The 144,179-nt window shown below is 36.0% G+C and overlaps 3 protein-coding genes across 3 annotated transcripts; 1 reads left to right on the forward strand and 2 right to left on the reverse strand.

Annotated features, from left to right (window-relative positions):
* Positions 1-34,235: 34,235 nt before the first annotated feature.
* LOC121420960 (fatty acyl-CoA reductase 1-like) lies at positions 34,236-56,506 on the reverse strand. Its single transcript, XM_041615520.1, has 13 exons — positions 56,290-56,506; positions 54,921-55,096; positions 53,490-53,562; positions 51,458-51,564; positions 45,030-45,207; positions 43,648-43,692; positions 42,084-42,202; positions 40,570-40,640; positions 38,716-38,794; positions 36,680-36,769; positions 35,890-36,019; positions 35,315-35,442; positions 34,236-34,572 (listed from the first exon to the last, which is right to left on the reverse strand). Exons 1-13 carry the CDS (start codon positions 56,482-56,484, stop codon positions 34,401-34,403), a joined length of 1,563 nt encoding a protein of 520 aa, XP_041471454.1. The 5' UTR covers positions 56,485-56,506; the 3' UTR covers positions 34,236-34,400.
* Positions 56,507-61,979: 5,473 nt separating this feature from the next.
* Positions 61,980-88,846, forward strand: LOC121422009. Its single transcript, XM_041616811.1, has 6 exons — positions 61,980-62,007; positions 64,627-64,680; positions 72,531-72,776; positions 74,867-74,968; positions 75,810-75,890; positions 88,716-88,846. The coding sequence occupies exons 1-6, from the start codon at positions 61,980-61,982 to the stop codon at positions 88,844-88,846; spliced, it is 642 nt and encodes a 213-aa protein (XP_041472745.1).
* Positions 88,847-128,117: 39,271 nt separating this feature from the next.
* Positions 128,118-131,645, reverse strand: LOC121422010 (lectin-like). Its single transcript, XM_041616812.1, has 4 exons — positions 131,514-131,645; positions 131,057-131,137; positions 129,350-129,540; positions 128,118-128,396 (listed from the first exon to the last, which is right to left on the reverse strand). The coding sequence occupies exons 1-4, from the start codon at positions 131,569-131,571 to the stop codon at positions 128,118-128,120; spliced, it is 609 nt and encodes a 202-aa protein (XP_041472746.1). The 5' UTR covers positions 131,572-131,645.
* Between the last annotated feature and the right edge of the window lie 12,534 nt (positions 131,646-144,179).

The following is a 144,179-nucleotide window of genomic DNA, read 5'->3' on the forward strand; positions in this document are numbered from 1 at the left end:
GATGGATTCAGCTTTATACAAGGTTGGATGTAACATTTGGAAGAAGGTTGTCACCCCTCCAACCTTTCAAATGTTGATTTAACATTCGAATTTTTAGAGTGATGATTCAACCAACAGTATTGCGATTCAATTTTTCACCAAGTTAAGCTAGGTTCTAAAATTCACTATATCAACTTTTTAATGGAAATTGAGCCAGTGACGCCATCCTATACGCTCATATATATATATGGGCATTATCTGTTATATGATATTATGCCCCTTTTGAGAGCCACCAAAATCTTGATTTTCTATTCACGCTCAGGCTCGTGACGCGGACAGTCTGCGTTCACGGAGCGGGAGTGGAATGGGGAGGCCGTACTCTCAGAGAACCAGATGGGGTTGGGGTGCTTTTCTCGAAAGAAGGAATCGATTAACACACCCTTTCGAGACAATGGGGGGGGGGGGTACAAGTCTAGGTTGAGTGCTGAACCCCCCCCCCCCCCCCGCGATGAAAGAGTGCGGCCACTCCAACTCAATTCTGCGAACATAGTTTGCAGATCTGCCAACTATCTAGATTTTATCTTGATACGGTCCAGATTTCAAATTTTTATAAGGGCCGAAAGTCTAGACTTGCAGATTTCAAAAATTTCCAACTTAAGAAGACAAAATATGGAGAAAATTTGGCCTATATCAATGTAATTCAATTACACTATATAGTATAATTGAAAAGATTTCACGCACAACCTTCAATATAGCTATCTCAAATGGGAAATTTGTGTTTCATTAGCTTTTAAAGTTGCTAAAATCCAGGAGCTTCAGGGACGCTACCCCCTGGACCTTCGCAAGGGGCTCTGCATGTGGACCCCGCCGGAAGCCTAAATGACCCCTTGGACCCCGACCGCTGGTTGTTCAGGTTTTCATTTTTAAGATGTTGGCAGTTATGAGATCGTCCTCACATTCCTTTACCATCGAACCTAAAAAAAAATAAAAAAAATTATTATGAAAAAATCACGTCAAAGACGGTGTGAATGGAGGTCCTATTTGAATTATAGGTAAAACCGCGTCTATTTAATCACGATGGTTACATTGCATGCATTTCGGGAATCCCCCTTCTCGCTCCCCTTTCTACCCCTTGTGCTCACTGATTAATCTCCTCCCCGAGGTATATAGATCAGGAAACAACTACTGTCTTTGAGCACATAGCCGTGGGCTCATAAATGGAATAAATTACTCTGAAACCGCAAGAAAATAATCTTTTCCGGTATTTGATGCAACTAATTCAAATTAACCTCAGAGGATTTCTTTTTTTTCACACATTCACCTCCCATTCACACACCAACGCACACATGCACACACTCAAGCACACCCCGCACTGACTTAAGTGAAGAGTGGTTATTGAGGCCGGAGAGCAGGGGGAGGGGAGGGGGGAAGTTTGAGAGAAAAGCTTAGTAAGGCATCCACAAGACCTAATGGTAATGATTCAAGAATATTCAAGATTTTATTAGAACAAATGATCGCAGCTTGTTGAATTGGCAAACTTTTTACAAAAACATAAAAATACACATAAAATCAACAAAAAGCAATGTTGCAAAAGAATCAAGAAATTACAAAAATAATTACGGTAAAATCACGATAATAATGAAGTGATCTTAGGTTTGGAAAGCTTTGAAAAAGTACATATGTTGAAAAAATGATTTACTCCTAAAATATAAAATTATTGTGATGTAATATGGGTTTAAAGAAGGATTAGAAGGAAATTTGTTGTAACGGGGGGGGGGGGGCTGCGTCCTACTATCCTCTTCTATCTCCCATCCATTTAGAAAACAAGCCATCTCTCCCCCTCTCTCTCCTTGTCATATCTATCTCTCTATAGGAAGATTTAAATGTTTTTAAATATGCAAAAGTATGCATGTAATTCTCTTCTTTTTTATATTATCTCATCGTCATGTAAATCTGGTTATTATATTTGGGGCAGTTCTAGCATCCAGATATGCACACTATACTTATCAACACATTTATATTTCTAGGACTTTGGGCCCTACATTGCATCCATTTTTGGACGAGATCCATTGGCAGGTAGAATATGTGTGAACCCATGTTTAGGGCACATAGCATACAGGAGTAGCATTAAAATTTGTGATTGCATTGCACATACTCCTTTGTGATAAAGTAAATGATAAAGTAAAAGAAGCTATTTGAAAAAAAGAAACATTCATGTGTCGTATAAGACATATCGCATGGGCCTATTAACATCGGTAAGGAAAAATTTATTCGAGTCAACCCATTATCACGACGAACCCATTATCACTGACGAACTTCGAGGCGGTCTGAAACCACCTAATGAGGATGACGAGGACACGTTAAATTCTATCAGCTTGCAGTCGGAGCTAGGAGCCCGGAGATACCCGGAGATGTCGAGAGCAAGCAAGGGGGAAACTCTAGAGGACAAGCTGGTCGGTCAGTCCATGGACCATGGTCAGTCGGTTGGGCAGAAAATAACGAATTTTCGCAATTTCGAGCACATTCGGTCCCGTAACACAATGGTTAACGATTCATACACTGGATTTTTAAGATTGATTTTACATTGTAGTCTAGAATCAAACGTAGAAAACTGTTCTACATTCATTGCTAAGTTTTGTGTTACATTCCCTATAGATCTGCTTTTCGTGTGCAAAATTATTTCATGCTACACCATGCATGCATTTCCAAGTTGCGAGAATCCCGTTTTTATGCATGTACGACTCGTCAACATAGCATATGCCCACCTGAGCCGGCGGAGCTCTTGCAGCTGGTTGGAGATGAAACGCTATAAAGCGCTGAACGCTTTTTTTCTATTACACACTAATAGATTTAATATTTGTTACTTTTTATCATCTTTAGGATTTGCGATCAATATCAAGGAATGAAGTCTTATTTATCTCATGAACAGAGATCCACATATAGGGTTTGCATTAATTCAACTGAAATGTCGATAAGTTTTGTAGGAAAGTTGAGATCGGTAGGAAAATCTATGGTATCTTCACCAAAAGTAACTATACGCGACATTGCAAAGTCCATTGATTTAATCATGGACCCTACTATGGTTTCATTATTTCATAGCTCAGTTGGTAGAGCGGGGATTCGTATTTCGGTGACCCGGGTTCGATTCCCACTAGGTGCGCTAGTGCCCTTTGGTAAGGCATTAATCCTCAGTACCAGGTCCTTCGGAGAGGACCTTAAGCCGTCGGTCCTCTGGTTGCTTGCTTACAAGCATTCATGCTTTCTTAGCAATCAGGTAAAAAATCACAACCAATCTCTCCTTTCTCCTTTCAATCTCTCCAATCTTTTGAGGTGTTTGCAAAGGATAGGATTCATTACTGAAAATCGGAATCTATCAAATGCCAATCACTTGAATCGTCAGGTGGAAATTTTGATACTGCATGGTGTCTGTAAATTCAATAGGACGCGGGCCGCGGCGCGTGCACTCGTAAAGGGTATCAAAAACACTGATTCCACCCCCTTATTTCCCCCTATTAGTAAAACAATTCGCACAGACGCAAGTAACAAAGGACGGTTTTGCGAGAATGACATTTCTTTTTCGCGAGGTGTTTGGTCGTCAAGGTCTGCCGATTTACATAATTGCTTGCAATTCAACACACTTTGTTTCAGTCACTTCAGTCAGACAATAGTACCGCCGTCTCATAAATAGGGAAGTTTGGTTGGGTGTGCCCACTTTAGATAACATTGTCCGAATCACAATATTATGGTCATGGTGTTTTGAACGCCTTGTTTGGATTTCTGCTTCACACTTGGCTGGAATTGCAAATATTGAGTGAGAGACTGTTTTTTGGTAGAGATCTTTAATACAAAGAACTTCATTTTTGCTAATTTATCACGTTATATTTTTGTAATTATTTCAACATTTATCCAGATATTGACTTTTTGCTTCCTCATTTCAACAACCAATCACCATGATTAGGTTCGTGGAAGGGTGACTGTGGCGTGTGATACGTCGAACAAAACAATACCCAGGCATCACACCGTATCTTGTTCAGACAGTGCGATTGGCTCAATGTCATTGGGCTCGTAGCATGTCGTATCACGAATTTAAAGAAATAAAACAGCAACAATGTGCAAACGACACACTTCCATGACGAGACGTAATATGCCCTCAATCGGTAAATTTAAATCTATTTCATCAATTTACATGATAGAAGAAAAGCCATAATAACTTAAGCAATTTAAAAAACTGTCCTGTACATGACATCCCGGCCTCCTTAAATGTGAAGCCTTTCTGAACATTTAATAATTCATTCGTTTACGAAATAAAATATTACATAAAACTTGCTATATTTATCATGAATTTCTATTTGCAATTAACAACTGATCCTTTTACTTTTCAAATATTTTTTCATCATAACACTAAAATATATACAACACTTCGATTGATTAAGTAGGCCTTAACCTATCTTGAACATTTTGCTTTATCACAATTATTTTTGGGGTGGACTTGTCCTTTAAATGAAAATAAGCATGGACGCAAGCCATTTTAAAATCAACTACATTCACTAGCCAATAATTTTCAGCATTCATAAGAACAGATGAAAAGTACCAAAATCCAAAATAGCATGAAGTACACTGCAATGACTGTATATCAAAACGTTTTCAGTTTTTAACGTCACCATGACAACAACACTAAGTTCAGATCATTAAACTTTCCCTGCCTGAAGTAGCATCATTTTTGTAAATATTTTAAACAAAAGAAAACCGATTCCGAACTACAGTGCGTATAAAAAACGGGACAGTTTTGAAAAGTCTATAGAAAATTGTTTCAAATTATGTTATCTATATTTTTATGTTAATAGATGCTCTGAAATCTTATCATTGAAATGCCATTTAAAAAATTAAATTTCGTTCATGCTTGATCAAACATGGGACGTTTTTAAAGGGGGTTCAAAAAGAGGCTTTCGCCAGAATGGCAGAAATGAGAAATTGGATGATCAGACTTCTTTCTAATCAGCAGACTTTCTCTTAAACCTTATCATTATCTTTGCCATGATTTTTTAATTATGCTGTCAAATTTTATTTGCAAATTTACTTATTTACTTGAATTATTTTGTTTTTGTTTAATTAAAACTTAATTAAGACTTTTTGTCAACCCAAGCAAGAAGATTTGCATTACCAACTGAGAGGACTTGTAGTTATTCGAATCGTATTTCATTATGTTAAACAAATTATGTTATGGTACCTTTAAACAATAGAACTATTCAAGCAAATAAACATATTTAAAATGATTTTTTTTTTCTAAAATTATGGCAAAGACAATCTGTTAAGAGGAAGTCTGAAGCAGGAAATCCTATTATCATATCAGTTCATGCTATTTTGGCGCAAGCCTCCCTTTTTAACCCCAGACAAAAACATTCCGTGTTCACTCAAGAATGAACAAAATGATTTTTTAAATGGCATTTGAAAGATCAGACTTCAAAGCACCTATAACACCAAAGTATAGACATCATAATTAGAAACAAAAATTTTATAGAATTTTCAAATCTGTCCCGTTTTTTATACACACTGTATAATTCCATACACCAGTAATGACACTGCAAAATGTTCAATCAAAACGACATATTCCTTCTGGCTCAGAAAACAGGACATCTGTGACACTATGAGAAAATTACTATATGCTGTTTCTCAATACATTCATTTTTTGGCAGAATAGAATATACATATATAAAACTCCGAGTTGAACTTCTCATGAAGAGTTCAACTCTTTACATTTTTTTTTTGTTTGACACCATACAAAAGACAAACTTGTATGAATGCCTTGACATGATAAACATAGCTAGAATACATTTCTTGATTTCACTTCCTTTGTATATCTTTTATTCATCAAAATCAAATTGACAGCATTGATGTTTCTAAACCGTCATTTTACCGTATATAACGATATCCTCATAAAATGTATGATAACTTAGTATTGTCTTCATTTTATATACAAACTAATCTGCGTAAACTTTTCCTACCATGACATCTTGATTTTCGTTCACAAACTAATATATTCCTGAATTTCTATAACAGTCCTTTTTTATATTAATGTCTTCCTTCGCCGCATTCACATTCATTTCATCTTATAACCACAATGGTCTACTGGCACTAGACCCCTACGGTGACTCTATGTATCATTGCCGACCTATTGGAGTACTACTCCTGATTTGTGGTTCAGATCAGCTCGCGAGCGCAAAAAACCCCTTCTACCATCCGCCGACATGGCATAGGCGGATCCAGGGAAAGGAAAAGCTCCCACCTCCCCAGTGCATATTAAAATGAAGGGGAAAGAAAAAAAAGGTAATAAGAAAGGGAAAGGGGGGAGGAAAAAATAAGAGGAGAAAGAAGAGTGAATAAAATAGGGTGAGGTGAAGACTTGGAAAATAAAACAAATTCTTTTATGTCTCAGAAGAGGCGCGAAAGCTCAGTCGGTAAAGCGGGGGTTTCTGATTCCGGTGACCCGGATTTGATTCCTAATTGCCCCTTGGTATGGCATAATGCTCATTACGCATACCAGGTCCCTTGGAGAGGCCTTAAGTCTTGGTTGCTTGCTAACAAGCATTCATGCTTCCTTAGCAATCAGGTAAAAAAAAATCGCCATGTACTATATAGACTAAAATTTTCGCTCGCGCTTCGCGCTCGCATCCACATCCACTTAAGAATTCTCATACACGGTGCTTGTAAGATTGCTTAAATTTACCCCTTTCTGACTGGAATATGATTTTTTTAAGCTCGCGCTTCGCTCTTACTTCATATTTTTATGCTTTTTCAGTTCTGATTGTTTTACAATGTGTACATCGATAATGATTACTATTATTGTTTTTACTATTACGAAGTTATATTTATGCATGTGTGTGTAATTAGGTAATAAAACTAAGGGGCTGGCCTCACATACAAGCTTTGCTTATTTCTCTCCGTTTTACTCTAAAAAATCATTTAAGGCAGCTTAATGTTATTAACTGTGTTTATCAAATCTATAGGCCTTATGTTTAATAAGATGTTATGTTTTGTTATATTCTTTATTTTTATGATATGTTTATTATAATTCTAAACAACATTCTGAAACGGAAAACAGTAAATAAAATGAAATGATTAAAATATGTATTCAAAATGCCTAAATTCTAGGTCTAAATCTAAAAAAGAAATGCGCACTCAAGTTAATTGAGATACGCAGCTTGTTCTATATTTATAACGTGCTTGAATTATCCAATTTTAGATCAGAATATCAAAACACTTCTGCTCGCATTATTAACATTAATATAGGAAGATATCCAGTTACCCATCCATTTAACGATCTTAGATCCGAAATTTATTTTTTCGGCTCGCGCTGCCGTCAATCTTTTAGTTATTATATAACTCGAGTCCTGAAGAAAATACCGGTGATTGAACCTGTTGATGATTGGACCCATGGCAACGATACCAAATGATTGTTATCCGAAATGGGTTTAGACAAAGTGATAGTGAACCAACTGAAGTTAGACCAATTGGAACATGGACGAAATAAAAGTAGACCAAGTGGTTATTAGACCAATTGGCTCTTAGGCCAAAAGGTAATAGACGTAATGATATTTGACAAAGTGGATATTGGACCAATTGAATAAAATACAATTAGACTAAATGATAATAAACAAAATGGCTATTACAATGTAGACCAACTGGCTATTAGACGAGATGGTACATGTAATTAGACGAAATGGTTATTGGACTATGTTGATAGTTGACTAACTAATGGTAGACGAAATGATATTAGACCATGCGATAGTGGGGAAAAAGGCAGTTGACGAAATGGCAATAAACCCATAAATGTCTACACTAAGGGTAATCCTGATTTCCAAATCACTTTATTCCCTTTCTCGAGTCTAAAAATATTTAGTGAAAAAAAAACATATATCTTATCAATACCTTTATATTTCTAGGACTTTGGGCCCTACATTGCATCCATTGTTAGACTAGATCTATTGGCAGGTAGAATATGTGTGAACCCATGTTTAGGGCACATAACATATATAGGAGTACCACTAAAATGTGTAATTACATTGCACGTAAGTATATTTAATGCATTTCTTTGTGATAAAGTAAATGTACAGATGTGAATGAAGAGAAAAGAAGCTATTTCAAAAAGAAACTTTCATATGTCGTATAATACAGGTCACACGGGTCTATTAACACCGGAAAAGCAACACAAATTCATTCGAGCCAACCCATTCTCATTAAAAAAATTGTTATGGCTAATTGTCAAAGTGTATGAATATGATGGTCCGTCTAACACTGATTCCATTTTTGGTAATTACTGAACTTTTCCCAAATTGGGAAGAAATATCACCAACTTTGAATCTATATTTTGACAGGCGGAAGGATGAGGGATTTCTTGCTGTTTCTGGTGATGAATTTGATGCCTCAGGAGGTTCCTTTATGAATGCCGATTTTTTTTTAAATGAGCCGCCGAGGGACCCTTTTCTGGTCAGATATTGATTGTCAGATATATATCCTATCCAGTGGTAGTAAACATTCGACCCAATTTTATCCTTATTTTTAATGATTTTTGTAAAGGGCCATTTTAACACACTAGTCTATGGGAAATGTCTAAGGCCTGTGATACGACAACTGCACAGATAATACCACAATGTGAACATCTCTAAAGCGAGGGTGTTCACGCTCAAATTTAACATCTGAAGAGGATTTCACATTATTATTATTTATTATTATTACTTATTATTTGTACTGCGCTTTTCCCATTAGGCCCAAAGCGCTTACAATGAATTGGTAAGATGTATTATACAAAAATTACAAAGTGTGAAAGAGATGAGTTTTTAACGACTTTTTGAAGATTGCTAATGATGGAGACTGTCTAATTATTAGTGGCAGATCATTCCAGGATTTTGAAGCCGACACCGTAAAAGTTCTGTCACCAGCTAATGTACGAGTTAATGGATATGTGAGGCGAAGGTGATCACTGGCCGATCTAAGAGCTCTAGTTGGTGTATAAAGATTCAATCAGTTACCTAAATACTGTGGAGCCTGTTTATTCAATGTTTTGTAGACAATCAAGAGTAATTTGAACGTAATTCTCTGTTTAAAAGGAAGCCAGTGAAGAGAATTAAAGAGTGGTTGGGAAGGATGATCACGGGAAACCTGTAAAATTAATCGTGCTGCCCAATTGATTAGAGGGAATTGTAGAAAGGAGCCCATTGCAATAATCGATACGAGACAGAACCAATGAACGAACAGCATTGTGTAATTCACTCTGTTACAATGCTCAAATATCTCATTGTGTATTCACACTTTAAGAATGCTCTAAGTTAATATTTGAAGGGTATTTCACACTGCCACACTGATTGAACACACTGGGGGATTTCAAGTCCAGTGTTGACCTATTGGTGTTTGTGTTAGGCATATGTTTACACGAGTATAACACCAAACATAAAATGAAGATGCATGGTCCTGAAAAGTCACTCACTAGTTGAGGTGTCAATAATGTGATATGTATAAGGCTTACAAACTCAGAATAGATTTCGAAGCTAGAGGAAGCAATCCAAATTCCAACATCAACACCAAGGCCAAAACCGAACTTGAAATCACACACTGTGAGGAGCAATGTGGGGCACAATGTAGAACAGTGTTTCTCCCCCAAAAATTACATCAAAGGTTACTTTCACCCCCCCCCCCCCGCCGCTGTACGCTAGGGCCTTTATTCTATGTAGAGAATATGCATTCTTACACTAGTCTGCCGTGTAAACCCTTCATTCAAATTAAGCTTCCGAATCTGTAGCCTAATAATGCTTTGTGTACTGAACTTGAGGCCCTCTCACTGAATTGAAGAACAAGTTATGTATGTATGTGCTAGTCTTTGCGTGGAGACCCACATGTTGATCAAAGTTTCAATCAGGGTCTGTGCCTGCAGACTATTCCTACACCTCAACGATATTAATTCAATTCAAACATCTTCCTAATTCGTCGTCGGTCATCCGAACTGTCGTATCAGTCAATTTTGGTAAAAGAGAGAGAGAGAGAGAGAGAGAGAGAAAAAAATCGATTTTGAGATTTTTGCAGAAAATTTAAGTACAAGTCCTACTCTAATCATAACTAAATTTCTAGGCAGCATTTTATTTTGTTTTGGGGGATAAAAGAGGATTTTCACGGCGATGCCATACATTTCTTTGATAAAATGCGCAAATCCCACTGGAAACGTGTACTGTAACAGAGCGACACGACGTTTTGACTGACCGCGATTTGAATGCGCGCGGTCAGCCAAACTCGTATCGGCCATCTGCACTGCATTGACTTTGCACGTGAAAAGCGATACGACGTTTTGACTGACCGCGCGCAGTGAAATCGCGGTCAGGGTTGTTGTATTCCCAATGGCGTTTTTGTACGGGGGAAACCTAAACCGCTCAAACCGAAATTACAAGCATGTAGCTCTTTTGCGATATTTTCTCTGATCCTTGATGTTGTGTAAAAAATAAGGACACCATTTTCAAGCAATTGTCTTGGTCTTTCCAAACATGTATTTTTCTAGCAATGAATATGTTGTAAGGTTGGGGAACTAAGTGTGAATATTATAGTAAACTTTGAAGTCGATTTTCTCTGAAATGTGTTTGCACCGTACGTGTAATACGACGGTTCGGAAGACCACCGACGAATTAACTTATACTTTTAACTTTTGTATAGGTAATTTCAACCTCTTGTAGAGCGAAATCTGCCTCTGACTTCTCTCACACGCAAAAATGGATACTAACGATGAAAAAAAATTCTACCAACAGCAAATATGTACTTCCGCTGTATATTGGCAAATAATCTCTGAATTCGAAAGGAGGCCGATCAAGTTGAGAAAAAATATGCGATTGATGATTCCATGGAGGGGGGGGGGGGAATTATTCAAAAGCAATGCATGATCATTTGAGTGGACTAGCGTTTATTAGAGCACGTCTGCATTCGGATAAAGGAGACATTCTTGTGCTTTTTTGTGACGGCTCGTGACTAAAGTCGTAAAAGTAGGCTAAAGTCTGTATTCACAATACACCCGAAGAATAATTTCATCTATTGAATAGGTTTAATATTGAAAGATGATTCATTTATGTAAAGTGGCTATTCACATTTATTTGCCCATGAGGCTTTATTCATACTTGGTCGTTTTGACCCTTTGCAAGTTCTTGGTGGCTCGAGAATTCGGTGGGATAGTGAGTCGAAAACGTGAGGGTGGCCAGGCATGGTGAATAAGGCTAAAAATACTTTTAAAAAGCTGCGACCGAGGAAAAATTGACAATTTCTTTAAAGAAAGTTTGATCTAGGAAATAGATTTTTACTTATTCTGATATCATATTAAACCCCCGCAAAACGAATTTTGAAGGGGTATATAGGAATCAGCGTACGGTACGTCGGTCCGTTGCAAATAAACTATGTATACTTTTAAGTGGTTACACTTCGTAATTCCGAAGGTTTGTAGTTCCGAAACACGTTAATTGCATATACCTCAATGTTCGTTAATCCGAAAACGTAAAAGGGTTCGTTAATCCAAACATTTGTGGCGTTATTCCGAAGGTTCGATGTTCCGAAGGTTTGTTAATCCGAAAGCGAAATAAAGTTCGTTGTTCCGAAGGTTCGTTAATCGGAAAACAAAATGTGGTTCGTTGTTCCGAAGGTTCGTTAGTCCGAAAACGAAATAAGGTTCGTTAATCATTTCCTTTTCGGACTAACAAACCTTTGGAATTACGAACCTCATTTTGTTTTCGGATTAACGAACCTCCGGAATTACGAACCTCACTTCTTTTACGGACTAACGAACCTTCGGAATTACGAACCTCATTTCGTTTTCGGACTAACGACCCTTCGGAATTACGAACCTTCGGAATATACGAATCTTCGGAATAACGAAGCTTCGGAATTACGAATGTATGCGCTTTTAAGTAACAACAGTCAAATTACACCCCATGATTTTAAAAAGTCATCTTGGAGTTTTTTAAACATACAGACAACTGACTGGTCTTGTAACCTAGCCTAGTATATCACTTGAGACTTTTAACCATTGTTTAGACACCAATTTATATTCCCCAGACAGATAATGAACAAACTATATGTTCTTTTGTAAGTAACATCATACATTTATTTACTCCATATCTGGAAGCCATCTTGGAATTTTGGACATACTAGACGACTGACTGTCATTGTAACTTGTAATATATAATTTGACCCTTGAAACCATAGTTTTGACACCGAAATCAAATATCACAGGTGGATATAAAATGAGCTATGTCACTTCAAAGTATCAGCAACCATTTTAGAATCAATTTTTGGAAGCCATATTACATTTTTGGTCATACCAGAGCACTGACTTTTTGTAAAACTTGTCCCAATGTATTATTTTGACCCTTAAAACCAGTGGTTTGGACACCAAAATCGCATCTCCCAGAACGATCTGAAATAAGCTGTAACCGCTTCAAATAACAGCAGTCAATTTAGAATCAATTTTTGGAAGCCAGCTTAGATTTTTTGACACAATTAATTGATTATCTTTAAAACGATTTTGCAACCTTCACTACAGTAATCTTAAGTGTGAAAATTGTTTTTTATTAGCCTTTAAAGTTGCTAATGTCAGGTAGCGTCAGGGACGCTACCGCTTAACCTCCGCCTGCGGCTCTGCACCTGCACCCCGCCGGAGGCCTAAGGGACCCCTTGAACCCGACTGCTGGTTGTCCAGATCTTGTATTTTTTTAAATGTTGGCAGGTATGAAATTGTCCTCATATCCCAATACGCTCAACCCCCCCCCCAAAAAAAATGGGTGACTTCCAAGTCCGGTGTTCGTTTTGGAATTTGGATTGCTTTCTCTAGCTCCAAAACTAATTCTGAGTTTGTTAAACTGATCCAGATTAGATTATTGACATCTCAACATCCAGTGAGTGACTTCTGTGTTTGGTGTTATATTCATTTAAAAATTGACACCTACACCAAAAAGGTCAACACTGAACTTGAAATCACCCAATGATGGAGTGAATGTGGGTCTTGTATGACTTATAGGCATCTATATTTGACTATGATGTATACATTGCACACATTGCCACAATAAGTGGAGTTCGGGATTCCCCCTCCCGGCTCCCTTTTCTACCCCTTGTGCCCACTGATTGATCTCCTCCCCGAGGTATGTTTGAAAACAACTATGTTCTTTGAGTACATATACGTGGCCTCAAAAACGGAGTAGGTTCAGAGTAACTTAACCATGTTAACGAGACAATACATTTTCCCCGGTATTCAATGAAGGGCGATTCCATGCTAGAAAAATCAGTTATTTTCGCAACATTTTTCAACCTATTGTCCAAACAAACGAAGAACTTCCATTTGTTTTGTGGTAATAATAGAGTACTACTGGGGATACATATGAAAAAATGACAACCAGCAAAAATATGCTGTCCATGGGTGAATTAGAGGTGAAAATGTTGCGTGTCGTACGGGACATTTCCGAGTCCCGTACGACACACAACATTTTCGCCCTTAATTCAGCCATAATCAAATATTTTTTTTGTTGGTAATCAGTTTTTCACATGACTATACCCACTATAACTTTATTATTGACCAAGAATAATTTTTCATTGCTCAAGCAATCATATAAGAGACTAACTCAAGCATTGAGAGGGCCTTGGCCTTGAGGATTTTGAGCCTTGAAATTTCAAGGCATTTTCAAGGCATTTTATTTTTTTGTACTTTCATTTGTTTTTATATAAGTAATTATAAATGTTGCTATGTTATTAGTAATTGTTCTGTATATTCAATGGCACTACTTCCAGTCAGCAGTAGTAAGTGTACTAGCAGTGCCATAAATTGTGATTATCACCATCATCAAGAATTATCATCATATTCATGTATGTGACAAAGAAAACAGTAATGATGAAAAATAGCATTATCTATTTGTAACGTGTTGTAATCATGACTAATGATTATAATAATAATCATTATGATAAAGATTACATTGATTTGATGACAGGAATAATTCTGACAGATCTGACAGCTAATTTTGACAACAATTTTCATAAAGAATAATAACAAGGACTTTCCTTGTATTATTTCCTTTGGCCAAGAAGAATGTTTTAAGTCTTAATGATATTCTGAAAAGATTGGTAAACTTGAACACAATCTTGAATTTTGTCATATCCAAATAGGTTATGACAATGGCATGATGAACCAAAAGTTTTGAGGGGCGAAGCATGGCATATATACAGTGCGTATCCAAAAAAAAAACAGGACAGATTTGAAAAGTCTATAATTTTTTTTGTTTCAAATTATGTCTATATTTTGGTGTGAATAAGTGCTCTAAGGTCTTATCTTTGAAATGCAATTAAAAAAACAAATCGTTCATGCTTGAGCGAACACGGGACGTTTTTGTTGGGGGTTCAAAGAGAGGCTTGCGCCAGAATTGCAGAATATGATTAATATGATGATCAGACTTCTTGCTAATCAGGAGACTTCTTATTAACTTTTTCATTGTCTGTCCCACAATTTTCGAATTATGCTGTCAAATTTTATTTAAAAATCTATTTATTTACTTGAATTATTTTTTTTTCATTTAAACTTCTCTTGCATTTTATTTTTCCTTCATAAGTAACTGAGAAAAGAAGATTTTTTTTGTCAACCCAAGCAAGAAGATTTGCATTAGTAATTGGGAAAACTTGTGATTATTCAAATCCTTTTATTACGTGAAAAAATTATGTTATGTACCTTTAAAAGACATGAATCTATTTATCAAGGGGTCATCGATTCCTTGACCAAGTTTAATTGCTTGACAGGAAACACAGGAAGGAATTCATGTCTTTCAATGACAATGGTGTATTGGGTCAGTTTTTAAGGAGCTAGATATGCCAGATCGGGTAAAATGTATTAAAAAAGTTGTGAGCGAGCGAAGTGAGCATGCAAATATTCCCACTTTTTATTACAATATCAAATTTTGTGATAGATTTTGACATAATATTCAGAAAATATCATATTTTACTTTCTATCTTTCCTTTTATTTCCTGTCCACTTTTTTTTCTTAGTCATGATTTTTTTCTTAATTGAGGGGGGGGGGGGGAGAGCATCCCAAGCCCCCTTCCCATCTGTGTGGCACTGTTCAAAAGGCACCATAACCTTTGTAGCACACAATGAAAGGATTTAAAAAAAAATCACGCTCTCCCATACTTCGGTTGAACAGAAAGCATATTAAAAAGAAACAACAATAGAACAATTCAAGCAAATAGATCTGAAAATGAATTTTGACCGCATGATTTGAAAATTATGGCAAAGATATTGAAAAGGTTAAGAGGAAGTCTGCTAATTAGCAAGAAGTCAGATCATCATATTTCTTATTTTTTGCCATTTTGTCGCAAGCCTACTTTTTAAACCAGACAAAAACATTCAAGCATGAACAAAACTTATGTTTTTTAATAGCATTTGAAAGATAAGACCTTAGAGCACCTATTAACACAAAAATATAGACATTAAAATTCGAAACAAAATTTTAAAGACTTCAAATCTGTCCCGTTTTTTGATACGCACTGTAGAGCAAAATTTCTGCCAAAAGAAGTTGAAAGCGATTGAAGCGAGCAAAATTTTTTACCCTCTTACTATAAGAAAAGCTAATTTTTGTGATAGATTGTAACAATGTGTGAAGAAAATGATATCACATTTACTCCTTTATACCTTTCCTTTTCTAAGTTTATTCTTGGTGGTGGAACTTCTCTCTCTTTTTTGAGGGGGGGGGGGGGTTCTGATATTTGTAAAGAGGTGAGAAAGAGGGAATATAACTTCATTTTGTTAGATATTCTTTATTCCGGTTTTTGAGGTAAAATAAGTGTAAAAGATACAAGAAATGAAAATTGAAATTTAAAAGGGGTTGTGAGCAGGAAAAGAAAAATGAATACGGACACGAGTCCCAAAAGTGACTCATTTTCAGGTCAGCATTTGAAAATTTCAACTTGTGCTCTCTTGCCCCCCCCGAAAAAATCATTATAGAAAAATATGCCCCTTTTCCAAAATCGAAAATGCTTATTTTCCAAACGAAATATGCCCTTTTAAAATGAAATACCTTTTTTAGAGTAAATTATAGTACATTTTAGGTTCGGAAATTGCAAAATTTTGGATCGCGCTTGCATCATTTATTGTTTAGTTCAGTATTAATCCTATTCGTGGTTATAAAATGTTTAGAATTTTCAGGTTAGACTATCACAAATTTTTGGTTCGCGTTCTGCACTTGCATCAATTATAGTTAGGTACATGTAAGGTAATCAATATGTTCCTGTTTACAAAATAAAGTGTTTAGAATGTCAAATTTTCAGATTGGAATATCACAATTTTTTGAGCTCGCGCTCTGCGCTCGCAATATTTGATCGGTGAGTTATGTATCATATTAATGAATCATTAAAAATTCAAAATTTAGTACTTAACAACTTACTTTGCAGACCTGTCAGTATATTAAAAATTTCAGCTCGCACTTTAGTTAGATACACATCTTTTTCATGATTACAAAAACAGCCCGGAATATTTGATTTTTATGTCTCAATGTCAAAAAGTTTTTGCTTATGATTCTCGCTGGCAACATCTCGCAAGGACGCCCTTTTAAAGTGATAAGCACTGTAATTGACCGAACATCGAGTTTTTCAACTTCAAAATTGATATTTTTTAAACCACTAAATCAAAATATCTATCTTATCAATGATAAATCACTGAAAAGGCTTTGGTCAACTTAATTTCCACAAAATACACAACTACTTCACGTAGTTGATAATCTCATTTTGAAAATATCTGTTTGCACCAAATGCCAATTTTGACATATAAGTGCCCTTTTTGGCTTTGACCCCCCCCCCCCGAAACAAAAATACATTCTGCCGCCCCTGTGCCAGGGAGTGGAGAAAGGCATACGTTGAGAATGGGCATGCCTGGGTCAGATGACAGTGGTAATAATAATTATTGCAATGTAAATCACATAAAAAACTAATAAATTATAATAACAATTTAATAATAATAATAGTAATAATAATTATATGTACAAAGGTAACTATATAATTATTTTATATAATGTCTAAATCTACCATGAAAATATTTTTGTTTTTCATGTACAAAAGTCAAAATTTTTGTTCGCTCAGTTCGCTCACTCTCACCTATTAAAGTTTGAAATGCCTTGGCCTTGAGGTTTTCAGGCTTTGGCCTTGGCCTTGGGTTTCCATGCCTTGGCCTCAGCCTTGGGTATTGAAGCCTTGGCCTTGGATATTAAAGCCTTGGTCTTGGAAGTTTATGACTTGACTACAACACCACCTGACTGTCCTTTCAACTTAACCCAATGTATTAATTGACCGTTTAAACTCTATAATGCAGACAGCAAAATCATAGCTCCAAGGTGCATTTCTAATAAACTATGTATACTTTTAAGTGGTTACACTTCGTAATTCCGAAGGTTCTTTATTCCAAAGGTTCGTAATTCCGAAACACGTAAATTGCCTATACCTCGATGTTCGTTAATCCAAAAACGTAAAAGGGTTCGTTAATCCAAACATTTGTGGCGTTATACCGAAGGTTCGATAATGCGAAAATGAAATAAGGTTCGATGTTCCGAAGGTTCGATAATCCGAAAACGAAATAAGGTTCGTTGTTCCGAAGGTTCGTTAATCCGAAAATGAAATAAGGTTCGTTAGTCCGAAAACGAAATAAGGTTCGTTAATCATTTCCTTTTCGGACTAACAAACCTTTGGAATTACGAACCTCATTTTGTTTTCAGATAAACGAACCTCCGGAATTACGAACCTCACTTCTTTTTCGGACTAACGAACCTTCGGAATTACGAACCCCATTTCGTTTTCGGACTAACGAACCTTCGGAATTACGAACCTTCGGAATAACGTAGCTTCGGAATTACGAATGTATGCGCTTTTAAGTAACAACAGTCAAATTACACCCCATGTTTTTAAAAAGTCATCTTGGATTTTTTTAAACATACAGACAACTGACTGGTCTTGTAACTTAGCCTAGTATATCACTTGAGACTTTTAACCATTGTTTAGACACCAAATTTATATTCCCAAGACAGATAATGAACAAACTATGTTCTTTTTTATAAGTAACATCATACATTTATTTACTCAATTTTTGGAAGCCATCTTGGAATTTTGGACATACTAGACGACTGACTGTCATTGTAACTTGTAATATATAATTTGACCCTTGAAACCATAGTTTGGACACCGATATCAAATCTCACAGGCGGATATAAAATGAGCTATGTCACTTTAAAGTATCAGCAGCCATTTTAGAATCAATTTTTGGAAGCCATATTGCATTTTTGGTCATACCAGAGAAATCACCAATGATGGAGTGAATGGAGGTCTTATATGACTTACAGGCAAAAGCCACATCTATATTTGACTATGATGTATACATTGCACACATTGACGCAATAAGTGGAGTTCGGGATTCCCCTCCCTGCTCCCCTTTTCTACCCCTTGTGCCCACTGATTAATGTACTCCCCAAGATATATTATGTTTGAAAACAACTATGTTCTTTGAGTACATATACGTGGCCTCAAAAACGGAGTAGGTTCAGAGTAACTAACGAGACAATACATTTTCCCTGGTATTCAATGAAGGGCGATTCCATGCTAGAAAAATCAGTTATTTTCGCAACATTTTTTAACCTATTGTCCAAACAAACGAAGAACTTCCATTTGTTTTGTGGTAATAATAGAGTACTACTGGGTAGACATATGAAAAAATGACAACCAGCAAAAATATGCTGTCCATGGGTGAATTAGAGGGGAAAATGTTGCGTATCTTACGGGACATTTATGCGTCCCGTACGACACACAACATTTTCGTCCTTAATTCAGCCATAATCAAAATAATTTTGTTGGTAATCAGTATTTCACATGACTACCCAGAAGTACTTTATTATTACCACAAAAAAAATTATTGACTTTATTATTGACCAAAAAGTAACTATTCATTGCTCAAGCAATCATCTAAGAGACTAGAAATTGTCGACAAAATGTCCCGTACGACACGTATTGAATAGCGCTGAATGTTTTTCAACTTCACATCTGAGGGAATCTATTCGTGTTACATATACCCATTTCCCACCTCATTTATTTTCCCCGACACTCGCACCCCACATAAATACACACACACATACAACCGCAAGCTAAATATTACCCGTTTTACAGAGGATTTTCTTAGCCCCGGACTATCGCTAACACCGTATTATCTTTAACAGAGCAAAAAAAAAAATCTTTAACCCCCTACTATTTTATTTTCCTTTTCACACATGCCAAATTGTGATTGCTAACCCCGATAAGGTATGCTTGCTTTTCACACACGAAACTCGCTAACCCCGGATTACTGCTAGCTCATGCTTTGAATACATATGTCGATCATTCGTAGTACAAGTACTTCACTCGTACACTTTTTACACACTCGAACATTTCCTTAACCCCGTACGCCATTTAGCTATAGTACGGGGTTAAGGTTAGCCCACTTTCGTTTTACACTAGCGATCTCACACTATCGCTCTTAGCACCGCAATTGCTGGGATAACCATGATTTTTTGCAGGGCCAAATAATCTCGTACTAAAGGTAGGTTAGCCCACTTTGCAAAAATGCTCTGTGGGCTAACCCTAACCCCGTACTATAGGTGGGGCTAAATGGCAATTTAGCCCCACCTATAGTACGGGGTTAGGGAAATTTTAGCGTGTGTAAAAAGGGTATAGTCTCCGAGAAAGATGGGAGTGGTAGACAGTGTGTTCACGTAGTAGACTATGTAGAAATGTAATTAAGACCTGTAAAATATTACAAATTAAGACAGTACCTCACCGCGAACACCTCGACAGTGTTAAAGTTCACAGCATGTTCACATAGTGGACAATGTAATTTACACTGTCAGAGTAATCAAGATCAAGATAATACCTTGCTATGGACACTCCTACAGTGTGTCAGTGTTTACATCGTGTTCACATATTGGACTAGCTGAGAGTGTACTTCACACTTTTAAATGTTCAAATTTCACAATGTGAACACCTCAACAGCGTGGACGTTCATAATGTATTCACGCTCAAATTTAATATCTGAAGGGGATTTCACATTGTGTAATTTACGCTGTTGTAATGCTAAAAAATAACGTTACAAGTGGATTTCTCAATGTGTAATTCACGCTTTAAAATGCTCAAATTTCATATTTGAAGGGTATAAATGTCGAAAAAAAATTTACCGAAAGCAAATATGTACTTCCGCTGTACATACCTAATACATAGAGTATTAGCAAATAATGGCCAAACAACTTGAGAAAGAACATGCTATTGATGATGCCACGGAGGGGGAGGGGGGCATTATTCAAAAGGAATGCACGAGCATTTGATTGGACTAGCATTTATTAGAGCACGTCTGCATTCGGATAAAGGAGACTTATTTTGTGACATCTCGTGACTAAAGTCGTAAAGGTAGGTTGTATTCTATGTTCACAATAAACCCGAACAATGGTTTGACTTCATGAATAGGTTTGCTATTGAAAGATGATTCATTCAAATTGTAAATTGGCTATTCACATTTATTTGTCCCTCAGGCTACATTCACGCTTGGTCATTGCATGGACCTACCACTCTGTAGGTCCATGGTCATTGTGACCATTTGTGATTTCTTGGTGGCTCGAGAATTTGATGGGATAGTGATCCGAAAATGTGAGGTACATGTATGGCGAAAAAAGGAAAAAAAATGCTTTAAAAAAGCTGTGACCGAGGAAAAAAATGGCAGTTTCATTAAAGAATGTTGATTTAGTTAATAGATTTTACATGTTCTGGTACATTTATACGCCCGCAAAACGAAGTTTGAAGGGCTTTATACATGTTATAGGAATCAGCGTACGGTGCGTCGGTTCGTTGCAAATTTGTGCATCGAGCTACTTCCTTAATTTCTAACCAATTTTGATGAAATTCGGAACGTTCGTTGGCCTTGGGATAAAGATGTGCAAGACATAATTTTCTCATGTTTGAAATTTTGTTTTAAGCATGGTGTCATATATTATGTCAAATATTTCGTAAAAATCTTGTGGTTCAAAATACTTCCTCAGTTCCTCAATTTTTAATCAATGCTTATGAAATTTTGCACATACTTTGGTCTTTGGTAAAGATGTGCAATTTATGAAGAATTTAGGTGCAAAAGGGGTTAGGTCCACTTTGGACCATTTCGAGAAAACCATGTTTTTTTATTCTAACTTATTTACATTGGGTCTTCAATTCTTTTCTATATATTTTTTTACAGTTGGCATTGTGGACCTAACCCCTTTTGCAAGTAAACTGAAATGAATCCAATCTCTTCTTATTAAAAAAGTGATTTTTCTTTGTCACTTTCATTCACGATTTCATTTGAATTTCAATTGTCTTTGGTATTATCAGAGTGACTAAAGATTTAGAGGTTTAAAGGTATTGTTTAACTTTGTGAGCAGCCGATTTAAAAAATTCTCAAACCAAGATGAAACATGTGTACAAGTGCATGTATTAGAACTAATAAACCCTGAAAACAACCATTATTGAGAATGAAAAGGTTAAACTACAAGGCAAACCCCGATTTTGTAAATAGGCGTCTTATAGACTCCTAAATAGTACACATAAGGGTATGGAATGAAATTAAGATGATGTTTCCGGTCACTTTATATTTCAATTTATGAAGCACTAAATAATCATTTTCGAACGTAATTTTTTTCTGGGCTTCATTTTCGGAACATATCACAGACACAGGTGACAAGTGTGACCTTCTAGCTCAGATTTTTAAAAAGTCAAACCAATGTTAACCAATCACTTTAAAGACAGAAAATAATAAAATTTATGAACAAGTGGAACGCCTCTGGCAGTCTCGCCTGCATTACGCGATTTAATATAGCAGCAGTGCTAACTTTGAAAATTACTATTAAATAATCATTCACAAAAACACCATTCATATAATGGCAAAATACCACGTTCATTGACCATAAATGACATGTGAACAGTGACCTAAGACTTGTCGATGTGTACACACATGTACACATTTCATTTGCATTATCCATAATTGTCAAAGTTATGATGGCAATTCAACAATTACCCCAACATGGCCGAAGTTCATTGACCTTAAATGACCACTGACCATGGTCATGTGACCTGAAACTCGTACAGGATGTTCAGTGATACTTGATTACTCTTATGTCCAAGTTTTGTGAACTACATCCATAAACTTCCAGAGTTTGGATGGTAATTTAACAAATACCCCCAAAACGGCCAAAGTTTATTGACCTTAAATGACCACTAACCATGGTCATGTGACTTGAAACTCGCACAGGATATGTAGTGGTACTTGATTAACCTAATGTTTAAGTTTCATGAACTAGATCCATAAATTTTCAAAATTATAATAGTATTTCAACAAATACCCCCAACTTGACCAAAGTTCATTGACCATAAATGACCTTTGACCTTGGTCACGTGATCTGAAACTCAAACAGGATGTTTACGAATACTTGATTAAACTTATGTCAAAGTTTCACGAAATAGGTCCATATACTTTCTAGGTTATGTAATTTCAAAAACTTGCCTTCTGTTAAGATTTTGAAAATAATTGTTCCAACATGGTCTAAGTTCATTGACCCTGAATGACCTTTGACCTTAGTCATGTGACCTGAAAGTCAGGCAGGATGTTTAGTAATACTTGATTAAGCTTATGTTCAAGTAACATGAAATAGGTCCATATACTTTCTAAGTTATGATGTCATTTCAAAAACTTAACCTTAGGTTAAAATTTGATGTTGACGCCGCCGCCGTCGGAAAAGCGGCGCCAATAGTGTCGTTCTGCTATGCAGGTGAGACGAAAATGGACCGAACCCCTTTTGACAAATGAGTTCTTCAGAAGAGTCTGATTGCAAAAGGTTATAGGTCTACTCCAAGAAAGTCATTTGTTTAATTTCCCCATATTGCAATATTCTTATGCGAAACTAAATTTTCATGATACCCTACCATAATAACATAAAACTGGGTATAAGAGAAATCTACCTGTCTTCATATTTTTTTAAGATACTCTCCCCCCCCCAGAAAAAAAATCTGTGTGGACCTTACCCCTTATGCAACTAAACTGAAATAAACATAACTCCTTTGGAAAAAAAGGTGATTTTTCTTTGCCATTTTAGTTCACTTTTAATAGGAATTTCAGCTTTTATTTTATATCATCGTATACTGCTACTACAAATCTATACATTGATACATAAAAATCAAATTTGATGAAAAATTGACCTAACCCCTTTTGCATATGAGCTCTTCATATTTTTGTGTGTTTCGGAAATCACGTTTCCATGATAACATGATTATATGGCGAATATTAGGTGTAAGCCTTGCGATTCGAACTACTTCATCATTTATTAGCCAGTGCTCATGAGAGTTGGCACAAATATTCATCTTAAGGGAAGACGAGCAAGATTCATTCATAAATGTGTTCAAAATTAAATTACCATGGTAACGCCACAGGGCGCCGGTATTAATCACTTTTCCTTTCTTCTTCTTTCCTTTTCTTTTCATTTTTTCTTAGTCGTATAGATCTTAGGATATCCATGGCCCCAGACCAGCTAACCAATCTGTACACCAGTGCACGTACATGGATTTGTAGTTCGCCCTAGCCACTTTTTCGTTTAAATAAAAATCAAAACAAAACAAAACAAAAATATCCACAAAACGTCATTTATTTCAATAGTTTTTAGTGAAAGACAGCGATACATAACAACATTAAACCATATAGTCTAGGAGCCAGGGGGCTTTATTCAGAATTTTTGGTGGGGAAAGTTTGACAAGCTTATCCGGGGTAAAATTGTTCGCTGATTCCAAAAATGTCACTCTTATTGACCGTACTCACGCCATTTTGGTCATTTTGGCCAAATTTTGACCAAAAATGACCATTTTGACCACTCTTTGGAAATGGTCCTTAACAGACTGCTTTTGTAGCCACATGCAATTAAAAGGGTCTATCTTAAGTAAAAATGCACACAGATTTCAGATAAAGTGCTTTCATTTGCCAAATCACAATAGCAGTGGTCATTTTGGCCATAATTTGGCCAAAAATGACAATTTTCATGATTTTTTGGCCGAAATGTGTTAAAAATATTGATCAGAGCTACGACTGGATGTTTTTAGAAATCCACATTTATTTTCAAAATGTGCGCTGGATCATAACCATCAACCTCATGTAATTTATTCCGTCAGTTTTGACCTATGAGGGTCATTTTGGGTACTTTAGACATAACTGACCATTCGCGCAGTTTGCATTATTAACTGATCAAATAGGCAGGAAATTGAGGTCTTCAGCATGTTTTATCTTCTTCCCTTATAAAATGAGAATGCATTTAAATGTCCTTCATGTGTAAAATTTTATGCTGATTCCAAATATATCAGTCATAATAACCCTATTTAATAGCTTGTGGTAATTTTGACCAGTTATGGCCCTCAAAATGGCCAATGACATCAGTTCATTTTACCCCCAAATACTTCGAACGTTACCAGAACCATAACAAGGTGTGCTGCGACACCTAACATTGGTGTGTTAATCCTTTAAATTGAACATCTCACAAAGTATTTTGACCTTATGTAATTTATTACATCAGTTTTGACCTATGAGGGTCATTTGGGGTACTTTATACATAACTGACCCTTCACGAAGTTTTGCATAATAAAGTGCACATATACATGTCGGCAGGAATTTGAGGTCTCGTAGCGTGTTTTATCTTCTTCCCAATATAAAATGCAAATGCATTCAAAAATCCATCTTGTGTAGAATTTTATGCAGATTCCAAATATATCAGTCTTAATGACCCTATTCAATAGCTTATGGTTATTTTGGCCACTTATGGCCCTTAAAATGACCAATGACATCAGATCATTTTACCCCCAAATACTTCGAACGTTACCAGAACCATTACAAGGTGTGCTGCGACACCTAACATTGGTGTGTTAATCCTTTAAATTGAACATCTCAAAATTATTTTGACCTCATTCCATCAGTTTTGACCTATGAGGGTCATTTTTGGTACTTTAGACATAACTGACCATTCGCACATAGGCAGGAATTTGAGGTCTTCAGTGTGTTTTATCTTCTTCCCTTATAAAATGGGAATACATTTAAATGTCCATCTTGTATAGAATATTATGCTGATTCTAAATATATCACCCTATTGAACACCTAATGGTGATTTTGGCCACTTATGGCCATAAATATGACCAATAACATCTGTTCAATTTATCCAAAATACCTCAATGTTACCAGAATCGTTTGACATCTAACATTGGTGTATTAATCCTTTAAAATGAACATTTCAAAAGTATTTTGACCTCATGTAATTTATATCATTAGTTTTGACTTTTGACTATTTTGGGTAACTGACCATTCGTGCAATTTTGCATAATATCTGCAAATCGGCAGGAATTTGAGGTCTTCAGTGTGCTTTATCTTCCTCCTTTATAAAATGGGAATGATGCATATGTCGTTCTTGTGTAGAATTTCATGCTGATTCCCAATATGTCAGTCTTAATGACCCCATTTAACAGATTATGGTCATTTTGGCCACTTTTTGGCCCCCAAATGACCAATACCATCTGTTCAATACTTCAATTTATCCAAAAATACTTTGAATGTTACTATAATCGTTACAAGGGTGTGCTGTGACACCTAACACTGGTGTATTAATCATTTAAATTGAGTGTCCCAAAAATATTTTTGACAACCTTGGTCATTTTGGCCAGATTGTCCCCTGCCCAATGTGTATACTAAATTAGCCTATAGTGAACATAGTGAGGAGACAATTCAGGATTGTGTTAATATTAGCATCAATTATTGTTAAATTGGAAAAGTTTGAAAGCTTTTGGGTGAAAATCAATGCAATGATTCCATATAAATCAGTGTTATTGGCCGATCGAACTATTGGACTTTGTGGTAATTTTGATCACCTTTCCTCAATAATTTCTCGTGACCACACATTATTTGATTTAAAAAGGGCTCAAATGTTGCTTAATATTATTTCAGCTTGAGCTACTACACAATAATCAAGAGTTTAATGAATGTGATAAAATCCTTTACATCAAGTACACATAAGGTTGTTTGACCATGCACTTTGGTCATTTTCATGATTTTAGGCACATTAACCATTTTGTAATTCATGGAAACAAATTCAAGAATGATGTTAGATAGGACATATTACAAAAACTTTCTGAACCAGATTAATACAATGATTTAGAATATATCAGTCTTAATGACTACTTAGTGGTCATTTTGGTCCCTACAATTAGCAATGACAATTACATGTATCAAAAGTATTCCAATGTTCTTGCTCTATATTTTTGTAAGATTTGTTGTATCAAGTGACAAATTATTTAATTCAATATGATATTACTAATAGTACATAATCAAAATGTGACCATTTTGGCTACTTTGACCGTTTATCCAATGTGTGAATTTTGAAATAAACATGACTTAGCAGCAATTGTAGGTCTATGAACATGATGAAATGCGTTCAATCCCTTTTCATGGGAAATATTAAAGGCTCACCTTGAGTAAAAATTGTGCCAAATATCATGTGACTGTCTACTGTGGCCCCTTTGATCACTGTATGTTCCTAAATAGCCAGAATTATTTTCCTTCTTTAAAGTCAAATTGTACTGAGAATCATTACAAAGCAAATAGGTCACAGTGAAGTTCACAAAGAGTTTTGACTATCATTCATTTTTACAATCTTTGTTTTTTCTTGTACAGTGATTCACAAAGCTCACATTGGCATGATTGGTGAGCAGCAAATTTACCCTTAATTCTTTTGAAGACGTACTGGGTAATAAAATACATTCTCTATATGAAATTATTCTCTGTGCCGAATTTTGGTCACTCTTTAACAATTTAGGGCAAGTTTTCCACTTTCAACTTTACCAATCATGCCAATGTGAGGTTTGTGAAACATTATACAAAATGGCAAAGGTAATAAAAATGCATCATGGTTAAATCTATTCGTGAAATCCACTTTGACCAATAGCTTTGTAATGACGCACCTTTGAGTTCAGGATTAGTGCCTTCCTCTAGAATATAGTTATCTGTATAATTTAAATAAAAAAGGAGGGAATGATGTTATGGCTACTCAATGACCATACAATGACCAAATGGTGAGGTATTTGGCACAATTTTTTTACTCAAGGTGAGCTTTTAATATTTCCAATCGAAAGGGATTGAACGCATTTCCACCATTGCTCCTGTCATGTTTATTTACAAAAGTCATACATGCGATAGATAGTCAAAATGGCCAAATTGGTTTCAAAATTTTGATAATTTGCTATTAGTCATATCATATTAAAGTCAATAATTGATATAATACATCTTATTAACAATACGGAGCGACAACAACATTTGAATCCTCCAAAAGCGACCAAAATGACCACTAGCTCATTAATGGTCATTAAGACTAATATATTTGGAATCATTAATCTACATTAATCTAGAAAAGTGTCTTAAAATAACATGTAAATGATGCTAAAATGTCTCATTCCTGAATTTGCTGCCCCATATATGTGAGGTTTCCATAAACATTTACTGTGTGGTCAAAGTGGCTAGATTCATGTAAATGACCACAGTGCCATGGTCAAACAACCTTATGTATGCACGATGTCAGCACTCTTCACCGATTATTGGTAGCTCATGCTGATAATGATACTGACCAGCATTTGAGCCCTTTTTGACTCATCAAAGCATGCGAGGTCTCTCTCTTAGCTGATCTCTCCACTAATTGGAGATTCCTAGGGTCCATGGTCACTGGTCAATATTGAGGGAAACGTGGTCAAAATGACCACAGGGTCCAATAGTTATGGTCTGTGTGGAATAATTTCATCAATTTCCACCAAGAAGCTTTCAAACTTCCCCATTTAACAATAATTGATGCTAATATTAACGCAATCCAAAATTTCTCCTCACCATGTTCGATATCACCTGAATTAGCATACACATTGAGCAGGGCTGGCCGGGGGGTCAAGGTGGCCAAAAATGACCAAGGTAGTCAACTTTGGGGATGCTCAATTTTAAGGATTCATTCACCAGTGTTTGGTATTACAGCACACCCTTGTCAAGATTCTGGTAACATTCGAAGTATTTCTGGATAAATTGAACTGATGTTATTGGCCATTTTAAGGGCCATAAGTGGCGAAAATAACCTAAAGCTGTTAAATAGGGTCATTAAGACTGATATATTTGGAATCAGCATCACATTTTACATAAGATGAACTTTTGAATGCATTTCCATGTTATATGGGAAGAAGATAAAATACGCTGAAGACCTCAAAATCCTGTCTATGTACAGTTTATTATATGCAAAACTGCGTGAATGGTCAGTTGTGGCTTAAGTACGCCAAGTGACCCTCATAGGTCAAAACTGATGGAATAAATTGCATGAGGTCAAAATACTTTTGAGATGTTCAATTTCAAGGATTAATACACCAATGTTATGTGTCACAGTATGCCTTTGTAGCGATTCTGGTAACATTCAAAGTATTTTTGGATAAATTGAACTGATGCCATTGGTCATTTTAAGGGTCATAAGTGGCCAAAATGACCTTAAACTGTTAAATAGGGTCATTTAGACCGATACATTTGGAATCAGCATCACATTTTACATAAGATGAACTTTTGAATGCGTTTCCATGTTATATGGGAAGAAGATAAAACAACGCTGAAGACCTCAAATTCCTGTCTATGTGCAGTTTAATATATGCAAAACTTCGTGAATGGTCAGTTGTGGCTTAAGTACGCCAAGTGACCCTCATAGGTCAAAACTGATGGAATAAATTGCATGAGGTCAAAATACTTTTGAGATGTTCAATTTCAAGGATGAATACACCAATGTTATGTGTCACAGTATGCCTTTGTAACGATTCTGGTAACATTCAAATTTTTTTTTTGATAAATTGAACTGATGCCATTGGTCATTTTAAGGGTCATAAGTGGCCAAAATGACCTTAAACTGTTAAATAGGGTCATTTAGACCGATACATTTGGAATCAGCATAAAATTCTACACAAGGACATTTAAATGCATTTCCATGTTATATGGGAAGAAGATAAAACACGCTGAGGACCTCAAATTCCTGTCTATGTGCAGTTTATTATATGCAAAACTGCGTGAATGGTCAGTTGTGGCTAAAGTACGCCAAGTGACCCTCATAGGTCAAAACTGATGGAATAAATTGCATGAGGTCAAAATACTTTTGAGATGTTCAATTTCAAGGATTAATACACCAATGTTATGTGTCACAGTATGCCTTTGTAACGATTCTGGTAACATTCAAAGTATTTTTGGATAAATTGAACTGATGTCATTGGTCACTTTAAGGGTCATAAGTGGCCAAAATGACCTTAAACTGTTAAATAGGGTCATTTAGACCGATACATTTGGAATCAGCATAAAATTCTACACAAGGACATTTAAATGCATTCCCATTTTATAAGGGAAGACCTCAATTTTCTGCCTATTTGAACAGTTAATAATGCAAACTGCGCGAATGGTCAGTTATGTCTAAAGTACCCAAAATGACCCTCATAGGTCAAAACTGACGGAATAAATTACATGAGGTTGATGGTTATGATCCAGCGCACATTTTGAAAATAAATGTGGATTTCTAAAAACATCCAGTCGTAGCTCTGATCAATATTTGTAACAAATTTCGGCCAAAAAATCATGAAAATTGTCATTTTTGGCCAAATTATGGCCAAAATGACCACTGCAATTGTGATTTGGCAAATGAAAGCACTTTATCTGAAATCTGTGTGCATTTTTACTTAAGATAGACCCTTTTAATTGCATGTGGCTACAAAAGCAGTCTGTTAAGGGACCATTTTCCAAAGAGTGGTCAAAATGGTCATTTTTGGTCAAAATTTGGCCAAAATGACCAAAATGGCGTGAGTACGGTCAATAAGAGTGACATTTTTGGAATCAGCGCACAATTTTACCCCGGATAAGCTTGTCAAACCTTCCCCACCAAAAATTCTGAATAAAGCCCCCTGGCTCCTAGACTAATACTTGAATACTTAATGTATTTGCAAAAATAGAAATCATATAAATTTTTTGCACGAGAAGTACATAAACAATACATCGATCTCACCATTCATTAAAAAATGTTACTTAAAAAACACACAGACACACACCTACAGAATATACCTGGTGGGTGTTTCATAAAGATGTTTTGAAATGTTACGCACGACTGGAACATGTTCTTGGGCCATGAAACAATTGCATAGGGATATCACATAGCACAAGAAAGGATCGCCAGTAGTGCGTAGTCATTCGTATCTTACGAACATCTTTATGAAACACCCACCTGAAATATCACCGGATTGCCTGAGATGGTGTAAAAACAACAGTGAAAGTTACAGAGATCAGAGTTTCAGCGTTTCATGAAAGGACTTGTCAGACGTTTCTTCCGACAGTTACCATAGTAACAGTGCTTCTCAGCCAATCAAAATAAACAAAAGTTGTCAGATCTGACAACTTGTTGGACAAAATGTGATGGAACGCTCCCGTAGGTGACAAATGTTAATACAAGATGGTGTCAATATGGGCTGCATCTAATTTTACCCGGACCAAAGTCGTTTCTCATATGCGTTTCATAGGCCCGTATTCTGAGCTTGGGTTTAAATTAGAGCATGGTTTAAACATGGAGCTAACAGAGATAATACCTCTAGGGTTTAAAGTTGTGGTTTAACAATGAATAACCAATTTGGGCACAAATGCCTAAAAACACACATATAATTTATTAAATGATATAACACTCGGATTGTTCATAATTTTCTGGGAATGATAACTGTAGTATTTTGAGGCATTATTCTTCGTTTTGAAAGCAAAAGGAAACATAAAAGTAATCATATGAAATATACAATACAGACAGAAATTTTGAATTTTTGGCTCCCATGATTTTAGCACAGAGTTAGACTGTGGTCTAACTTAAACATGACTTCAGAATATGGGCCAGAGAATCGATGGCGCGTATTCTGAAATCAGATTAAACCTTACACCAGCATAACCATGCTTTGTCTAAGGTTGTGGTTTACTATGGGTCTTACAGCCAATTGGTCTAATGACCACTTGGTCTAATAGCCAATTGGTCTAATGCCCAGCTGGGCTAATCGTCACTTGGTCTAATTTTTATTTGGTCTAATTGCCATTTCGTCAAATAGTCTGTTAGTCTAATACTAGTTGGTCTAATACCAGTTGGTCTAATCGTCAATTGGTCCATTATTCATGTAGTCTATATTGCAGTTTTTCTAATGTGAAGTTGGTCTAATGTCCGGTTGGTCTAATTTGCATTTCGGCTAATTTCCACTTGGTCTAATTTCTCTTCGGCTAATCTCCAGATAGTCGAACATTATTTCGTCAACATGCCACTTTGTCTAATTTTTCAAAAAATTGGTGACTTGTTTCCAATTTTCTGGTGAAATTTGTTTAAGTTACTTTCCGCGCACTGGCTTCGAATCTTCTTGATTGGAGTAGAGTTTCAGATTAGATTTGTGCCGTAAAACTAAATTGTCGACCTATAGCGAGGCTCAATTATCTCATAACAATTGTCGAACTTGGCTTGCATCTCAGACGACATGGGAGTTTTAAAACTTCCAAAGGCAAGTCTTGCATATCCCTTCAAGGCTTCTCCTACTCGGAGAGGAGAAGGGAAAATGGGTATATTTATTGGCGGTGCAGGAACCGAAGTGAAGGGAGAGCAAAAGAAGGGGAAAAGAGAAGGAAAAAGGGTAAAGGGAGGAGAAAAAGGAAAAATAGAGGGAAAGGAAACGAAAAGGATGAAAAGAAACATACGGCATCGAAAAAAAATCTTGCCACCATAAGTAACCACATACAAAACTGCGATTTCTTCAAATAGTTTGTTAGGGACAAATCTAATCTTAGGGACCTGGCGCCCGTTGCCCCCCCCCCCATCAGGGTTCCCAGCTTTTCAAGAAAAAAATCCCTGAATTTTCCCTGATGAAGTTTAAAATTTCCTGATAATTATTTAAATCCATTTCCAGTTTCGCATGTTTTCTAAGTTGTTTCAGTTAATTTCAAGGTAATATTTTTAATTACAATTTACGTACCAATACTTGTACTGCAGTCAAAGAGGCTACAATGAAATCAACAATAAAACTAGTCATTTAGTGGATGTTGTTTTGATATGCAACAAAATATTAATAGAGACTGACTGGCTATCGTGCTTTCGACTTTTGGGCCGATAAAAATTTCCTGATTCTGTCCTCCTTTGAGGCATTTCTCCCTGATTTGAGGTATTTAGAAAAATCAAATTCCCTGATTTTTCCCTGACTGTAAAAATGTAAAGAAGAGAAAAGAAAAAAATCCTGATTTCCCTGGTGGGCTTGGAACCCTGCCAATCCATTTTAAGGAGGAGGCGAAAAATAGAATGAGAAGATTAATGACAACTAACAAAACATTCAAAACAAAATTGCATGTTCTAATGGCTTTGTAACTTTTTGGAATTCCGCATAACTGCATAGCTATTAGCTCATTTTCTGTCAAGTTCTAGTATTGTCCGTAATTGTGTATGATAATGATTATAAAAGAGGCATGTTTACATCAGATAAGTATCCACACAACCAATTACATTGTATTTTCGTTCCTTTCTTCATAATAATGTTATTCAGATGAAACCCGCCATTCAACCATTATCATGATTATAAGCTACCAGGTCTCCAGCTTATTGTTCACCCAAAACTTAGTACACTGTAAAATCTGTGATGTTAAAACTGACACCAGTTGGTGTTAACAGAGGACCACACCCTGAGGTGTTAAAACTACACCCTAGAGATTGAACAAACCACCAAAGAGTGTAAATATAACAACAAAAATTATCGAATAACACCTATGTGTGTAAAACTAACACCACCAATTTAACACCGGTGTAAAACAACTGGTGTGGTCCTCTATGTACACCGGTCAACACCACAGTTTTTGTTGTGTATCTGTAAATGTGCATGCGGCGAGGTAATGATAATGAGTATGGTGTAACTTTCATCATCTATAATCGATAATTATAAGATTTATTTTTGTATTAGAATTCATTCAATGGGCGAATATCTCGTCGTCGGTAGTCATTCACGGTGAGGTTTTGCGCCCACCAGCCCTACCCTGGCTCTACCCCTCCGGATCCTGGCGACATGTATTAACTGATGCATGGCGTATTTATTTATTCATTACCATACTTGTTAATTATAGGTCAAATAAATCATAATGAATGGTGCTATATTAGACTAAATGGACATTACACCAGGTGTGAATTTAAACAAATGAAAATTAGACCAAGCGACGATTAGCCCATCTAGACATGAGACCAATTGGCTATTAGACCAAGTAGTCATTAGACCTTTTGGTTATTAGACTAAGAGGTCACAAGACCAATTGTATATTAGGTCAAGTGGTCATTAGACCAATTGGATATTAGACCAAGATAAAATTAGACCAAACGGTCATTAGACCACCTGATAATTACATGAAATGAAAATTAGACCAAGTGGTGTTAGACCAACTGGAAATTCGACTAAATGGATTTAGCCCAAATGCTCATTAGACGAATTGGATATTAGACCAAATGGGGATTAGACGAATTGGATATTAGACCAAGTGAGAATTAGCCAACTGGTTATCAGCCAAAATGGAAATTAGACGAATTGATATTTGACCAACTTAGCAATTAGACGAATCGGATATTACACGAACTGGTTAGACGAAATGGGTTTAGACTATGTGAAATTGGACGCACTGATAAGTACACCAAGTGGTATTAGACCATCCGATAGTTCCTCCACATTTGATGAATGATAAATCAACCCGACTTCAATATTTAACTTAATTTATTGATTGATTTTTCCTGCACTATTAGTAAACTGCATTTCATACAAAGAAATGTTTATCCAAAGATCCGTAATCAACGAACGTAGAGGGCGTAAGTCGCCTGATCTACACCCAGGGGCCCGTGTTCTTAAGTCGGGTTTAACTTATACTCTGGTTTAAAGTTGTGGTTTAACTATGGACAGCCAATTGTTACATAAATCACTAACAGTAGAGCTGTAATATTTCAGCTCATTTTGCTCTCAAATCATTCATAATTGTATAGGAGGTATACTGTACATAAATTATCGTCTTGACTATCGATGAATCAGGAAAGAGCACAGTAAACATAAGAATCATACAACTTAATAAAAAAATGACACTTCTGGCTTCCCATATGTTTTTAGCACAGAGTTAGACCGTGGTCTAAGTTGAACCTGACTTCAGGATACGGGCCAATGGCTCTGTATCTATATCAAAGACCTGCATATTACCTACCACATCTCACCTGCCACACCAAGTAGCAAGAATTGGTGACAAAGCATAATCAATTAGATCGACCCATGGAGTTAATAAGCATGCGACAACGTCGAATGAATATGAAGAAAACGTTGATTACAAAGGCCCGGAAGTTCCGGGCGACCTTTGACCGGGTCATGAGGATACGCCAAATAACGACAGCGAGGACGGTATTGAAGGTCCATCGGAGGTTACGCAACCTGAAGAAATGGAATTTAGTGCTATCGAGGTCATACATTATATATATTAAATCTTTTGTTTACAAAATAGTTTGTATCAAATATAGAAACAATAATGATAGAAAAAGCATTAACAAAAATAGCGATGATAAAATAATGATAAATTCATGAATGATAAAAAAAATTTACTCAATTATGGAATGGGCTGAAAATATCAGGATATAAACTTTTTGTGTAGCTTTTAAATATTAAATTAATACATTTTTAAAGTAAGGTTGTTTTCAAATAAAAAAAACACCTCGAGAGAGGGTGCTCGATGCGTAAATATGAATTCAATTGGCTGAAACAAACGTCAATTTTTATTCTCCGGCTAAAAAAAAAAAAATCCATTGACCATAACGCGTTGTAATGTTTGGAATGTTACATGATACAAGAGTCTAATTCACAAACCAGTTGAATTCTTATTAAATAGAGGACCAAAAGAAAGGATCAACACAAGTTTGAGGAAGATTGAATGAATACTAAGAAAGTTAAAAACATTTGAAAACTGAGATTATTTAAGATTACTCTCATGAAATATCTTACTTAAATTCTCTCTTTTTATGTTTGTATCGCCAGATTAAGTGTTCTTTTCTACGAGAGCAAATGTATTAGAGGTTTCATTACATATCGTAGATGAAACGTTGGTCATACCATTAGAATGGGCAAAAAGAGATATTTAATAGGCACATTGCCAATGAAAAAAACAAGCAGTATAGCTTACATTCTTTGATGACCGTGTGCTGCAGGGAGATTGTCTAGATCTTCATTTAGAATGAATCTCTTGGCACCAAGGACGTAGGCTTTCATGTATGACGGCCAATAGAGCGTTTTCATATCAGTGAAAAATACCTGAAAATATAAAAAGATGGCGCTATACATGTATGATAGAGATTATTCATTTTATTAATTCAGTTAGTTAATAGTTAAAATAAAAGAGAGATAAAAAAACGATTTCTACATATAACTTTTCGCTGAGCCGTTTTACTTGCATCAGTTTATTCTGCCCGATAAAAAAATCCTCAAGTTAGCAACAGTGAAAGCTTGAAGAGCATTGTTTTCCTAGGCAAATTGGCATTATCAATCTCCTTTATTTTCGATATGAAAACGTAGATTTGAAAAATGTAGTGATAAAAAAGAGGAAATACTCAAGTTGCCAATTTGAACAAGGTTTCAGGTAATCTATTATCATGAAAAAATGTAGCAAGTAAGATAAAATTGTAATGTTTCCAATTTGAGGAATAAAAGTTGATCAAACAAGGATACAGGTAATTTATCGTCTTGAATGGGTTCGCCTACCTCCCTGTCTTTCTCGTTCATTGCAGTGGAAAGAGCTTCTATATTCTGGTGGCTAAAGTCCCAAGAGTTTAACATGAAGTACCTCAGTGCGTAAACCAGCCTTACGACCCTTTGATTTATCTTCATCATCCTGTTAAAAAATTATGACAACAAATCAGAAATTTGAGGGAACTAGCATGGCGTATTGGGCATTTTTTTTTCCAGAAAGCTACGAGAAAGCAAATCGAGCGAGCAAAATTTTGACCTTTCTAATACAAAAATCCACTTTCGTAATTGATTTTTAACCCACTACCCCCCCCCCCCAAAAAAAGACAATGTCATGAAGACGAATGAGGTCGTCGGATTTTCATTCTTTGTCATTATTATCATCTGGAATGGAATAATGCAATAATTTCCATTATCATATAAATATGAATTGGACAGTTGAGAATTTAAGTGGTTTCCGATAGTATCACTCATTTAGGCATCCCTATTTCGAATTAGTCCCTTTTTAACGATATATTAGTGCGTCTAAACTTTGCGTGACGGTCATTATCTAAAAAAAAAAAAATATCTTTCAAAACTAACATCATCAAGAAAAGCAACCTAAAATGATTCTTTAGCGTAAACTTATTAAAGACGAGATCTGGGGAATTTTCTATGAAAGGACTTGTCGGATGTTTTATCCGACAACTCTGGTTTTATCTGACAGATTCTTTTAGAAAAACAATGTAAATATTGCGTAAATTTGTTTTTAGCTAAATGAATATTTTTTAAAGGTCGGAAAGTTTGGACACCCATTCATACTTACATAGGTTTCTGTCCCCTCAGCTTCGAGACACAATCCATGAAAAAAGCTGGTATCTTCCCATTGAACAGGTTCATCCATTCAAATACTAGTCTATTAATAAAACATAAGAAGGAAAATATTGGTTAATACTGTACACGTGATAGATATTTTAAGTAGAGTGTACAGAGTGTTACAGAAAAATGTGACTTTTAAGCCCCTTTAAAGGACAAGTCCACCCAAAACAAAAACTTGATTTGAATAAAAAGAGAAAAATTCAACAAGCATAACACTGAAAATTTCATCAAAATCGGATATAAAATAAGAAAGTTATGAAATTTAAAGTTTCGCTTCATTTCACAAAACAGTTATATGTACATCTCGGTCGGTATGCAAATGAGGGAACTGATGACATCACCCACCCACTATTTCTTTTGTATTTTATTATATGAAATATGAAATATTTCTATTTTCTCGTCATTGTCATGTGAAATGAATTTTCATTCCTCCCTGAACACGTGGTATTCCAATATTTGAACATTTTGTGCTTCAGGCAAGGAGGTCCTAATAATCAAATTCGTAAAAATTGAAATATTGTTTAATAAAAAAAACAAAAGAAATAGCGAGTGAGTGACATCGTCGACTCTCTCATTTGGATGTAACTGGCTCGTTCATGTAACTATTTTGTTAAAAATAAGCGAAACTTTGAAATGTCTTAACTTTCTCATTTTACATCCGATTTTGATGAAATTTTCAACATTGTGCTTGTCTGATTTTTCTGTATTGATTCAAATCAACACTTTTTCTGAGGTGGACTTGACCTTTAACTTAAAGTCAAAATCAGTGCGCTGGTTCCCAATAGTAGATGCTCAAAAATAAAGAAATGGTAAAGGGGTAGAGTTCCATTTACTTGAAAGCTAGAGTGAATAAAATTTCTTTTTAGGGAGTTTTGAAGATGCCAAGACAATGACAGCGGATGTCTTGTGGAGATTTTTCCATATACTAGCACATCGATGATTGTATACATATCTCTGATACGACCGGTGGATCATCTCCCAAAGAATCTTCAAGCACTCTCGGAGTCTGGAGAAATCTGAGACACCTTCATAGTGGAAGAAGAGTTGAAGATAAAACTAGCACATCAATGATATGGAGCTCATTCGGCATCTCGCAACAAAATTTGACACAATTTTTATTTTAGCCCAGTCGACACTGTAGTGAATTATATTGGTGACAATGAGGATATAGAATTGAAATTGATGAATTACATAAAAACATTTTTTGTGATCTATGAATAAATTTCATATAAATCAAGCATAAATGATTTTCTAGTAAAAATTTCTTAACTCTGTGTAGAACCTCGGTGAACGTCATGTAGCTCTCAGATTGAACAAAAATAATCAAAATCAATCAACAAATAGATAGGTATTTTTTGTGAGTTTAGAAAAAGTTTCAAAATTCTGTGTTGAAATTTTGTATCACCACCTCGATCTATCATATAAAGCAAGCAAAATTGATATTGATCAACAAATGAAGAAAAAACATTTTTTTATTTTTGTTTTTATAGCAATTTTTTTGTGATCTATAATTTTTTTGCATAAATAATTTTCTAGAAAAAAAAATCAAAATTTTGTGGACAAGTTTGGTGAACCTCATGCAACTCTACCAGACAGAAGAAAAAAAAGCAAAATCGGTCAACAAATAAAGAAGAGGCATTTTCTGTGATTTATGAATAAATTTTGCATAAATTAGCATAAGTAATTTTCTACTGAAAATTTCTAAATTCTGCGTAAAAGTTTGGTGAACCTTATGATTTTCTACCAGATGGAAGAAAAAAAAACCTCTTAATCGGTCGACAATTGAAGAAGAATGTTGTGTGAATTTTCAAAAATTCGCATAAATTAGCACATTTATCGAGTTTTAAACTTCTGTGTAGAAGTTTTGAATCCCCCACCTAATGCCATCATATAAAGCAAACAAAATTGCAATCAGACTTGAAGTGACGATGAAGAAGCATTTTGAAATACAGTCAACAAATAATAGAACATAATTATTCTTACGAGTATTTGGTGAGTTGAACCATTGGTCGTCCAAGTGCCTTCTCCATTGGAAATATCTCAAGACAGTCTACGAGATCAGCTGTGTGGAAGTGGAATAGATATAACCAATATCTAAACTCAGCAAGTCGACTATTGTAATCATCAAACTCAACAATTAGTAGTCAATTGAAATAAAGTACTTTGTAAATGGTAAAACAACAAATTAGCAATTAATAATAATTATAATAGCTGGATTTATAAAGTGCTTTTTGCCAGAGGATACAAAGCGCTGCTATTATTACCCCGGCTTAAGCTCGAGCTACCATCACTGGCACTCGGTGCGTGCAAAGAAATTTTCCTGCCGAGTACCCATTCACCTCACCTGGGTCGAGTGCAACACAGTGTGGATAAATTTCTTGCTGAAGGAAAACCCGCCATGGCTACGATTCGAACCCACGACCCTCTGTTTAAAGGCGAGAGTCAGAACCACTAGACCACGACGCACCCACTTCAGGAATCATGTAAATGGGACCTAGGGAGCATTCAATGAAAGATTTGTCGGACGTTTTAGTTCAACATGTCCTGTTTTATCAGACAGTGGCCATGGTAACAGCGCCTCTCGATCAATCAGAATCAATAAAAGTTGCCAGATCGGACAACTATTGTGAAACAAAAATGTTGATGAAACGCTCCCTAGCCACCCTACACCAACAATAAATCCTTAGGATCTTGCTTATTAGTTTCTTCTACATATACATTCAATTAAGTACTTGTTTTGGCTATTGTTGACCAAAATTTTGACAAATCATCGGACCGTGGCCAACGGCCATCTGACCGTGGCCTTGAAGCCGGCCTCGACTACATCTTACAATGGATGTGGTTAACGTGGTTAAAAGGGGAATCCAACCCAGATAAAAACTTATTTTAAAAGACAAAGAAAAATCAGACAAAATGAAATTGATAGGTGAAAGTTTGAACAATATTAGTCAAACAATTAGAAAGTGATGAATTTTCAAAGATTGTAAATATTAGTACTTACGCTGGCGCTGTTAAATGTAACTGTGGCATATTGTCTTTAATAATCGAAATGAACTACATAGAAGTGCATGTAATATAAATTTTTCTTGACTGCCACAATAGTGATTACTTGTACCCTTTTTACACACGCTAAAATTTCCTAAAATAGGTGGGGCTAAATTGCCATTTAGGCCCACCTATAGTACGGGGTTAATTTTAGCCCACTTTCTTTTTACACAACATTTTTGCAAAGTGGGCTAACCCCACCTTTAGTACGGGATTATTTGGCCCTGCAAAAAAGCAGGGTTATCCCAGCAATTGCGGTGCTAAGAGCGATAGTACGGGGTTAAGATCGCTAGTGTAAAACGAAAGTGGGCTAACCTTAACCCCTTACTATAGGTGGGGCTAAATGGCAATTTAGCCCTATAGTACAGGGTTAAGTGTACGAGTGAAGTACTTGTACTACGAATGATCGACAAAAAATATATTTGAAGCATGAGCTACCACTAGTCCGGGGTTAGCGAGTTTCGTGTGTTAAAAGCAAGCATTCCTTATCCGGGGTTAGCAATAACAATTTAGCATGTGTGAAAAGGAAAACAAAATAGTACGGGGTTAAGGATAGGACGGGGTTAGCGATAGTCCGGGGCTAAGAAAATCCTCTCTAAAAAGGGTAAAATTGACATATACAATACAATGATATTAATGTTCCATATGAAATGTGAAATTACATTATAAAACAAAGCTACAAATGAATAAATATAAAATCATAGTAAAAATATATTTGCAATGACAAATAGATATCGTAAGTAGGAAGTATTTTTGGAGATGAATGTTATGAATGGCTCCTGCTCAACCTACCCCAATGTGTTCCTAATTTGTATGGAATATCGTGACTGTTGACCAAGTTGTAGACTGGGATGGAGGCAGGTCTGTGTATGATATTAACAAATGAACTGGGTTATTAATCATTTTTTGCTGTATTAATAATTATTTGGAATAACAAGACTGGGGACCAAATTATGAACTGAGATCGTAGAAGGTGTGTGTATAATAAATCAAACGTATAAACTTGAATTGGGTTACCAATCTTTATTTTATTTTTTTTCTTGAGAACAGTGTTTGGATTATAACAGGGCTGGCTACCATGTCTAGACCGAGTTCATTGCAGATCTGTGTACAATAGCAAACATATCAATTCGGTTACCAATCTTTCTTGTCTTTTTTGTCTCGCCCACCAGAGGTGAAGGCGAGACTTAGGGATCCAAATGTCGTCCGTCCGTCCGTCACAAATATAATGACACATAACTCCACAACTGTAAGTCGCTTTTCAACCAAACTTGGATGGTAGATGGACTTGGGGGACTTGCATGTTATGCTGCAGTTGGAGGTCACATGGTAAAGTCAAAGGTCATTTTCAGGTCAACGTTAAAGTTTACATTCCAGACTCTCGTATGACACCTAACTCCGCAACCGAAGGTCGCTTTTCAACCAAACTTGGATGGTAGATGGACTTTGGGGACCTGCATGTTAGGCTGCAGTCGGAGGTCACATGGTAAGGTCAAAGGTCATTTTCAGGTCAACGTTAAAGTTTACATGCAAGACTCTCTTATGACACCTAACTCTGCAACCGTACGGTGCTTTTCAACCAAACTTGGATGGTAGATGGACTTGGGGGACCTGCATGTTATGCTGTAGTCAGAGGTTACACGATAAGGTCAAAGGTCATTTTCAGGTCAACCTTACCTAACTCTGCAACCGTAAGGTGCTTTTCAACCAAACTTGGATGGTAGATGGACTTGGGGGACCTGCATGTTATGCTGCAGTCGGAGGTCACATGATATGGTCAAAGGTCATTTTCAGGTCAACATTAAAATTTAAGGCAAGTGTTATTCCATCCCAGTCATATTACAATCAAGTTTCGATACAATTCTGTTGCATGCCCTCGCGAAACACGATATTTCAGGTTATTTTCATACGTGGGCGAGACACAAAATCGCTTTTACTTTGTCTTAAGAACAATGTTATTGACTAAGATGGTGGCAGGAGCAATCAGCCATGTCGGGGACAAACAATAAAAAGAGGTGCGTTAACCTTCATCAACAGTTGTTTTCATGCTATAATGCATAGGTATCTCATCGTTATGTCATCTTCAGTGACGTGATATTTGGAATTCTCTACCGCTAGTGACCAATGACTCAAACAAATAATCTTAACTATATAAATTTACTTGGATAAGTGACCCTGAGTTAGTACTACAAGTCAGGCGACGTGTTCGGATTCGATTCAGGCTAGTTCGGAAGGGTCATGTTCGGCAAACTCCGATTCGGTTCGGCTGCAAAGAGCACTAGTATCAGTCCTTTCGGTCAACTCACTTGTGGATGCCTGTATACCACGTCACGCCAATCATTGCATTCACTATAACATCGACAGGAGTGACGTCAAGAATAGCCTTTGGATCACAGAGCACTGTAGTTAACAACCCTTTCCCAACCTACAAGAAAAGAGAGAATACCACACAGTAAAAAGTTACTAAATTAACTTTACAGTACATGAAGTTGTACGATACATTAAACAACCACATTTCATTTACAGAAGATTGAATAAACATTAAACCTGGCTTTGTGGCTTAAGCTGTTAAACAGCATCTTTTCATGTAGTAAACAGCGTTTTATATATAAATCTAGTATTCTCTGTCCTATTTTGTTTTATTATTTTATCATAATAGGTACACTCTAAAAAACGAAGAGCTACGGTTGGTTGGTGTTGGAGTTAAGTTGGCGCTCTTCAATCTGGTAGATTATATGCGCCATCTACGAATAGCTAATTTAGCTCTTAAAGAGCGTGTATATAGCACTTAGGAGTGATGATTTTTCTCGTTAAAATTCGAACTAGACAAATCAGCACTCCGAAGTGCAGTCACTGTACACGCTCTTTAAGATCTAGATTAGCTCTTCGTTTTTAGAGTGTATAAAGTATTCATATATACTATATTATCTTAATATGATCAGTGATATGTTACCACAATTGGCCAAAGCAATAAAAGTAGAGGTCAGTATTACACTTCGCTGCAAAGTGTCACGCGCTTTGGTCAAAACGATATCTCTGAACAATCACGGATGAAGGAAATTTTTAGAATACATGCGGAAAAAAATAACCCCCAATATGATGGGTAAAATATACACTAAACATTATTTAATTGCCCCTGGAATAAAAACAATAACACTGAATGTTGCCATTATCCCTTCGAATCCATTTTTTTGTCCTCATTAGGTCTGTTTAGTCTTAAAAGATTAAATCCTATCTACTTCATGCGCATATGGCATCTTATCCTGCAAAAAAGCTATCCTATTCAGAATTTTCTGGTCGCCCGTTTGAAGCGTGATATAATGGTTGACTATAACACTCATGACCCTTATATGGTTGACAGTTATCCTGTTGGTGCCATGAAATTTGCTCCGGCGACAATTGCTCCGACGATGGAATATATGCACGTTAGGCGAAACTTAAACTAAAGCTCTAAAACTAAATAAACTATAATCCTAATCTTTACATTATTCTGAACCAAAAATTCTATTACAATCCTAATTCTAACCCTATGTCCTCTGAGATAATAAGAATGGAGCATATGTCGCGTCTCGATCCTGCTGCATCAGTCAAGAAGAAAAAATGAAATGTCCAGTAACTTGAATAAAACTCAAACCAATTAAGGAATGTTACCGTTTCTCACAAAATTCCTTTCTAAAGTTGAAAGCTAAGGCAATCTCATAAGGGTTGTTGAGCCTATACCCTAAAGTTTCCACTTTCGAACTTCCAAACACAGGCGGGTTTTTATGAGCAATAAGACATTTAGTATTTATTGCTGGAGCAGCATGGTTATTTTTCATTTAAGGCTCGGGATGACTTATTCTTAGTCTAAAAGTAATGTTTTTTACTTACTGCAACAACGAGTCCACTTCCACCTAGTATGTTATCCACCCAGCCCTGAAAAGGGAAGCAAAGTTATAAGATAAAACAGACATGGTAGCTATCATGGAAAAAATTATCGCACGTTGTTTTTATTTATCTATTTATTCATTTATGTTATTTCATTTCAGTTATTTCTTTATTTATTTCAGGAAGATGTAATGACGTCACTGTATTGCTTTGTCCAAGGCTAAAGCCACCGCATAGCATGCCTTGGTGAACTGCATTTGGCACATCTCTGACAACTCTGTTTAAACGTATTCCTATATCTTCTGAGAGGGGGCGCTATCGAATTCTGACGTCATATGCATAACGTTTATAATCTGATTGCCAGTAAGATGTGTAAATGTGTGTGTGGGGGGGGGGGGGGGTAAATTATGACTCTTTATACTCCATGATATGCTTAGTTGGAAACAGTAAACAACTGACACATGCGTTTGTTTCGAATATATTTGGCAATGCTCTAAAACTAAATGTGACCCTAATTATTTTCTCTTTTTTCTAAACGTGTCCTCACGAAGAACAAATCATAAATTTATGAACAAGAAAACAATCACATTCACGAGTAATAAGTAACAAAATAATTATCAAGTCAAACTGACATTGAAAGGAACAGCTAATTACAAATCAGATGAAATAATATGCTACAAGTAGGAAAATGTATATTGAGTGTGATTAAAAACGCTCTATTGTGCCACGTACAGCTAATACGAACCAGAATTTAAAAAATACCTCAAATCAAATAAAAATACCTCAACAAATGAAAATAAAGCAAAATTTGTGTAGGTGTTAAAATAATTTTTGCATTAAAGCAGAGTAGATCGTTTTCATTACAAAATTTGTAATGTATGTAAAAGGTTGGATGGTCCCAGTGTGCTAAACCATATGAAACCAACAAACACAAACCAAAGTGGTCGTAATGAAGGAGAATATGGTTTTTATTTTGTAATTGTCGAGTAATTATCTTACATAAATCATGGCTAACACCTTTACGAAATCACTCAAGGCACAAAAATACACTTATACTAAAACTAAAATGCCGAAGACTAATACTATTCAGTAGCTTAATGAACCGAAAACTTTGAGGGGGGCAGACATGGCGTATGGGCGAAATTATTAAAAGCTGCGAGGGATTGATTAAACGATCGAGCAAAAATAATACATATTTTGACATCATATTCAGAAAACAAATATATTTTTTACTTTTCATTTCCTTTTCTTTCCTTTTTTCATGGTCATAATTTATTTCTTATTTTGTATTTATTTATTCATTAATTTTTTCGTTTCATTTTATTTAATTTATTTATCTTTTCTTTCATATATTATTTTTATTGGGGGGCATGACCATTACTTACAGGAAAAGGCTCTTTCCACGCTGCTAAAACAGTAGACGGTCTTGAGATGCAAATTGGCAACCCCTTACCCTCTTCCATAACAACATACTCCGCCAGAGCCTTGGTGAAGGTGTATGTGTTTGGTCTCTTGCCCAGCAGCATGGGTGTTAAGCTCTCTATCATGTCGTCCGACATCCATCTAAAATAAAATAATACAGTTCTTTGATAATCTCAAAGATTGACTTTTGTATCATTTTATTTTTGTTCACAAATTTTTGGAAGAAAACTTTCGAATAAAAATTCCTGGTGAATATATAATGATCATACTAATTTTGGAGAAATAAATTATATTAGCGAAATGGCTTGTGCTCTAAACCTAGATGGTTAATCTATTAAAGGAAACCAAATCCCAAGAAGAGAAGCAATCTCATTGGAAAGAGAAAAATGAGAGGAACAATTTAAAACAAGATTCATCAAAAATTGGTTATAAAATAAGCAAGTTATGGACATTTAAAAAGTCTTCTTGTACTTTCTATGGGGATCCTCAAATTGGTAAACATGCTTCAAAATTGCTGATTTTGTGGACAACTCTCCATTTGTTTTGTACACAAATTTTCAGATTTTCCCTTTTATTTTACATATTTCACATTATCTCCTCCTGACAGGGTTGGCTGATTTAAATCACGTTGATTTAAATCGTGATTTAAATCGCGATTTAAATCACCATGATTTTTTTAAAAAAATCATTGATTTAAATCACTTCCATTGAAACATGTACAAATCATGGACAAATTATTTGTTCAATGCAGTTTTAATTCTTCAAGTCAACTGAAAAACTTTGAATTAACTTTATATCAATAAAAGATCAACAAAGTCTTCATATCTACTTAAAACAAATTAAAATCAAATTAATAAAATCAGGTAATTCCTTAAAAACTACAGATGTATGTTGTCAATAGGTACTCATTTTTTGTAAATTATGTCGAGTTTTTCTTCTGAAATTTTACATTCTTTGTCAGTTATTATTAGTCAATTTCTTTCTTAACGTAAAGTTTTCACATAATCCAAAGACTTTTCAGAGAGCAGTTTGTAAAAAAAAAATATAATATATAAAAGTCGATGAGAAAAGGTTTGTTGGCAGTTTTCCAGTTTTGATCCTTCGCCTACACATAACTACTTCTGTCATGTAAAATAAAAAATGATACTTGCATGTAATCAACATATTTAACATGCCTCTTATTTCGTATTGTTACATTTATCATACATTTGATGTTTTGAATAACATAATTGGCCATGCGTTTTAAGTTGGGCCCGCAAATAGGTGGTATCGTTACATTTGCACGACAAGCACAGAAATAATTAATGGTATAAAACTTGAAATACATGTGCTACATTGGTATATTTGGTATCATATTAAAGGGAATCTTTATACCAATTACTTAAAAGAAAAAGAAATACTTGAGATTACTTCGTTTACCAGTAATTAGCAATTATGTAACATCGATTGGCCATTTTTGCATGGTGGTAGACGAGGGGAGCATAAATTTTCATTTCATTAAGAAACTAAATGTGTAACATCACATTACCTAAATATGTAATAGTTTTGGGGCTCACTAGCTTATTCTTCAATCATAAGTGGGTCAATTTTGAACTTTTAAGTTTAAAGGGTACCTAATTAAGCTAATTAGTATAATTAATTGATGTAAAACATGAAATTAACATGATTGAAATTGTGACTGTCTGATGTATAGGAAATGAGGAGAGATAAAATACAGTTGTGGGTTACACCTTGAATAAAATTTAGAAGCTGCATAAATTTCAAAAAGAAAAGCACAAACTAATTAAAGGCTTCAGAGATAAATCAATCTATTGTTTTAATAATTATGACCTCATGGTTTCAATATTGACAGCGTAGACCGATAATGATAACTTTGTGTCAGAATCTTCAGATTACTCTGGTATCATAATAGATATAAATACACCTTTTATGCAAATTTAATCAATGAAAACTTGTTTGTTGCAATAAAGTCCTCATCTGATTCTATTTACTCTTTTCTTAATGTTACATCACACTGCTTCTATAAATCAGTAAATGACACATATTTGGCTGGCACAAAAGTGTTCAGAGAATATTTTTCCAAATTATAAAAAAACTAAACAAAAAACTACTTGAGAATGAAACTGGTACAAAGATTAAACTAAACAGAGGCAAATGTACTCATAGAAATATGTTCTGTGCATAGACATTCAATTGACACAGTACCAAGAGACCATGTCCTGCAGAATGTTGAACATGAGGGTATATTTAAAATATAACACTCTAAAATAACATAATCAAAGTATTTTTGCCAGGTGTCTGGATTTATTTATAACTTGTCAGTTGTTTTTGTTCACTCTAATCTAATAAGCTAAGCAGTAATGAGAACTTTTCATTGTGCATTCACATCTTCCTATATTTATATGTTAAACCTGACTCTCAGTTGTCAACCTGTGGTCCACCGGTCTTTGAGCCAAGAGGTGACAAATCCCACAATTTGAGTCAAATGAAATCATTTTTTATTCATAATAACCACAGTAAATATATTATAATATACTGGTTAGTGTTTGCAAGTGTATTTATGCAACTAAAGGCAAGGCTAATTAATATTTTAGGGGTAAATCAAGCATTGATACATATTTACCCGCAAAAATTGTGATGTGAAATTTGGTCTTAAAAGATGATTGCGCCCAGTTATTTTGGTAGAGTTATCCCCAACAAGTTATATATCACTGGAAAGGTCTCACTCTAAAGAATTGAAATATGCATGTTATTTCCCTATAGGGTGTAAAGTTTATCTGATTCTCAGATTTATTGGGAAGTATGTTTTTTTTCACAGTTTTCCACATATTTTGACCTTTAACTTTTTATGACATTACCCTATGCCTTTTCTGATTCCATTTTTGAATTCCTCAGACAATTTCCTTTTAGAATATATATACTTTTATGGGTAAAGGATGTCAAACATAAGAAAAAAATACAATTGTATAAAATGGTGCGATTTTCGAGGAAAATTTGAGTTGTAACGGAAATGGGCCCAACTCAAAACGCAAGTACTACTGGCCAATTATAAAAATCACATTAACATAATGTAGTACAGTCATAATTTGACTGTTGAGAAAAGCTTTCTCTTATAAACCTTTTAAGTCACTGCAGCCCATTTTATGTTCAGTGCTACAAATAATGGAAGTTTTGTATCTGCATGTAATAATGGAAAGAGCTCTATAACAACAATTTGCAAAACTCAGAATAAACATTTAACACTGTATTTTAACGTTAAGATGCAGGTACTTCAGTTACAGTCATTGGCAGTTGTAAGCTGTGTCTCATTTAAAATAAAATACTTCTTTTTGTAATACATATGTTGTAATTCAAGCAGTTTTGCAGTTTTTATCCTTTAAGTTAAAAGTAAGTAGATTTTTTTTCATACTTCATGGATCAAACAGATTTTTTTGTAGAGAATATGGGAATAAAAATTGTAGATTAATGTAAAAAAAATCACAGTAACAGAATGTAGTATAGTCACCCTTTGACTAAGCTATCTCATATATTGTTCTCCAAAACTGAGAGTTTTGCATCTATATCTGTAGCAAGAGAAGAGCTTTTTATCAAAAAGATCCTTAAAATATACAGTTGTAGTCTCTCTTTGACTATTGTAAAGCTGTGACTAATTGAAAAAAATCATTGATGAGAAATATTTCTCTTACAATATACATGAATACTAGTAATTGGCAAAGGGTTTGTTGGCAGTTTTGATAAGGGATTTTTTTCTCTTGGATTTTTTTAAATATTTGAATGAAAAATCCCAGAGGGGAATTTTCTCTACTCACTGGGAATTCCCTATGGAATATTCCTTCATAGGCCTATGTATGATAGAATTAAGTCCAGATACAGTCATGATTCCTCAAATTTATTTTTAATTGTCCTTTTTTACTGGATTTTAATTACAAAATATGTGGTTAAGAACAATATTAGGGGAAATGTATAACATCAATATTGATGTCATTGTAAGAGTAAGGGGGGGGGGGATAATTACCCTTTTTTTCGAAGGAACTTTAAAAAAATCAAAAAAAATAAAAAAAATCTGATTTAAATAAAAAAAATCTGATTTAAATCAAATAAATCCGATTTTTTTGATTTTTTTAAAAAAATCAAAAAAATCGCCAACCCTGCCTCCTGACCTTGATATATGTGGTGTGAATTATATTTTCCAATGACGTATGTTGTGCTCAGGAGGAGGCAAGATGCAATTTGAAAGGTAATGAGGAAAATCTGAAAATTTGTGTACAAAACAAATGGAGAGTTGTCCACAAAATCAGCCATTATGAAGCACGTTTGCTAATTTGAGGATCCCCATAGAAAGTACAAGAAGACTTTTTAACGTCCATAACTAGCTTATCTCATTACTGATTTTGATGAAACTTTTTAAAAATTGTTCCTCTCATTTTACTCTTTCCAATAAGATTGCTTTTTTTGGGGGGGTTTTGGTTTCCTTTAACCTCAGGTCTGCAGGTGCAGTTTAGGCATGACTAGCAAATGGTGACATTAAGTCAAGGTTCAGTATCTGCAATGCTTTTGTACGTGAGGGGTAAACAATTTACTTTGAAGTATAGTGTTAGTATTCAAGATCTGGTATGGGTCAACCCACACTGCAGCATCAGCGTTATGGGGGGGGGGGTAACCCACTTAGTCTGAAGCGGCCAAGATCAGGGCCCGTCTTACAAAGAGTTACGATGGATCCGATCAATCTCAAGTGCATGTATATGGAAATCCATCAATGTCATAATTTTTCTTTAGCAAATTTGCTCAGTGTCCTTTGAAATGAAAGAGAAGCATACTAGATTGTCGAGAAAACAGTGAATGTACCGGTATATATGAATATACGTCATTTAAAAAAAATATTTTGAACATGTAATTTAGATATTGACGTTGCTGTCTTGTCCTTCCACACACTTAAGTTTCCCAATCGTGTCTATTGTATTCCACCATCTCATTTAAGTCATTACCCCTCTGTTATTTTTTTTGTTTTCTTACTGTAATCCTTCGGTTCTGTACCCATTAATTTGTTGTTATTACGATTTTATTTGTATGGTTTTGTTCCATTTTGTTTGTAATTTAATTGACGTTGCTGGCTTTCCGTAGATGCGGTTGATTGGATCAATCGCAACTCTTTGTATGACGGGCCCTGGTATGGGTCAACTGGGGGGTGGGGTGACAACTGACTGCAGTATCCAATATCTTGTATGGGTCAATGGAGAGGGAAGACAACTTTCTCTGCAGCATCCAAGATCTTGTGTGGGTCAATAGAGGGGGAGGACAACTTACTCTGCAGCATCCAAGGTCTTGAATGGGTCAATGGAGGGGGAAGACAACTTACTCTGCAACATCCAAGATCTTATATGGGTCAATGGAGGGGGAAGACAACTTACTCTGCAGCATCCAAGATCTTGTATGGGTCAATGGAGGGGGAGACAACTTACTCTGCAGCATCCAAGGTCTTATATGGGTCAATGGAGGGGGAAGACAACTTACTCTGCAGCATCCAAGATCTTGTATGGGTCAATGGAGAGGGAAGACAACTTACTCTGCAGCATCCAAGATCTTGTGTGGGTCAATGGAGGGGGAGGACAACTTACTCTGCAGCATCCAAGGTCTTGTATGGGTCAATGGAGGGGGAAGACAACTTACTCTGCAGCATCCAAGATCTTATATGGGTCAATGGAGGGGGAAGACAACTTACTCTGCAGCATCCAAGATCTTGTATGGGTCAATGGAGGGGGAAGACAACTTACTCTGCAGCATCCAAGGTCTTGTATGGGTCAATGGAGGGGGAAGACAACTTACTCTGCAGCATCCAAGGTCTTATATGGGTCAATGGAGGGGGAAGACAACTTACTCTGCAGCATCCAAGATCTTGTATGGGTCAATGGAGGGGGAAGACAACTTACTCTGCAGCATCCAAGATCTTGTATGGGTCAATGGAGGGGGAAGACAACTTACTCTGCAGCATCCAAGATCTTGTGTGGGTCAATGGAGGGGGAAGACAACTTACTCTGCAGCATCCAAGGTCTTATATGAGTCAATGGAGGGGGAAGACAACTTAATCTGCAGCATCCAAGATCTTGTATGGGTCAATTAAGGGGGAAGACAACTTTGCAGCATCGAAGGTCTTATATGAGTCAATGGAGGGGGAAGACAACTAACTCTGCAGCATCCAATATCTTGTATGGGTTAATGGAGGGGGTAGACAACTTACTCTGCAGCATCCAAGATCTTGTATGGGTCAATGGAGGGGGAAGACAACTTACTCTGCAGCATCCAAGATCTTGTATGGGTCAATGGAGGGGGAAGACAACTTACTCTGCAGCATCCAAGGTCTTGTATGAGTCAATGGAGGGGGAAGAAAACTTACTCTGCAGCATCCAAGATCTTGTATGGGTCAACAGGAGGAGGGTAAACAACCTCTTCTATCCTGGATTGGTCACAGTTGCTATATGCTGTTGAAACATGATGAAATACCTGCCAATAGCGAACAAAAAGGTAGAATTAAGTGAAAAAAACTAGGCTTAACCAAAAAACACAAAATTCGTGTTTTTTTTTTAGATGCGAGCACTTCATTAGCAATAAATGTGATAAGACTGTATAATGTGCAGTGAATTAATATGTCAGAAAAAAATATAAAATTCCATTTTTATTGACCATATACAATTGAATTAATAATAATAATGTATGATTTGTACAGCGCACGCATCCTTGCTAGGTGCTCGAGGCGCTCCTATATTACCCCGACTAAGCTAGTCTACCGATTCCGGTGCGCACAGCTTTTTGAGGAATTACTTCCTTCTGGTACTCATTTACCTCATCTTGGTTGATCGAGTGCAGCACAATGTAGGGTAAATTTCTTGCTGAAGGAAAACACACCGTGGTGTGGAATCGAACCTACGTCCTTCAGATTGATAGTAGAGAGTCCTAACCATGTGACCACGTCGCGACACCCCCACGATTGGGTTGGTTTACGAATGTAAAAACACAATCAAAATTTAACTTAATAACAAGTAAAGTGTTGCAAGGATTGAAAAAAATATATACGCAAATATCTGAACATAATGACTGATTTTACATATTCCGGTATGTAAATGATCATAAAGAATTGTACAGTTATCTCATAATGAAGACAATGATAATGGCAAATAAGTATTTTTTTTTACTTTTATAGTAATAAAGTTCACATTACTTCCAGACTCTGCATATCAGAATAAAATTGTGTAAATCGCTGTTTTCCAGTCAAATAAAATAAACCAGGCATTTATTTTTTTAACCTTCTGATACAAAATACCAGCATATCAATGTGAAAAGGGAAACAAAGTTCAAAGATTTGTTAACTAATTTTCATTTCATTTCAAAAGTTTTCAAGTATTGAAACGTTATCCTCTATTTTTATTCACAGTATTAACTACACAAGACTTACTACTCCTCCAGATGCACAGAAACCCAAGTTAATTTCAATGCTGGTAAATACCTTGTCTTTCCACACACTTAAGTTTCCCAATCGTGTCTATTGTATTCCACCATCTCGTGTAAGTCATTACCCCCTCTGATGTTATTTTTTGTTTTCTTACTGTAATCCTTCGGTCCTGTACCCATGTATGTGTTGTTATTACGACTTTATTTGTATGGTTTTGTTCCATTTTGTTTGTTTCAATGCATTATAGGCCTGATGATGGCCCTATTGGCCAAAAGCTAGCAATAAAAGAGATACTTGGGAGCTACGTCTAGCGTCAATGCTTGAATTATTTACGCCTATACATAGAACATGACACACTGCATTACACGTTGTGCAAAGGGCCCTCAATGGTAGGCATAGCTTAAATCAAGGTTCCCCAGAGCTATCTTCCCTTTTGGAAAAATTGGTGATGCAGAAAAAATGTCTCTGCCGGGAATCGACCCCGGTACCCCAGCTTTGAACGCCGGTGTCTTAACCACTAGACCACTTGAACAATGACAAGTTCAAAACCCACCTTCACCCGACAAAGGAAATTATAATTGGTATGCTGTCGAAAATCTGTCTGACGGTCAATTGGATCGGGGTCGCCCTAGCCACTAACCCGTCTCTGTGGTCTAGTGGTTAAGGCACCGGCGTTCAAAGCTGGGGGCCCGGGTTCGATTCCCGGCAGAGACATTTTATCGGCATCACCAATATTTTCCAAAAGGGTAGATAGCTCTGGGGAACTTTGATTTAAGCTACGCCTACCATTGTTCTCTTCATCCATTTTTTTCACACAATATGTAATTATAAAAAGAGTTGTCAAAGCTGTTGTACATGTATAACTTCACACACACACACACACACACACACACATATGGATATAGATATTGTTAAGTCTATTCATACATTAGAATAGTCCTGTACCTGACTTTTTACTTCTGGATAAATATGTATTTACCAATAATTTGTCCATCCCTTTGCTGAGTTGCAATATCTTTCTGGTGGCAGACACGTTCATCCGGAGGGAGATTCTGAAAATAAAGAAAATATCAAATATAAAAATCGTAATATCATATTTGTTTCAAGAATATTTCGTCTAATTTGTTTTTTCTCATGTAAGCAAGCAAATATGCCACCACAAAGAAATGAAGTGCCAGTTGTATGGAAAGGTCTCACTCGCCTAATTCTAACTAGATGGGAAAAGTATTCATTCGACCCAAAGTCATAGCTGATTGACAATTTAAGCCTATACGGTTCGACATCTAACATTGATTCGGAGCCTTATGGCCATGTTAATCAGTCATCAGACTTTGAAACAGTGGGCCGTGGGTTCGAATCCCAGTCATGGTATAATTTCCTCCGGTAGAAATCCACGTTGTGCTGCTTTCAACCCAGGTGAGGCAAATGGGAACCATGCAGGAATTTATTCATTGAAATGCCACCGCGCTGCAAAAGGCTGCGCGGCCTAAGCCCTGGTAATAATATTCTGTAGAGCGCATAGGGAAGAATTTGGTAGTGATATGCGCTATTCAAGAATGTTGGTATTATTGTTATTCTTACACTTAGTAAGGGCAGAACTGAAGGTGCTTTATCAGAAATGTTTTTGGAACTAATCGTCTGGCGGAAAGGATGGGGCTGGCTGACTGTTTCAATGATTTAAAACTCATGAGATGGCTCGATATGATCAACATAGCCGCTGTTGGTTAGAAGTGAAATGTAAAATATATTTCTTATCTACTGCAAGCAGCAGCGGACCGTGACCCGGAGGAGACAAAGCATGGGGGGCACTGCATTGTTTGTGAACAATGCCGTGCCCCCCCAATGCTTTGTTTCCTCGGGGTCACGGTCCGCCACTGACTGCAAGTAAACATTAGTCCTTTTATATGATTTTTTTATTCCGATTGCTTTATTGAATATACGTGTCTATGCAACAATCAATTTACACGTGTGAATTTTTTATTTACCGAGGATGCAATTTTGGCTTGAAGACTTACAATATTATACTCACCAGAATAATGAATCATTCTCTGTAAGTCTTACAATATTCATTGCATTATATTTGCCCCCCCCCCCCAAAAAAAAAAAACACCGAAGCGTTACAAGCACAATCATGTATGTTTTTAAAGTTATTTCATTTGTCACGCATTTTGTTAACATTGGAATTTCACACGGTAAAAAACAAATCATAATTTGAATGATGATTCCAGTGATATGGCTAATGGACATTTAGCACGTGTGAAACCAAACTAGAACATGATTAGAATCACGAATGTTTATTACAGTCACGATTACAATAGCAATCATCATTACAATGATGATTCAAGATTCACGTGTGAAAAGGCTCTTGGTCAACAACTTGAATCAGATATGAATGAGTAATTGTACTTACGATAGTTTTTCATCGAATCTGACAGTAGCTGCAACATGAAATACAAGCTCTGTCTCTTCCTGCAGTGTCCTGATGTCTTCTTCATTTAAGGCAAGGTCGGGTTCACTGAGGTCGCTCTCGATGGGGACTAGTTTTGCCCGGAAGTTCGGCTGGGCTTCCCTGACTTTATCAAATATCTGTGGATTAGAAACAAGAAATAGTAATACTGAATTCTTGAATAATCACTGGGCATTTTCACACGTGAATCTTGAATCATCATTGTAATGATGATTACTATTCATCTTTAGAATAATCGGACCTTTCACACGGAAAGTTCGTACCGCAATTTGAGTAAGACCTAACTGGAATTCACCTCTTGAGAATTTGAATTCGAGATTGTTATAGTGTGCGTAATTCTAGATTGGCACATGCTAAGATTCGTCAATAGCCTTATTTTTCACTGGAATCATCATTCAAAGTACGAGTTTTTCCCTTCGGATGAAGGGGGGGAGGTAGTCGTTTTGCAGGGACCATCATGCATGGTAGGTAATGAGTTAATTGAGTAAGGAGCAGGAGGCATTTGAATACGAATGGACAGAAGACAACCCGTCTGATTTTAAGTCAGATAACAAAAGGGGGGGGGGGGAGGAATAAACAGGGTGAAAGAAAAAAGTACCAAGAGTATTTATTAATGATAATGATATAGAGTTAAACAGTATAATACACTATAGCTATTTTTACACTGAGCGAAAAGAAACCCTTTTTGTCGTCTCCTGATGACCCCCTTCCTCCCATCCCAGCGCCTGACATAATTTTCCAAAACATCTTTGCTTATATATGCCAGCCCAATAAATATATAAATAAGCAGGCATCTACCACAAAGATGTTTTGGAAAATTATGTCAGGGCAGCGGAACCGGGAGAGGCATTTTTCAAAAAACATGTAAAAACCCGAAAAATTTACCATCTAATTATGATTCGGGGGCATGACCAGCCCCTCTCCCTCCACTCTCGGCTCAGTATCCAACGTTCTAAAGTCTAAACGAGTTCTGCGGTTACCATAAAATGAAATATCAAAGACCAAATCGCAAGAACTTGTTATCAGTTAAAATTAAGCTTCTTTCTTTTTTGCTTTAAAACATTCATATTTACACAACTTGAAAATCATTGCCTGTATTGCGCTTTCAATATGATAATTAGAATAAAGCAAGGCTTCGACTTGCGAAATGGAGCTTTCTGAAGACAGAATTGCATGCCAATGCAAACAACAAGGATCAAACACAAGTCCCTAATGCAAGCTCCTGATAAGTTGGAAATCAAGTTGCGATCGATATATGAAACTGCGATTGATTGAAGCTCCTTTTTTGCAATTGGCCTTTAAATATACTTACTATGCCAGAAGTGATCTCTTTGATACGGGCGGTCGCTCCCTTGTCCCTCTTCGGTCTGACAAGGAGGAATATCTTCTTGATGTCTGGGCAGCACCGAAGGAGTTTCTCTAACAGCACCTTGCCAATGAAGCCAGTGGCACCGGTGATCATCAACGTCTTGCCGGCATAGAAGTCACTGACAGAGCGGTACGCCATGGTGGAAGGGTTACTTTTCAGGGGATATAAATTCCAGTAATATCAGGTTAAAGCGTTATGCTAAAATAGGTTCTCAGTTAAAGCTATAAGAGTTATGACATATCAATATATTTTATAGTACGTTGCTTGAATAACCAACCAGATTATAGCTGGGCTCTTACAAGAATTACTATTAATTTCCCAAAAAATGACATGGGTCAAACACCTACTTGATGATAATTTTGAGTCTGTTTGGAAATCAATTGAAATCTCAGCTCTAGAAAAATTTCATAGTGATCCTAATATTTTGTGGAAATCATATGCCCCAGAAACCGTTTTACAATCTTTAGGTAATTCCCAAATTGCAGATTCGCTTCGTTCATGGTATTATTTCAGAGAATATGCTTCTATAGAATCATTTCATTGTAAATTTTCTGAGATGGGGCATTGCCAATTCTTATGGTTTAATAGATTAATTCGATCAAAATCCAAAAAATACTTCTATTATGAATCTTGGCATGAGAAGAATGTTGTTGTAATTTCAGACTTATTGAATCCACCTCATCCTGGACATAAACTGTTTGAAGAACTTATTTTAGATTTTGATATTCCTGTGTCTGATAGGAGAAAATACAATTTTTTAATGAAAAATATTCCAATGGAGTGGTTTAATAGAACAATTTTGACTAATGTACACGTTCATGATATTTTGATTACTAAACTGATTACTGCGAAAAAAGTACCATGTTATGCCTATAAAATTTTGAATGTGCAATATCTTCCAGATAGACGGTACAACTACTGGAATGAATGCCTATCAATCCCTGTACCCACTTTGTGGGAAAAGGTACATAAAGCCAATTTCTTTTGTACTATCGATACTAAACTCCGTTCCTTTTACTTTAAGATTTTTCATAATACTATAGCTCTAAATGCATTTCTGTATAAAATCAAAAGGAAAGATTTACCAAACTGTACATTTTGTGATAATGAAGAGGAATCAATAATTCATCTGTTCTGTGACTGTGATAAGGTTACCCCAATTTGGAATCTTCTATTGACTACGATAAAAAAACATATTTCAGATTTCAATCTCACTAATTTTCAAAAATTGTTTGGTGTATCAACGGATAGATTTGTTACTTACCTTTTACTATTGGCCAAATATTATATTTATGTTTGTAAATTCAAGAACACCTTACCAAATGTGGATTTATTTAAAAGTTTTGTGAAGAAACAAAAGGAAATTGAGCATCACCTAGCCAAGAAAAGAAACAAACTCACTGTACACTTTAAGAAGTGGCGATTTGATATATGATTTTTATTTTAGATACAGGTAGTTCCCCCTTTTCCATTCTATTTGTTTTTGTATCTTAAATTGAGACTTGTACAATGCACAGAGTAATATGCTACAATTGATTATACACGTAAATTTATCTCGATGTGTATTCCCTTTAGAGTAACCTGTATCGTCTAATGTTTTATTTTGATTTATGTCACCCTTTTTATTTTTTTTTCCATTTATTTTTTTATTTCATCTTTGTTTTGTGATTTTACTGCTTTTGAACTGTTTTAAATCATTCCAATTACCTGTAAATATTGTGATTATATGTGATTTTGAATACCAATAAAACACATAATTAAAAAAAAAAAAAAAAAGAATTACTATAAATTTAATTATTTTGTTGAAAAAAAACTAAATCTATACCTGTATTGAGGATTGAAAACGTGGATATTGTTTGTACATCTACATGTTTACACGTCACTGTAACGTGCATTGGGTCATATAGACTAGAATTTCCCCCTTTCCCTAAAAATGTAAGAGGGACACACACGCACCACCCTCAAACTGCACCTGGCACACTACATTGTACCAAGAATAGTACCACAACACCTGACACATGAAAGTACATGTATGTAGTTGATTTTACCTTTAAAATTACATGCTGTTTAGTAAGAAAGTCCGTATAGAAACATACACAGATTAAGTTTCCACTTGATTTCACCTGAACTGACCCCCTTAACAAGTACAATGATATCTTAATTGTTATGTCACCGACGACTGTGATCATGGACGTCGGCTTTATCTTCACTTTAATTTGGGTTTAGTACCACTCAACACACCTAGCTCAATTCGGAACCAAAACACGTGGTGGTGGGGCAAAAATAAAAGTGTAATTTAGTTTTGATACCCTCGCAAATTTGACCGTAAACACGTAGTTTTCCTAGCGAAATAGATACCCTCTGTCATTATTTCTATTTTATTGACAGCCTTATTGGTGTACGTAACTTGCCCTATCATGAACAATTTATCTTTTTTTAAGCCCGGGGGGCACTTCTATTGACGAACGTGACCACAAAACACGTACAAAAAGATCTCTTTGTCAAGATAGGGCACGTAACGTAATAAGGTGTCAAAAACACTAAAATAAAGAGAAAAAATATATATATTTCGCTAAAAAACTACGTGATTACGATCCAATTTGCGAGGGTATAAAGATGTAGGCCCTACTTTTTGCGCTGCCCCAATACTACGTGTTTAGGGTATCATTTGAACGAGATGTGTGGGGTAGTAACCAAATGAAAGTAAATATGGTAAAGGTAAAGCCGACGTCCGTTATCACGGTCAGTGACATAGCAATTGTTAAGGGGGGGGGGGTCAATTCAGGGAATACTTGTCAAGGGTACCGTTTTGTTTCCAATACTTGTTAAGGATAGGGTTTCACACGCCAATACTTGTTAAGGGGTGCTTTTCAGAACATGAAAAATACTTGTTTAGGGTGCTTTTTGAAACCCCATGGTCACGCGTGATATCCACTCGTCAATGGAAGTGGCGCCTGGGTTTTAACGTGTATTTTGGTCACGCATGGTATCCACTCGTCAATGGAAGTTGCCCCTGGGTTTTAACGCGTTTTTTGGTCACGCATGGTATTCACTCGTCAATGGAAGTGACCCCCCGGATGCGTAGAGGAGAGCCACCACCTTTGAACGTTTAAGGGATGGTCCAGGCTGGAGATATTTATATCTCAATAAATAAAGTAAAATTCACAAAGCAAGATGCTGAAAATTTGATCAAAATAGGATAACAAATAAGGAAGTTATTGAATTTCAAAGATTTGCATTATTCCGGTGAAACACTTCTAGGCATGTCTTTATGAATATTCATTAGGTGGGCTGCGATGTCATATCCACTCTTCTTTTGTATTTCATTGTATGAAATTAGGTTTATTGAAAGTTTTTCGACCGAGAACTAAAACAATGGGATTGACAACTGATTAAGTGCATTTCATCATAATGGAGACAAATCAGTTATACATGTAAGAAAAAATGAAACATTTATGATTTCATGTACATGTAATAACAGAAGAAAAAGGGAAGTGGGGATGTGACATCATCAGCCCACCTAATGAATATTCATGACGATGCGCATATAACTGTTTTCACAAAATATTGAATTAATTTTAAAATTCAATAACTTCGTTATATATTTGCTATCCGATTTTGATGAAATTTTCAGCATATAGCTCTGTGAATTGTCCTCTATTTATTTAGTTATGTTTTCAGCCTTGACCATCCCTTTATGAACCCACTGCACTATTCGTATACGAATTGTCCGTGTAGTGGTCCGCATGCACTCCCCCCACCACTTTTTATATCGGGAGGAGGCCTAGGACCTGTGTTCGCATTTCGCTTCCAAGGCACAGGTGACGCCAAACAAAATAATAATAGTAACAATACGAAAGTAGTATACGAAAGCAATACATACTGGGCGTTGCCTGTAATCCCAACTTTGTGATGATTTTACAAATTGATTCAGAGGTTCAAGTCCTGGTCACGTCTTTCGGATGGTGACGTCATAGGTTAGTCCCAAACGTAAATGATCACATCTGATTGATATACATCTGAATAAGCTCAATTTTACACACACACAGAGGTAAAATGCGAGCTGTTTTTATATCTATATAGTGCTTCTCAGATCGCCGACCAGATCACAGTGATGATCTTTTGTATTTATGTATGGAGATATTGAATAGGTATTAAAATATCAACGGTATCGCATGCTGCGCATCGATGAAGATTAGTGTGCAAGAACAGACCCTAGTTGTTAATACACATTCTATCAGTTTGAAGGGAAGAGTAAAAGAAATGAACAGATATCACGTACTGAAGGTATATTCTCCAAATAATGCCAACAACAAAGCTAACAAACCTGTATTTTAACTTGCCTTTTCTTTAATCCTATACAAATTTCAAGGAGTCAATGAAGGGTATGATTTTATAGACTACACATTACCATAGAAAACCCAGAGAGGTAATAATAATTATTGGGGGTCAAGGAAATTCTTTCGCAGCGTGACCAAAAGGATGGGAAAATGATGTGAATACATTATACCCTTTTCACGAACCCCTCTATACCCTTATGCAGGTACAGACCCGTTGGTTTTCGCAATTTGCATGAAGTGCATAATGCAGAGTCTAATACCTTGGTCACATTTGCTACGGCCGCCGTAGATTTTGAAATTTCTACGGCGAGTAGCAATTCTACGGTCGCCGCAGAATTTCCACGGCCACTTACTATAGCGGTCATATTTGTTACGGTCATCGCATGGCGTATTTTTGAATTTATGGAGAAAAAAAATCTGCGGCTGACGTATGTCCTGGAAATCATGACGTACGGTCGCCCTAGGGCGACCCTGCGCTGGCCGTAGGTTTTTCATAAATACTACGGCAGACGCGAGGTGGCCGCAAGGCGCCCTTACAGCGGCCGCAGGTTAATATACAGTGAGTATACATTGAATTGCTTGTCACACTCATCATGATATTTTACATTAGACATTTCATTTCAAAAAGTTGTCAAAGTGTCGCAATATGCCCATGCGCGTATTCTGGGCGGGAGGGGGTGGTTTTTCGGGGTCCGGGCCCCCGGGTAGGCAAAAAGGGGGCGCCAAAAAGAGGGAAGAAAGAAGGGAAAGAAAAGGGAGATAGAAAAGGGAGGAGGAAAGAAAAGAAAGAGAAAAGGGAGAAAAGAAAGAGATAAGGAAACAAGGAGAAGGGAAAAGGAGAGAAGAGAAAAGGAGAAAGGGGAGTAATAAAAGTGCGGGGCGCCAAATAATTATTGAACAAAGTGTTCGACCCGTGGGTCAGGGGAGGGGGCGCCAAATTAATCTTCGACAATGCTGATTACACTAATGATTACCTAACAATTACCTAAATTGCATAGAATGTCAAGTTTTGGAACGGAATATAAAAAAATTCAACTCGCGCTTCGCGCTCGCATCTAATGATTTTCAAGTGCCCATCCTGTTCATGATTACCAATAAAGCTTAGAATGTCCAAACTTCGGGTCATTTGGTAATATAAACAATTTTCAGCTCGCCCTGACAGATGGATAGATACCCATCCTGCTCATGCTTACAAAACTTCTCAGAATATTTTATTTTCAGGTCTATACACAAACTATCAAAAATCGCGTTCGCATTATTTATTTGGACTTATTAAATAAATCTCCCTTAACCATGTTAACTTGCTTGTATATGAATGAAGGTAAGATATTAATAAACGCGTTAGTCCTAAGTAAGACTTACACCCCATAGGAAACAACAACAAAAATCAGCATTTAACTCCCCGTGATAATAATAATAACAATAATGATAATATCTTACCCAAGTTAGCCGCTGGTGAAACGGCAATGTCTGTGCTTCCTGGTCACATTTCTTGTTTTAAAAAAATGGTATTACATTATATTCATGGATAGTTTGCTTTTTATCAAATCATCATTAAAAATTGGTCTGCAATTGCCCTTTTTCATGTGATTATGAAATCAGATATTCAACATGCATTTAAGGCACCCGTTTGTCTGACGAGGAGGAGTCGCCATTTTTTTTCTCGTAAAGTACACATGGGCCAAAATTATAAGTCGGGCCCCCGAGGTGCATAATTCTAAATACGCGCCTGGTGGTTCCGAGCAGAAAACACAAAAGAAGGGGAAAGGAGGGAAGAAAAACAAAAAAAAAAAGCACGGCCAACGAACGCTCGACGTACGGCCGCCGTATACCGTTCTACGCCATGCCTACGGCGAGCGTATAAAGAAAAAATGTTATAACTCCGAGTTAAAATTCTACGGCCACCTCTACGGCCTGTAAAAAGTAGGAATCCGCCGTACGTCGACCCTGCGGCCACCGCAGATTTTCTGCGGCCGCCGCAGAAATCTCTCGAATTCTGGTATCTACGGCCGCCGTAGAGCAAATGTGACCAAGGTAAAAGGCAGCGAACTTAGATTCACTATGTAATGTAGCTGGCTCTCTGTAATGTGAGTGGGTCATTCCGTGTTGGAAGCTCCTTGGTAATAGGAACAATGCGACTCTATTTACCCGCGGATTTTCATCTCACCGGAAGCATGTACCAAATGACGTCATTTAAACATGTTTACGATCGTGGTTTTGTTTATGCTTCCCCAGAAATCCTGATTCTGGTCAAACGACGTTTATAAACGCACCTTTTTGTGAGTTTACGATCGGCGTTTAACAGCGTTTAAATGAAAGTAAGCATGGACGCAACTGTGTTTTGGACTAATCACGTTTGGAAACGCTGATTCTGCACTGTAAAAACTGTGGTGTTAAAACTGGCACCAATTGGTGTTAATAGAGGACCACACCCTGAGGTGTTAAAATAACACCCTAGAGATTGAACATAGCACCAAAGAGTGTAAATGTAACAACCATAGGTGTTGTAATAACACCTGTAGGTGTAAAACTAACACCACAAATTTAACACCGGTGTAAAATAACTGGTGTGGTCATCTATGTACATCGGTTAACACCACCGTTTTTTGCTGTGTGGCCTGAAAAGTGGAAGCATAAACACGGCCATAGAGAGTTTGGCGTTTGGTCTTATCTGCAAATATGGTTTGGTTAAAGTGTCAAATATAAGTCTGTGCTTGCGGACTAACACCTATTTTCGCAAATACGAGGCAGACACTTTCTGGAACGTAGAAAACCTATGGTCAAATTCACTTCATGAAAACGCAGCCTTTGTCGAAACTTGGTGCATCAAGACAGCATTTTCGTCCTGGACTCTGAACAAACGATATTTAGGTGCCACGAGTCCAATTACAATAGGAAGGCAAAAAATATTCATTCGACCCAACCCATTCCACTTTTTTATACGCCCGTCCTAGACGGGACGTAGTGGACGTATTACAGTATCACACCCGATGTCCGTCCGTCCGTCTGTCTGTCCTAACTTTTCCTTCAGTTTAACTTAACCTTGGCTCATATGATTTGGTGTGCATATAATACTAGCATGAATCCTAGCATGGACCTACCACTCTTAGGTCCATGATCCTAGGAAGCCTATTGATTTTGGGTCATAAGGTCAAAGGTCAAGTCGCCACCTTCACCTTCACTTTTCTTGCTCGACCAAGCTCTCCATTTTCCGCGTTACAGGCGGGCGTTTTATTTGCCCGCCCCAGCGACACTCTTGTTACAAATGCTCATTATTTGATATTGCTGATTGGAAAAAGTGTGTGAATATGATTGTCAATCCAACACTGATTATGGAGGGCAACTAAAAGGAACTTCATTTGCCCAAATCGGGAAGAAATATTGATGATTTTGGAGCTATTTTTGGCTGGCGGAAGAATTAGAGCTACTTTGCTGTTTTAGGTGATGAATTTGATCCTGTCTTCCTAAATGCCGATTCGTTTTTAAAACGAGCTGGCTAAGATACCCTTTTCTGGTCAGATATGGAATGTCAGATATACATCCTATCCACTGGTAGTAAACATTCGACCCTCTAATTTCAACCTAACTTTCTTAACAGTGCCATTTTTACACACAAGTTTATGGGAAACGTTTTACGCACGTGATCCCTTTACGACATCAAAAGCTATTTGCGAACTGCTTTGGAAATGTTAAAAATTGTGTTCGCAAATGCAAACGTACGTCGCATATTTTTTTCTCAGTTGATAAGTGATTTCTTAAGGGAGTCATGTGACCACGTGATCGCAAGCCTTGGCGAATCAAAAAGAACTTCTGATTCGGCGACACCGTCATATCAAAAAGACCATTGCGAAGGTCATCAGACACTTTTGCAAACATGATTACACGAGCAACTGTTGACGGAAAAATTCTCTGATACTTTGTTCATATTTTTATGTCATAGGACTCATCATGTTCATGCGAGGCCTGTTTGTATTCTGGAGCACAGCATCATTCGGTAAGGATATTTTATGCCAGAGGCTGTTATAACATTGCTCGTTATTGTTTTAATAATTGGAATGGAAAGAAGAACATGAAGAAAGTGTTGAAGAAGTACACTGTAAAAACTCTGGTGTTGATTTAACACCAGCCTGGAATCTATATATGTCCAACACCAGTTTGGAATCAAACCGATGCTGTTTTAATACTAATTGGTGTGGTATGAACACCTTTCTGGTGTTAGACCAAAACGAAACTGGTGTTGTTTAACACTTCTCTGGTGTGGACATATATAGATTCCTGACATGTAAATCAACACCGGAGTTTTTGCAGTGTAGAAGAAAGAGAAAAGAAGAAGAACAAGGAGGAGAAGAAAGGGAGGGGAGGAGGAAGAGTGAGAGGAATAAGAGAATCACAAGAATCACCATTAGTATTATCAGGTACTATCAAATTTGTCTTCAAATTAGTGTTGATGTCAATTGCAGGGGAAGTTCACCCTGACAAAAAGTTTATTGTAAAAATAGCAGAAAAAATAATAAAAATATTGACGAAGGTTTGAGAAAAATTCATGAAATAATTAAAAAGTTATTAGAATTTCAATTATTTGATTTGTGACGTCATATGCGAGCAGCATTCCTACATAGCGAATGGTAAAAAATCAATGAAATGTCATTTTCTCAGAAAATTCAAAATGGTTTTCACTGTACCTTTTGTATATCAATAGACAAATCATTTCACACCCGATCATGAATAGAAAACATAATTAAGTCATCAGGAACCATACAAATTTTAAAATTCAAGCATTTTATATTACATAACACATGGGGCAGCTGCTCGTTTATGACGTCACAAATCCAAAACTTTGAACTCTAATAACTTTCTTATTCTTTAACGGATTTTCCTCAAACCTTCAACAATAATTTTTACTATTTTTCTGCTATTTTTACAACAAAGTTTTTATCAGGGTGAACTTCCCCTTTAATTAAGCATCTTCTAATGATAAAAAATATCATAATGAACAGCAAACGTAAATAACTAGAAGAACAAAACTTTGGATATTTATAATATTGACTGGCCTTGAGGGGAACATCAAATATATTGCCAGCAAAATAATATATTGGCCCGAGTCTTTAGTCGAGGGCAATATGGGTCTTTTCAGGGCAATATCTCCGAAAGAAGAGCCTGTCAATATATATATTTTTTTTAATTTTCATCCAAATAAGGTATCTAGGGCAAATGTCACGATAATGGTGATATTTCTTTTAAGAATAAAGTAGGGTCTAGGCTCTGCACTTTGCCATTATGACGTTTTATAGAATGGATGAGAAAATCACTGCAATAGGATTGTTTGAGAGCTATGAAAGAATTTTACTGGACTGCATGAACGATACCGATAATCAAAACGATATTCATTGTAAACAATATATCGCCCCAACAGGTTATAAGTTGATTATAAGTTGTTAAAGAAATGTGAGTAGATTGATTCTAATTTTACATTTGAAATTCATATATGTTCCTTTTCTTACCTTTTTAAAAGTTTTATGCGTAAACTTGAAACAATTATGTTAATGATGTTTATGTTATATCTATTTTTACATGTGATATGAGGAAAAAATAAAATATGCAAAAGGTCATTTTTTTAGCAGGGGTCATTTTGAAATTACATACATTGAATGATAAGTAGGGGCTTAAGCTCTCGCAGTACCAAGGGTATGTACACTATAAAAACTGCGGTGTTAAAACTGATACCAATTGGTGTTTAATAGAGGACCACACCCTGAGGTGTTAAAATTACACCCTAGAGATTAAACATAACACCAAAGAGTGTAACTGTAACAACAAAAGGTGTTGTAATAACACCTATAGGTGTAAAACTAACACCATCAATTTAACACCGGTGTAAAATAACTGGAGTGGTTTTCTATGTAAACCAGTTAACACCACAGTTTTTGCTGTGTATGCAGAAGAGCGTGCCAAACAACACGGGATGTATGTGTGTTTGGGGGTGGAGGATTTAAGGGAGGGCTTGGTTAGTGGTGGAGTGCATTATGTATATGACTGGGTGTGTGGGTAGATACCTGTTTGAGTAAAAAAAATCAGCAACAAAACTGAATTGTTCTCGTTAGCCCTGTCGCTAGCATTAATATGTCATTGAGAAAGGCGAGAAAGATGAGATTTATTACTCCCTCATAATTCTGTATGAATTGTGACGTACCAATAAATTGTAATTTCATTTCATTAAATGTAAAAAGAATAAGGGAAGAAGCAAAAAGGTGAAAAAAATGAAAAAAATTGAATGCGGATATTATTTCGTTACAAGAGACATTTAGTACAGGAGATATTAAGGAAAAAAATGGAAACATTTTTGGAATCGAAACGTAGAGTTTAATCACGGCACAAGTCATAGTAAATGGGGTTATGATATTATTAGATTCAAAATTAAATGTCAATGTTACAAAAACAGTCAAGGATGAAGGTGGTAGATTTATTGTTTTAAATTGCATTATGCAAGGGTTTATTAAATTCAATCATCGCGAAATATATTTTCCGATTCGAGGGAAATACTTGAACGAAAAGTTATATGAGATAAACAAAAAACAACCATCCAGTTATAATAGGAGGTGAATTTAATATTATTAGGAATATAAACTTATTTTGTTTACTACTTCCCATATAATATGGGAAGTAGTTAGCAAAATATAAACACCCACTGTAATGCCCTGTTTGATCCATTCTTAGACCAACATGAATTGATAGATATATGGAGGGAAAGAAATGTTAATAAAATACAATACTTACAGGCAAAAAAGCGTTTATGCAAAGCAGGTTGGATTATTTGTTTGTGTCTGAAAATATAGACGAAGTTGTGTGTAAATGTCAATAATACCTTTTGTGGCACCAGACCATTCGGCAATCCAAATGCATTGTTATAATTATGCCATGTAAAATTCAAAGGTTCTTACTGGAAATTTATTAGCAGCCTATGCAATGATGAAGAATATAAAAAAGAATGGCAGAATAGATTTTAGGATTAAAAGAAGAGTTAGAAAGAGAAGTTGAAGATAAAACTGTGAATTTTTGAAAATGGAAATTAGCAAAATTACTCAGAAGTGTTCTAAATATTAGGCAAAGCTATGGAAACAAAAATTGATATTTTGGATAAAAAAAATTATCTTTGGAAAAGGAGTTATTAGAAAAGGTCGATGACGGTGAGTTAGAATTGCTAGAGATCAAAAGGAACCAGTTAAATGGAATTTATGATTATGTTAATGAGGGTGTTAAAGTGAGATCCAGGGTATCATTTTATGATGTGGGAAGAGGGATCCCAGATATTTTACACAGCTGATGCAATCAAGCAAACGGAAAACAGTAATAAGCAAATTACAGATAGAAGGAAAAGTCAGTATTGATAAAAAAGAAATAACTAAAGATATACAAAGATTCTATAGTGGATTATATTCTAAATCAATAGAAATGATTTCTGATGGCTTTGATGATACTTTTTTTAAAAGACCCAAATTAGAGCCAGCTTCAAAGGAAATTTGTGAAGGGACAATTACTCAACGTGAGTGTCTAGAAGTATTGAAACAAATGCAACTCAATAAAACATCTGGAAAGATGGTCTCAATGTTGAATTCTATTTAGTATTTTGGCAATTAGTAGGAGATGTTATGGTTGATGCTTTGAATGAGGCTAAGTCTAAAGGAAAACTTTCATCTCAGAATGAAACTGTTATTATTGTTTGCCAAAGAAGGGAAAGATCCAGTGTTAATGAAAAATATAGGCCAATTTCATTATTAAATGTCGATTACAAAATCTTAACTAAAGTACTATCAAATAGAATTAAAAAGGTATTACATGAAATTTCATCGTCCTAGTTGGTTATATAAAGGATATAAACATAGGAGATGCAATTAGATTGATAGACGATATGATTTACTATACAGGGCAAAGCAATGGACCTGGTTGCTTAAAGGGGAAGTTCACCCTGAAGAAAACTTTGTTGTAAAAATAGCAGAAAAAATAGTAAAAAATATTGGTGAAGGTTTGAGGAAAATCCGTTAAAGAGTAAGAAAGTTATGAGAGTTCAAAGTTTTGGATTTGTGACGTCATAAACGAGCAGCTGCCCCGTGTGTTATGTAATATAAAATGCATGAATTTCAAATTTTGAGTGGTTCCTGATGACTTAATTTTGTTTTCTATTCATGATCGGGTGTGAAGTGATTTGTATATTGATATACAAAAGGTAAAGTAAAAACCAATTTCAATTTTCTGAGAAAATGACTTTTCATTGACTTTTTACCATTCGCTATGTAGGAATGCTGCTCGCATATGACGTCACAAATCAAATAATTGAAATTCTAATAACTTTTTAATTATTTGATGAATTTTTCTCAAACCTTCGGCAATATTTTTTATTATTTTTTCTGCTATTTTTACAATAAACTTTTTATCAGGGTGAACTTCCCCTTTAATGGCAATAGATTTTGAAAAAAGCGTTTGATTCTGTCTCGCACATTTTTTTTTTGGCAAAACGTTTTACGTTCCTATGGCTTCTGATCCTCATGTCGCGGCTCGATTAAAACATTTTATAAAAATGCCTTGAGCTGCGTTTTCAATGGGGGTATATCGACAGGATATTTTAGTGTTGAAAGAGGTGTGAGACAGGGGATCCACTCTATCCTTATTTATTTATACTTTGTATCGAGGTCCTTGCTAGTACCATTCGTAAAGATAAATCCATCCACGGAATCAGTTTTGATAAAGTAGAAGTCAAACAAGCGCTCTACGCGGATGATGACACCTCTTGTGGGAGACTCCAAATCTATATAGAATCGGAAAAACAATATTTGGAGATTTTGCTAATATTTCAGGCTTAAAATTGAATAAAGATAAAACAATTACATTAGCGTTGGGTCCTCTTTCCCAAAAATATATTGAAGTTCCATTTGGTAAATTAGTTGAAACTATCAAAAGTATTTTCGATAGATGTGAAAATTCAGGAAAATATTAATTACAAAGGGCTGTATTCAGATAGCAGGTTTAACTTAAACTCAGGTTTGAAGTTGTGGTTTAAGTATGGAAAGCCAAAAGTATCAAAAGTTTTATTAAGTTGTATGTTTTTTTATGTTCACTGTGCTCTTTCCTGATTCATCGATGGTGAAGACAATCATCTATTCATACTTATGAATTATGAATGATTTGAGAGCCAAATGAGCTGAAGTATCATATCTCTACTGTTAGTGATTTATGTAACAATTTGCTATCCACAAGTTTGAACCTGAAGTTTAAGTTAAACCTGCTACATGTATCAGAATACGGGCCAAAGAGTTTTAAAGTAAAAAAAAAATAATATGGTGGAAGCAAATAAATCTCACCCTGATGGGCAAAATACAACTTCTGAAAACATTTGCACTTTCTAAAATAAATCACGTGTCTTCAATTTTAACAGGACCAATATGGGTGTTTGATCGTTAATGTTTGATTTCGTATGGAATGGTAAAGGATAAGGTAAAGAGAAACGTAATAAAGGTCACCCACAGTGTTTACATGTGATCGGCTTTTGGTTCTCCTTGCACAGCGTTTACAAAGCTCGCGGTGCAGAATCACGTGTCAAAAACCTGAAATGATACGCACACCATAGAGTTATATAAACCTAAACTTTGGTGGTGCAAAATTGCCAATTCTGAACCGAGAGCCGATGCAAGTTAATCGCGTTTACACGCTATGAAAAAGCCGATCCAAAGCCGATCACATGTAAACACGGTAAATAAAGTCAACGCTGGTCCGGGCGCATAATGGTTAAGTTAAATAAGCGTCCCCAATGCGCGATCTTATAATTGCAAGTACGTCATAATGGTTAAGTTAAATAAATATCTAAATTTTCATGATTTTTGCTCTATATGTCTGAAAAAGATGATAAAAAAAATACAAACTGGCTCTTTTTTCGGAGAACTTCTTATATATTGCCCTTAAAAGAACCTTGTTGCCCTCGTCTAAAAAGACTCGGGGCAATAATTTTTATAATTCTTTTGTAGGCAATACTTTTTCCCCTCGAGTTCAGTCAATATTATATCAGTATATCATTATTCTATGCGATGACTATCTAGAATAGCGAACAGAGAATATTTTCAAGGTTCCATACTCGGGAACATATAGAAAGGGCGAGAAAGCCATATCTTTTAGAGAAAGAAAAAAAAAACAGAGAAAGAGATCATGGGGATAGGTAAATGAATAAAAATGAATAAAAATGAATACGAGCCCAACTCATTGATTTGAACAAATAGAGAAACACCGGATAAACAAAGAAAAAAAACAGAGAAAGAGATCATGGGGATAGATAAATGAATAAAAATGAATACGAGCCCAACTCATTGATTTGAACAAATAGAGAAACATCGTAAACAAAGAAAAAAAAACAGAGAAAGAGATCATGGGGATAGATAAAATGAATAAAAATGAATACGAGCCCAACTCATTGATTTGAACAAATAGAGAAACATCGGATAAGCAAAACACTGCCATTTTAATCGAGTAAGGTTATGACTTATGTTTAGGTTAGATAACCATCTTCATGATCTTCGGTTCATGATTACACAAAGGGCTAAGATTGTTTCGTCTTCAAATTTTAATCAACGACAACATCAACAAATCACTCAAGCACCTCGCGCTGCTATTCGTATTTAGGGCTTGTTTTCTAAAAAAGAAAATGCTTTAACATTGGTCTTGAGAACTACACACTCCTTCCAAAAGACACAGGAAAATGCAAATGAATATTTTCTGCCCCTGTGTCTAAATTGGTGATGAAGTCAAAACCCGCCCTCTCACACGGTAAAAAAAAAAAATCGTAATTTGAATGATGATTCCAGTGAAAAAATAAGGCTAATGAATAATTTATAGCATGTGTGAAACAAAACAAAAATCACGATCGCTATCACAATCACGAATTCAAATTCTACTCCGGAGGTGAATTCCAGTTAAGTTTCACTCAAATTACGGTACGAATTTTACGTGTGAAAGGCTTGACCTCCAAAGCATTTTTTGGGCCGGGGCGGAGATTATATTCGTGTCCTTTAAAGCACTTCCATAGATAATACAATCATGACAATAGACCAGTTCGTAGTTACTTCATGGACAATTTTGGTCAAATGACCTTTCATTTCTTTCATTTCAAAGCAAGATATTACGTAAGCTTGCCTTACATAGCAGGATGAATAAATTTAATAGACCAGGTGACTAGAATAACACACTAATGAACACTTTTTGAAGGTATTTGGTGCATTCCTATTTTGAAAGGATATCATAGCATGTTGCACAATGTACTTGGCAAACTGTGAAATACCAGTCGTTCGTGGACTCATTGTTGTTTTTTGTGGATGTAAATGAAAACTACTATTCAAAAGAACATATGAATAATCAAGACATCAAACTTGGTGCTTATCTGATTAGATTTTAAACCACCATGTCACTTTAGTACAAATGACCTTCCTCTGATCATGCGTAGAATCCTCTGATCATGCGCAGAGAGTAACTACGAACTGGCTTATTGTCATGCACTCATTTGTATCGATGCAGTGATTTGATTGATTAGACACCAAGGACACACACTGCTTTTGCTCGGGAATTCGAATTCAAATCACAGTTTTCGAGTGAGCGTGTGAAAGGCCCGCTGATTCTAAAGACGAATTGCAATCATTAATACAATGATGATTCAAGATTCACGTGTGAAAAGACCCTTAGACAAGCTTAAACTGAAGTGCGGTTTAGTCTCGACACTAATTTTGATTACATGTAAGGTTAACCCCGAAGAAAATTCATTCTTCTGCAAGGATTGAGTAAAATAGTTTCGGGTTTCAATTGCATTCAAAGCCTCAATCGTTTCGTCGACTAAAACCGAAAAGCCGGTTACAAGCTGTTCGGATGGCTTCAGTCTGGATTACACCTTATCAACTTTCCACGAATGTAAGAACAAACTCCATCCCAATGGAAGCATGGTGCAAACGATTCCAAAGCTCATCCCCTACACAACGTTTAATAAAGGGGTTGCTTGCCAGAGAAGGGATAGGTCTAGAGCAACGGGGAAAACACCTGGACACAGAGTTTGTAGTCTCCCCGGTAAGTATATCGTCCCTTTCATTTTGACAGTACTTCGGGAATGGGGGGGGGGGGGACCAATGACGTTTAAAAATAACCAGGGAAAAATCACTCATTCAATGAACAAGGTTATGATATAACCTTGTTCTCACTTATATCTCCATGTGTGGCAAAATAAGGGTGGCAATGTTTGGCTTAATTTCTCTTTTTCTTTGGGGCAAATGCTTGATTTTTTACACTGACAGTTTCCATTACACCTATTATTCATACAACTTGACTATTACTTAAATTTGATTCTTTAAATTATTTTTTTCTTAATTAAAAATAGAGATAACAAAATGACAATTTTCTTGCCATATTACTTTCCACCACTAGAGGGCGTACAAAAAAATGCCCAAAATTCAAGTTTTTGAGCGCTCTGGTGAATACAAAAATTATTCCCAAGTTATTAATGAAAAATAAATTGCAACTGTATGGAAATCAGTAATTTTGGTCACAAAAGTGATATTTTAATGATTTTTTAAATTGTGTGCTCTGTACAACATTGGCATACCATAGTCCTACCTGTAGATTCCCCACAGGCAGGGTGGTAGCAGTGAACAAGTGGAAAAATAAACATGTAATTGAGCACTGTCAGTAACTGTCATTTTTATACAGTCATGATCTACATACAGGGTGCTCAAAAGTTCGTGTCCTTTGTGTTTTTGTTTTATATACTTTACATCGCTTGATATCTTGTAATTATTTTGAGTTCGTGAAACCTTTATGTCGATTTTTTGTGTCCATTTTTATTAACTTCGTTGGAGCCAAATGCATTACCTCGCCAAGATAGTTTGCTATAAAAAAAGTTATTTCTTATCATCATTATTGTTAAAGATAATGCATCTACATTTAATTTGTCCATTTTTTCTACGGCACTTGGAGTTATCAAGGATAGATTGGTCGGCCTATCATCATTTGAAAGTTATTGATGATTATTTTTTTTTATAGATGCATTAAGATGCACTCTCATTTTTTTTATAGACGCGTTAGCGCGTTTGTTATTGCATCAGCATTGTACTTGATGCTTGGCGACGCTTTTTTTTTATAACAAAATACTTTTTCTGTTATAACAAAATACTTATCTCGTTTTTTGTTGCATCATCATTGTTCTTAATACGTTATTTTGGCGACGCTTTTTTTTTATAACAAAATACTTTTTCTGTTATAACAAAATACTTATCGCGTTTTTTGTTGCATCATCATTGTTCTTTTGGCGACGCTTTTTAGTCTAACAAAATACTTTTTCTGTTATAACAAAATACTTATCTCGTTTTTTGTTGCATCATCATTGTTCTTAATGCGGTATTTTGGCGACGCTTTTTTTACAACAAAATACTTTTTCTGTTATAACAAAATACTTATCTCGTTTTTTGTTGCATCATCATTGTTCTTTATGCGTTATTTTGGCGACGCTTTTTTTTCATAACAAAATACTTTTTTTCCTAAACTTAAACCCGAGTTCAGAATACGCTGGCTTTTAAATTCAGCGTTTCATTGCATGAAAATGACTTTTGCGTGAACTTTGCAATGTGAAGGTGACGTACATTAAATCCTTGATTTTGATTGGCTGTAGTGTTGAGCATCGTTTTCCAAAGCCTTCATCAGATGTGAGATCCTAATCATCTTATGATATTATGCCCGTCTGGACTAGTCTGCAGGCACAGACCCTGATTGGAACTTTGATCAGCAAGTGTGTCTCCACGCAAAGACTAGCACATACAAAACTTGCTATTTCAATTCCTTCAGTACACAAGGCATGAGTAGGCTGCACATTTAGACCCTTAACTCTAGTAAAGGGTTTGCATAGCAGAGACTAGTCTGGACAGAGATACTTCGACCTTCCTCCGTTCAAGTTAGATCCAACTGTCGGCTCTGGAGGTAGTAGAATATCATAGCTTCATGCACACAGCAACAATGGTTACCATAATAGTATCTTTATAAGGGTACCAATATATGTTTGGTCAGATATCATCCGAATCACCGAATGTAATATCATGAACTAAAAAAAATGTCTACATGATGGGAACTTGCAATAAAATGTCTAATTTCTTTCTCTTTTAAATATTCAGATTGTCATAATAATATTTGTCAAGGCGGCTGGTGTGAAGAGACTATGACTGCCTTCAAATGTCACTGCTATGACGGATATGAAGGGAAACTCTGCGACCAACGTGAGCCCCCGAATGTTTATATGCCAAAAATCTAAAACCAATTTGAATTTGAATAGAAATCTCATAAGAGAGAGGAATTTGGTAGAATTTGTGTTATCAAAGTTACAAGATTTTTTTTTCATAACAAATTTACTCAAAATTAAAAAAGAATCGTTATTGAATGAAAATACAAACAGATGCCTCTCTGAACGACGAGGAATCTACAATTGTACAGGAACTTTCAATGTGTTATGTTCGTTCAAAGGAAATGAGGATTCAACAATAAAACTAAAAATATTGATAAAAAGTATGGTTATATCAGTAATAGTAATGATTGTGTTAGTGATGACGACGAAGATGATAATGATGATGATGGTAATAATGATGATGGTGGTGATGATGATAATGATGGTGGTGATGATGATGATGATGGTGATGATAATGATCAAGTTGATAATGATCAAGATGATAAAAAATGCCTATGGTGATGATAATGGTGAATATGGTGATGATGATGATGGTGATAACGGTGGTGATGATGATGATGATGGTGGTGGTAATGATGGTGATGATGATATTGATGGAAATGATGATTATGGAGGAGATGATGGTGGAATTAATGATGATAATAATGATCATGATCAAGATAATAATGATAATACTTGTGGTGATGATAATAGTGAATATGGTGGTGATGATGATGATAACGGTGATGATGATGGTGATGATGCTGCTTCTGGCGATGATTGCGGTGGTGATGATGATGGTGGTGGCGGTGATGACAAAATTATGCACACAGTCGCTAATGAGTCGCGTCTCTTTGTAGTTACCATGACAACATGCGTTATGGTGTTTTTTTCAGAATCAACTTCTAAACAAAACATCACAACGATCGATTCAAACAAAACCACCTCATCTCCTACAACTATGCCGCTAGAGAATGGTAAGAAAATTGAATTTCCCGCTCTCTCTGTCCCTCTCACTATTTTTTTTGGTCACGATGTCCGAAAGGTCGAGTACAAGAAAATCAAATGCAAAGTCTACAGTACGTTTAAAAAAGTTTACACTTAGACATAATCCTGTAAAATTATATATTTGTAATATCCTGAACCCTTTTCCACGTTTAAACTTTGATACATATCTCTTTAAACAAATGACGATATAACTGTCGAAAAATCTTTCCGCGTGAGTGAGCACCACTTACTTTTGGAAATAGTTATATGACTAAAAGTAAATGTAAATCATGAAGAATACATGGAATTTAGGTAGGAAGATTGATTTTGAGAGATCTTTTAACTCTTTTCCGTGCCCAAAACACTTCATCGAGCACTATTGTGCCCCCTCCCCTCCCCACACACCAAGGCCATCTTAATGATATGTTCTTTACATGGAGCTATGATTGACACGAAACGTTTTAGGCTTGATATTAGTTTTGTTAATAATTGTCAAATTTGGAAGTGTGGAAAAACAAGTATTAAATTTTAAAAAAGGACTAAATAAAATATGAAATAAAAACTTGGTGAAAGAATGCTGGAGATGTCTCAAATATATATATATTTTTTTTACATTGAGTTATGTCCTCAGATCAAAATGGCTAAAGGTTATACATTCGTACAGTTAAAATATTAATTTTGGCGGCAAAGTTATTACAAAATGTTAATTTTGCTAAAAATGCTAAATAAATGTATGAGAAATGTACCTCACAGTCCGTTTGTTTTCTTCTTATTTCCTTGACACAGTGTGAAAATTAGCATTTCTGCGCAAACCTATTTCTGCGAGCTTTACAAAAATGAACAGTGCTCACTCAAGTGTAATGCTTTGTCGAAAATTTTACTTTCATTTGATAGATGAGACCCTAACCTTATAATAGGTATGAGAAAATTATTCACACGTTGTATATTTTTCAATTCCTCGGACTTTTTTCTAAGTGTAAACTTTTTATTGATACGCGCTGTATATCTACATACAGGGGCGTCGATCCATGTTTTGGATTGGAAGGGGCAAAATGTTAACAATTTATTGGTCATTTTGTTTCTGACCTTGGGGTTGATTTAAATTCTGGTGATTGGTCTAAAGTTCTGGATTAGTTATCGGTAGCCAATCATGACACAACCTCTAACATAAACATTCAACAGCTCATTTCAAATCCATATCATTCCTAGTTGTCTTGGAATAATAAATAAGAGACACCTCCATCATCAACATGGTCAAAGAATAAGCAGAGAGCACAGTAAACATGAGAAACATACAATGTAAATATAATTTTCACGTCTTTTTGTAGACAGGTGCATAGCCGTTCAGAGTGACAAAGAATGCAAATAGTATTTCCATTTTTAAAGTTCTGAATGTGGGATGAAAGAGCACTGTTAATAAGCCAGTTCGTAGTTCCTTTCTGCGCATGATCAAAAGATTCTACGCATGATCAGAGGAAGGTCATTTGTACTAAAGTGACATGGTGGTTTAAAATCTAATGAGTTAAGCACCAACTTTGATGTCTTGATTATTCATATATTCTTTTGAACTGTGGTTTTCATTTACATCCACAAAAAACAACAATGCGTCCACGAACGACTTGTATTTCACAGTTTGCCAAGTACATTGTGCAACATGCTATGATATGCATTCGAAGAAGGAATGCAACAAATACCTTCATAAAGTGTTTATTGGTGTGCTATTCTAGTCACCTGGTCTATTCAATTTCTTCATCCTGCTATGTAAGGCAAGCTTACGTAATATCCTGCTTTGAAATCTGCCTATCATAATGAAAGATATGAAATGTCATTTGACCAAATTGTCCATGAAGTAACTACAAACTGGTCTATTACTTGCATTTCTCGCGGCCATACATATGTGACATGGCCGTGGATCGAACCACGGGCTTTTATGTGCTTGGGTACAGTAGCGTACCTACGATTTTCCACAGGGGGGAGCAAATTCGTCCGCCCAAAAATCTGTCAAGCGAAAAAAAACAGAGGTACGCTTGTGCATAGGGAGGTCCATAGACCACTCAGCTGCAGCATCTCAAGTTAACTGATTTAACTTTTTTTGGCTTCCAATAATTTTAGTGTGTGGACGTGGGGGCGCCGTTATAAGATACATAAAATAAATTGTTGTTTGTTTCATTTTAGGTCCATGTTCGTATAAGTCGTGGAAACTTCACCAAGGAAGTTGCTACCAATATTTTGGCAATGAACTCAATTTTCTCGAGGCTTTGTTCTTCTGTCGGAGTTTAACTAATAAGCAATCGTGTCCGATAGACTTGGTCTCTATTCATAGTCGGGAAGAGAATGGATTCGCTGCTGAATTTTGTTATAATAATGTGAGTGTTAAGTTAAGGGGTACTCTCGGCTAAAAACAATATGATTTGAACAGATAGAAACCTATGATTTGAACAGATAAAGTAAAATCAGGTATAAAATAAAACATCAAAATCAGACCATGAATAACATTTTAAATTCTTGCATTATTTTCGTGAAACAGTTCTATGACTATGAATGCCTTTTGTATTACTTTTTTGTCAGATTTGTACACCAAAAAGTTGATTTATGCCTACGATATTCACTAAAACTCGTTTCAAGGGAGACTAACCATACACATACTTATATGAACAACACTGCAAAAAACTCCGGTGTTGATTTAAAACCAGCCCGGAATCTATATCTCTCCACACCAGAGAAGCATTGAAATAACACCAGTTTGGAAATAAACCGATGCTGTTTTAATACTAATTGGTGTTGTATAAACACATGTGTGGTGGGAGACCAAAATCAAACTGGTGTTGTTTAACACTTCTCTGGTGTGGACAGATATAGATTCCGGGCTGGTGTTAAATCAACATCGGAGTTTTTGCAGTGTACAGTGTAATTATGATTTCATGTAATAAAAACTTAGAAAAGGGACAGTGGGGACACAATATCATTTTGATTACTCCGATTTCATGAAATTTAATGTCATTTATAAAACGGGTTCAAGGATGTAGCCAATGGTGAGTGCGTATTCAAGTCACGTGTTCATGCTTTAATTATGCGCAACCTTCCAGTCGTGCATTTTTCGTGCAGCACTGTGCATTTTTTGTGCAGCACTATGCAATTTTTGTGCAGCATTAGTTCCAATAGCACGTAAAAACTGATACGCGTTCTAGAGGCTGGCTAGGATTTTGATGCGCTTACTTAGGCGCGCATAGTAGATACGCCTGTGATGTCATAATTGATAGTCTTGTGATCTCTTCGTCTGTGCGATCGTACACAAGTTGGAGGGATTTGAACAAGATTTCCATGAAAAATTCTTTTTGCCGACCCGTTTTATAAAACAATTAATGCACATTTTAAGATTCGTGATGTTAGTGACGATGCGAGCAACTCTCGGGCATTCACAATATTATGCAAAAGCACTCGGCGCAAGCGCCTCTTGCTTTCGCATAATTGTAAATACCCTCGAGTGTGCTGCATCGTCATAACACACTCATAAATGTGCATTAATTGTATAATATGGCACCAGCCAATACCTGATGTTGTCTCTGTTTTATTACATGAATCTAACAGACTGAGTGTGATAGTTTTTGGATCGGTCTGTACCAGCCAGGACCAGGACCAGACAGTGACTTTGTTTGGTCAGATGGCACCCGAGTTAATTACACCTCATGGAAAATGAACGAACCAAGTAATCATGATGGGGTTGAAGATTGCTCGCTCTCTTTTCAAATAGCATGGACTGAACCCGAGGATTATAAATGGAATGATGTTCGCTGCGATGAAAACTTCACCTTCGTCTGCAAACACCCTGTTTTCTGCTAGGGAGTTTCAACGGTTTATTTCCAGTTCGCCTAATGCCAATTCGTTCAATTGCCAACTCGTCTATTATCATTTGGTCTACCATCAGTTCATCCATTCACCACGTGGTCTACTTTTATTTAGTCTAAAGCCTTCCGTCTAATAACCAGTTGGTCAGCTAGCTATTTAAACCAATTGGTCTAATCAAACTAAAGTGTTAATTGTGCAAAATGAATGAAATACAAATACTTATGGTCAAAGAGCCCTTTCTTTATCTGCCGCTGTACTCTGGAATTCTCTGCCATTAAATGTAAGAACCACACAATCCTTCCCCATCTTTAAATCAATGCTTAAAACACACTTATTTTCAAACTAGTCTTTTCTAATGTTAAATGTATTATGTTGTTAAATATTGTAAGTTTTCCTTTCAGTAGTGATGTAACTTTATGCATTGATTTAATTTGTATTAAGTATTTTAGGATTAAGGTTTAGGTTTATTGTGTAATTTAGATAAGATTTAATGTATTAGTTATTATATATATGTTGTAAAGCGCATAGAGTCTTTTGACTATTATTATTATTATTATTATTATTTATTCGGCATAATCAAACATAATACAACATATACAAACAATAGGATAAGGAGAGTCACATGGATGCCGGGAAAGGAAAAAGATTAACTTAATAACTATAACCCGAAGGTCTTCCTTTCCAATCCATGTGACTTTACAAAGATAAACATGCATGTAACACAAAAATTGTAAAATACAACTGTAGGGGAGACCGGGGCCAGCTGGAACAATTATGCCCTATAAATTTCAAATATTATTATTATTAAAAGAAAATGGGTATTAGACCATCTGGCTAATAGACGAAATGGTGATAAAGACGAAGTGAAGATTGGACCAAATTGTTGTTAGACGAAATGTTGATGGACGGAATGGCATTAGACTAAATGAAGGTAGACCATGAGGTGAGTGGACGAGTTGGCAGTGGACGAATTGGCAATTTACCGTTTCAATTCCGTTTCATTAAGGTCAAGTCCACCCCATAAAAATATTGACTTCAATCAATAAAGAAAATGAGAAGCATGTTGAAAATTTCATCAAACTCGGATGTAAAATAAGAAAGTTATGACATTTTAAGGTTTTGTTTATTTTTCACAAAATGGTTATATTTAGAACTCGGTGACATGAGACAGTTGATGATGTCCCTTCATTTTTTTTTAATTGTGTGAATTTTAGGGCCTATAATATTTCAATTTTTACAAATTTGACAAAAAAAAGACAAGCTTTACTAAAAAACTACAAACTATTAAAACAGTGGTGATTCCACATATTAAGGGAAAACTAAAACTTCTTTCACATTACCATGATGGAAAAATTAGAATATTTCATATTTAACACAATAAAATACAAAATAGATAATGAGAAGGTGGAGTCATCAGTCCCCTCATTTGCATACAAAACATGTGCATATAACTGTTTTGTGAAATTAAGCCAAACTTAAAAATGTCATAAACTTCTTATGTTACATCCGATTTTGATGAAAATTTTCAGTGATATGCTTATCGGATTTTCTCTTATTAAATCAACTTTGTTGGGGTCGACTTTCCCTTTAACGTCCTCCCCACATAATGTTGATTTGAATCTGTAGTGATTAAACTAATTTCTTATATTTTACAGTTTGATTTGTTACTTTTTTATCACCATATGACCATTTCGGGCGTGGTGAAATTACGTCACAGACCGCGAAACCACATTACTTTTTGGTCACGTGGTGCTGGTATCATTCCACCGAGGAAAAATAGTCCACCCTTTTTCTATCGTAATCTTATATTGTTATATTGTTATATTGTTGCCGAAAACATATCAAAGAATATACACTTATGCATATGTATTCATAATTATGTCAATTAAGTTTATATTCACAAGTATAATATATTATCAATGTAATACAATATATGAAGTCATGAATTTAAATGCGGAGCAATATCAGGCAAGTCTTTGTAGCTTGGTAGCAAATCTATTATCCTGCGCACAACATTAAACGAAGTCTTCATGACTCGTAGATTTGAAAGCTGGCAAGCTACACCCTTTCATATTTGGATGTGTGTTTCCAGTTAACTATTTACCAGATATGTTAAATAAATTGATCAGATAGTTCACTTTGCTTACAATTACAAGAAATATCTTGTTATATAGAAATTATTCTTGTCTTTTTTGGAAATGTTTTATAGTTGGCTAGATAATGTTACAAAATACACTACTTTACCTTTTTGAGTTGTTTTCTTTTCGCATGCAATCTAAAACTTTAAAATCCTGGATTGCTAATTATATATATATATATATATATATAGTGTAAAGAAATGGATGAAGAGAACAGTGGTAGGCGTAGCTTAAATCAAAGTTCCCCAGAGCTATCTACCCTTTGGAAAAATTGGTGATGCCGAAAAAATGTCCCTGCCGGGAATCGAACCCGGGCCCCCAGCTTTGAACGCCGGTGCCTCAACGTCTAGACCACAGAGACGGGTTAGTGGATAAGGCGACCCTGATCCAATTGACCGTCAGATAGACAGTTTTTCGACACCATACCAATTATAATTTCCTTTGTCGGGTGAAGTTGGGTTTTGAACAATGACAAGCTGTTGTCATTGTTGTACATGTATAGCTTCTCTCTCTCTCTCACACACACACACACACACACACACACACACACATATATATATATATATAATGTATATATCTCTCGAAATAAACCGCTTGATATTTCATGCGGCTTTTGCAATTGTCAATGATTGTATTTAATCACATTTAATTTATTGAATGGTATGTCATATTTATCAAACGATGGAAAGAACATGTATAAACATATTGCATATAAATGTATAGCTAGACTGCAGTTTATTTTCGATAATTGATTTCTCTCTTTTTGAAGTAATAAATTATATTACTGTGAAATACATAGTAGATAATTAATATATTCCTTTTTTTTCCATAGCTGCTGAGGCCGTTATCAGGCTGCTGGCCATGGACGTAGCTGACCGGAGACGCACATGTAACTTAAACCTTGGCAAACAATAACCTAGGGTGATTCATTGTAGCAATTAATAATATGAAAATATGTATATTCTTGGAGTCATAAATAATAGGTATGATATATCTTTGGGATTTTCCACAGGGGGGGGGGCAAAACCGCCCTCCGAAGAAAAATTGACAAGCAAAAAAAAAAAAAAAAAAGTCTTCAATCTCGCTTGGGGGGTTTGGGGAAAGAAGAATTATTCAAGCTCGTCGGGGAGGGGGGGGGGGGCAGGGATCCGTCCTTTGCATGGGTTGCCCCCGTCAAAATGACAGATGAATACAAATATTTAAAAATATTCAAACCCTCTGGTTCCTTCAAGGCAGCTATCAAACAGTTAATGTCGAAAGCAAAGAAAGCCACTTTTTTGTATCAGAAACACCATACCAGACAATAGAGTTGCAGCACTTCTACATTTTAACTTATTTGACTCATGTGTGAAAGCAATCCTATTATATTGTACTGAAATTTGGAGTTTACCATCGCTCTTAGTGAAGATAAAGAAATAGAAAAACTGTATAAATCATTTCTTCCTGAGAAGATACATAACCATTACTTGAAAACGGTCCTTATCATTCATAGATCAGCAACTAATAGTGCTATTTTGGCCGAGTTTGGGCGATGTCCGTTGTATGTATATATATCAGCTTTAAAACATAGCATTGGATACTGGCATGCATCACGTAATTTCAATAAAAGATAACAGTCTTGTAAAAAGATCATATGATGTGTCGCTTCATTTTGATAACGGGTTCCAAAATTAAAACAAATCGGTTTCCTAAATGTGTGGGAAAACCAGGGAACCTTCTAAAAAAGGCACTTCTGAAATCAATTGTGAACAAACTCAATGATCTTTATATAATATCATGGAAAAACAGTCACAACGATAACACCCAACATTCCCATGACCAATGCAATAAACTAAGAACCTATAAAACACTGGAAAAAGATTATGATTGAAAATTACCTACTATTAGATATTGAAAAGACACACATCACCAATTTTGCATAGTTAAGAATAAGCAATAGTAAACTTTTGATAGAACAAGGTAGATATAATAGGATTGCTGTAAACGATAGAATATGCGCTGTTTGCTCCGGGGGGGGGGGGGGGGCACTTACATTGACGAGTGGATACGATGCGCGACAAAAAAAACACGTAATAAGGATGTCTTTTTCAAGATGGGGCACGTTCAAAAACATACAAATATTGAAAAAGGGTACCTATATGCGGGGTGATAAAACAAAATCAAAATGTTTTGTAAAGGATGTCCTTTTTGCCCCAACACTACGTGTTTTTTGCTTGTCATTTTCTAGAGGATGAATACCATTTCACGGTACACTGTAAGGCCCTCGAAGAACCCCGAAATAAATTATTTAACAAGTTAAAGGAAGTACTGCCGGATTTTTTGAAAATAACTAACAAAAACAAATTCCATTAATATTAGGTAACAATGACATGGATATATCATGTGTTATAGGCCCGGTGGGGGGGGGGGCACTTCCATTGAGTGCATGGATACCATGTGCGACCATGGGATCTCGAAAAGCACCCTAAACACGAAATTTCCATATTCTGAAAATGCACACCTTAACAAGTATTGGAAACAAAACGATACTCTTGGCAAGTATTCCCTGCAATGAACCCCTAAACAATTATATGTCATTGTTAATATGTCACGGGTCTTTCGGTCGTCGGTTTTACCTTTGTACACATCATTTGGTTTAGTACGACCCCACCTTCTACACCTCGCGCAAATCGGACTCTGAACACGTATGTTGGGGCAAAAAAGACATCCTTTATAAAACATTTCAATTTTGTTTTATCATCCCCGCAAATTTGACCCTAAACATGTAAATTTCCGAGCGAAATAGATACCCTATTTTCGTTATTTTTGTGATTCTGGCACCCTTATCACGTTACGTACGTAACGTGCCTTATCGTTGAAAAAGACATCCTTTTTACGTGTTTTTGGTCGCGCATGGTATCCACTCGTCAATGTAAGAGCCCCCCCCCCGGGTTATAGGAATAAGTTATATGTACGTGGAGAAACTTAGGATGCTTGAAAGTAAAATATTATATTATACTTATGTATTTGTATATGGGTGTATTAATGTTTAAGTATATATTATGTATGTGTATGTATATTGTATGCATTTATGTATCTCGCATCTAACATTTCATCCAAGATTGGTATTTTTCTTCTTTTTTTTCTTTGTATTTTTTTTGTGTGAATACGTCGTTTATGTTGTATTATTATTTTTCCTTATATCCTTATATGTGAGGATTTTATATCAATAAACTTTTGAATTTGAATTTGTATAAAATGTAAAAGTGGGTTGTGACTCGTCAGGGGTGGGGGCAGAATGCCCCCCTGCCCCCTCTATTCGTAGGTACGCTAGTGACTTAAATGATATGTATAATATCATAATATTAAGATAATGTATTTTGTATCATTTTTTATTTGATTGATATTTCGTATCGATTTTATTTGTAATACGGAACTGCATTTTTTAACAGAATTCTGAGTATGAATACTGATATGGAATTTATAATACCTTTTTTATCATTTTGTACGCATGATGTTTACTTCTATCTTTAGTACATTGTAGGATTTTCGGTTTCTGTTTATTACAAGTAAACGCCATGCACATTAACGTTCTTAAAGTCTGATCTGCGCCCTCTGTCGTTCTTCTCTTCCGCCCCTGGTGTGAATGAATGGGCGTGGTATAACTGGCCCCGCCTACATTTAATAGAGAAAAATCAAACAAGTATATTGCTGAAAATTGGTGGGTGTGTATGCGTGTGCGTGCGTTTTTGCCCCGTTCCAGTCCATAAGACATGTCAAGAAGTACTTGATTATGATTGACAGCATGAAAGTCTACATGTGGGACTACAAATTTACCTACCGGACCATCATAAATCGATCTTTCAGAGGCAAGAAAGCGCTAGATATTCTTAATTTTTTCGGTACTTTCCAACTTAATGAAAACAAGGAAATGTGGAAAATAGATGGCCATTTCATACGCCAATATTTCTTGATAATAATCTACGTGTTATAATAGTCTGTATCCGATTTCCAGGAATGTCTGCCATCAACATAGATCCCTAGAACATACTACATTGAACCTGCAGGGCCTGGTAGAGATTGAGGCAATAGTATTACTAAATGTCATGTAATGTGTTTGTTAATATTTATGGAGAACTTACACTGTAAAAACTGCGGTGTTAAAACCGACACCGATTGGTGTTAATAGATGACCACATCCTGAGGTGTTAAAATTACACCCTAGAGATTAAACATAGCACCAAAGAGTGTAAATGTAACAACCAAAGGTGTTGTAATAACACCTATAGGTGTAAAACTAACACCATCAATTTAACACCGGTGTAAAATAACTGGTGTGGTCCTCTATGTACACCGGTTAACACCACAGTTTTTGCTGTGTATCCAGCATTGTAAATGAACTGCTTCAAATTTCGTTTAATTCATGAGAATTAGAGGATCACGCTGTGCGAAAAAATATTTCAGCCATCAGAAAATAATAGAAATGTTAAGATATCAGATTTTTTCAAATCATTGTATTTATATCTTTATTGGAGAAAATAAACTTGGATTGTTATATTCGGTACTTTGTAGGTAAGAGAAACTAAATTCGAGCTATTTATTGACTTCTTTGAACTTATTCCCCTTTCCGGTCATAAAATGTCAACTATTAACAAAATAATAAAAATATGGTACAAACGAAGTAGTCCAGCACAACTTATTTACTAAATATTATGTGAGTAACTGTTCATTCTACGTAAACGTGTTAGCAATTTGGTGCAGTGTCATATTTGTTGGAACATGATATAATAAATCTTCTAATCGTTATGGTTATAAATTGTTTTGGAACTGATGCATAAAGATGATGCGTGGTAGAACTCCAGACCTCGTATTGTGGTTTGTTGATTAAGTTCAAGTTATTTTTTTTTCATTTCATGATTAACATTATAAAAACGAATACAAATCAAACATACATGATATATATAAACAAATACAAATCAAATACGATAACAGTATGAACACAAATCAACTTCAAGTTACAAAACATTTTTAAAATAGTTAAGACTAAATCCTGGAGATGAGGGGATGATGGGGATCCATTAAAAGCAGTGCTTCTAGAGGGTGGATCTCCTAAGAAAATATATATAAAACTATGGAGAATTGGGGAAGAATTAAAGGGGAAGTTCGCCCTGACAAATAAGTTTATTATAGAAGAAAAATATATATATTGGGTGAACGTTTCAGGTACAGTCAATCAAATTTCTTTTTGAGACTTCCATTAAAACACATGAATAAAATCCATATAAGGATACATTCATAAGCTTGTGTTTTTTTTATTCATAGTGATATACATAACAAAAAAAGTACAGGATCAGTGCGTAATATGGCGTGTGTAAAGGATAAGTTTGGAATAGGCGAGTCTAGAAAAAAAACACCTTATTTGTTTCCAGCAATGACTACAAGTCATTAATGCTATATCACAAATCCATTTGCACACGCCAACAAATTTCGGGGGTGCTGCAGCCTACAGTACCTACCCCGCTGCTGCGGCTTCCCTTGGCATTGGTCAGAAATCGATATTAACCAAAGTCATTGAACTCGGTGACCGGGTAGATTTCTGGCTACCTGAATGCTGGGATCTTTTCACCCTTATAAGACTGGGGGCTGATTCAGCCCCCTCGACTTTTTTTTGCCATAAATCTGCCGAGCGAAATTTTCTGACCGGGCCACTTGCTGCCTTTTTAATGTCAAGTTTGAGACAAAATTTGCGGCCATCAGGTACGCAGTTTCGAAATTTCCGCAACAATTTATAAGTGCATGCAGATCCAAAATTGCTCAAAAACGTGAATTATTATACAAATATAACACTCTGCATTTCATATTTTGATATAATATACTTTTATACATGCTTGGATGTTTGTGTAAACTCACAAACTCCAGATAGTAAATTGGTTGAAAGTTCACTGCTCCTTTGTCCATTGACACAACTCCTTCTGTTTAAAACAAATGACCACACACCCATCACAGATTGATGTGGTAGCCTTATCCCTGCATTGTGATTACTGTTCCTCCTAAGAGGTGATAAGGAGGTATACTTTATCCTCCATCCAAACTCCTTCCCAGATAATTGCTCCCTGACTTCAGTTGCAAATAAACTTTCATTTTGGTTATGCTCCACCCTTCTTTCCTGATTAGTTGATACATTGTTTAACTCCCCCCCCTAATGGGCAAAACTAAGAGTTGTACCCCCAAAATAATTAAGGAGGGACTTCTCTTCTCCGTCCCTTGACGAGAGGACATCGTGTGCTTGGTCTCCCTCGCCATCCCTTTTTAGGGGCTACCATATGGCCTTTGTTGGGGAGTACCTATTATAACAGCTATAATTTATAACCAGCTATATTTTCTACTGTGTATATATCTTATATATTCATCCTTGATTAGTATTTATCATCGTTAGAATAAATGCTAATGAACTATACTCACTGTGTGACAGACTATTGATTTGTCTCGGATCTGGTCTTGTAACACTAACAATCATCACGCTACTACTACTATCATCTTTTTAAGTGTTACACAAATCCAATGGTAATAGTGGGTTTTTTAATCCCAAAGTAATATATGCATCAAATTAAATCAATTTTAGGTTGTTTATGGTCAGAACATAGTTCCTGGCAATTGATATTGAAAAAACCCCAAAAAGTCGAAAAACAGGGAAATACATAAGTACATTTTATCAGAATCGTGTAAAACACTGTAAAAAAAGACATTTTAGGAGCCTTATTCAGTTAAAGCAAAATTGCGAATTTACGCATAAATGGGCATAATTACTCAGCAATGATGTTTTATAAAGATTTGTATTTTACAATTTTGTAGACTATGCCATCGGTAATGCACGTGCCCATTTTTGTCGTGATCGACGGCCGAGATCCCAAGACACAAGGGCGGGTGCTGCTGAATCAGACCCCAGTCTTCTATCAGGCGTCAAAATAGCCCAGTCTTTATAGGGTTACGTGCAGTGGTCCACGTCAAAGCCTCGTGTGAACTTATAAACAGAATACTAAATCACACAAATAATGAGGTAAAAAAAATAAATTACAGTAATTATCCCACAAGGATTACAGAATTCTCTAAACAAAAGTATAAACATGTTAAATGAAGATGTTAACAGATTTGTAAAATTCAATAATCAATAACGATGCTTAGCTATATCTTATTCTTCATCTTTGTTTCTTGCTTGAGTGTCCCAGTGATGGCTATCAAACTGACGGCATCCCCTTTTTCTGGATAGACTTGTATTTAATTTATATTTTTATAGCATTGCCGTCACACTTAAATACAAACATAATAAACACCCTAAATGCCATTTTAGTTCTTTCTTCAAAGTCCCTTTAGTATTGTTAGTATTAGTATTGTTTGAATATTTTTTCACCCTACCACTGAATTAGAGGTTTTAAACACTGTTGAATGTCTCAATTCTTCAAAAAGCCAAGATTTCAAAGGACTAACGCAATATATTATTTAAACTTGTTATACATTTTATTGTCTATCCCATTGTACATATTGATTTTAACAGGTAAGGTTCCCATGGACTTCAAAGTAGAAAAGATTGTACCCATATTTAAGAAAGGGGATCCCCTTATATTTCCTATTTCCCTAAAACATTAATCTCTTGTATTTCCAAGATTTTAGAAAAAAACAATTTACAATTTACAATAGTTTTGTTTTCAAATTAATGAATATCTCCCTGGTGACTCTCAGTACGGTTTAAGAAAGCAATCCTCTAGCGCACATGCTTTAAGTGACCTTCGTGATCACATCCAAAATAACTTAACAAACAAATTTCATTCATTAGGCTTATTTTTTGTTATCTATCTAAATCATTTGATGTCATCAACCTCGATATTCTCCTCTATAAATATATTTTTTGGTATACGTGCTATAGTTTTATGTTAGTTTAATAATTATTTGAGTGATTGTTTCCATTTCACTTCTTATGATAATTTTGTTTCCAATAGAGAGGATCCAGTATGTAGTCCCACAGGGTTCTATACTGGGTTCTCTCCCATTTTCTGTCTATATTGAAAATCTAAGCTCTTCTTACTCCTTTTTTCTCATTCTGTACTGTTTGCCGACAATACTGAACAAATTGCAGGTCATAAAGATTTCGATATAATATAGGTAAATAGATAATTTGATGTCATACATTGGTTTGATACTAATGAACTAAGTATAAACAATGACAAAACATTAATATTATATTTTAATAGAAAATCTCATGGACCGCAAAATTGTAATGATATTCAAAAAAGATAAACAATGTTGATTTAAAAGTGTGATCTTCAGTTAAAACGTTGGCATATCCTCCGTAAATGGTTTATACTAAATTTTAACCCCGGCAAAAGGTTTGCTGTACAAATATCCAACCAAAAACATTGGCAGGATTGGTGAAAGTTTGAAGGAAATCCATCAGAGAATAAAGAAAGTTATGAGAAATCTACTTTTTTTTATTTATGACATCATATACGAGCAGCTGCCGTGTATATTATGAAAAATGAGTTTCAAATTGTTAATAGTCATGATGACTATTTTTTTTTGTTCGTTTCAGAGCGGATGTGAAATGATTTGTCTGTTTATATACTCACTGAAGGTATAATAAAACCATTTCATTTTTCCCCCTTTAAGGGGAAAAAATGAAATAGTAATATCAATGAAATTTCTTTTAGTAAGTTACTAAAAGAAATTTCATTGATTTTTGTTTTGCATGTACCAAAGGATGGGAAAGCTCCTGGCATATAACGTCGCCAATAACAAAATCTAATATCATTTTTAATCTTTAATGGATTTTCCTCAAACATTCACCAATAGATTTTATCATTTTTCTACTGTTCTTACAATAATTTAAACTTTTTTGTCAGGTTAGATTTTTCCTTAAAAAACGGAGTTGAAACTCTCAAAGGACAGGATGTTTGCAGATGAATGATAAGTTTGCACTGCAGTGATAATCATTCCATGTAAAACCCTTGAGTACACTCCATGATACAAAATACAAGTGCGTGCAATCCTCAGTCCCACCACCATTGCTTGGCTCACCCAGACTCCAAGAAGTGTAGTCGACCGGGGAGCCGTCTGACCATACAAAGTTACTTTCTGGTACTGGCTGGTACAGACCGATCCAAAACCAAGGAGCTGAAGACCCAGAGGGAAGCGTTGACTCGAAACAGTCGGTCTGTAGGATAATAAAACAAAGTCACTATCAGATATTGGCCGGTGCCATTCGATATAGGAATGGAAAAAGTGTTAAATCAGACTTAAGAAAAGAAAAGTCACCATGAGATACATAATGGTACAGTCCACTGTATGACAAAGTACGTCTGTGACAAATGAAGTCAATTTGGCATATTCACAAGTTAAGACAGTAAAAACAAAGTTACTATCAGATATTGGCCGGTTCCATTCGAGGAATGGAAAAATTGTTAAATCAGACTTAAGAAAATTAAGAAAAGTCACCGTGAGATACATAATGGTACAGTCCACTGTATGACAAAGTACGTCTGTGACAAATGAAGTCAATTTGGCATATTCACAAGTTAAGACAGTAAAAACAAAGTTACTATCAGATATTGGCTTTTACAGTCAAATCTAAAACCCAAGCTAATGCAATCATACGTGAAAATAATAAAACTAAGTCACCACTAGATGTTAATGGGTACAGTCTGCATGATCCAGTCTATGTAGACATTATCAGACATGAAAAATAAAAAAAAGGCACCATCAGATTGACTTGTACCATCAAATAAAAAAGTAAATTGTCGCAATCAGACTTGAAAATAATATATATAAAACAAATTTACCACATTGACTAAAACAAAATCAAACTCGAAAATAATAAAACAATGTCACCATTCGATTGACTCGTACAATCTCACAAAAAAGTACGTTGACGTAATCATAACCATAATCATAATCATAACAATAAAGTAAAGTCACCAGATTTACTGGTAGAGTCCGATCTAAGAAGTAAGTTGACGCTATCAAACTTTGAAACAATAAACCAAAGTCACCATCAGACTGAATCGCACAATCAGATTAAAGAAGTAAGTAAACACAGTCGGACCTTAAAGAAATGAAATAAAGTCATCAGATTGACTATTAATAATAATAATAATAATAAACAGTTCTTGTATAGCGTATATCACAATTATGAATAATGTCTCTATGCGCTTGCAAAGGACTTGGATATTATTACCCCAGCTGTAGCTTGGCTGCCGTAATTACTATGATTACAGCGCACACGCATTTCACTATTCATATTCAATGCTAAGTTGATACAGTAAGCCTTGAAAATAATAAAAGAAAATCACTAGATTTACAGATACAGTCCCATCCAGTGCAAAGTTAACACAACTAAAAAAAGAGGTCCATTTAGTAATCAGCGTTATATAAAATTTTAAACAGTATTTTTTTTACTGTTTTTAGGTTATTATTGTTGAAGACGTTAAATATAAGCCCCTGGTGCAATTGTTTTTTCGTCAGTGCTTACGCAGCCGACGCAAGAGAGCAGTGGGAATTACGATATAAAAGGGTTTATTTGGTCAGATTATGAGTCATGAAAATTACACCAACGATGCTATATCGTAATTTCGTACCCCATCGATCAGCTCGAGTGGTGTGATTCATTCAATAAACCACTCTTGCAGTCGAATGAGCCAGTTCGGAGTTTCATTCTGCGCATGATCAGAAGGAGATCATTTGTCCTAAAGTGACATGGTGGTTCAATACGTAATGAGATAAGCACTATTTTTGATGTCTTGATTATTCATATATTCTTTTAAATTGTGTTTTTTTCCATTAGATCCACCAAAAAACATCAATTCCTCCACTAGCGTGTGGTATTTCACAGTTGGCCAAGTACATTGTTATAGAGCATGCAAATACATTCAAAGTAGAAATGCAACAAACACCTTCATAGAGTGTTCATTGGTGCGCTATTCTCGTCACGTGGTCTATGCAATATCTGCATCCTGCTATGTAAGGCATACAGAATATCTTGCTTTGAAATAATGAAAGAATTGAATGAAAGGTTATTTCACCAAAATTGACTATGAAATAACTCTGAACTGGTCTATTCATGGACGAAGGTTCGAGTCTTGAGGCAAACCTTTGAGAAAAGTACAAGTCCAAGATTTGTAATATGATAAAAAGCCTCCAAAACAGCCTAATCGTCAGTCACACTACTCCTTCGGGTCCGGTACACAAGTGCTGACGGAAAACATCGCGCCCCGGATGTGTACACCCTTAAAGATGTTGGGCAACATACTGTCCACACAACAATTGTTTAAAACTTTATCCAATTCTTGGTAGTTGTAAACCGATAATGTCTGCTTTGGTTGAAAACTACACAGAGTTAGATATTTTTTTTACCAATTGTTGAGTTGACAGTATGTTGCCCAACATTTTGAGAGTGTAGCTTTAATACGAATATCTTAACCAGATTGAGAAACAATTAGGGCAATTCATAGGTCTATCCTTGACTTGCAGCAAGTGATTCGTCGATTTCACTTAAAGGGTTCAGGATGGAAAATAATCATATCTAAATAAACGGACCGAAATTCACCGAGCAAATATAAACGCAGAGTTTGAAAATCAACTAACAAATATTTTGTAAAAAAATATAGTTATATACGCGCCATCACGGATACTCACTAGGTGGGCTAATGATATTATGTCCCTACTTTCCTTCTTGCATTTATTACAAGACATTATATTCATTTCATATTTTCATATATGTGTGTATGATTATGTCTCTCTTGCAGTAAATTAAGTTCCAGTAATTGATAATATATTTTCATTTTTGGTGTGCAAATGTGAATGAAATATACCAAAGATATTGAAAGAACAGTTTCACCAAAAATAATGCAAAGTTTTAAAATGTCATAACTTTGTTATTCATTGTCCAATTTTGGAAGTATTGTTTGCCTGAGCTTAGGCCCATCTGTATAAATCATAGTACATGCACATTCAGCCTGGAGTCCCCTTTTATTTTATACTCACATTATTATAACAAAGTTGAGCAGCGAAATCATTCTCTTCCAGGCTATGAATAGAGACCAAATCTACCGGACAAGATTGCTTATTAGTCAAACTCCGACAGAAGGACAAAGCCTCGAAAAAATTGAGTTTATTGCCAAAATATTGGTAGCAACTTCCTTGGTAAAATGTCCAGGACTCGTTTGGACATGACTCTGAAATGGAACAAAACAACCACACATTTCATAAGAGGATCAATGTGGAGGGGGCCCATAGGTGGCGGAAAAGAGGGGGTCGCTTTGCACTCGCATATGCTGTATTTTATCTGCCGATGCGAAAACTGTATGTGAAAATGCCCCCCCCCCCCCATTATCGTGGCACCAAAAATGTTACTAGATCTATCTTTATCCTTTTTGCCAAAGTTGGCAATAGGTAATTGAGAGGTTAGAGGGAAAGAGAGAGAGAAAGAGGGAGTGAGGAGAGGATTCATTTTTCTTACCATTCTCTAGTGGCGTAGTTGTAGGAGATGGGTTTGGGGTTGTTTTGTTTGAAGAGATCTTTGTGGCATTTTGTTTAGGAGTTGATTCTGAAAAGAAACATAAAGCGTGTTGTCATGGCTATTTTTAAGATTTGCTACTCGCTATAGCGCAAATGGCATCATCGTCAACATCATCGTGATCAACGTCATCGTCATCATCATCATCATCATATATTCATCATCAGGATCATCAGCAGCGTCATCATCACCACCCACACTGTCATTATCACCGCCATCATATTCGTCGTCGCATGAACACAATCATCACTATTACTAATATTACCATTATCGTTATTGTTATTGAATCCCCATTTCGTATGAATAAAGCACGTCTTACTTTATATTCAATCTCAGATTCCATGTTGTCTAGATGTGGCATTTTTTAGTACCTTTACTGAATAACAAATGGATTACTTTTGAATTTAAAGTGATTAAAAAAAATAGAGCATTCTCTTTTACAATCAACAAAAAAATCTAATAACTTTGCTGACACAAAGTCTATCATGCTTCACTCTCTTATGGGATTTCTATTCAAACTCAGATTGCTTTTAGATTGTTGGCTCATAAAACTTGTCAAAGATTCTGCGAAGCGGGGGAGGGGGTGGGGAAAAGGGGATGGGGTGTCCTTACTTTGATCGCAGAGTTTCCCTTCATATCCGTCAAAACAATGACATCTGGGGAGCGTTTCATGAAAGGACTTGTCGGACATTTTATCCGACAAGTACCAGTTTATCCGACAGTTACCATAGGAAGAGTGCCTCTCAGCCAATCAGAATCAAGGAAAGATGTCAGATCTGACAACTTGTCGGATGAAAATATTGATGAAACGCTCCCCAGAATGCAGTCATAGTCTCTTCACACCAGCCGCCTTGACAAATATTACTATGGCAATCTGGATGTTTACAGAAGGGTGAAAATGAACCTTTATTTTTAATGCAAATGCTACGGAAGCTTTTAACTGCCCGCCACCGACTTTTAGAGATGGCGAAATGATTTATCTTACCAAGTCGACATAATAACGTTATGATATGGCAAAAGACGTTATTTCACAAAGTCAACAGGTTATCTCGCCATTCGGACATTATAACCTATATAACGAGATACTCGCCATGAAGACATACTACTTTTCATAAGACGACTTGGCAACATATATCATCTTACTAAATAGGTTCATTATTGCGGATTGAAATAATCGCTAGAGGGTATTCATTTGTCTCGCAATCTACTATGGTCAACAAGGAAATTCGTGATCACTCTCGCAAAAAGTGTTCACTGGCTTTCTAGGAAATTCGTGATCACTCTCGCAAAAAGTGTTCACTAGCTTATATCATCTTGTACATGTACATTGTCTCGCCATCACTACAAGTCGATGGCACTTGAAAGCTTCTATCCAAATGAAGAATATTAAAAAAATATCAGACTAAACGTCTGGTAGTATAATTTTGTTAAAAAATCAATGGAAATTAACGATGCTCAACAGCCAATCAAAATCAAGAATTCCAGCAAAGTCACCATCGAATGCTAGTTACCATAATAATAATTTTCATGCAAAGGAGCGCTAAACACATACATGTATAACATCCTATACTTAACTTGGGTTCAAGTAAAGAAAAAAAATATATTGAAAACATGTATATTTCAATCGTCGCCAAAATAATGCATTACGAATAATAATAATGCAACAATAAAAAGAACAATCCATCAATGAACATGCAGATTCATCACACACAAAAATGTAAAAGTATCAATAAAACTGAAAGTGCATCTAAATTCATCAGTAAAAAATAAAGCATTCATAAAGAATATTAAGGTATCATTAAGAATAAGCGTCGTTAAAACGAGTGATCAATAAAACTGTTGATGGATTGTTTTGATAATAACGATGGTATATTGAAATAATTTTGTCATAGCTAAACATGTGACGAGGGAATGCAATTGGCTCCAACAAAGTTTATTAGAATTGAAAACAAATTTAGGACGCGAAACGTCTGTTCCATGGTATTAAATATTGTAATATGCAAGTATATGTGAATAAAGTAAACAAAGTCTGCTTTAGCATATAAGGAATAAAATGATCCCAATCGATTTAGTAAAATGCCGTTAAATAAAATCATAGATTTTAAAGGAGCGTAGCCCTAAAAAATTGAAAGGTAAATTCCTAAAGGTATTCATTCACCTAACCTGGGTTGAGTGCAACACAATATGGATCAATTTCGCGCTGAAGGGACAACACGACATGGCTAAAAATCGAACCCACTATTATAGGTGATTGATAAAAAAAAAGGTTCAGAAAATGGTACAAGCATGACAATTGGCACAACGGTAGAGTAGGTTATTTTACACATTTTAGCAGGGGGTACCAACGTGAGTTTACCAAATATAGCAACGGTTACCGTTGCTATATTAGCTAGGTAACATTTTCATCTTGATAACTGAGCATATTTGGGCTTGAGCAACATTTTCACGAGCGATATTTCACATAAATTTTATTCTAAAGCAGGTTCCTTCGTATCACAACAGTTTTTAATCCTTTCATTTATAGAAATAGTTGCTAAGGGACCATTTTCTATAGCATCTAATTGTTTATCATAGTTCAGATCAATATAATTTATTCAGGATAGATCAGAAATTAGATATAGCCAATAGATTCCTCATGCGATTAATGTTTCCATATAGACCCAACAAGCACCATAGCAACGGTTGCTAGATAACTTTTTTCCACATTAATCAATTCTTATCGGGTATGTTTTTCACGACCATAATGTCTATGAGCCACATCTTTTCTATTAAAGCATTAATACATTAATCATAACAACCCAGGAACAATTATTGCATGTGTACACGGTAGGAAAAAATTCCTTGAATGCTTTGAGCGCCTAGGCAGCCCAGCTAAAGCCGGGGTAATAATAATAGCAGGGCCCACTGGGAGAACAGTTTTCGGAACTGAAGTGGCTTCCTAGGGTAAATAGACCTATATTATTATTATTACACATCCATGCGAAGTACCAGATGCTAAGTAAAATGTTTTCTGTAGCAACCAGTGGCTAAAGGTCTTATGGTAAGATTGTTGATGTGCGTAAATCATAGAGGTACTAATCAATGCTTAAAAACGTAAAACCTTGCAAAAATTAAACTACTTCATGATATGGCTCATATTTCTAAAGACGATGTCTATGGGTTCTCCTATGACTGGCACTGTAACGTTGGATCTACCTCGACTCGACCACGTAAGCTTGCTCCATGCTACCGATGTACGTCGTGTCCGACCGCGGCCGGGTCCCGCCTTGGAGCCATTGCATGCAGGCATGTCCGCATATGAGAATGATACGATGTGGCAGATATGGTGGGTTCCGAATCGGAGTCCTCGTATAAGACACAGTAGAAGTCAGAATCTACATGTATTATAAGTTAGTTGAGCCACATGGCTGATTTGCTTGTTTTGTTATGTTAAAACAGTAGTACAGTTCATTCTACTTAAGGCACTTGCCGGCTTAAAACGAAACTCGAATTTCAATTTCATTTTATTATCCCAGTTTGTCCCATTGAAGATACCGTTAGAATAAGAATGCATCAAAATCCAAAAAATCTCCAAAAATCCAAAACCAAAGTGATTTCGCACGCGACCCGAGAGATTTCGTACGCGCACGCGACCCGAGTGATTAGTATAAGCCGTTCCAACTTACCCCGATCTGCCCTACAATGGCAATTTCTTCTAAATCTTAAGCAGACTTGGGATTAGAATCATTTGTTTTTGAAAAAAGATGCTTAAATATAATGGCAAGAATGATGAAAGAGGTCATATCAAGCAGGTTAGAAGCTATACCAACACTTTTGAATTGCTTTATATTTTCCAACCAAACATTTTGAGGGTCAATATCTTGCAGTTGACCGCTTCATCCTCAATGATTTGTAGGATGCGGCGTTAGTGATTAGTGTCAATTGCAGAGATAACCAATTTTCTCTCAAGAGATTTGTTGTATAATCACCAAATAACTGCTTCGTTACATATTTACAATTAGTGCAAGTACAGTCAACGATGCTTGAGGCTGTTTCAGGTCTACGGTACATGCTACTCAAGTTATCATCAAAACTTTAATGACAAGCAAGTTTGTGGGCATTATGCCCCAATGAAGCTTTGTCATTTAATTGGCAGCGATTCATATCAACAAAATTTCAGCTTTCCTTTGCCCTCAAAGTTCACTGTCTTTCCTAGTGTTTCATGCTACATCCACTACAATACCTTGGGCCTGTTGCAGAAAGAGTTGCGTTTAAACGCAAGTCAAAAAATCAAGCGCAAGTCCCAAATGCGCACCGTTGATTGGTTGAAAATCAAGTTGCGCATGATTTTTTACAGTTGCGATTGATTGCAACCCTTTCTGCAACGGGACCCTTGTCTCAGTTTCACAACAGGAGAAATCCTATATAATTATTAAATAATAAGCACATTCAATGACGCAGTGATGACTTTTGTGTGTGTGTTAGCTGTGCCATGTATGAATGAAGAAAAAATAATGAAATATGTACATCGAAATGAGGTTTGTTACCTAGATGAGATTTTTTATGCAGACATTATAATTTTTTGGAATGCCTCTGAACTTTTCAGGCATATGAGATATTTTGTAATCATTTCGTCCTTCGACCAATTTTCTTACCACTTTCGTTCAAACAATGATGTTGTATTCGCGAATATTATCTTTAGTTGCTATGGAAAATATGTTGCTTAGCAACTGTTGCCATACATGGTTGGAATGTTTCTTGATATCTAATTGTAATATATGCGCTTAGAAGTCAAAATGTAGTTTTTGAAGTGAAGATAACACCCCAAAATGGTGGTTGCTAAGGTAAATATGTTACCTAGCAACTGTTGCTATACGAGGAGAGATCATATTGACCCACCATGCTAAAATGTTCAGCACTATTTACTCTACCTGTCAGCCAAATTTCATGCTTGTACCATAATCTGAACAATTCATGCTATTTTTTGCAGTTTGAAAGACGAGAGTCATAACGAGACAACTACGCGTCGAGACTCCCAAAGCCCCCCCTCCCCGCGTAGAACAACGCCTAGCTGGAAAAAGCCCTTAGCCGTGACAGAGTTACATGCCCTCTTTTCCTCGATTATTACCCCCGCCCCTTCCCCAAAGTACTGTCGAAATGAAAGGGACTACTTACCGTGGAATCTACAAGCTCTATGTCCAGGCATCATTCCCGTTGCTCTAGGCCTATTCTTTCTCGGGCAAGCAATTCCTTTATTAAACGTTGTGTGGGGGATGAGCTTTGGAATTGTTTGCACCATGCTTCCATTGGGATGGAGTTCTTTCTTACATTCGTGGAAAGTTGATAAGGTGTAATCCAGACCGAAGCCATCCGAACAGCTTGTGGCCGGGTTTTCGTTTTCAGTCGACAAGACGAATGAGGCTTTATGAGCGAGATTGAAACCCCAAAGTATCTTATTCCGATCAAAATGTTATATGTACTTAACTTCTTGTTATCATTTCAGTCATTCGTCTTCACTTGTTTATCAACTCCTCGAAGTAATATGTAACCATCCCCTTTATCAATTAATTCCTAAAAACTGACAATAAAAGACCAGCCCTTAGTGACGTCAACTAATACTACAAACCCCAGTCACTTGCATGCCATCACATCCTACTTCAGGGAGAATTATTAGATAAGGACCATATCTCAAACGAAATGATTTAAAATCAAAATCGAAACTTTAGCCTAAAACACATTTAATTATAAGCTTGTCTTATTGTCTTCATAATCAAATTGATTCAATTGTACACACGGGGATTCTGTTTTGGCTAATAATACATTGGGCGCAGACAATTATAATTCGCATTTTCCTTGATCGGCATTTCGGAGACCAAAAACTGTATTTTGGAAAGAGGTAGTCCTTAAGACCAAAGTTAAAGTGTGTGTGTTTTAATGGCCCTTACTAGCTTCAGGCGCTTACTGTTTTTTTTTTTATTGTGGTTAATATATTTTGCATAAGGTTTATGAAATAAAAAAAACAGTCGGCGCCTCACGCTAGTAAGGGCCATAAAAAACACACACACTTTAACTTTGGTCTTTAGAGCCATTTTATATTAAAAGAAGACCTCATAAATAATGTCGTAGAACAAGGCGGGAGATGGATTTGCAGCGATATACATGTAGAATGAAGTTTCATCGTACATCCTTTTCAAATTTATAATGGCTTCCCCTTTGAGCATATATTGTGCCAAAAAATTGCTTGCTGAAAAGCGAAAGAAATAGCATTTTGGGACTCAGGGAGTGACGGTAGTGTTTACTTGGACTAGCTCCGAACCGAAAAGTAGACATTTTGTGTCCGTACTAGGAAAAAAAGGGTGTGGGGAACAAAGGTGAAAGGCAATTTCGGGTTTTTCCCGCGCGGAGCACGGAAGCTAAATTTTACATGAAGAGATCTGAAGAAGAACGTCTCGTTAAGGTTTTTATTTTATGCTAAGATAATAAGAAAAAAAAAACAATAGAGGTATACACTTCTCCTCTTTTGTCCATTTGTTTCCCTCCTTTTTTTTTTTTGGGGGGGGGTGCGTTTCTTTCGGCGACCGCCCCTACCACCCCTGGCTACGCGCCTGGCCAGTGAGTAGTGATAAGTTAGAAATATATATGCTAAAGGAGTTGCATTTGATAAAATAATGGATTTGGTGAGAAAATTGTCGATCTCATCGAGTCCTTAATTTTTCTTTCCTTCGTAATTATTCATTATACCGATAACTAACGGTTTGGACAAAAACCTAATGAAGATGAATTTTAAAATAACTCCAATTTAATTTCAGATGTTTTTCTGATAGCTTTGGTCCAATTTGAGAGAAGTGCGAGTTAAATGTCTCAGATATTGATTGGGGTTCTTCAGTGAGATTGTTGGTTCTCGGATCTAAGTTTGTTTGTGTTTTAATGTTTATGTTTAATGTTCTGTAGATTATTTTTGAGTGTGTTTGTCATATTATTTTAAGTAAGGTCAAATTGCATAATTATTATGTTTTTGTTTCGCTTGCGCGGTACATTGCTCAAAATGTTTTTTTTATATCGAGTGTATTTTTCACGAATTTCATCATTTGGATTAGTTTTGCATTGATCTTAAAATAGACTTAGTTACCCATGGAGACCTATTATGGTTCTTTTTGTATGTACTCACTCGTTCTGTACATGATATACTGTACATATGGAAAGCATAATTTCAATAAAAATGCACCGCAAAAACTCCGGTGTTGATTTAATACCAGCCCGGAATCTATATTATGTCCACACCAGAGAAATATTGAAACACCAGTTTGGAATCAAACCGATGCTGTTTTGATACTAATTGGTCTTGTATAAACACCATTCTGGTGTTAGACCAAAAGGAAACTGGTGTTGTTTAACACTTCTCTGGTGTGGACATACATCGATTCCGGGCTGGTGTTAAATCAACACCGGAGTTTTTGCAGTGTATCGAAAGCCTCGTTCACATCTTCCGAACAATAGATTTGGTGCCAACCCACAGTACTTAAATATTCGTTGAGGCGATCTAAAATTCTGGCATTATTTTAATCATCTAGTTTCAATTTTGGAGGTACGTGTATCTCGTGTGTTCAACAGAGTAGTTCAACAAAGGATAGGGTAATGGCTATATACGACGATCGATATCTGACTCTAAAGGCAAGACTTGCATAATTATTACTGAAAATTATCAACTGAAGTGGCAGAACGTCTGGTACTCTCGCAGGTTCTTTATTGTTTCAAAAAGGGAGCTGAAAGAAATATTTCAAGAAAATCCTTGTGCATCCGATTGTAGCAGGTTGATGTCAAAGTCCCAGCACGAAACAATGTTTATTTTCAGTGGCATGTTGAGTAAAAAAAAATTGAGGGGGCTCGATGTGCCGTATCGCGTATTAAAAAGTAACAAAACGTTGCGAGCGAGCAACAGATTTTTTAATTACAAAAAATTTATACAAATTTGTGATAGATATTGACATTATATTACAAAATAATATCTTCCACCCTTTTCTCTTTTTAGGTTCTTTTGTTTTTTGTTGGTGGTGAAAATAATACATTTTACCCTTATCCATTTTCTGTTTTTTTCTTTTTTTGGTGGTGGTGAGCAATGATGGGGGCGGGGCAAGAGCCCCCCAGGCCTTTCATCTGTACGCCAGCGTTTATTTTTGATAATTGAATTTTTATAAAAATATGTATTGGACGTCTCTTAGAACATCCACTGCAAAAACTCCGGTGTCGATTAAACACCAGCAAGGAATCTATATATACGTATTGAAACAACACCAGTTTTGAATCAAGTCGATGCCGTTTTAACACTAATCAGTGTTATATAAACAACTATCTGGTTTTAGACTAATACCGAAATCGGTGTTTTTTAACACTTATCTGGTGTGGACGTATGTAGATTCCAGGCTGGTGGAAAATCAACACTGGAGTTTTTGTAGTGTCGTCATTAAGACACTGAGGGGCGGTAAATCACACCTACTATACTATTATATTGGTAGGTCATTTGTCAATTGTATTTATGATTGAGTTATGATAAATCTTCGCTAAATCTCGGTTTCGTTTTATCTGGGACGCACTGTATAGATTCCTGGCTGGTGTTAAATCAACACTGGAGTTTTTGCAGTGTAGGGGCTATTCCATTAAATGATCAATCTTTTTGTATTCCTTACCCCATTTTTCTCAAGCCTTACTTCACTTCATAAACTAACCAAGTCATGGTCCTTTGAGAACAATATTACAGACTGTCAAAGAACCAGAAATCAGAGACAGAAAATGTTACGAAGATCCCATTTATAGGGGGTCGGGCGTACACATTTTATCAAATTGCCCCTGTACTGGGTATTCTAGTTGGTTCGGTATAATGCATTATTGCGGCCGACTCCTATTTTATTTTGCCTCTAGTTTTCGTTAATAGTAACCATCAATTATTAAAAAAAGAGTTATTATATGTGTATTCAAATGTTATAGGAGTAGATCAAGCTGATCAAAATTCTTGTTCAGACTATCAGCTACAGGTCATGTACATTGTTCAAACTGTTTGATTTTGTTTATCATTTAGTATTTAGCAGGGGCCGCGGAACCGGGGAGGGGGCTGGGGGTCTTTAGCCCCCCCCCCCCCACTTTTTTCCAAAACCGTGTACAAAAACGTAAAATTGACCATTATGATTGTGATTTTTAGCATGACCAACCCCCTCCCCCCCGTTCCGCGGCCCCTGTTGAGACGATGAAAAATGTTGGGCTTGTTCATTGTCATCAAAGTTCGGGGTCAACCCTTCTGAGTGTGCATCTAAATTATTAGGAACAGTAGCGTACCGTGACCCGGAGTAGACAAAGCATTGGGGGGGGGGGGCACTGCATTGTTCGTGAACAATGCCGTGCCCCCCATGCTTTGTCTCCTCGGGGTCACGGTCCGCCACTGATTAGGAATGTTATTGTTGTATGTCTAGTGATTTGCCTATCTAGTATCCCTAAATTAGACCTCAGAGTAGCCAATCTGGAATAAAATTATTGGAAATGGTTTTTTGACTGATTTGAGTAGGTATGGGTGTCAACATTTACCAAAAAAAAAGTAAGGATGAATACGGGTTGGGGAAAGTGCTTTTTTTCAAGGTCAAAGGTCAATGACCTTTTCATATATACTGTATAATTGTATCTCTGAGATGGAAAGGTGCAGGTTGGTGATAATGGTGTCAAAATGCACAAATTCTTACCAGAATATCAAACAAAATAAAATTAAGTACCTAGAATGCACATTCACCGATAAAATTCAAGGTCAAAGCCTTTCAAAGGTCAATGACATCTCTGAGATGATAAGGTACAGGCTGGCGATCATGGTGTCAAAATGTACAGATTCTTACAAGAAGATAAAATAGAAAGAATTCAAGTACTTAGAATTGACATTCACCAATGAAATTTAAGGTCAAAGGTTTTAAAAGGTCAATGACCTTTTTACATTATATTTACCATACTGTATAATGGTATCTATGAGATGAAAAGGCACAGGTTGGTGATCATGGTGTCAAAATGCACAGATTCTGACCAGAAGACCAAATGAAATAAAATTAAGTGCCTAGAATGCACATTCACCCATAAAATTTAAGGCCAAAGGTCAATGACCTTTTATACATTATATACCATATTATACGGTATAATGGTATCTCTAAGATAAAACGGCGGAGGTTGGTGTTCTTGGTGTCAAAATACACAGATTCTTACAGGAAGATTAAATAAAATAAAATTAAGCATCAAGAATTTACATTCACCTTTAAAATTCAAGGACAAAGGTCAATGTCCTTTTTAACATAAGATAATGATAATGGTATCTCTGAGATAAAACATCACAGGTTCATAATCTTGGTGCCAAAATGCAAAGATTTGTACCAGTAGATTAAACAACACCAAAATCAGTATACAGAATATTGTTTCACCCTTGAATTCCAATTTCAGATGAAGTATGACATAAAAATAAAAAAAAATTATCCTATATGTGTTCATATTTGTGACAATGTAAATAAAGATGGCTAATTTGTAATGAAAACATGGAGGTTTCATAATTTCAGTCTGAAGTAAGGTCATGGAGAATGTATTTAGGGGTCAGAGGTCAATGAACTCTTTCCAAAATATCAGTGGAAATTAAGTTTTAAAAAGGTGATAACCAAATAACACTTCTTCATATACTGCGATGCATTTCCAAAAACAATGAAAAAAAATGAAATGGATTATGCAATTTGACATTTGATGCATCATAATATCTAAATCAAGGTTGTCGTGTCTTTTTCTCTCCAGCGATAGTCCATTCATCTCATTAGCTTAATCTTCTGAAAATGGATAGGATAGGTCTAAATCTCATGTCACAGCTAGCATCATCTGAGAGCATTTCCAAACAGCAGAGGGATGACGATGAACATGAAATGAAGGCCATCATTAGAGCTGCAGTTTTTGTCATAGTAAATGGCATGTATCTCAACTTTAACAAAGATGAATTCCCGTATTATTATTAATTCCCTCTCATTGCGAGCTGCCAGAATCTCTTGAGATGCTAATGCTGCATGACAAAACTTCATATCTGCTCTCTGATGCTATTTCTACTAGGTATCAGTTTGTACAAGGATCATGTATTTGGTCCAGAACAACTGATTGTTATCATGCATAGTAATGAAATTCAAAAGGAGATAATAGCTTACAAGTACACATCCATTGACCTAACAACACTCCTACAGCACCACTTCCAGTTCTTGAGGATCAAGCTGTGCAACATATCAATAATAATATAGATCCTGGTATGTTATCCCTTGACAGAACATAAGGCTTTCATTGAATGGGCCAGATCAAAGTCCTGAAAATGTCAGAAGGTTTCCAAGAGTTTGATTACTCTTTGCTGAAGTTGAGACACTTAACTGCATTTACTATGACAAAAGCTGCAGCTCTAATGATTGCCTAATTTCAATTCTTCATCATTGTCCCTGGCTATATGAAAATGTTCTTGGATGATGCCTATCTTTTCCATTTACAGCTTAAGTTATAGTATTGATTGTAGCATTTGAGGTTAGTGAAATATTGCTACAGAGAAATTAGTACCTTGATTTAGATTTATAAAATGCATATCTAAATGCTGCTACTTTAGACAACTTCACCATTTCAAATTATATCATACATGATTTTTTTTTACACTTTTGGCAATGCATTACTACAGTATATATTAAAGAGTGCTATTTGATTTCAATTTCACCTCGAACTTGTATTTTGACATCATCATTGGTCCAGGAATCAACTATTAAATTTCTGTTCATTTTCCACACAGGTGAGTCTTTTTCCCATCAGAATCACTATATACCTACATGCCACAATCAAGTTATCGACCTATTTACTTAAATTTCCAGCCGTTTTTGACATAGTTCATTGACCTCTAACCCCTAAATATATTTTTCATGGCCATTATTTATCCTTATTTCAAAGTGAAATTATTAAACATCCAAGTTTTCATTACAAATAGCTATCTTTCTTTCTATTATTCACAAAAAAAATGTGAATATAATGGATCAATTTTTTGGGGGGGAATCATGAATGGATATATCAATATTTATTAACTTTTGACCTTTGACATTGGATATCAAAGGTGAAGGATAATTCTTTAATATTATTTTGTGCCTTGTTATCTTCTTGCAAAAATTGCTTTTTGACACCAAAATCACCAACATGCAGCGTTTTATCTCAGAGATACCATTATACGATATATATAACCTATGTAAAAAGGTCATTGACCTTTGACCTTGAACTTTATGGATTAATATGCACTCTGGGTACTTATTTTCATTTTATTTGATCTTCCTGTAAGAAACTCTGCATTTTGACACCAAGATCACTAACCTGCGCCTTTTCATCTCAGAGATACCATTATACCGTATATGGTATATAATGTTAAAAAAGGTCATTGACCTTTGAAAGGTTTTGACCTTGAATTTCATTGGTGAATGAGCACTGAATGTACTTGATTTGATTTTATTTGATCTTCTTGTAAGAATCCGTGCATTTTGACACCAAGATCATCAACCTGCGCCTTTTCATCTCAGAGATACCATTATATCGTATATGGTATAGAATGTAAAAAAGGTCAATGACCTTTGAAAGGCTTTGACCTTGAAAGTTTTCGTTTAATGTGCATTCTGGGTACTTAATTTCATTTTATTTGATATTGTGGTAAGAATTTGTGCATTTTGACACCATTATCACCAACCTGCGCCTTTCCATCTCAGAGATACCATTATACAGTATATATGAAAAGGTCATTGACCTTTGACCTTGAAAAAAAGCACTTTCCCCAACCCGTATTCCTCCTAACTTTTTTTGGTAAATGTTGACACCCATACCTACTCAAATCAGTCAAAAAACCATTTCCAATAATTTTATTCCAGATGGTTACTAATTACGGGATACTAATCTGCGTGTATCTGAAAAAAAACTCATCATCATCAATAGAATTAAAGGGGGTTCCGTACGATTGGGGGGAAATCCCAATACTAGTGCTTTTGGTATTGAATGTATTCGAATTACAATTGAGCAAGTCATAAGTCAACGCCCGAGGTAAGCGGAAAGAGGGAATGTGAAAATGTTGCGTGTCGTACGGGACATTTCTGAGTCCCGTACGACACATATCATTTTCTCCTTTACTTCAATCATAATCAAACATTTTTGTTGGTTATCAGTTATTCCCATGATTACCCACCATTACTTTGTATTGACAAAAAAAATCTTGATCAACATTCAGCTAAGAGACTAGAAATTGTTGTCAAAATGTCCTGTACGACACGTAAGGAATCGCCCTTTCAAAGGCCCGAGATACTCATGTTTCGGATTTCGAGCCGGCCTGAATACGCCAGAATTTATCATCATCATATAAAAATTACAAACAATTACAAGCCTTCGATGGTTGCTGTAAATTATCCTTACCGAATGAAAAGATGCTCAGGAATACAGCCAGTTCTCGTATGAGCATGGTGAGTGCTAGCTAGCTCTGTCCTATAATTAAAAAAGAACAATATATTGATGCTAAATGAGGAACAGATGAGCGGCGAAAGTTCGCGATCGTGACGACTAACGTTCGTAAACAGTTTCTTGTTGCAAAGAAAGGTTGAACGACTGTTAACAATACATTTGCGAATATCCTAGCGAATTCATATTATATATCTTTCCGCCAGTAGCTAGCGTAATCACGTGACGTGGGCCTTTTCAAATTGAAGGTCGTTTGTAAGACGGTGTCGCTGAATTAGAAGTTCTTGCAGTGCTCTTGCGATCACGTGGTAACATGGTTTCCTTAAGCCCCTTTAAAGGTCAAGTCCACCCCCCCAAAAAAAAAAAGTTGATTTGAATAAAATGAGAAAACTCCCACAAGCATAACATTGAAAAAATCATCAAAATCGGATGCAAAATAAGAAAGTTATACCTTCTTGAAATTTCGCCTATTTTTCACAAAATAGTAATATGCACAATTCAGTGACATGCAAATGAGACAGTCGATGATGTCATTCACTCACTATTTCTTTTTTTTTATTGTTTGAATTATACAATATTTCATTTTCTAAAGATTTGAAAATAAGGACCAACTTGATTGAACCATACATTATTAAACAATGATCATTCCACAAGTTCAGGGATGAAGTAATCGCTGTTTCACTTGACAATGGGGGGAAATTAGAATATTTCATATTTCTTATAATAAAATTTAAAAAAAAGTGAGTGGATGACGTAATCAGTCTCCTCATTTGCATACAGACAAGAATGTGGATATAACTCTTTTTGTGAAATCAATTAAAACTTTAAAATGTCATAACTTTTTAATTTTAAATCGATTTTGATGAATTTTCATAATTATGCTTGTTGGATTTCTCTCTTTTTATTCAAATCAACTTTTGGGGTGGACCTGCATTTTAACAATTGTTTTGAAACCACTTGCAACTTTTTGGTCGCACGACAGGGTGCAACAGGCACCTATCACTATCTCGTAAGATCGCAGAAAGGCTTTCACAAATGCAACCGCTATCGTTAGGACCGTCTGCTGGATATCGGTAAATCATCGGTATCTGTGCTCCCGTCTGGAAAATGAAGGGGTGAACCCCGAGAGGGGGAACAATAGGAAAGGAGAAAGAAGAAAGGGGAAAGAAAAGAAACAAATGAGAAGGGGAAGGAAACAGGACAACATAAAGAAAGGAAAAAGAGGGAACTTAAGAGAAAGAGAGTGAGAGATTAGGCGAGGTTTTAACCCTAAATCTCCAGGGGTATTTTTATTCTTGTCATTCCCCCCGGGGGGCATTATGCCCCCCTTAAGATCTCAGCCGCGGATTGCGCGATCACAACGAAAATTTGCATGATGGTAGAGAGTGACATAATCTAAGCAGTTGCATTGGTAAATTTCACTGAATTCATATTTTTTTTATTTCATATGAATTAATTATTGTAATTCATTCATAAAATCATAATTTTGCTCTGATTCACTAAATAAAGCTCCTAGAATGCTCCCTCCCGGGAGAATTAGGGTTAAGTAAACTTCTGAATGTGTCGATACAAATAGCGATGCAGAGCCTGAGATGTTGTCCGTTGGGAAAAATTACAAAATGTCTGATATGCAAGCTCGGAGGCTGTTCGACTGGCGCCTGTCGGGAAAAAAATTATACTGTCGGGCAAACGTACAACAAAAGCGACCTGCAAGACAAATTTTACTTGCACTGCAAAAACTGTGGTGTTTATTTAACACCAGCCCGGAAGCTATATATGTCCACACCAGTGAAGTGTTAAACAACACTAGTATCCTTTTGGTCAACACCAGGTAAGTTTTTATATAACATCATTGGTTTGATTCGGTTTGAAACTGGTGTTGCTTCAATACTTCTCTGGTGTATATAGATTCCGGGCTGGTGTTAAATCAACACCAGACTTTTTTGCAGTATGGATGATATTCGTGCGAGTGTCCTTGTGTTCACATGCGAATGTTTCACTGGTAATTGCGAGGTAGTTTATACCAACCAGACCAATTACATAGTCCTGGGAGGCGACATGAGGCAATCGGTTACACTTCGTAATTCCGAAGGTTCGTAATTCCGAAGGTTCGTAATTCCGAAACACGTAAATTGCCTATACCTCGATGTTCGTTAATCCGAAAACGAAAAAGGGTTCGTTAATCCGAACATTTGTGGCGTTATTCCGACGGTTCGTTATTCCGAAGGTTCGATAATCCGAAAACGAAATAAGGTTCGTTGTTCCGAAGGTTCGATAATCCGAAAACGAAATAGGGTTCGTTGTTCCGAAGGTTCGTTAATCCGAAAACGAAATAAGGTTCGTTTTTCCGAAGGTTCGATAATCCGAAAACGAAATAAGGTTCGTTTTTCCGAAGGTTCGTTAATCCGAAAACGAAATAAGGTTCGTTAATCCGAAAACGAAATAAGGTTCGTTAATCCGAAAACAAAATAAGGTTCGTTAATCCGAAAACGAAATAAGGTTCGTTAATCCGAAAAATGAAAACCGGGAAAGCAGAGGCAAGGGGGGGGGTGGACACTTGCCGTTCAATTGTTATGAGGATGGGAAGGCAAGGGCGGCCAAACGAATTTTCGTTTGGGGGGTAAAGCCAAAATATGAAACTCATACGTCAAAATGGGCACTTTGGTGATATTTCGCCTTAAGATTATCAAAAAAATGAAATGAAATGACTTCTTATTATGGCAAAATGTATATTTAGCCTTTATTTTTCGGGAGAGAGTATAATGAGCGAGCGGCTTGGTAAAAAAAATCAAATGTGAAGTTGTAAAACTCGTTTTGGGGATCAATTATTCTTTAAATGGCATTATTGAGAGGTGTTGCGAGCGTGAATCACAAGCTAAAACTTAAGGGTATTTCAATAAAAATGGAAATAAGTTTTTAAAAATCCGAGCAGATTTCTGCTGTCACTCAAAATATGTACATCTAACTAAAGAATTAACACGAGCGCAATACGCGAGCTTAAACATACTGACCAGAAAAGGAATCTTAAAGAAAGAATTTAGTGACCTCTTTAGGATACATATTTCACCAATCGAATAACTGAGAGTGCGAAGCGCAAGCTGAAAATTTGCAATATTCCAGCCTGAAAACTTTACTTTAAAAAGAGTATTTTATTTCGAAAACATGAAAAACAGCATATTTATTTTTGAAAAAAGATCTTTCCCATTTTTGGAAAAATATGCATTTCCCTGTTTTTTATTTCATTTTTGGGGTGCAAGTGCCCCCTGCCTCCCTCCCGGCGGATCCAACTTTTGTCAAATGGGGGGGGGGGGGAGCATTTTTTTTCGGCCATATTTTCCTCGATCGGCAGCTTAAAGTTGATTTTTGCTTGTTTTTTGAAAGGGTAGTCCTAACAGTCAATAATGAGCTTTATACTTATAAAATAAAGTAAATATGTAATAACATAATAAACCCTTTTTGAATAATGCGAGCGCGAGCTATATTTTTTTATATGATGGGCAATATGTTTGTGATCTTCAAAACGAGATGCCTATGTAACTAGATAATAACTGCGAGCAAGAAGCGCGAACAGAAATTTTAAATATAAGCTCTGACCTGATCTAAAGGGGACATTTTAAGAACTTTTTGCAGTTAGCCATGAAGACGATGCGTGTTTCAACCAGTGGTGGCGGAACGTATTTTCCTTTGGGGGGGGAGCCAAAAAGGGGCCAATAGGGGCATTTTGGTGCAAACGGATATTTTCGCCATAAGATTATCATCTGTGTAAAGAGGTTGTGTGTTTTGTAGTAATTAAGTTGAGCAAAAAAAATTAAGTGATCTCTGATTGGTAAGTTATATATTACGTTTCATTTCTGCGAGCGTAGCGAGCAAGCGGTTTTGGGGAAAATGTAAAATTCTCCTATTTGGTCAATTACTGTTAAAAGGGCATCCTTGTGAGATGTTGCCAGCGAATCACGTGCTCAAACTTTTGGAAATTTCATGTAGGCCTAAAATGATAAAAATTATATTATTTACCCAGGGAAGCCACTTCAGTTCTGAAAACTCTTCTCCCAGCTATTATTATTATTATCCGTGTTTGTTACCAACATGAATAATTTTCATTTTCGGAAATACGAACCTTATTCAATTTTCGGATTAAAGAACCTTATTTCGTTTTCGGATTAACGAACCTTCGGAATTACGAACCTTATTTTGTTTTCGGATTAACGAACCTTCGGAATTACGAACCTTATTTCGTTTTCGGATTAACGAACCTTCGGAATTACGAACCTTATTTCGTTTTCGGATTGACGAACCTTCGGAATTACGAACCTTATTTCGTTTTCGGATTGACGAACCTTCGGAACTACGAACCTTATTTCGTTTTCGGATTGACGAACCTTCGGAATTACGAACCTTATTTCGTTTTCGGATTGACGAACCTTCGGAATTACGAACCTTCGGAAATACGAACCTTCGGAATAACCGAACCTTCGGAATAACCGAACCTTCGGAATTACGAATGTATGCGGAGGCAATCGTACGGTTGAATGAAACTAGTGCAACTGGTCGTATAAGCTGATGAGAGTTGTATAAAAATCCATCAATGTCATCATTTCTACTACAGAAAACTTGCACAATGTCCTTTGAACTTGAGGAGGACACTGCATTTTCGAGACAACAATTAATGTACAAAATGTGCATCATATCTGGAAAATATTTTGAACAAACATGTATGATGGATATTGAGGTTGCTGACTTTCCATAATTGTGATTGATCGGATCAATCGCAACTCTTTGTAAGACCGGGTCCTAAAGTTACCTTCACTCTTCTATAGAAGAAAACGAGGTTAAATGGTACAAGTGTATACATTTCTACATGGTACAGACTTTTGTCAAGTTGATAAGTTTTTCGCAATGCACCAAGCCCGCGAAACCAGGGGTCACTCGCTTAAAATCTTCAGAGGGCACTCTTTCAGCCAACGAGTTGTCATCGACTGGAACAATCTTCCCGAGGCAGTGGTCACTGCACACCTAGTTTGAAAATCTTTAAAAGATCATTTCCTCAATGATTTTTTTTTATTTTGTTTGCTTACCCTTCACCTGTGCGCCTTGTGCGTCTTACCAATCTGCGGATCTAGATAAATACATCGCCAAAGATATTCGGCGTGCTGTTACGACAGGAAATTAGGAGCTTCGCGGTATTCTTGTTAAAAATACCTCAACAAATCAGAACCAGCAATATATTGGTATATCCCTTTTTTTTGTCTTCCGATCACTTCTTCTTGGGTTTTACAGACGATAAAACTATGAGGGCACGGTAGAGAGTATGATCCCTTGCTGATATTTGGACCAATAGATATCTAATGATGACAATGATTAGATAATAAATACAATTTATTAGGCGCCATATCCGTCTCGTAAAGGGGTATTATGTGGAGAAGTCGTGCCCTTTTATGATATTTATGAGATTATAGGGTCTAATATACTTTTAAGAATTATGTCAAGTTGTCAAAAACAGGTTGACGATTAGAAAACAAGCCATGATAAATTTCGAAATGCATAGTGATGTCACGATATTACGTGATATCAACGTTGCCAGAACTGGAATAATTATGCTTTCTGGCATAATTAGACTTTTAATAATAATAGCATATTTACCATAATTTTGAAACTTTTTTTTTTAATTCTCACCTTACGCCCCCTAATATTTAGGTTGATAACCTTTTTTTGGGGGGTGTTAACTTTTTTGGTTAGCCACTCCTAAAATTTAGGGTGACGACCTTTTTTTTCGGTGAGCCACTAATAAACTTTAGGTTGATAACCTTTTTCTTTTTTGTTTGGCATAATTTTTCGCGATTTAGCACAATTTCGCTGCTCCTCTGGAATAGTTCGATTTTTTTTTCACTGGCCTCTCTGCATTATATATTCTACATATTCTGTTTGATAGCTGGCACTAAATAGGGCATTGGCTACACCAGGATTTTATTTGAAAGCAAAAGTGAATGCAAAGGAAAATGTTGGAGGAGTGGCAGAGGCAAGCAAGAATGAATTCGTGTGTTCCACGAAAATGAGCGCGAGATTTAGTGGTTGTGGGCTGTGACGTCGCCACTGACAAAAAGGTTTTGGACATGATGTAATAATCGAGCGGAGAGACAGAGCGAGAGATTATTATTTTCAACAGGAGAATATGGTAAAATCTGAATATGGAACGGAAAGAAGAGGAGTTAAAAAGGCATAATTACTGTGGCTTTAGCAAAGCAGCTGTTACGCGCGCTGCGTTTCAAGGAATAAATTCCTACCAGGTACCCATTTACCTCACCTGGGTTGAGTGCAGCACAATTTTGGTAAATTTCTTGCTGAAGGTTCACACGCCATGGTTTGGAATCGAACCCACGTCCCTCATATTGAAAGACGAGAGCCATAACAACTAGGCCACGACGCCCAGACTACCTTGAGATCAATGTGGCAGCAATAGCTGGGGGGTTACCACTAGGCTATCAGCCAATCAGCAATGAGCTAGGTGCGATTATGTTCTTCTTTTGTTACGCATTTTGGAAGCCCCACCCCCGCCATGGGCGCCATAAAACAATACAACACTCAATCCGAATTCGTCTATACTAGAAGAACAATTAAGAAATGATTTTTGAAAAGCTCTCTCTCATTCTCTTTTAAAGGTCAAGTCCACCTCAGAAAAATGTTGATTTGAATCAATAGAGAAAAATCAGACAAGCCAATGCTGAAAATTTCATCAAAGTCGGATGTAAAATAAGAAAGTTATGACATTTCAAAGTTTTGCTTATTTTTAAGAAAATAGACATGAACGAGCCAGTTGAGAGAGTCGATGATGTCACTCACTCACTATTTCTTTTGTTTTTATTGTTTTAATTATACAATATTTGAATTTTTACGAATTTGACGATTAGGATCTCTTTGCTTGAAGCAGAAAATGTTAAAATAATGGAATTCCACATGTTCAGGGAGGAATGAAACTTCATTTCACATGACAATGATGAGAAAATAAAAATATTTCATATAAAAATACAAAAGAAATAGTGAGCGAGTGATGTCATCAGTTCCTCATTTGCATACCGACCGAGATTTGCATATCAGTGTTTTGTGAAATGTAGCGAAACTTTAAAATGCCATAACTCTCTTATTTTACATCCGATTTTGATGAAATTTTCAGTGTTATGCTTGTTGTATTTTTCTCTTTTTATTCAAATAAACTTTTCGTTTGGGTGGACTTGTCCTTTAAGCGCATAGGCTAAATCTAAAATATTTATTGCGGTCCATTCTAATCGGTGATTGCAGAAATGGGTGGTATGACACATACATGATATAGTACATTACCATATCTTCGGAAACCTAATTTCAGTGGCAGACAGGGCGGATAGAGCAAAGTTTCTGAGCAAAATGTGAAAGCAAGCAAAGCGAGCGAGCAAGCAAGCGAAGCTAACGAACAAACAACTTGACAAGTCCTATACAATTTTTTTTAATGGATCTTGACATGATAATACTTCGAAAATTGTGTAATATTTCACATCCCCCTCTCCTTTTTGTTATTTTCCCTTTTTGCTTCTTATACGTGAAAATTTTAAGGGTCGTGGTCACAAGCCTCTATCTTCTATACGCCAGTGATAGGCTTGTATCATCTACTAGGAATACTAAAACTCCTGGTTTATAATTTGACCTCGTCCACATACATGACATAGGCCCGAATTCTCCAAGGGTGGTTTACTTAGCCCGAGCTTCGAGAGAAGTAAAATTTAGCCCGATGGTGTAAATGACGTCAAATGACGCGAATTAGATCATGGACTAACTCAAGCCATGCACCTTTCGAGAATTCGAGCAATATTGTGTAAAATTATATGCCAAGATGCCAAGTGATAGCTGGCTATTATGCTACCTCACGGGAATAAGATCTTGTAAATGTTGTTTATGATGTTTTATACGGTTAGAATGGATCCATAATGCCAAATTTTACCATAAGAAAAAAAATATCTTTACAAAGTAATATATACATTTGCAACTCATTCATGAGTTGCAAATGTACTTTGTAAAGAGATGGTTATTATTGGCTATAATTATGTATCATACTCTTTGTAAAGAGATGTTTTTTATTGGCTATAATTATGTATCATACTCGCCTTTTCCATGGCGTCGTCGTATGGTGGCGCTGCATTCTTGAATATGACATTGTCCCCGTAAGAAACAGTATCAAGAGGTGCTCTTCGTATCAACGGCGCGGATATGTATTTGAGGATTGATTGATTGATTGAATTTATTTTTTTTTTCTTCATTTCAAACAAATTGACAAAGTAAGTAGGAACAATGAAGAATATGAATAACAGAAATGAAAAAAAGGAATCACAGCAAAGCTTCGCTTGTTCATGTGAGTCCCCTGAGATAAATAACTGATTAAAATCATCAAATACAAATAGAAATTAACAATGTTCAATAGAATATTTCAAGAATACTAATGGGGTCAAGCTTCATATGTTTATACACTATTCAAAAAGTAATACAATTAAGACAATATATACCCATGGTATACAAAAATTTTAGGAGCACCTCTCGTCATTGTAGTTTGAAACAAAGACGAATTCCTCCCAGATCATTCTAGTTCAGTCTAGTTGGTCATTATTGTCAAATTAAAAAAAAAAATAGAAAAATTGTATAATTTAAAGAAAAAAAAATAACAAAAATAGATAGTGATGGATACCATACGCTCTCATTTGTATATAATTGACTTATGCATATAGATTTACACTAACAAACCTTTTTTTTACATCATTGACATCACCCCATATCCTCCACTTCCGCCTCCCTGGCTATACCATCAGTGATCATGGTAATGTTACGATCCTGGCAATAGAACAGATATACAACAAATACCGCTCAATTACATGTATATTACACCGAGAATCATACTGGATCACCCTCGCCCCCAATAGAATCAGTGTTGACAGTATTGCAACCAACGAATCATTACATACCCTCAAACACACACATTCACTTCACTCCAATCCATACCCCTCATGGACATGACCCCCCCCCCCCCCGGCATGCAGTAATTATTTCTGATCCTCAATTCTCTAATCACTTCTAAATGCTTTTCATATATTCAATATATTACTTGGTATATTTTATAAACTGCTTCTATGTGTCTTAACGGTATTAAGCATTGTTGCAGTCGAAGTTCATTATTTGAATATTCTTTTCATAATTATTTAATATTATTGTTATTGTGATTATGGTGTAAATTGCGCAAACACATACCCAAATATGAATTATCTGATTTTTTCTGCGCATATATATATATATAATTATATAGCACCTTTTCCATGAACGTGCTCAAAGCACTTAAACAATGATAAATATTAGATAGCCAAGCACGGTTGGTTTATAGCGCATTACGTGATATGATCGAAATCGGTGTATTTCCCAGCCGGTCCAACTTCGATGAAATATATTGACCAGCCGGTCCATGAATATATTTTTCTACGTGTATGGCGCCCTCTTGTGGATAGGATGTTACCAATTACACGGAAATGGCATATTTTTTTGTTTTGTAGTGATCTTTATTATTCATTCAAATAGATTTAATACATACATAATCAAGAAAATATAAAACAAAATGATATTAGCAGCAGTGTAATACACAAATTAAATAACAGTGTAATAAACATGGCAGGCAAATTGTATCAGAAGAGAGAAATAATCCGAAATCATGCAAAAATAACATTTCAACAACATGTTTGCAGCTAAAGCAAATAATAAAACAAAGACGTAGCAACTACGCAAATTGAAAGAATGAATGTATACGAGTATTTTCCCGTCCCATGAGACCCCCGCCCCCTATATGTAAGACTTAAGTAGCGATCGTTGCAGTCGATCAACACTCGATCGAACCGCGGAATTTAAGTGAGTCCGACGGCGACGTAGAAGTAGGAGCCTACTACGAGCTAGGTTTAACGTTATACGTTAGGCCTTCTTCAGTTACTAAAGCGGAGCCTAGATTTGTGTAGACAGGAATAACCGTCGTTTGAGGTTCTGGACCGGATTTCTTAAACAATTCCTAGATATGTATTGGTGAGTGGAACCAATGTAACTTAGTTTAACGTAAGCAGATAGAGGCTGAAGCTTAACTTTACTGCTTAAAAAAATTAAGCTTAGCTTAAACTTAAGTAGATCTATACTATAGTTAGCCTAACGTTAGAGCCTTAAAGTTAGTTTTTAAACTTTTAGTTTTGGATTTGGTCTAACGTTAAATATTTGTGATGATGTCTGATGAGCAATGAGGAATAACATCAGTCTTGGGGCTATAAAATTGGGTAGGCCTAAGTAGATCTAGATCTAACTGTTGGGCCTAACGTAAGATAGATCTAACGTTAGATCTAACTTTAGGTCTAACTCTTTAACAAGTTAGATTTACATGTATCATCTGATCTAGATTTAATAGGCTAGCGTCTGAATAAAAAAAAAACGAGAAATGTAACGTTAAATCCTGCTAACGACAACGTAAGTTAGTGCTAACGAAACATTAGTTAGATTTGGTCCTGGACAGGACATGGTTCGACAACAGAATGAACAGGACCACTGCCAACAGTACAGCAGCCGCTGACATGGACTAACAGATCTAGATCTAGAGAGACTCTAACTAGTTAGATCTAGTCATGATATTTTTATCTCATCCTAAAGTTAGATAAAAATCTGCACATGATCATGGCTCAACATGCATTCTCGCCATCTCGGTCTGTGTTGGGTCCTGGACCGGACTCTATCTTAGATCTAGACCTAAACAAACTTGATTTTGATTACTTATTAGAAAAGAGTCATTCACTGTACCGTATCTTAGACTAACGTTTCTCATAGTACGCCAGTCTTAATACAAATAAAAGATAATTTACCAGACGGAGACGGAGTTATGAGTGGGAGTGTGTGGTTTATTCTGCACGCCAAGAGGCCGGATAAACAGATATTCGCGCGCTGTACAATGTAGCGACAATGCACATCAACATTCATAATACGCCTTGGGAATACCAGTTCATCCACTGACGCCATCAGTCACTGTAGATATGAACAAGTCTTGATCTACTGCATTCATCGTAGCCTATCTCCACCATCTAAGGCTATCTTATATAACAGATATTCACTGAGGGGTGTGTAAAAAAAAAAATTCTTCGGACCGCCTAAGATTCCTTCGTGATCATATTTTCCCTCTCAGCGCTAAGCCTACGCGCTTCGGGAAAATATAATTCTGTCGCTCCAAAGAATGTTTATATATTACACATCATGTTATAAAACTTTAATTTTATATAACAAATATCATGATTGTTTTATTAAGCCAAGTGTCCAATGTGAACCAGTTGAACTACAAACTGTACGCGATGAAGAACACTAAGACTGAAATGGCTGAATCATGAATTTATTCAATTTCACAGTATTTAGCATTAACAAGTCGGATCTAATTAATTATTTAAGATTTCTTTTCGATTGTGATTATACAGTGTGAAATAATGTGAGTTATACAGACAATATGGGTTTTCTATATACTTAAACTAGAGTACATGTATATATACACGATTAATGCAAAAGAAAAAAAAACACGATAAATATAAACTTGCCTGCAGCTTGTTGATGAATTGTTTGAATTGAAAATGGATGAGATGAACTATAGAAATTTTATGATTTTTCTGCTCATGACCTACGCAATGATCTTTGTACCATTTAAAGAACGTTACCAATTAATCGAAACGTTTGGATGTGAATCAACAAATCTCAATGAAGATTACTAAGACTAAGAATACCTTATTGAGGAATATTAGGAGTAACTGATGAAACTGTTCTGATAATTGTATATTCACATGATTTATAATATTTTATTATAATCAAATTGTCTTCCACAAAGATTACCTTGATGTCCTTGAATCATCATTTTAATGATGGCTATTGTAATGATTATAATCGTGATTGTGATCAGCGTTCGTGATTCTAATCATGTTCTAGTTTGTCTTTTTACACGTACTAAATATTCATCATTAGCCTTATTTTTCACTGAAATCATCATTCAAATTACAATTTTGTTACCGTGTGGAAGGGCGGTTACTCTTTCTTTCCCGGTTTCTTCAAATTGTAAGGTACCAAAGTTTCCCATTTCACCCAACAATTCCGTTTTGTTCACTTCCCCTTCCTTTGTTACTTTTTTATTACCCTTCTGTTCGGGGGGGGGGGGCAAAAACGGTTCCGCCGAAAAAATTGACAAGCAATAAAAAAAAGGTCTTTAATCATAAATAAAGGATTTAGTACCAGGAAAAAAATTGACAAGCAAAAAAAAAAAAAAAAGGTATTCAAGCTCGTCAAGAGGGGGGGGGGGGGCAAAAAAGGTTTTCAAGCTCGTCAGGGGGGGGGATACGTCCTGTGCATGGGTCGTGACTCGTCAGGGGGGACTGCCCCTCTGCCCCCACCCCCCCGTAGGTACGCTAGTGTGCAGTACTGTTTTGTTACTTTGTTACATTGTCATTGGCATGGAAATATATACGTATAATTAATATTGATGTTTGAGTGGTAAGCAACATGATAAACATAATGAACAAAATAAACATACGGTCATAAGGAGCAAAGAAATGGTAATAATCAAATAATCAGATATAATCGAGTGATTAATCATACGTGTATATTGCCATGGGCATGACAATGTACCTTTTTATGTCAAGCTCTCAAAATAAAACTTATATCAACATTTACTTGAATACTATGTTAACGGATTAATATAGTAATGTACTCAAATACAAGATATAGAATAATATTGAAACGAGTTGTAATTTTATTTGAAACATTATCCTCCGTTTTTCTCCAGTATTACCTACACAAGACTTACTACTCATCCAGATGAACAGAATCCAAAGTTAATTTCAATGCCGGTATTAAAATACCTTGTCTTTCCAAGTACTTAAGTTTCCCAATCGTTTCTTAAGCCATTACCCCCTCTGTTGTTATTTTTTTTCTATCTTATTGTAATCCTTCTGTTCTGTACTCAACCCCTCTGTTATTTTTGTTATTTTTTTGTTATCTTAGTGTAATCATTCTGTTCTTTACTTTGTTGGTATTACGATTTTATTTGTATGGTTTTGTTTTATTTTGTTTGTTTCAATGCATCATATGCCTGATGAAGGCCCTACTGGCTGAAAGCTAGCCCAATAAAAGAGATACTTGGAAGCTAATATTTCATTTCAAGGCTATTTCGAACAATAAATTATGGATGGATTTGGATTTATCATTTATCATATAATCTCCTCAAAAAGTTTGGAAATCTGACTTTGATCGATAATTCTTCCTCGGCTTTAAAAATATCAATGTGTACTTAATATCAATGAATAGATCATTTAATTTTCTTTACCATGATACCCTACATGATATGATTATGGTTCACATGGAAGTGTAGTGCCTTGAAATGTTGGGCAAGGTCAAAATTTAAAAGTTGCAAAATTACACAATATTACAAAATTACACAAAGTCACTGTTCTTTTTCAGTGGTGATGAGTGAGTTTCTTGGCGGTTTCTTTTGTTTTCATTCACCTTAACATCAACATTAATATGGAATCAAACACACCTCTGCACAGGCAAACACATAACAAAGAAACATGCATGGGTATATCAAATCACGACTCAAACCATATCTCTCAGAACCATCACTACAGAAGCAAGGGCTTGATTTGAATGGATTTCCATCTATATTGACACAGACAAAAGAATTAGAATGTTCCGTACTGACCCTTCATGACTATTTCTGCTCGTTTTGCAGCTTTTCGATTTAGACCTCATCGAACACTTTTGAATCATGCTCTTTTCGTGATGGTATGATCATAACAAGCATGGTATCATTTTAAAGAAAATTAAATGATCTTTTGAGTGATATCAAATAATGTATTGTGTACAGTTGGGAGTTGGGAAAAATTAATGGCCAAACTCAGATTTCCAAACTTTTTTTGCTCGTTCTGCAGCTCTTCGATTCAGACCTCATCCAACACTTTTGAATCCTGCTCTTTTCGTGATGGCATGATCATAACAAGCATGCTATCATTTTAAAGAAAATTAAATGATCTTTCGAATGATGTCAAATATTTATTGTGTTATAATGGGAGTTCGGAGAAATTAATGGCCAAACTCAGATTTCCAAACTTTTTTTGAGGGTTTTATATTTAAACTACGAGATTCTTATATGGGGTAATACCCATCAATATCTCATAGAAAAATTGTTACTTTTGAATTGAATTACCCAATTGGTTTCTGATTCATTTTAATTGGTCCCACTGGGACACTTTAATAGTCCCCGAATAGGTTTCAGTTGGGACCTGCACGTGCACCCACATCTGCACCACTTCACATGACCCCTTTACCCTCTCCCCCTTTTTCCCCTCAACATTTCAAATAATTATGTGACATCATTATCATACACCCGTGAATTTTTCTCTACAATGGTTTTTATCTAGCTGCCTTCCTCTGGCTGCTATTCTCTCAAGCATTTTGCTTATGATAGCTGGCCACTGCATTTTATTTTATATATTATTACTTACATGTACATGTATATCTATGTAAATTGTTCTTCTATTATGTAATCGTCACAATTTGTAATTATTTCATTTATTTTTGTATTTCTTTATATTCATTATGATTACTGTGTTTGATATATTGAATTTTCAATAAATGCAGAAACACCTGCAAAAATTGCGTTCAACTGAACAAATAGCCTATGGGTTTCAATTGGGACAACTAACCAATTGGTTTCATTTGGTATTCAGTTGGTCATATGTGATCAACTTATTTGCATATAATATATGCATAAATACAATTTTATTATTTTTCAATGTAATTTTTAATCATTTACCATTTTCCAGTGATACATTAGTTAAAGAAACAAGTAAAGAAAGAGTAACAAACAATGAAATAAACCCATAAATGATATTTGGCTCAATTGCAAGTAATTAAAAGTTTACAAGAACACCAACCATAACCAAACAACACCGAATAAGATGCATGTTCATGCTTTAAACAACTGCTCTTCACCAGATGCAAGTTTACACAATATTTTCAGTTGACACCAATTGGTTTCAATTGGGACCAATGGTCAACTTGTTTTAATGGGCACCAACTGGTTTCAATGGGCACCAACTGGTTCCAATGGGTACGCATTGTTTCACTTTCCATGTACTCCAAAGTGAAACCAATTGCCAATTGGTATTCAAGTTGGATATTCAATGGGTATTCTATTGGAAATTTGTCCTGGGATTTTGCCACACCAACCAGAATTCCAGATGATGATGTCAATGGAGAATAGCGCTGCACCCTCGCTTCCCAGGGTAATGCTTTTCCTACCTCGGCGAAGTTCGTGCAGGCTCCACTCCACTTCACTTACCGCTACACTACGCTCAACCTACCCGAACTTCGGGACAGTGATCCAGTTCGGATATACCGAGTGACAAAGGTGGGATCAAATGGTGGTTTATTGTAAAAATTATAGAAAAAAATAAAACGAGAAAGAAAAAAAGCTTTATTTCTTACTCTTCACCCTTATTTGACTCGGTGTCCATCCTCCGGTTATCCTCAAAATTTGTGATTTTGGGCCATGGCCCCAAATCACCAATTTTGAGGATAATTGCAATATCTTTTTCCTCATACGTATTACTCACGGCCGATTTCAAAACTAGGTTTTTTGTTGCACGCATACATTGCTATCTTCGTGTATTTAGTGTGTGACGTCATGATTAATCTTACTTTTCCAAGAGTCTTATCGCACTTTACCCAACATTTTTTTAAATGTTTTAAAATTGCAAGCACTTTTTGTAAGATTAATCATGACGTCACACACTAAAATACACAAAGATAGCAATGTATGTGTGCAACAAGGCACACACAAGTCCAAAGTTTCACCCTTAAAAAAAACTTTCCTGTATTCGTTTCAATTTTGAAAAAAAACTCTAGTTTAAAGGTCATTTTCGGATTTTGTTGCTTGCTTTTCAGTAGTATTCTTGGATCAGCACCACAATACAGTCTTTCATTCATCAATGACTACAGACCAAGCAGGTCTTTGTGCCCATCCACTTCTGGCTTCCTTGTTTTTCCAAAAGTTCCAAAAACTTTGGGGAAAGATCATTCGCTTTTGCATGCCCTTTGTGGAATAGCCTTCCTGAAGACATAAAAATGTACCTCTGTCGAAACTTTCAAAAATCTTCTAAAAACTTGTTTTATTTAACTCTTTATGCGCCTTGAGCACTCTTTAAAGAAGATTTAGCGCTCTATATTTCACATTATTATTATCATTAAGATAATTTATTATTTATTTATTCATTGGTATATATGTACATAAAAATTAAAAAAAGTACAATATACAGATATAACAAAGCAAATGCATAAAAACATAAGTACAGTATTCTACGTCAAGACTTATCGCCAACTAAAATATGTATATCATAAATAGAAGTTTGAGAAAGAGAGAAATAAGCAAAGGGGAAGACGGAAAGAGAAGGAGAAGAAGAGAGAGGGAGAGAGAAATGAGAGTAATGGAAAGAAAGAGATGGAGAGATGGGCGGCCGTAATCTGGCAAAAGGGTCCATCTGCACATTCGCCCTTTGAAAAACTTTCTGAGAAAATCAGCTTTGAAGTTTGAGCATTTAATTTACTTGTAGAATGCTTAAGAGTTAATTTTTGCTGGTGGACTCTATTATATCACTTAGTTTATCTTTGAAAATTGTTTTCAGTCCCTTTTTATTCATTTAACCCCTTTACTTTTATTGTAAGATCTAATTTAATGCAGATAGACCCTTTTGCCAAATTCATCTCGGGAGCAAAGACAGTGATGTTTATCTGGCAAAAGGGTCTATCTGCACATAGACCCTATACAAATTGGCTGTAATCTGACAAAGCCCCGTAAAAAGGGGTCTATCTGCACATAGACCTTTTTGCCAAATTAAATGATGGCAGATGATATGTTTGTTTATCAGGCAAACGGGGTCTATCTGCAGATACACCCTGTTGTCAGATAATTACAGAGGAAAAATTGTGTTAATTTAACCAGGCAAAAAGATATATCTGCACGGTTGGTAAACTATTACAATATTGGACAGGCTGCACAGGACTCTCAACTTCATGGTCTACGACATTTACTATCCATTTTGTCCAAAACCATTTGGTCTACTAGACGTTGTTACAAAACCACTGGTCTACTAGGCGTTTCGTCCACAAGTATTTGGTCTACTAGGCGTTTAGTCCACGACCATTCGGTCTACTAGACATTGATACAAAACCATTTGGTCTACTATGCGTTTGGTCCACAAGCATTTGGTCTACTGCATCTGGTCCACAAGCATTTTGTCTACTAGGCATTGTTACAAAACCATTTGGTCTACTAGGCGTTTGGTCCACAAGTATTTGGTCTACTAGGTGTCTGGTCCACAACCATTTGGTCTAAGTAGTCATTTGGTCCACCAGGAATGTTACAAAAACCATTTGGTCTACTAGGCATTTGGTCCATAACTAGTTAGTCTAAGTAGGGATTTGGTCCACATTCATTTGGTCTACCAGGAATGTAACAAAAAACATTTGATCTACTCGGCGTTTGGTCCGTAACTACTTGGTATAAGCAGGCATTTGGTCCACAGCCATTTGGTCTACCAGGAATGTTACGAAAACAATTTGATCTACTAGGCGCTTATAACTAATTGACTTTGTTCTGAAAGCAATTGGTTGGATGCACAGGGTGTCTTAGCGATTGGAAAATTTAAAACCTACCCCCCCACAATAAATAAATAAATAAAATAATAATTATGACAATATCCAAAATTTTACACTCAATTGGGTAGGACATTGTTGATTATACAAAATTAATAAATTATAAAGTTGGGATTAACAATATTTTTTTTCTAAATTTTATCCATCTTATAAGATCTTAATTAATTATAACCAACTGTATTTTGATTTCTCTTTCTCACACATGCCACAGACTGACGAAGAGTTTTACTTTGCCTTTCGTTCTTTAAGAGCTATATGTTTTCTTCTAAAATCTATGATTTTATTTTTTATATGACGATCTAACATCTACCAATTATGTTTTTGTTTCATTTCTTCTATTTTTTGCCTTTTCCTCTCTCTCCCTTGCTCTCCTTTTCCTTTTCTCTACTCTTCTTCTTTCGTGCTATCCATCCCTTCCTTAAATCTGTATTCACCTTTTGCAATGTTCTGCATGGGATTACAATGTTTACACTTTAATTAGTTAAAATTTGTTTAATCTTTGTACAGGGCCTATCCTCTCAATTATACAGATGCAATCTCATTCACTTACACAATCACCATGAAACTGCCTCAAATCCAACATGTAGGCTTTGGTAATAACTATAGTAATAATTTAAAGTGAGCTTGAGTACTGAACTTAATCCCAGCCATTAAAACACTAATGTGTTTTCCTAATCATATATCAATTAATGAACGCTATATACAGATTCATTCAAATTTCATTCAAATTTACATTTTTTTCCTTTTCAATTGAAGTGAATGTATTCAGTATAATTTAATCAGTTGTGCAACTGAGTTGTGCAAGTGCATTACAATCAGTTGAACAAAAAACAACGAGATAAGCAAAACATACATAATTGAAATCTAGGTCATTCAATGATTCATAATTTTTCCTTCACAGTTCAAATTTTTCATGAATACAGACATGAATTTATGGAGCTAACCACAATGTCACTTATTCAATTCAAGGTTTATCAAAAACAACAGTCTCAGCTGAATTTGAAATTATTAATAGAATTATTACATATTTTAAGCAGTATTTGTAAATATACTGCAATAAGAAATATGTATTTACCTAAGGCAAGATAGCAATAAAGTAATAATACATGTGATATTAAATAATGAAAATAAAAAGAGGATGAAGTATGAACATATAAAAGCACAAGTCGTTAAACATCATAAAAATATATGGATATTAGATAAAGTTGTTTTTCCCCGTATTCATGTTTAAAATTTGATATTGCAAGACTTTATATATTGCTATTAAAAGAGTATTAGAATCATTTATTAGAATAGACTTTATTTAGAAGATATACAAACTATGGTGTGGACAGTTTGAATCAATTTCTGTATTCCAATTCAATACATATAAAATTAACGAATAAAACTACCCCTAGATAGCTTGTGACAATGGGGCCCAGCCTGTACAAAGATAAACAAATTTGAAGAATTGTTTACATTTTTACGAATTTCAATCATGAACTCCCATATAATCTGACTATATGTTGTGCAGATAGACCCTTTTGCCTGATTAAATGAATACGTCTTCTCCACCATGTAATCTGGCAAAAGGGTCTATGTGCAGATAAACCGCTTTGCCAGATTACTACCACTTTTTATAGGGTCTATGTGCAGATAGACCCTTCTTCCAGATTAGATACCAGTAAAATGATGGACTTTGATATTGGTGTCCTCTGGTATCTTGAAAACGAAAGCTCAAGCACCACTGAGAGTTGGCCAGATGAAAATTTTGGCCTCATAAACCCTAAATATGAAAAAAAATAAAAAAATTTGCAGATAGACCCTTTTGCCAGATTAGGGCCGTGGGGTATGTCCTCCAAATAGAAAGAGAAAATTGAGTGAGGTATTCTTTGTTATATCAGTAATGGTAATCTGAAAAAAAAATATATTTTACGACTAGCGTAACACTCAATGGATGAAAGACCACACAAAAGGGAAGTTCACCTTGACGATAAAAAAATTGTTGTAAAAATATCCAGAAAATACAAATCATTAAAATCATTCGTAAAGGTTTGAGGAAAATCCATTGATGATTGAAGAACGTTATTAGAAATTTATTTTTTCTAATTTATGACGGCATATTCGAGCAGCTGCCCCGTATGTTATTAAATGCAAAATTTCAAATGGTTAGTGGTTCGTGACGACTAATTATTTTGTTCGTTCCAAAGTGAAATGATTTGTATGTTCATATACCTACTAATGGTACGGTAAAACTATTGCATTTTTTTTTGGGGGGGGTAGGTCTTTTAGAAAATGACATTTTATTATTATTATTTTGTACCAGACGATTATGGGAAAGCTGCTCGCATAATGACGTCGCCGCCTTTGTAGGGGCCTTTTTTATCTTATTTTTAAAAATTGATTTTTGCTTCTTTTGTCAGGGTAAAATTTCCCTGTAAGGAAGCGGAAGTGAAACCCTCCTAGCAGAGGACAGGGTGTTTACAGGCGAAGGATAAGTTTTGATCGCAGCTAAGATCATTCCATTCAAAACCGTAGGGCAAAGTACATGATACAAAATAAGAGTGCGTGCAATCCTCGATTCCATCATGATCGCTAGGCTCATTCATTCGCCATGACGTGTAGTTAACCCGGGTGCCGTCTGACCAAACAAAGTCACTGTCTGGTACTGGCTGGTACAGACCGATCCAAAACCAAGGAGTTGCAAAGCCAGAGGGGGTCGTCGATTCGACACAGCCAGTCTGTAAGATAATAACACAAAGTCACGATCGTCCGGCCTGAACATATTTATAGCTTAATAAATAGAGTAAAATTCACAAATCAAAATGCTGAAAATTTTATCAAAATCGGATAACAAATAACGAACTTTAACGAAGACGCATATTGCCCTCGTCTAAAGACTCGGGCAAATATGATTCTTTTACTGGCATTATATTTGATGTTCCCCTCAAGGTCAGTCAATATTGTAGCACATAAATGTATGCAGAATACTAAAACATAATTGAATTATTGTCAACTACTCACTTGCATATAAATGTATGCAGAATACTAAAACATAATTGAATTATTGAATTTGAGTTTGTTAGTAACTTAATGACCTTAATTGACACACTGTATAATACACATGCCTGTATAGTCTACATATATATTACGCAAAATGTGATAGCGCGCCGTGACGTAATAACGTGACTGAACGTTGCAAGCCATCATGAGCAGGTTCAGAGTCAAGGGCATATCTCATCGGGCCCACTTGACTTTCACGGAAGGTGAATCGCTGATTTTCATGCAGGACCTTAAGGGCTAAATAATCAGAGCGAAATTCACTGAGCATAACGCAGTAGATTTAATCAAACTCAGGTGTGGTCATCATATTTTTCTTGTGTTATTATATAATATCGTAAATATTTCATACATGTGTGTATGATCATGTTTCCCTTTAAGTTGCAGCAATGAATATCGTGTGCATTAAATAAGTTGACAATCCAATTCTTTCAATCTTGGTATACAAACTTGAAGAAATGGTAATACAAAAGACATTCATATAATGTTTCATCAAAGTAATGCAAGGATTTAAAATGTTATTACCTTAATTGTTTTTCATTGCCCGACTGTCATATGTTGTTGGCCTGATTCTATTTTATTTGTTTACATCATTATATTTTCAGCTAAGATTACACCTTTACCTAAAACTCACATCATTAAAGAAAAGTTGAGCAGCGAATTCATTCTCTTCCCGGCTATGAATAGAGACCAAGTCTATCGGACAAGATTGCTTATTAGTCAAATTCCGGCAAAAGAACAAGGCCTCCAAAAAACTGAGTTTATTGGCAAAATGTTTGTAGCAACTTCCTTGGTAAACTGTCCAGGACTCGTACGAACATGGAACTAAAATGGAACAAACAAACAACAACATATAGTCATGATAGTATGTACCATAAAATTATGGGAAGCCAAAAGTGTTAAATCAGTTGAAATGCCTTGGTCGAGTGGTCCATGCAGGACCTTCCTAAACACATGAAAGTCATGGGTTCACCGTTCGATCCACTTGTGGACACGGTACATTAATTTTGGCTGCGAACAAGCGTGTAATTAACAGTGCTCTTTCATCCTACATTTAAAAAATGGAAATGCTAAATGCATTATTGGTGACTATTGTTTTACAGGGCGATTCTATATGTCGTACGGGACATTTTGTCAACAATTTCTAGTCTCTTAGCTGCTTGCTTGAGCAATAAAAAATCATTTTTGGTCAATGATAAAGTTATAGTGGGTAGTCATGTGAAAAGCTGATTACCAAAAAAAAATTTGATCATGGCTGAATTATAGGGGCGAAACTGTTGTGTGTCGTACGGGACTCAGAAATGTCCCGTACGACACGCAACATTTTCACTTATAATTCACCCATGGACAGCATATTTTTGTTGGTTGTCATTTTTTCATACTCAATAGTACTCTATTATTACCACAAAACGAATGGAAGTTCTTCGTTGTTTGGACAATAGGTTGAATCGCCCTGAATTGTTTACAAAAACACGTTGAAGGTCAAAATGTTGATTACATTGTAAGTCTCCCGTGTTTGCTGTGCTCACCCTTTGTATTTAACCATGTTGATGGTGAAGAAATCTGTCGTATTTATCATTTAAAGGCAACTTTGAATTATGCAGGTTTGAAATGCGCTGATGAATTGTTTATGTTAGAAAGTGTATGACGATTGGCTTTCCATAATAATGTATCCACAACTTTAGACAGGGGCGTTTCCAAGTCGAAGTACATCTGACCCGAAGTACATCTCCAGTTTCTTATGTTATTACATAAAATCATAATTTTTTCATATAATGAAATAAATTGCAGCAATACATATCTAATGCACTAAATAAGTTGTCAATCCAGTGTTTCTAGTTCTAGGAGGAAAACATTTGAATATACCTAATTTCATATAATAAAATACAAAAGAACAAGTGGAGATGTGACATCATCAGCCCACCTAATGAATATTCATGACAACTGTTTTCACAAAATATTGCTAAACTTTAAAATTAAATAACTTTGTTATTTGTTATCCGATTTTGATGAATTTTTCGGCATTTTGCCAAGTAAATTCTACCCTATTTATCAAGCCAAGCTATACATACGTTCAGCCCGGACCATCACTTTAAGTGAAAAATCAGTTCAGAAAAAGAAAGACCAACGGATTTGTCATTTGCCCCCTTCTAATCATAAACATGGATGGACGCCCGGACGGCCGTGTATGTAGATGATATTGACTAGACATTACACCTTTCCGACATCGTGAAACCAAAAGGAACAATAAAAATGTATTTATCCTTCTGTGTGCCAACGTAATTCGTATTAATGAGAGAATAGAGGGAAAAGGTGAGGCGGAGGGATTCAGTTTTCTTACCCTGCTCTAGCGGTGTAGTTGTAGGAGATGGGGTTGTTTTGATTGAAGAGATCGCTGTGATGTTTTGTTTAGAAGTTGATTCTGGAAAGGAAACATTGCGTATTGCCGTGGTTACTACAAAGGCCAATTGCAAATTTTGTCTTCATCAATGTTATCATCATCACCAGCGCCCTCATCATCATCATATCCTCATCCTTATCATTAACGTCATCACAATCATCATCATAATTATCATAATCGTTATCATCATCATCTTTGTCGTCATTACCATAATCATTGTTATCATTATTTCATTATTTTATATATATAGCAAATAAATTTTTAACCCCAAAAAAATATGATCAGTTTGTTGACACAACTTTTACCATGTTCACTCTCATATGGGATATTTTTATTCAAATTCAGATTGGTTTTAGATTGTTGGCTCATAAACAATCGGGGGGGGGGGGGGACTCACGTTGATCGCAGAGTTTCCCTTCATATCCGTCATAGCAGTGGCATTTGAAGGCAGTCATAGTCTCTTCACACCAGCCGCCTTGACAAATATTACTATGGCAATCTGGATATTTAAAAAAGAAAGAAAGAAAAAATAATGCCAGTTCCTATCACGTACGTGCCCCTGACGATGTTTAGCTTATGCACTCTAAACCAGAGAGTAAGAATTTACCCAATATTGGGTAGAAATGGAACATGCACGTTTGCTGGGTAATTTTATTTCCCTTGATATTTGGCAAAATACATGATTGAACGGTCAATTTCAACGCAACATTGCATAAGATTTACAACATATTTTGTATCTTGTTACCCAACGAACATGCATGTTTCCATTTAATCATTATTGGGTAAACCTTTTGTTAGAGTTGATGATAGATGGAAACTAACGACGCTCAACAGCCAATCACAATAAAAATTATTCCATATACGTAGCCATCGAATAGCAAGCTTACCAGAAGAGTCAATGGCAGCGCAGAACTTCATGAAAACCTGATTATTTTTAATTTGGTTTCAGTTCAGAAAAAGTATTTGTTTAAACAAAATATATCCAAAGCGTCACCAAAATTATGTATAAAAACAATATCCGGGGCGGCAGAGCCGGGGGCAGGGGGATTGGGGTCACCTGTCCTCCCCTACCCCCAAAAAAATCCAAATAGAGAAAAAAAATGCCCTTTTAAAAAATGAAATAATTATTTTGAATTAAAACATTTCTGATTTGAAAATTTCCAAATTGCTCGCTCGCTGAATTTTTTTAAAGTCTGAATGATATATTTTATCAATCAAAAATCACTTCAAAGAGGCTGTGCTCAACTTAATTACTACAAAACTTACAACTACTTCACGCTGATGATGATCTCATGATGATAATGCCCGTTTGCACCAAAATGCCAATTTTGACTTGTAAGTAAGTGCCCTAGTTTGGCTTTGCTCCCCCCCCCACGAAAATACGTTCCGCCGCCCCTATGCATCAACAAAATAAGAAGGTTCGATGAACATGCTAATGCACAACTACCAATATAAATGCATCGATAAAAATAAAAGTGGATCTTAATGCATCAATGAAAATACTAAACCATTAAAATATAGGTTACTGCATCAATAAAATCAAATGTCGTAGAATATGATAGTAAATAACGTTGACGAAATGTACATGTACTTTGTTGGAACCAAATTTATAATTATTATAAATTTGGTTCCAACAAAGTACATGTACATAAACAGTCAAACCTATATATGCATCAATGAAAATACTAAACCATTGAAATATTTACTGCATCAATAAAATCAAATGTCGTAGAATATGATAGTAAATAACGTTGACGAAATTATAAATTTGGTTCCAACGAAGTACATGTACATAAACAGTCAAACCTATATGTTAGTGGCCACCTGTCTATAGTGACCACTAAACTGATTCCCATGGAGGAAGATTTTGTGTATAAGAACTTGTCTATAGCAGCCTCATTTTGTATTTACCTTGGGTGGTCAATATAGACAAGTTTCACCACTATATATATATATATATATATATATATATATATATATATATATATATATATATATATATATATTATATGTATGTATGTATGTATATATGTGTAGTATACAAGCACACTATCACAATAGTCTGTAATTACAGACGCTCTGACGAAGTCTCAATTAAAAGACGAAAGCTAAAGCAAATAAATGGTGTCCTGCGTCATCTGTTGAGTTGGCCTCGCCTCATCTCATTATGTTTAATATTCACAACTCAACAGCAATTGGTAGAAGTAAACTTATCATCACACACACTATACATATATATATAATGTTTGTGTGGGGGTGTAAGCGTGTGTGTGTGGGTGTATGTACGTGTGTGAGAGGGTGTGCGTGAGTGTGTGATGGTGTGTGGGTGTGTGTAACAGGTAAATAATATCTGATTTATAACCACTTAATTCTTAAGGATAAGAGGGCCGGTATACTGTTACATAGCACCATAAAATTTGAGACAAAAGTGGGGCATACCCCCGATGTTGTTGCTGCATTCGAATGTTTATTTGTTTAAATGTAAATTTGTTTAGGCATGTTAGATTGAATAACTTGTTTTTATTTCTTACAAACAGGCCGACTGGCCTTGGTCAACCCATTCAGGAAATATAATATGGGCTAAATCTATCATATTTTGTTCCCCAAATTGGTAACAGCAAGATGCTGACACAAGCCACAAAATATGGTCAATATTGTTCTGAATGGGTTAAAATGACCGTATGATGCCATTGAGTCAGATTTAATCACTGGTCCTAGGGCCAAGATCTACGTTGCGTCCCCAAAAAACTATGCACTATTGAAATGGCTGCCAAATAAAAAATACATTACTGTTGAGAAAAACACATATATGGAAGCCAATAAAGTCAACTTTCAAATGACACCAGTGCTCGCTCAAAGCATGAAAAGTTTTCCAACTTGTTGGTGTCATTTGAAAGTATACTTTATTGGATTTCCATATATAAACAACTGTTTCCCCCAAAGTGATATATTTTTTTATTCGGCAGCCATTTCAAAAGTGTATATTTTTTTTTTTGGGGGGGGGAGGACGCATTGTACATTAAACCGACTTTCGACAAAAGTTTGAAAATTGCCGACGAAAATCCCACTGCGTGACTCACTATCGGATCTTAAATAGCGGTCTCGCCGGGAGCAGCGGGGCAGGGAATTGTTACAAATGCGATATTCGCAACACTACATATTGTCAATCACGTACAATACAGCTGCAACTAAAAACAAGTTATTCAATCTAACATGCCTAAACAAAACTATATTTAAATAATTCAGTAACAACATCAGGGGTGCGGGGCGGCCGTGGGGCATGAAGAAGGCATCGTACACCTGTGGGCCGTTTTATAAATTAAGAGTGACTTTCAGAACGACTGGTGATCCCTTACGGTAAATGATATTCACCCTTAAATGTTCATTGGTGATGATTTAACACGTAAGAAAGGTTCACCAGTCATTCTTAAATCGCTCTTACCTTGCGAACAGCTTTATGAAACACCCGCTTGATGATCTGGTGTTGTCCACATTGAATTCGTCGGGGGCTCGATCGCGATGCATATATCGCGACGACTTACAGAGCGGCAGTTTCTTCAATTATAAGTAAAGTTTCCATTATAAACAAGGTGCAAAAATTAGAGTGAAAGACGAGAGTCATAGCCACTAGTCCACCACTCATCTTATTCCCACACAGCACCCCCCCCCCTTTCCCCATGCATTTCTCTTGGTTATTTTTAAACGTCTTTAGTTATCCCCTCACCCCCCCCCCCTTCCCGCAGTACTGTCAAAATGAACCTACTTACCAGGAAATCTACAAATTCTGTGTCCAAGTGTTTTCCCGTTGCTCTAGGCCTATCCCTTCTCTGGCAAGCAACCCCTTTAGTAAACGATGTGTAGGGGATGAGCTTTGGAATCGTTTGCACCATGCTTCCATTGGGATGGAGTTTGTTCTTACATTCGTGGAAAGTTGATAAGGTGTAATCCAGACCGAAGCCATCCGAACAGCTTGTAACCGGCTTTTCGTTTTTAGTCGACAAAACGGTTGAGGCTTTAAGTAAAATTGAAACCCCAAACTATTTTACTCGACCGTGGCAGAAAAATTGATATTTTTCGGGGACGAAATTTAACACACACAACACATTAAAGGAAACCAAAACCCAAGAAGAGAAGCAATCTAATTGGAAAGAGTAAAATGAGAGTAACAATTAAAAAAAAAATGTTCATCAAAATCGGCTTTGAAATAAGCAATTTACGGACGTTTGAAAAGTCTTGTATTTTCTATGGGGATCCTCAATTTGGCAAACGTGCTTTGAAATGGCTGATTTGTGGACAACTCTCCATTTGTTTTGTACACAGATTTTCAGACTTCCCCCTATATTTTAGATATTTCATATTATCTCCTCCTGACCTTGACATATGTGGTGTGAGTCATATTTTCCCATAACATATGTTGTTGACTTCATCACAGGGACGGATCCGTCTTTGGCCAATAAGGCTGTGGCGAGGGCGGAAAATACTGATGTTTTCCTCGATCAGCGCTGCTCGAAGAGCAAAATCTTTGGGGTATGGGCAGTCCTAAGGGCCAAAGCCAAAGTAAGTTATTTTTTTATCATAAAAAAAAAACAAATCCATAAAGCCCTATAAATAGATATTGCTAGCACGATGCATGAACTTATTATTTCTTTTTAATATCTTACGAAGGCATATCTTAACCTGAACAGTCTCAACACTAATCATGAACTGTGGAGATGCGTATCTAACCATGGACCTATGATCTAACCCTAGGAAAATGCAAGCCCGAAATGTGAACGTTTTTGAAGCACAAGTTGATATAATAATAATAATTATACTTGCTTATATAGCGCTTAATGCTTATTTTGTCAGAAGTCTCTGAGCGCTCTACAGTATGCAGCATAATTACCCTGGCTTTAGCAGTGCAGCTGTTACGCGCGCTGCATTTCAAGGAATAAATTCCTGCCAGGTACCCATTTACCTCACCTGGGTTGAGTGCAGCACATTGTGGATCAATTTCTTGCTGAAGGAAATTACGCCATGGTTGGGATTCGAACCCACGACCCTCTGTTTCAGAGTCCGGAGACTAATCCACTGGGCCACAACCGCATGCGATATTTCCTAGAAGTGTTGAGTTTAAAAAAGAAAAATTCCATAACCTTATCTGGTTCGATTAAATTGCCAGAGATTTGCTTTGTCCAATGGCGGATCCAGGGAGGGGGGGGGGGCACAGCCGACAGAGTTGCAGCGGACGACCGTCTATACATTTTTTTTTTATTTGCAAAAATTACCATCTTTCTGAGGTTGCAAGCGATGCAATTCCGTCATCATCCATTTTCTCCGTGCGGGAACACGCTCCGGGTCATGTTCATGACACCATGGCAACTGACGTCATAGCTTCGGTACTCTGTTTGTACCAAGTTATTAAATGGCATTTAAAGGGGAATCCAGCCTTGGCCATAAAATGTTGCGTTGGAAAGGAGAAAAATAAATTAAAGAAAATGGCGAAGGCATAAAAGAAATCGGACAAGCAACAAAAAAGTTATAGCTGCTTTAAAATTGAGATAACTAACACTATGTAAATTTCAAATAGGCAACTGGGTTAGTAAATTATGACAAGGGGCAAGGACAACTTTCCCATAGGCCATGTACTTTAGTATCAGGGATTATCAGGGATAACCCAGGTAGTATATTGTGTTATGTCCTCATGAAAGAAAAATATAATTTGAAATAAAACTTTTGGGAAAAATAAAAAAATAGTCATAATATGTATTGGAGTACATGGAAGAGTAGTCATTGCCTTACATCACTATAACATCCCATATGCGGCCAATTTGAAGTCTCCATGGGTATAGTGACTACCAATATTTACAACTTTTAAAAATTCATAACTTTCTTGTTGTTTGTAGAATATTGTTCAAATATTCACCTATCAACTTGTCTGATTTTTCTTCTCCTTATAAAAACAAGTTTTTATTTGAGTTGGATTCCCCTTTAAGAATAGAGAGCATTAAAAGCAAGGAAAACTAGCTAAAAATCGCAATTTGCTCTTGCAAGGGAATGTTTGTTAACACCACTTTCCATTGTTTTACCTCAGACATGCATACATTGTGACCGTTGTAGGTTGATAACCTGTTTTTTTTTTTTGCTTGTCAAATTTCTTACCTGTGTCCATCCCAAAATTTCAGGTGGACCCCCCCCCCATTGTTTGGCTTCCGCCGCAAATGTGAAGAGCTACAGTAAATGTTCTCTGTTCGCTACGCCGACGCTGAAAAAGTCAAGCTCTTGCTCGTTAATATCCTAAAATTGTTTAAAGTTATTCCCTTATTTTCTTGTGGTCATCACAACATTTTGTGACAATTATCGTTTCCGATGAATATAAAATAATATTGTTTATACACTGTAAAAAGTGCGGTGTTAAAACTGAAACCAATTGGTGTTAATAGAGGACCACACCCTGAGGAATTTAAAATTACACCCTAGAGATTAAACATAACATCAAAGGTGTAAATGTAACAACAAAAGGTGTTGTAATAACACCTATAGGTGTAAAACTAACACCACCAATTTAACACCAGTGTAAAATAACTGATGTGGTCCTCTAAGTACACCGGTTAACACCACAGTTTTTGCTGTGTATTGTATGTTTGCTGCTCATTGTGATTTCTTGTTCATTATAAGGAAAACAATGTTGCCGCCATTAACATCAACATTAAGATTAATGATGAATATATTGATAACGAATATAATAAAAAAGAATGAAAGCACAACTGATAATGGTGATTCCTGCATGTCTCCCTCTTTTTCTCTTGTTTTCTTCTTCTTTCTCTTGTTCTTCTTCTTTCATCCTTCTCTTCTTTCTCTTCTTCTTTTTTTTGTTCCCCTCCTCCTCCTCTTCCTTCTTCTTTCATTCGTTTGCTCCCTATTCTTTATATACCAATTGTTATCATAATACAAAAGCAATTACAAACAATGACAAGCCTTTATGGTTGCTTTAAAGTATTCTTACCGAATGATACAATGCTCTGAAATACCATCACGTGTTGTATGAGCATGATGATTGCTAGCTGTGTCTTATCATGAACAAATTTGCAAGAATATTATGCTAAGGGAGTAGCTGATTATCTAACTGAGCGGTGAAACCTCACAAGCGTGGCGACAAGTTTCCTGACGTTCCGTAAAGGTTGAAGGAGAGTTTTTGTTCTTGCAAACAGTTCCTCTTGTTGCAAAAAACGGTAGAACCTGTTCAAAGTTTTCTTGCGGATTTATACTTTTCTGCAAACAGTCATTTGCTGGTGTAATCACGTTTGCAAAAGTGTCTGGGACCTTCGCAATGGTCGTTTGTATAGGACGATGTCGCTGAATCAGAAGTTCTTTTTGATTCGCCAATGCTTGCGATCACGTGGTCACATGACTCCCGTACGAAATCAACGATCAACTAAGGAAAAATGTGCGCCGTACGTTTGCTTTTGTGAACACATTTTTCCCCCTTCGAAATGAACATATTGTGAAGTCGCAAACATTACGTTCGAACATAGATGTAGAAGTGGGAGGGGCCCTTTGGGCCATATAGGCCTATAACCCCCCCCCCGAACTATTTCACGACCAAGAGGTAAGAGAGAAAAGGGTTGCTAAAGTGTGAAATGAATATGTCGAAGTCGTATCACAAATTCGATTTCTGCATCAAAAGGGTCAACATTGTTTTGTAAATGAAATCATTAATCATACACTAAAATCAGAAACCGTGGAGATAGTTGACTTATCTAGTTTGTTGTAAAGATTAGGATTATAATTAATTAATCTTTGGTATGCAAGCCTTATTATGATTATTATTTTATTTACGTTTTTTCAGCGCATGTTTATTCTATTCAGCCATGTGAATTCCTGTAAGATCCTTGCATAGCAAAGAACAAAAAATAACTTTATTGTCATAGCTTTATTCTTGGTAAATTCTGTATCATGAACATGATGGACCTGATTTTTCATCAAAATCCTTAAATACGAAATATCTTGATTTTTTCCTCATAATAAAATGTGAAACAGTTTGATCCTGAGTTCAGACTTATCAACGAATCTGCACTGCAAAAGCTCTGGTGTTGATTTAACACCAGCCCGGAATCTATATGTCCACGCCAGAGAAGTATCGAAACAAAACCAGTTTGGAATCAAACCAATGCTGTTTTAAAACTAATTGGTGTCGTATAAACACCTATCTGGTATTAGACCAAAACGAAACTGGTATTGTTTAACACTTCTCTCGTGTGGATATATATAGATTCCAGGCTGGTGTTAAATCAACACCAGAGTTTTTGCAGTGTGCTGTTTTGATTTACCAAGTTTAGTCAAAGACATCTCAAGCTTTGCCATGAAGGACATTTGACAATACACACAGCAAAAACTGTGGTGTTAACCGGTGTGCATAGAGCACCACACTACTTATTTTACACCGGTGTTAAATTGACAGTGTTAGTTTAACACCTATAGGTATTACAACAATTTTGGTTGTTACATTTACACTCTTTGGTGTTATGTTCAATCTCTAGGGTGTAATTTTAACACCGCAGGATGTGGTCCTCTATTAACACCAACTGGTGTCAATTCAACACCACAGTTTTTACAGTGCATTTTTTTACGTTCTTGAATCATTCGTGCCTCGTGAAAGCAATTCCTCCCAAAATATTTACTGCGCTGTTAAATGTAGGTTTGCCGGTTAGTATAACAATGGAGGTATGCTGAGGTGTTTTGAATGATTAACTCCAAATTCACTGTTGTCATAGCACTCCGAATATCTTGGGCAATATAATTATTGATCTAGATTAATAGATTTTTAAATGCGTAGTACAAGGAGAACTCATCACGATTTTTTGTCTCGTCTGCATTAGACTAGAGCCATTCTGGAAAAAGAGGCGTACATAAGCTTTTAGAAGAATTTTGGGGTAAAAGTTGGGAACCAGACTATCACAATTCAAATATGCAGAATCTGATCAGATCGGTTCCCAAGCCAATTTTTCCTGTTTTGGCCACCTAATATGCATAAACAAAATGGCAGCCAAATTGACCATTCAGAATATTATTTCGACACTGTTCTTTTATTATATTCGGTTTCACAGACATGGAGACTGCAAAAATCCTCTATACATACGCGTACCAATCGGGGAGATTTGTTATTTCTATTTGCGGCTAATCAGTTATGCAAATTTATGCTTATTGTGGATTATCATGTTATAATTTGATAATTTCAGCAAAAATCTATATATTTTTGGTACAAATAACATTTGCAAAATTAAAAATAATTTTACGGACCTTAGAATATAATATCACATAATAATGTATTTTATTGGGGTTTTTTTTTAAAGTTTTGTGTGTATTTCCTTGTACATGTATTTTGTACCTTTTGTTTTGTACAGGTTTCGTTATGAGATCTTTCAAAGTATTGATTACCAGAGACAGAAAATAATTAGCTTCAATGATTTCATTATGTAATCACTCTTTTACATTTTTAAAAATTCTTATATATCCATGGGCATACAGAGATGCACCAACTCCCACACCCACATCTGCATACAAAGGTAAATGCTTGCAGGGAGGACCTTTCCATTTAAAAGTACACTGGTGGTGATCCAGTTTCATGAACCTGTCTGTATTCAATCGAATGTTATTATTGATTGCTTAAATTTCAATTATAATATTATTGAATTATGATATCATTATATTTTTAAGTGTTAAAATGCTCGGAGTGCATCTTTCCAATACCGCAGTGAATTGTGTAATGTCCCCTTGGCCATTTATCGAACTTCTGATATTCACACATGTAGCTGACGTCTTCATAAGATAGACTATTTCTATTTGATAATTAAGATATCTTTCAGAGGATGGTGGGTTCCTGACAGGTTTGGTGTTCCTGTAGGTAATTATTAATCCATTTCTTTTGGTCGGTATTCAACCCAACAGCATCTGATAGCTTACTCAGATCGGATGTGGTGTATGTGAGTCTGAGACATCATCATCAAAGTCTATATGTCGAGAGTTTCTTCGATTGTATAGCCAGGAGATCTCTTTCTATGAGGAAAGCAGTTGCCTGAGTTATGTTTAACTTCTCAGCAGGTCTTGATACCATTGATCGTGTCATTCTTCTTGAGAGACAGAGTTTGTTTTGGAATTGATGATTCTGCACTCCAATGGCTTTCCTCTAACCTTGCCAACAGAGAACAAACGATATTCACTGGCATGTAGTCTCATGTGACTACCCTTCGCTGTGCAGTTCTGCAGGAGTCTTTCCTTGGTCCCTAGTTCTTCAAACTGTACATCACCCCTCTTGGATCTATCATTTGGCAACATGGTCTTGGTGTACACTTCTATGCTGATATGGCATCCAGCTTTAGACCTCACTTTTGATCCAAAAAGTTAGAGATGCAAAAGTTAGTGCAGCTGCTGTTGTTGGTGCTGCCATTGAGGAGATTCGATGGTGGATAGAGATCAATGTTCCTGAAGCTTACCGATAAAAAGCGAAGTACAATGTATCTTGTTCTGTCATCTACATTATTACAACTACAACTCCAGTCTTAATAGGTGAGGCCAATATGCAAGGCTAAAATCTTGGCGTAGTCTTTGATAAGACAATTGGGACCTTTCGCAATCCTCACGGACGCTAGTATTGTGGTCCCCTAACACAAAAGTTAACGCTTAATCATACACTTGATTTTTAAGATTGATTGTGCATTACAGTCAATAGAATCAAACGTAGAAAACTGCTCTACGATCAATGCTAAGCTTTGTGTTACAGGGGGTTACAGGCCCTTCGAGTCTACTTTTCGTGTGCAAAATCCCTTTCCGCGACACCCGCACCATACATGCATGTATATTACGACTGATGGCTGGAGATATTCAAAATGCAGGACCTAAAATAAATTATGACATGGATAAGAAAGTGGTTTTTCAAACAAATCGAGAACATATTGAGTGAGGAAAAAAATACTGAATGAAGGCTTAGATATAGATCATTACAGTCCATCGAATCGATATTGCATTTAATGTGGATTATTGGTGGATCACTGGCAATTGATTTCATGGATCAGATCAACCTCTCCAGCCGAACATTTCGCACGCGTTGATATGTACACATCATATGCGATACCTTTGAACTCGTTTTCTTTTGTTTCTTTTGTTTCTTTGTTTCTTTTGTTTACTCCTTATACACAAACGATATGCCTCTCGCACACGATGTGAGGGGCATTATGTTTTACATTCCCCAGAAATGGGGATTAGATTCAAATTCCGGGGGGAACACTTCCATTGATGAGTGGATACCAGGCACGACCATGGGGTTTCGAAAAGTACCCTAAACAAGGGAAGCAATTCTTTTCCAGATTATGAAAATGCATCTCTTAACAAGTATTTGGCTTGTGAAACCCTACAAGTATTGGATATATATCCCTTTTTCAGCATTTTAAACATCGTTTTGACACCCTTATAACGTTACATAGGCCTATATACGTAACGTACCTGCCCACTCTGTCCCCTTTTACTGGTGGTCGCTCCTGGTATCCACTAATCAATGGAAGTGGGCCCCCCGGGCGGCCTCTCGAGCTCTAGGAGGAGTCAAATGTGGCTTTGGAAAGTCGTCCTCAATCGGATAAATCGCTGTTACCATAGTAGCAACCAGAATTTTGCACACGAAACGCATATTGAATGTTTCCGTTGCAGATGCGAAACGAAAAAAAATCTCATGTCACACAATTTGCATTGCAGGACTGAGTTTTACGACCATGATGACGGGCCCAAAAAGTCCATTCCAAAGTCAACTACCGTTGTAAATAAGCGTCCGCGTCCTCAAACGAAAGGTCGGGAATGAGCATGATAACACACATCACATGACTGCCAATCTGCATACTACCAGCTCCACAAAATTGCTGAGATCAGACATTGTCTTACATGCGGTGGTGCTCGGAAAAATATCATCCATGACCTGATAAACTCTAAACTGGATTTCTGCAACTGCCTCCTTCCTGGTTCACCTTCATCAGGAATCCCTAGCACTTTTCAACCATAGGACACAAAGCGAACATTTGTTGTGCATTGGGAAGGGACTGGGGATGGAAACCTTTTTGTTTTGCCCATGTTTTTTTACCATGGAGCTAATCTGCGTTTAGCCCCCATGTTTTATCATTTCCTATTCTGTATTCAGTATCGTTCGGCAAAGAATCTTGACTACAGATAAAACGAAGTGAGTTCGAGTCCCAACTAAGGTAACTAAAAATCGATATTGAAAGTGAATGGACCAGAAGTCTCGACAATCTTTCTGTCATTTTAGGTGGGGGTACTTATGTACACGAAGAGGGAGACGTGTACACCCTCTAAGGTGCAGATGGACACCCCAAATACGGGTGCACATTGTACACCCTTATTCGTGGTGTACGAGTGCATCGCTCGGGGTACTCATATAGAGACAAGCCTGCACACCCCTAGGGGTGTAAAATTAACCCCGAATTTCTTCATGTTCTTAGTGTGTAGTTATTGAAAGATCTCGTATCAAACGTAAACAAGGCAAATGGTAGAAAAAAGAACAAAAAAATCAAAGAACAATAAAAATGCATAAAAAATTACTTTAATATTACATTTAAGTGCAAAACAATTATATTCATAATGATACAAATGCTCTTTGTACCCAAAATAATCAACGTTTTAGGTGGAATTATCAAATTATCGCATAACATTGCAAAATATGCATATATGTGCATATTTAATTAGCCGCAAACAAAAATAACAAATTTTCCGAATGGTACATGTTATGTATGATAAATTTTGCAAGTATCCATATCTGTGAAAGCAAATATTATGAAAGAATATTGTAGAAATAAGATTATAAATGGTCAATTTGGCAGCCATTTTCTTTATGCAAATTTGGTGGTCAAAACATAAAAAAATTGGCTTCACAACCGGTTTTATCAGATTTAGCATATTTCTATTGTGTGAAATAGACCGGTTTCCAACTTTTACCCCCAAATGCTTCTAGAATTTAAATTCTCCCCACATTGGTCTTGTCTACATAGCAGAGCAACTAAAGGCGCCACTGTTTCGACGGCGCGGC

Source organism: Lytechinus variegatus, chromosome 9, assembly GCF_018143015.1.
Source record: "Lytechinus variegatus isolate NC3 chromosome 9, Lvar_3.0, whole genome shotgun sequence".
Lineage (NCBI taxonomy): Eukaryota > Metazoa > Echinodermata > Echinoidea > Temnopleuroida > Toxopneustidae > Lytechinus > Lytechinus variegatus.

Excerpts from the sequence above, each read along its gene's own strand:
- LOC121422009 (XM_041616811.1), top strand. The coding sequence starts at position 61,980 with ATGTTAACTTGCTTGTATATGAATGAAG. Across the intron at positions 62,008-64,626 it reads TTGCTTGTATATGAATGAAG|GACTCATCATGTTCATGCGA; the intron begins GTAAGATATTAA and ends TTTATGTCATAG. Across the intron at positions 75,891-88,715 it reads AACTATGCCGCTAGAGAATG|ACTATGCCATCGGTAATGCA; the intron begins GTAAGAAAATTG and ends ACAATTTTGTAG.
- LOC121420960 (XM_041615520.1), bottom strand. The coding sequence starts at position 56,484 with ATGGCGTACCGCTCTGTCAGTGACTTCTATGCCGGCAAGACGTTGATG. Across the intron at positions 55,097-56,289 it reads AAGAGATCACTTCTGGCATA|ATATTTGATAAAGTCAGGGA; the intron begins GTAAGTATATTT and ends TCTAATCCACAG. Across the intron at positions 43,693-45,029 it reads CGTGGAAAGAGCCTTTTCCT|GGCTGGGTGGATAACATACT; the intron begins GTAAGTAATGGT and ends TTCCCTTTTCAG.
- LOC121422010 (XM_041616812.1), bottom strand. The coding sequence starts at position 131,571 with ATGACTGCCTTCAAATGCCACTGCTATGACGGATATGAAGGGAAACTC. Across the intron at positions 131,138-131,513 it reads AGGGAAACTCTGCGATCAAC|AATCAACTTCTAAACAAAAC; the intron begins GTGAGTCCCCCC and ends TTTCCTTTCCAG. Across the intron at positions 129,541-131,056 it reads AACTACACCGCTAGAGCAGG|TTCCATGTTCGTACGAGTCC; the intron begins GTAAGAAAACTG and ends GTTCCATTTTAG.